Genomic DNA, 142939 nt, shown 5'->3' on the forward strand with positions numbered 1-142939 from the left:
ATCCAACAGGACTCAAACAACACTATAATAACTAAAGTCTTTGTGGAGAAACTCAGTTTTACACATCAAAACAGTCGATTAAACCAACTAATCGATTAGTTAGAACTTATCAGATGATAATAATTCATGCAAAGTTAAAACACCTTTAAACTGACCCTGTATATACACACATATATATATATACACATTTATAAAGACATTTCATTGCACACATAATTGCATATTTAGTGATTGTCATTATATGCAGATTGACATTCAACCACTAAACACCAGCAGTTCCTATTCAGTTTGAATAGCTGCTGTAGTCAGAGAAGTGAGTGATTTCCTCTTTAGTTAGTTACCATGTAAAACAGTTAGTTATTCTAACTATATAATGTTAATTCCTGCATTTTAATTAGCTGGAAATTTGCAGTTTAGGTCATTAGATCTCCATGCTGAGCACTCAGCTGTTGTATAATCACGTTTTAAAGACATTCTGGAGGAACTGAAACATGATATGTTTGTCTCAGTAACACAACCTGTTAGCTATAAAGCTACACAACTCTTACCTGAGCAGCTTTTTACCTTTTTACACACATAACGGTCTGCTGATGTTCACCTGACACCGAATGATGCGTTGTCAATTGTCAATAAATGGTGTTTTTCCCTCTTTGTATCGCTACACATCGTGATAAAAACACCCACTAGCTGCTAGAAAGACATAATAAAGACTTTTAACAGATTCTATGAAGCTAAGTGAGCCGGCTGGCCCCATATAAAGACACTTCTGGAGACTTTTGATAGCGGAGGGAACTTTAACTTTTTGTTGGATGCTAAGTTAGCCGCTAACAAAAACAGCACGCAAAGATAAACAAACATCTCACAGGAACAGAAACAGAAACTCGACTGTAATGTAGCAGGATAAATAGAACTTACAGGAGTGCTCCGTAGTTTTAGGACTCTGATTTATTAATTTAAAGTGTCCAGGCAGCTGCTGTGTCCTGCCAACTGCAAACACAACAAGGAAGAGATGCAGCTCCAGTGTTTGTGGAGACGGACGGACTTTACCGGACTTTACCGAGTTCAGCCGAGTTCAGCCGACTACCGGATCAAACTTCACCCCGCAGACATTCACAGGAATAAGGTTCGTTTCTCACCTTTTAGCGGTTCGCTGTTTGGAGCCATTTTTCCTGCAGCTGCATTTTTTCCATCTACTTGCACCGAAGAGACGTCAGTTCCTGTTGAGGTGGTTGGAGGCTGGTTGGAGGTTTGGTTGGACACAGTTGGAGAGTTTCTGCTGCAGCAGGTTGGATGGAGGAACAGCGCCACCGTGAGGAGCAAAAGGCTCAGTGGCAGAGGAGAAACGTGGAGAACTGAAGAATTGAATTCTACGGAATTTAATCCTTTTTTTGAGATGTTATCTTGTTATTTCGAGATCATATCTCGTTATTTCAAGATAATATATCATTATTTCGAGATAATACACATAGCCTATGTAAAAAAAAAAAAAAAAAGAATTTTTAAAAAAAAATCTTCCAAAAGTTTTTTTTCTTCAGATATTATCTCATTATTTCGAGATAATATCTCGTAATTACGAGATAATATCTTTTTTTTTTTACATAGGTGTGTTATCTCGAAATAATGAGATAATATCTGAATAAAAAAAACTTTTGGAAGATTTTTTTTTTTTTTATTCTTATTTTTTTTTTTTACATATGTGTATTATCTCGAAATAATGAGATAATATCTCGTAATTACGAGATAATATCTCGTTATTTCGAGATAATAGCTCGTTATTGCGAGATAACACACCTATGTAAAAAAAAATTATTTTTTTTAACACACCTATGTAAAAAAAATTTTTTTTTTTTTTTTTTTAAATTATTTTTTTTAACATAGGTGTGTTATCTCGAAATAACGAGATATTATCTCGTAATTACGAGATATTATCTCGAAATAATGAGATAATATCTGAAGAAAAAAAAAATTTTGGAAGATTTTTTTTTTTTAATTCTTTTTTTTTTTACATATGTGTATTATCTCGAAATAATGAGATAATATCTCGTAATTACGAGATAATATCTCGTTATTTCAAGATAATATCTCATTATTTCGAGATAATACACATATGTAAAAAAAAAAAATAAGAATTAAACAAAAAAATCTTCCAAAAGTTTTTTTTCTTCAGATATTATCTCATTATTTCGAGATAACACAACTATGTTAAAAAAAAAAATATTAAAAAAAAATTATTTTTTTTTACATAGGTGTGTTATCTCGAAATAACGAGATATTATCTCGAAATAATGAGATAATATCTGAAGAAAAAAAACATTTTGGAAGATTTTTTTTTTTTTAATTCTTTTTTTTTTTTTACATATGTGTATTATCTCGAAATAATGATATATTATCTTGAAATAACGAGATATGATCTCGTTATCTCAAGATAATATATCATTATTTCGAGATAATACACATATGTAAAAAAAAAAAATAAGATTTTTTTTTAAAAAAATCTTCCAAAAGTTTTTTTTCTTCAGATATTATCTCATTATTTCGAGATAACACACCTATGTTAAAAAAAAATTATTTAAAAAAAAAAAAAAAATGTTTTTTTTACATAGGTGTGTTATCTCGAAATAACGAGATATTATTTTCGAAATAATGAGATAATATCTGAAGAAAAAAAACATTTTGGAAGATTTTTTTTTTTTTTAATTCTTTTTTTTTTTTACATATGTGTATTATCTCGAAATAATGATATATCATCTTGAAATAACGAGATATGATCTCGAAATGACAAGATAACATCTCAAAAAAAATTTCTTCACTTGCGGTTCAGGGCTTCCGTATAATCCTGCAGGGATGTGCAACAAGAGTTCAGCACCAGTTCAGCATGTTTTATGCAGCGTTGCAACATTACAGCAGCACCAGTGATGGAAGAAGTGCTGAGATGAATTGTTCTTAACCCTTTATCGGACGAAGAACCGTATTTGGCAACTTCAGCGGATATCCAAAATAAAAAATAAAAATATTGAAAAATATTGAAAAAAAAGCTTTTTTTCTCGCAGATTCACCACTTTAAATCTCACAAATCTGCGCATTTTTTTCTCGTAGATTTGCCACTTTAATCTCGTAGTGGCTAATCTACAAGAAAAAAAAGCCGCAGATTTAAAAGATTTAAAGTGGCAAATCTGCGTGAAAAAAGTCACAGATTTACGAGGGAAAAAAAGCTTTTTTTCTCGCAGATTCACCACTTTAAATCTCATAAATCGGCGCATTTTTTTCTCGTAGATTTGCCACTTTAATCTCGTAAATGTATTTCTCAAAATATTATCCCCCTCCCCAGGGTCCGTAAGTTTTTTTTGTTTGTTTGGTATTTTTTTTACACATTCTGGCTGTATTATATGTAATATCCTTCAATATTTTCTAGGGTTGAAATTTGGAATTTGCAAGTATTTCAATGAGTGTCCTATTAAGGGTTAAATAAAACTTAAGAACACGCTACTGGACCAGTTCTAGGTTCTGAAGGAGTGGAGAAACAACAAAAAAGTAGGCCAAAGACCATGTACTTTAAATGCAAAAACTTACTGATAACAGACACAAAAACACAACAAAGGCAATACGCACTAATAATAATTTTTCAATAACCTGCAGGTAAAATACAAACAGAAAATAAAGGCAAGTTTACACTCTCTTTCCCTTGTTTAGGCAACACTTTGTTTCAGAATACCACCTTATTCAAGCAGTTTGTTTGGTGAGATTGCCTATTTTAGACCGGTCTATGAGTAGTTATCTTTTTTAGGTGTTCTTTTTTAAGTGTTTTACCTACTTTGTATTCAGTTATTCTTTGAGTGAACTCCTTTTCCTTCCTTATACAAGTAAAGAAATACATTCATAAATTAAAGTGAAATGTAACACAATTAAAAGTCATTCATAACAGTGGGAATTATGAACAGTATAAATATAAATATAATAGTATAAAGCTACCCTAGAGGGCACTGTTTTCTCCATTTAATGCCATCCACTCATGCATCTGTTTGTTTTGTTTTTTCTCACTGAAAGGCTACACTAGAGGACATTGCATCATGTTTTCTTTACTGCAAGAGCATTTTATCTTGTTTTCTCTACTGGGAAAGCGCCCTAAAGGACACTCATGTATTTAAAGATCATATTAATCAGAAGCAAAAGTATGAGAAGTGTTGTTTCTTAAAACTCTTTTAAAAAGAAGGAATTTTATTAATTTGTTTTTAGCCTGCATGACTGTGAGTCATCTGCCTTCACAAACTCTCTATTTGTATAATAATACCTATTCTGAACTTCTTCAATATTGCCTGACAAATACCCCTTTATTTAAAAAACCCCCCTGAAAAAATAGGCTCATGCTTAAATAATAATAATAATAAGAAGAAGAAGAAGAAGAAGAAGAAGAAGAACAACAACAACAACAATAATAATAATAATAATTATTATTATTATTAATGTTATTATCATTGTTATTATTATCATACTAAGAAGAAGAAAAAAAAAATACATAACAAATAAACAACAATAAATATAAAAACTATAATAGACCTGGTGCAATAATATAATAAAGTCTGTGTAACCTAGTGTAAATATGTAAAAATGTTTCTTACATCAGACACTAACTCCGCCCTCGCCGCCAGTGAAAGAATCCAATTTTGCCTGACAAATACCCCTTTATTTTTTAAAAAACTGAAATAATAGGCTCATGCTTAAATGATAATAATAATAATAAGAAGAAGAAGAAGAAGAAGAAGAAGAAGAACAACAACAACAACAACAACAACAACAATAATAATAATAATAATAATGACTATTATTATTATTATTATTATTACTATTATTTTTTTCTTCTTTGTATAATGATAATTATAATAGTAATTGTTATTAATAATAAAAAATATATTATTATTAATAAAAATTAATAATGATACGAAGAAGAAGAAGAAAAAATAATAAATAACAACAATAAAAAATATAAATAATAATAATAATAAGAAGAAGAAGAAGAACAACAACAACAACAATAATAATAATAATAATAATAATAATAATGATTATTATTATTATTATTATAAGAATAAGAAATAATTAAATAAAAAACAATGAAAAAATACCGATAATAGGCCTGATGCAACAGTATAATGAAGTGTGTGTAACCGAGTGTTAATATCATAGACTGTATATAAATAATGTGTAGAAACGTTTCTTACGTCAGACTCTAACTCCGCCCTCGCCGCCTGTGAACGCCACGTACAGTTTGGCTCAACGCACCTTAAGCCACGGGCTGCCAGTCTGATACACTTTGACTGACAGGCCGAGCGACCAATCAGCTCTCAACGCGACTGTTTTACAAAGAAAGTGGAGTTTCTCTGGCCAATCAGCGGCGCCGCGGGGCGGGGCGTCACCATGGTGACCACACTCTTTTTCTCCTTCTCCTTTATAGAGGAGTGTAGGTTGTGGCCGGCAGGTTGTATCGGTGGATGACAGCTGTAAACAAGTGCAGCTCCGCCAGTTTGAGCACATCTGAACGGCTAAAACGAGACAAAGACTGGAAAAGAGGAGCTCAAAGTAAGTGTCAGTTCACAGTTAATGTTATTCTACATGATATGTGTCTTTTACTGCCACTGTTGAGGCTTGTTATGTCGCTGTGACATAATGAATTAACCAGCTGACATCTCCACCAAACAACCTGTTTTATAATGAAACCGTTAGCTGACAGAGTTTATCGTGAAATGTTAGTTTCAGGCTCACAATAGTCTTTTTTTTTAATTCTAAGTCTGTGGTTTTAAAGTAAGCTCGCTGTGTGTTTATCCACTAAACACGTGCTTAGTCTTTGCTCGGTGCTTTTTTGAGACTAACTCGCATAATCTGATCCCACAATGTCTGCAGGTAAAGTTGTGGTTTGTAAAGCTTTTGCAATGCTTTTTTTGAGGGTGTTGTCCTGTATAAGGATAAAGCACCTGTCAACACTGTCTAATACTATTGATTGCACAATTAAAAAGCTGTATAAGGCATCTACCATCAGTGTTGAAATAGTAGTTTAACAACATTTTGCAGCAGCTTGCTAGTAGTTTAACTGTATTTATATTTGTGAAGTTATTCAAGTAGTTAAATTACTTTTTTGTTGCCATTTTTTGTGTCGTTCAACAACTGAAACAACAAACTATAAATTGGGCCATTCTGAACTTGTTAAATCTTGCCCCTGACACACACCCCTTATTATAATAATTAAAAAAAAAGATGAAATAATAAGGATTATGCTACTAATAAAAAAAGAAACAAACACACAAAATAATAATAATAATCAGTCTGATACTGTTATATAATAAAGTATGTTTAATCCAGTTTTAAAATCAGAATAACCCTTCTTAGATCAGACACTGAGGCTTGTTTGGTCGCTTTTGTATTTTAGTTTTACTACATTTTGCAGCAGCTCGCTGCTAGTTTAACTGCATTTATATTTGTGTAGTGATTCAAGTAGTTCAATTACTTTTTCTTTTGCTATTTTTTTTTGCACTATTGAAACTACAAACTATACATTGTGCCATAAAAGTAAAGGAATGTTATTTATGTATTATTATTATTATTTTATCATTGGTTTTCTACAGTAATTGACCCCCCTTTTCTTTCATCCTGACTGTTGTGAAGTCAGACAGCTACTACCACACTTCACTTTAACTTTGTGTCACATTTTTTTGTTTTTCGTCCTTGTGCCCATTATTTAGTTTTCAAACCAGTGCTGAAAGAAGGTCAGACTGGTTATATATATATATATATATATATATATATCTGTGTGTGTGTGTGTGTGTGTGTGTGTGTGTGTTTGTGTGTGTGTGTGTATACTTTTAATTGTGGGCAGATAATGCAAAAGCCAGATTTGTTTATAAAAATGCTCTCAGATTAAACCTTTTTATTTTTAAAAAGTGTGTTTGTGAATGAAGGAAAACTTCTTTATTTTTATATCTGAAAATCTTGGAGTGTGATGTAATTGATCGGTTGCAAAACTCTTCTTTCAAAGTAGCTTCTCAACACTGTCCACCATGTTCATGTAACAAACAAAATAATGATTTACCTACTCAACTCCTGTTTTTCCTCTTTACCAGATGGTGAGGGGTAAATCTGTGGTCCGCTGTGGGCTGGTCCTGCTCAGTTTGTGGCTGTGCAGCCAGTCAGTGCCTATCAGTGTGGACAAGGCCAAAGAAAAGCCCCCAGAGGAGGAGCTGGGACCGCCAGAGAGTGCTGTGAGTCATATATATATATACAGCAATACCACATTTGTCTGGGTCTTACAGTTAAATCACTAAATAGCTCCCAGCCACCTAAAGGAGGGATCATTTGGGCTTTACGGTGTCTCAGACAGGGCTGTTTCTCATGGTCAGTACTCTGGGTAAAAGGTTGGCAGGAACATTCAGTGTTTCAGAGTATTTGCTCAAAACAAACAAGAACAGTATCAGGTAACGACACCAGAGACGGGGGTGTTACGATGTATATACAGCCCCGATTCTAAAGGAAAAACAATCCTTTATGCATTGAACTCAGAATTCAGAGTGTATATCTACTAGGGCTGCACGATTACGGCCAAAATGATAATCATGATTATTTTGATCAATATTGTAATCACGATTATTAACCATGATTATTCATCATGTTAGGGAAAACATCTGTATTTTTATTGAACTACTTTTAAACAAACAATAGGAACAGTTTTTAGTCTCTGGTGCTTGTTGTAAACAAACAGAGATCTCTAAGTGAACACCTCCTGCAGCAACAGCACATACACACTGTACTGCTACAGAGCTAACTGTTAGCCTGTTAGCACATACACACTGTACTGCTACAGAGCTAACTGTTGGCCTGTTAGCACATACACACTGTACTGCTACAGAGCTAACTGTTAGCCTGTTAGCAATTTGCAGACTGGACACTAAGGGGTTAGCTGTTAGCATGTTAGCACATACACACTGTACTGCTACAGAGCTAACTGTTAGCCTGTTAGCACATACACACTGTACTGCTACAGAGCTAACTGTTAGCCTGTTAGCACATGCACACTGTACTGCTACAGAGCTAACTGTTAGCATGTTAGCACATACACACTGTACTGCTACAGAGCTAACTGTTAGCCTGTTAGCACATACACACTGTACTGCTACAGAGCTAACTGTTAGCCTGTTAGCAATTTGCAGACTGGACACTAAGGGGTTAACATCCCCTCCGGCTCTACAGCTGGGAGAGACTGCTGCAGGAGGACTGTGCTGCTTCGACTCGTTCTTACTCTTCTTAACGCATGCATTAGGTTTTTATCTACGTGGTTCCCAAGCGATGTGAAACTGGTGTTGTATTTCTATATAGATTGTGTCACATTGTTCAAACAGTAATCCTTTCACATGGAGTAAAAGTGGAGAAAACCACTATACAGATATGTAGTATGGAGGAGTATACAAAAACAGACTTTACCATGTGGTGACTTTATATTTATTGCATTACCAGCAGACATGCTATGTATGAGATGAGATATATGAGATTTATATTGTTATCATGATATGAAATTACCTATATTCTGATTAAAATGTTGTCCATATCGTTAGGCCTGTCACCATAATTATTATATCTTTCAATGTATATACAAAAGGACGTGATAGTTTTTTTTTCTGGACTCAATATATTGTCGTTAACATGCGTGACTTTTTGTGCTTTTTTGTATTTAAAGTAAAGCTGCAAATGTTTGACAGGCAGCCATTCCAGCTGTTTATATGATATTTCAATAATAAAATAATATAATACATAATGATTATCTCAATGCATTTTTTTTGTTAACAGCCTGAACGTCTATTTCATTTGTTTTTAGTTGTAGTTTATTTATTTATGTTTTATTTATATAGGATATTTTAATATTTCTTTTCCACATTTCAATTCCAATGTTAAATATTCTCTAGATTTAAAAAATGAATTGCTGTGGAAAAGGATAAATTTATTATGTTCTAATATCGTAAATGGGTGATTCTCATGAAGCCAGTCTAAGTTCTGTCTGTGAAGATTATAAGGACATATTTGATTAAACTAAATATATTTCACTTTTATATGAATGAACAATATAGCCATAATGAGGCACAATTCATTGTTTTGTGTTAAAATAATATTTTCTATATTTTTATACATATATTTGATTTACAAACTCATTACCGTAATGTGTCTAGATAAAAATGTCATGGTTTCCCCCACACTTATATACAATAAATATTTAATAAACTTTATAAAAAATAAATATACATTTGTTTAAAAATGTATAATTTAACAGAATATAATCAAAAAGATGATAAAAAATGGTTAAATGTTACGGTAATTATAGAATAGTTTGCATTAAAAATGTGTATATTTTAATAAAATAGATGTTGGTGATACCTGCTACGCTTGAGCATATTTAAGTGCTTTCCAAAGAAAAAAAAAGAAAAAAACCTTTTGTTGTTTTTTTAATTTAAAAATGTGTTACGGTAATGAATTTTGCTCACAGTGTCTCTAAAAATGTCAGAAAATACCTTAAAAATTTCAAATAGATTATAAATTCATATTAAACAATGACTTTGTATTGTATATGTTATAAAGGGTCAAAGAAAATATGTATTCAATGCTCTTGGATTCTTGCTATGAGCTGCACCATGTTGATGAGAATCACCCTGCTGTGACAGGCCTAGATATCGTCCACAATAGTTTTCTCTGATGTCCTGATGTGGAGTTAGATATTAATAAGGTAAATCTCTACGATCAAACACTAACGTCTGCTGTGTTCGTGCTCCAGGAGACCGGGCTGCACTACGACCGCTACCTGAGAGAAGTCATCGAGTACCTGGAGAAGGACCCCCACTTCAGAGAGAAGCTGAAAAACGCCAACATGGAAGACATCAAGGTTTGTTTTCTGCACGCTCACTAAACATGCCATTGTTTCACAAGCTCTTTACTTGGCATGAACACTCTGTATTGAGCTGGGAATTTTCCTTCTTGCAGCTAGGCAAACTTTCCAAAGAACTGGACTTTGTTCACCACAACTTTCGGACCAAGCTGGACGAGCTGAAGAGGGAGGAGATGAACCGGCTGAGGATGCTCATCAAAGTCAAACAGGACGTCCAGGGGGGGAGTGGTGAGTGTATATAGTATTTTTTTATTTTTCTTTATTATGACTGTAAGTATTGCTGCCAGAATACCCTTTTTATTTTTTTATTTTTTACATTAAGTTTAAAATTTTACTGTTTGCTTTTTTTGCTTTACACAATTATCAAAAGGTGCTTATTGTTCAATGGAAACAGGGTGAAAAAAGTGCATTTTCTGCCAAAGATATTAAACATTTTATATATATGTGTGTATATATATATATATATATATATATATATATATATATATATATATATATATATGTATATGTGTGTATATATTTTTGTGTATATATGTATGTGTATATATATATCTATGTATATATGTATATGTATATGTGTATATATATATATGTGTGTATATATGTATATGTATATGTGTATATATATATATGTGTGTATATATGTATGTGTGTGTATATATATGTATATATGTATATATATATATATATATATATGTATGTATATATGTATATATACATATTTTTTTCCCCATATATATAAAATTAAAATTGATAAATAAATATATAAATAATAGATATGTATATATATTAAACAAATAAAAATTCTGTTCAAATTTTCATAAACATTATCTCTAAACATGTCAATAATCGTAATTAAATTGGGTAAGCTATGAATCGATGGTATAAAATGTGTAATATCTTCAGCAGAAGATGCACTTTAACACCCTGTTTTCGTGGAATTAAATGATTAAAGAATTACTGAATTAAGTATAAAGTTCCTTTAATCTGTATCCTTTAACTGTGTGTGTGTGTGTGTGTGTGTGTGGAAGTTGCACAAGAAGTTTTGTAATACACGTCAACGGTCTGATGGTCAGATATGTGTTGTGGCTCTTAGACAGGAACAGGAACGTGATGAAATAGAGTTTATTCTGCCAGTAGCTGCTGTGTGAAAGGTTTTATAAAACTAGTGTAAGCAACAACAGTTAGAGAGCAGAAATACAGGCTGAAGACCGGACAGATGTGTTAAAACAATCAATTTTCCATCATTCGTAGAAACACGTTTACTCTTATTTACTCTTACTTAACTCTTACTTAACTCTTTCCCAGAGTAAATTTGAACAGGAACGTAGGTAAACAGAGCTGCTGGTTGCCTGGCGGTGTGTTTGTTTATTACTGAAGAACTACTGGAGCACAAAATGTCTTTGAGAAGCTCCGAGTAACCAGTGAGTCACTGAAGGACAGAGCTGTGGATGCTTCTAAAATAAGTCAAAGATCTGACAGCTCATTTTTTTTTTTTTTTTTATACACTTTTTTATTGGTTTTTCATTTTTATAAGCAAAAAACGTTAGGAAAAACAAAAACAAACCAGACAACAAAGCACAAAACAAAACAAAAGAAGTCCCACCCCAAGCTAACAGAATCCGTGTATATTTTCAATTGGCATTCAAAAATCAAATAATGAAAAATTGACAGCTTATTTTGTTATTTGTTTTTTATGATAACACAAAAAATGGAAGAAAAAAAAATGCTTGTTTTTTCATATTTCAATATTAGGCTCAGATAAAAAATATGAAATGGAAAAACGGGCACCAAGACTGAATTTGATTTGAATATTTAATTGGTCGGGTTTACGTGACCCGGAAGTCTGTAATGTAATATTTTACTGTACGGTCTATATCTAAAAAAAAATCTACAGTGAACAGTTCTGTGTATATCATGCAATTAATCTTATTTCCATATTTATCTGGTATTTGGGCCTGGTTGTGTAACACTTTAGTCTGAAACCTGAAAAACGCACGTCGACACAACAAATACATTTTCGGTGTGTAGGGGAGCTGGGTACCCTAACACATGCCCTGTGGTCATGCCCAAAGATTCAGACATTTTGGAAAAGGGTTCATGAGATTATCACAGAGGTCATAAGAGTGGATTTTGAGTTATGCCCCAGTCTTTACATATTAGGTAACCCTAAACCCATGGCCCATATTGTAAAACTCTTAGCCAGCTGGATTCAGACAAGTATAATGATTGGTAAACAGATGATAATGAAGAAGTGGAAAGATGCAGAGGGCCCGGTGTTTCAAGACTGGCTTACAGAGTTAGGCAAAGTAGCTGCTTTTGAAAGGATGTCCTATAGTATAACAAATGATATTGAGAAATATAATGAGAAATGGGGAATGTTTTTAAGACTATATTCTTTACAGGGTAGCTAAAATGTATCTGCATACACTGATCATTATGGGCTGTTCTTGGGGGACTGGCATGGAAATGAAGGTGGAGGCAGACTGGGTTCATTACAGGGAAATGTTTACTGGAAGACTATTTGTAGACAGTGAATTAACATATTGAGCATGGATTAATTGTACCTGTCTTGGACTTCTTATGTACTTCTTTTTATTTTATTGTTTTATTTATATTTTTTTATTTATGTTTTATTATCATAAGATTGTGTATCTTAATCTTGCCCCTTTTTTCCTTTTTTTTCCTTCCTTTTCTTAATTGGTTGTTAGTGTGGTCTTGTAAAACATTTGTAAAAACTCAATAAAAGTTGAATCATAAAAAAAAACAAATACATTTTCGGAACTTGTCCGATTTGTGATTAACGTCGTGAGTCGACTTCTCGAGAGGAATAAGAGCAGAAATCTGTGATATTATCCACATGTCGACTTTTTGTCTCTGTGCCCGAGAAGTTGTCTGGAGCATGATTAAGTAGATGGAAAGAAGGAGTCAACAAGAACTGTTTACCAGAGACCTCCTGGATTACAGAGTGACCCCCTTCCAGAAAGTCTGGATGCGGTCACATGACTAAAACAAGTGGATAAATGTACCTTTGTGTATATTACATTTATAACAAAGGTTGGAGGTGTTAGGGAACATTCTCTGGAGGCCAACTGGGAAAATTCTGCTGCATATCTTATCCCAGTCTACAGGATTATATGTTACCTGTAGATCGCGCTCCCACAACAGCTTCAGAGAGTCACAGCCTGAAGAATCAGAGTAAAGTAGTAAAGAAAAGATCTTTGAAATCAGTCCTTTGGGAGATTTGGCCAGAACTCTAGTGTTTTCCAGCTCCGACAGTCTCATGTGGATCATGCTCGACCTCAAGAGAGACCCTATTGGCTCATATTTTAAGTCCTACTAGAGATTAAAACACTTAATCCAGCTGCTTTATAGTTAAATAAAACGTGTTATTCTTGTGTTTCCTGCAGGCCGGACGGTGGACCACCAGGCGCTGCTCAAACAGTTTGAGCACCTCAACCACATGAACCCCAACACCTTCGAGGTGGACGACCTGGACCGCCTCATCCAATCGGTACATGCAGACATAAAACAAACCAAAAACCTAAATACTGTTCACTGAAGAGATATTTTTACTTTCATAGCTTTTATTATTTTATTAAGAACTCTTTGTTGTGGCTTCTCATTTATATAAAAGTGGCATTTTTGACTAAATTCATCAGTTGAGTTTGTCTCAAACTTCATTAAAGGGATAGTTTGGATATTTATTTTTATAGTTTGGATGTTTTGGAGTAAATGTCGGTCAACACCAGTCCAGTTTGGAGAAACAGGCCGGAGGACTGACCAGCAGGCTGAACAGTGTCCTGCTGTGGACGGGGAAGCATATAATCATGTTTTAGCCACTTAAAGAAATCAATATCAGTAGAAGTGTTTGCTATATTTGCTACTCAGACATCTGTTTTTGACTTCAAAACCATCAGATTGCTTTGTAAAAAACACTAATTTTACCTTGCAGAAGAGGGAAACTGCAGGTTGATGCCTTGATTGTTTAGTTTGTTTTGGTTATTGTGTGATTTGGTGTTAAAAAGGTTAATAATATTATTAATAATAAGAATAATACATTGAATTTATAAGCACCTTTCTAACACTCAAGGACACTGTACAATAGTTTAAACGAGACAAAACAGGGAATGAAAACAAGAGACAAGAAATAAAACAAAACAAAGAGAGCGGTGTGGTTTCAGAAAAGAATAATAATAAGTTTAGATTCTCCAAAGTCAGAACATAACACAGTCAAACTAACTGATCTTGGCAGCTAGAACAGCAAATCCAGTTCTGTACAGTAAAATGACTGTTTGTCAAAGGAGTCTGGAGGCTTTGAGGAGATCATAGATAACCGCTTCAGTTCCCTGTGGGAAGGACCTGTCTGACGGCAAGGTGAAGCTGGGAAAATATTCTATATGTAGCGTACATTTAAACTGATAACAGGGCTGTTTCCACTACCGCCCAATACCCGGAAAGAGGCGGGTCTCACTCGCCGAAATGCCCCTAATTTGAATACGAGTTGTCCGGAGCGGACTTTTGTCTGGACTTTTTGCGTCCCTGTAGAAGAGCAGGGTCTTTTTTCTCCCCTGAAAAAATCCTGGTTGCTGATTGGATAGAACGCTAAGCAGGTTGTGATGAGTACTCGACGCCACAACAACACGCAACATTTGTAAAAGCCAGCGAAGCAGTGTTGCCAACTTAGCGACTTTGTTGCTATATTTAGCGGCTTTTGAGACCGCCTTGGTGACTATTTTACAAGAAAGTGACTGGAGACGAATCCAGCGACTTTTTCTGGTGTTATTGCTGCAGAGCCGGAGGGGATGTAAACCCCTTAGCATCCAGTCTACAAATTGCTAGATATGGAAAATATTTCATATTTTGTGTTTTTATCATTTAAAACGGGGGTTACATTCCTAAAAGGGCATTAAAGTGTTAAAATGATTTAAGACATGTCCATTGTATAGTTATGATCAGGACTGAAGTTGGTCAAAAGATTCAATGCATTGAAAAATAAAAAAATAAAAAATAAAAAATGTGTGTGTGTATATATATATATACACACACAATAATATTTTTATAGCACTTTTTAGGAGGTGAACATTTTTTGCACCAAGGGTAATACATTAACATTTTCTGAAGGGGTGCACAAAGAGTTAAACTGATATAGATTTTATTCAGATAGCTAAAACACATTCAGCTGCTGCCCGTCCACAGTAAGACATCACTTAGCTTCTCTGTTGCTACTCTTGTCTGTTTCTCCAGACCGACTACACTAACCACAGATAATTACCTCATACGACCTCGATTAAAAAAAATCCAAACTCTCCTATTTTGGGCATTTTTTGAGCAAATATCAAACACAACCAAAATAAGGAAATGACTCATTTCAGAGGAATAATAGAGCACACTGACTGCTGTAATAGCACAAATATCTCAAAATTGTAGCACGTCCTCCCACATGTACATATGGGACACACACACACACACACACACACACACACACACACACACACACACACACACACACACACACACACACAGCACAAGAAGAGACACTTTAAACATGTTTTAATAAAGTACTGATTAGATTAGGAACTTTATACTTAATTCAGTAATTTTTTATTAATTTAATTCCAAGAAAAAAGGGTGTTAAAGTACATTTTCTCTTCCAAAGATAGATATTACCCATTTTATATTATTTACTTATTGTTTATCCAATTTAATTACAGTTCTTGACATTTAGATATAATGTTTAAACAAAATTTCTAACTGAAATGAATAAATAAAATATATGAATATTTCCTTGAGCAATATTCAACATTCGATAATTATGTAAAGCAAAAAAGCTAACACACACTCAGGTTATCTTGGCTACAGGTTTCTATACTCTATTGGAGTTTGTGAGTTGTCTTATTTTTTGGTGTTGGATGGATGAGACTCTATCAGCTGACACTGACCATGTTCCTCCACACTGTTTGGTTTTGCTGCTGCTAATATCTGCATCCCAGTCGTACCTGTAATCACAGTAAAGATCACCTTCCCTTATAATATGAGGGATGAGCATGTGTGAATTACAGGAGTCAGACAGTACATGTCAGCTCTATTCTGCCCTACAAATCCTAACTGCAGTAACTACGCAAAGGGTTAAACTGAGAAAAACTGCTTTAACCTCCTGAGAGCCAAGCTTTTGTTTGGTATGTATTGTTAGTTTCTCCTAGATATTTTGGAGGACCTGATAAATACAAAAACTAAGCATTGTCTTTGAACAGGAATTAGTTTTTAAAAAAAAAATAATGGGTTCATTTTACTGTATAACGCAATTAATTCACCAGTGAATAAAACTTTTTATTTCCTTACATTTACACCCTCTCATTTGAAGAATGATAGTAAAAGTCTATTACTTCTTCTATTTCTCTTTTATTTTTTGTAATTTTATGTCTTTTTTTTTAGAAACTTTGTGTCTTTTTTGGTACTTTTGTGTCTTTTTTATATAATTTTGTGTCTTTTTTGGTAATTCTGTGTTTTTTTGGTCATTTTGTTTCTTTTTTTAGTAATTTTGTGTCTTTTTTGGTAATTATGTGTATTTTTTCAGTCATTTTGTGCCTTTTTTTGTAATTTTGTGTCTTTTTATTTATGTTTTCATTATTTTTGCCCTGTCTGAATTAATAATAAATAAAACTAATTTCACCAAAATTAAATAAATTGAGACATGAAATGTTTCATTGTGTGTGTGTAATGGATCTATATCATGTGTTATTTCCAATACTTCCTGATTAGCAGAGTCGGAACTTGTTGCTAATGCTAAAAATAGTCAAACTTGCACAGAATATCAAACTACAAACCATATTAAGCACAAATACACAAGTTTTAGCCATAAAATCTGATCAGCTTTGGTACCTGGTCCACTTTTGTCTGGGTAAAAGCTGTTCATTGACTTTACCAAGATGCTGCCATCTGATTTCTACACTGATTAATGTATTGTTCTTATTCTAGAGTGCATAGTTATAGTTAAGCAGAATTAAATATAAGGTCCAGAAAACCTAAAATGAAATGTCCACATATGAGGACGCAGGAGGTTAAAGTTCTTTAAAGTTTTTTAACTGGCCAGCCAAATGGGTTTTAGGAAGGTAAGTGATATGACACTTATCTCTACATGTATTGATGATGTAATTTTTATGCTCAAAAATCATGACGGTAGTTACTGCACTCTGGTTTTGCTGTAAAAGGTTCTAATAGTAATGATAAAGTGTATTTAAGTGTTTAACAACTCTATTCAAAGATTTGTGTATTTTAGACTTAATATTATAAATTAATGTTATATTTTAGTATTTTACTTTTTTTTACTTAATCACTATCTGGATAATAATTTCCCTATCAAAATTGGAGTTGGATTTTATGGTTACTGCAGTTTTTATATAATTATTTCTCTGAATTAAAGCAAAATTATTTATTTTTTTTGTAGGCGACCAAAGACCTGGAGAACTTTGACAAGGACCAGCACGACGAGTTCAAGAAGTATGAGATGATGAAGGAGCACGAGAGGAGGGAGCGTCTGAAGGGCCTGAACGAGGAGGAGCGGCAGAAGGAGGAGCAGCACTACGAGGAGATGAAGAAGAAACACGCAGAGCATCCAAAAGTTAACCACCCGGTCAGACTCCTGCTATTACCAAGTTCATTCATGTAAATTACAGCTCATTACCTGAAGGAGGAGGGAGAAGAATCCTCACTGAGATGTAAAAAAGTGACATTTCCATGTGTTTGTTTATTCTAAAGCTGGTCTAAGGTGCTAAATCAGAAAGAAACTGCCTTTAAATGAGCCATTAGGACTTCTGTAAGGTTGTGATGTTACAATTACACTTTATACAGGAAAAAAGTGCCTTTAAATCATTCCCCTGCTGCAATGATGGCACAGATGGAAATGGTTTGAATTTTAGTGACTGCTCTCATTATTTGAGGAACATTTTAGAATTTACTCAGTAGAAAGAAGAACAGGAGTCAGGTGACTAGGTTTTATTTAAGTGATGCTCTTGGGATGATTGATAAAAACCCTGTTAGGTGATGTACTTGAAGATGACACCAACTCTGATTTGTGTGTGTGTGCTGGTTTGTGTGCAGGGCAGTGAGGACCAGCTGAAGGAGGTGTGGCAGGAGTCGGACGGCATGGACCCAGAAAACTTTGATCCCAAGACCTTCTTCAAGATGCACGGTAACCAGAGACCAGAATGAGTCTGAACACAATGACTCCTTTGAAACTGTTTTCCTTTAATCTGTATTAAGACGTCATGATCTGTATCTGGATCTGACCAGAAGTCGTAGTGGTTTACACCCAAAGTCACGTTAGACTGGACAAATATTGTCTTTCCTAAATTTATATTCATTGGCAATGCAATTTGTCCGTCTTCAGTGCATCATCATTTATTTAATATTGGCAAATAATGTATTTTAAAGTATATTTCCACATCCTCAAACTGACACGTCGATTACTTTTTCCTCCAAAACTTCAAATAGAAAAAACATCTGTTACTGTCACGTTACGAGTTGTTTCCTGGATAATTTATTCAGATTTTTGTACATTCCTAATATGGATTATTTAAACCGAAATCTAACAAATTTAGTTTTGTATGCAGCCTTGGAGAGTTTTTTTTTTTTTTTTTAAAGGTACAGTCCTCCATCTCTTCTCTCTGCAGTTGCAGCTCTACAGGCTTTCTTCACCAATAATTTCTGATATGTTTGAATAACTTTGTGGCATTTATTTACCACCATGTTGGAGAGTCAGAGTTGCATTAGCCAGTCGCACATTATCCGGTCGCACATTAGCTGGTTGCATTAGCCAGTCGCACATTAGACGGTCGCATTAGCCAGTCGCACATTAGCCGGTCGCATTAGCCGGTCAAATTAGCCAGTCGCACATTAGCCGGTCGCATTAGCCGGTCACATTAGCCAGTCGCACATTAGCCAGTCGCACATTAGCCGGTCGCATTAGCCGGTCACATTAGCCAGTCGCACATTAGCCAGTCGCACATTAGCTGGTCGCATTAGCCGGTCAAATTAGCCAGTCGCACATTAGCCGGTCGCATTAGCTGGTGACATCAGCCAGTCGCACATTAGCCGGTCACATTAGCCACTCGCACATTAGCCGGTCGCACGTTAGCCAGTCGCACGTTAGCCGGTCGCATTAGCCGGTTACATTAGCTGATCGCACATTAGCCGGTCTCATTAGCTGATCGCACATTAGCCGGTCTCATTAGCTGGTCGCACATTAGTCAGTCGCATCAGCCGGTCTCCGGTCAGTAGCGACGGCACAAAGGGTCAAACTGAGGTCAACAGATAGGCGCCATATTAACCTGCTGAAACAATGCATATCTCCACCCAGTGTTGAGGAGGAGGACACGTTCCCGTCAGTTATTAGATTTTCTCAGTTGCATGTAAACTGGAACAAGGACAGAAGTTCTATTAGACGCCAAAATCGATTTTTAAGCAAAGCTCGATTACACTGTGCATGTAAACGCACTGAGAGACTGCAATCTGTCTTTCATGATAAAAGGATCTTTGTGGCTGATTGTGCTCCGTACTGTTGACGTAATTTGTTCATTCCCGTCTGTTCTGTGTTGCAGACAGTAATGGAGACGGCTTCTTCGATGAGAGCGAGCTTGAAGCTCTCTTCACTAAAGAGGTATTTATAAAGTTCATCTATTAACAGCCCTGGTTCTGCAGGTTTTATAATAGTGAGATATATAAGTGAAGAAGCCTTCAGGTAAATGTGTATCTGTTTGTCTCTTAGCTGGAAAAAGTTTACAACCCTGAAAATGAAGAAGACGACATGGTGGAGATGGAGGAGGAGAGACTGAGAATGAGGGAGCACGTTATGAACGAGGTGAGCCACCACAGTAATACATGGAGCTTCTCTCAGGATCTCTATTGATACAGTATTGATCAGACCGGATCAGGTAAACAAAGATGATACAGGCTGCTTTAGAATGCACTCTCATTTTTTGGGGTTGATGTAACACAGATATGGTGCAAACCTCAACCAACTTCTGACACAGGGTGATAAAAATGGCCAAGAGATTTCTGCAAAAATGTCATTTTTGACTAATGCAGCTCCATGTGTTGACGTTCAGGTGGACACCAACAAAGACAGACTGGTGTCTCTGACTGAGTTCATCGCTGCTACGAAGAAGGAGGATTTCTCAGAGAAAGACGGCTGGGAGGTAGGAGACACCTTTCATAGAGAGTCAGAGATGTGAAGATTATCTGGACTGAATTGACTTTAAACCGTGTTGAACTTTCTGTCTTGTTGGTGCATGTTATCAATATTTAATTAAACTCACCATCAGCTGGAGAGCTGCTCTGTCTCATAAAACTACAGTCTTCCAGTTAAATGATACAATAAAAGTTGAACAAATGCAAGATAGTTAACAGTTCTTTTGCCTGATTTAAGACAAATCCACCATGAGTATTGTTGTAGTCAAGACCACCTAAAGCGAGACCAACTCAATACCAAGACTTTGAGGGGTCGATAACGAGACAAGACCAAGACTTTAAGGGATCGAGAATGAGAGAAGACCACGACTTTAAGGGGTCGAGAACACGACAAGACCAAGACTTTAAGGGGTCGAGAACGAGACAAGACCAAGACTTTATGGGGTCAAGAACGAGACAAGACCAAGACTTAAAGGGGTCGAGAACGAGACAAGACCCAGACTTTAAGGGGTCAAGAACGAGACAAGACCAAGACTTTGAGGGGTCGAGAACAAGACAAGACCAAGACCATTCCCAACCGTCTCCGTTAGCGTTGCTTTGCAGAATTTACAAGTTGCTGTTTTTTTTCTTCTTCTTCTTTTGTAGTTGTGCACAAAAAATCTTTGTGGTTCAGGTAACCAAATTTTATTACAGATGAGTCGGCTGATGTCCTCTCACGGCCTCTTCTCCTGTCACTCACATGACCTTTATATGAGTCATGTTATTGGTTGAACTCGAAGCAATACGATTTACACAAAATCACAGTAATGATATTAACAAGTAAATCCAAATATGCACAGTTGTGGTCTTGACCGGTCTTAAAATAAAATCCAGAGACCGAGACCTTCAAAAAGTGGTCTCAAGACCAAGACTGGTCTCTAGATCAAGGCCGATCTCAAGTACTACAACACTGACCATGAGACTTTAACGTTTATCATCACAAATTCGTCCTATTATTAACTATTATTATTAACTATAACCCCCTGCCCTCCCCAGACTCTGGACCAGAACCCTCTGTACACTGATGAGGAGCTGAGACAGTTTGAACAACATCTGCTCAACGAGGAGAACGACATCAACAAAAAGTCTGTAGAGCTGCAGAAACAGAGAGAGGAGCTGGAGAAGAAACAGGAAGAACTGAATAATCAGAAGATGGGACTACAACAGGTAAACATAAAATATATATACATATATATATAAACAGGGACGATGAATGTCAGAAACTTAGTTTATAGATGTAGTGCTAATCTATCTAAAAAGGTCCTATTTATATACATAAAATACAGTGAAAGGGTCAAAATTATGAGACCAAACCAAACTAAACGTCCTTTTTTATATCTATATAACGTTATATATAACTTTATTGACTCGTTGCCGTGGATACGCATTGTTCTGCTTCTCTCCTGATGACGGCTCGCCTTGTTAGTGACCTGTCAATCAAAGGTAGCCCCGCCCCAAATCATATGATTCTTTATCTATTTTCTTCTAAATGGGGCCATTATTTACACTATTAACATCAGATTGTCTTGAAGAAGATTGTTTACTAGTGATTGAGACCATAGTGTTGTCCTGAAAAACATCTCAGAGGTAATAAATCAAGTGAGAAGTTTTCTCATTTTGCATTGAAATGAATGGACATAAATGCTTCTGCAGCCGTCGTCAGCGCCCCCTGCTGGAATTTTTAGCAGAATGCAGCTTTAGGCACTTCCTGGTTTGCCTCCCTGCTCAGACCAGGAGGTTGCCGCCTGGTTGAGACACCCAAACCTCCAGCAGCTCCACTGACTGCTGCTGAGACGTGGTGGGCAGCAAACACGACTCAGCTGTTTTTATCATGACTCAGGGGAAATAGAGGCGCGACAAACTGTAACTCAATATGCAGTTATTAATGTTGTGTTCTTACAGTATACAACACAGAGAAAGACTTCTTGGTGCTCTGACACTTTATTCTTTTCTCTCTCAGGCTGTAGAAGAAATGGAACGGATAAAAGCTGAGGCCAAACGTAAGTGTCACCTTACAGAGATTATTATCACACACACACACACACACAAAGCCAGAGAGACATTTCTCATACATTTGGATCAAAAACATATTGCTTTATGTTGCTGTTTTCTGTTTGTTTCTTTTGGTTTCTTTGGTTGAAATTATTGTTGTTTTTTTATAAAATAAACAAGTGGCGTTATGTAAACCAACTGCAATTTAAAGTGTTAAAACTCTGAAAATGAATTAATATTTAGTAGTTATGTTAAGGACTAGGGTTGCAAAATTCAAAAAGCAAAGCAAAAAGTTGGAATTTATGGGAATTAAGTTGTTTTGTTGTTAAATGAAAAGGAATATTTCCTAACTTCACAAGGAAATTTCTGGAAATTTACCAGGTATTTTCCACCCAATTGCAACCCTAATCAGGACTTATTTTTGGAAGAAATTTGAGAAGAAATCTAAGAACTTTGTTTTCTAGAATCTCATTTGTTCTCAAGTTCTATCTTAGAAAAAAACTAAAGAAAACATAAGAATTTCTTCATGAATACCAAATCTTCTTAAATTTTTGTCTTAAGAGCAAAGTTAAGAAAAAAGTGGCTCTTAAGAAGCTTTTTCTTCTTAAGAACACTTTTGTGAATTGGGCCCCTGAACCCTGACGGCTCTTTGGATCTCCAGGAGCAGTTTGGGAAACACAACAACCAAATTAAAGACTCAAACGCTCGGATGCAATCTGCATGAAATGCAAACATACAGGGGAAATTGATCCTCATGTAAAGTGTGTCATCATTAGCTGTACACGTAATACATGTTCATGTAAACTCTCTGTTGCAGAGCCTGCAGGTGAACCGGCCCCGGTCGTCCCCGGCAACAGCCAGCCGCTGGCCCCCGGACACCAGCAGCAGGACGTCCCCGTGCCCCGACACTCCTAGCAGGACAACACTGTGTGTGTGTGGACGCCAGGGAGCCTGTGTGTGTGTGGGTGTGTGTTCTTGTACTTCCTACATAGTGGGGACCAGAACATGTTTTTTAACCAACAGTGAGTCCTCACCAAGGTTATTATAGTTAACGAAAACTAACGAAATAACGAAAACTAGAATTGAAAACTCATTTTAGTTAACTGAAATAAAAATGAAAAACAAGAGTTTTTTTAAAAACGATAACTGACTGAAACTGTATTTTGTGGTTACAAAACTAACTAAAAATATAGTGAAAATGTCCTTCGTTTTCATCTTTGTCAACTTTTTTCATATATAATCCAGAGTTTCTATTGGAACATGCAACACATGGTGAATATGTTGACTGAGACTGAGATGTCTACACTCCAACCAAAATTCAAAACACTTGGAACTGTAAGAGTTAATAACCTTATTGGGGCTGAGATGATAAACCAAAGGAAATAAAGGCAAAATTTATTATGACCACTTTGAATCTGGCACCCAAAATATAGCCCATTACAAAAAACTAAAACTAACACTAAAACAAAACTAAATTAGCATTTTCAAAAACTAAAAAACTAAAACTAGCAAAATCATTCTAAAAACTCATTAAAACAAACTGAATTTGAAAACAAAAATTCACAACAAAATTAAAACTAAAACTAATGAAAAATCCAAAACTATTATAACCTTGGTCCTCACTTCTTTAAAGTTTTTTTTGAGATTTCAGACTTTGTTTTAAGGGTTAAAGGTTACATGATAATGATAACTAACTGAAACTGTATTGTGTGGTTACAAAACTCACTAAAATTATAGTGAAAATGTCCTTCGTTTTCGTCTTTGTCAACTTTTTTCATACATAATGAAGATGGATAATAAAACGAAATAAAGGCAAAATTTACTGTGACCTTTTTTAATTTCCCACCCAACAAATACCCCATTACAAAAAACTAAAACTAATAAAACTAAATTAAAACATTTAAAATAAATAAATACTAAACTAAAACTAGCAAACTCACTCTAAAAACTCATTAAAACTGGATTTGAAAACAAAAAATCACAACAAAACTAAAACTAATGAAAAATCCAAAACTATTATAACCTTCACTGTTCCAATGAGGGTCCTCACAAAGATAGAAGTACAAGAATGTGTGTGTGTGTTTGCCTTGTAACAATCCCAATTTCCTCTTTTTTGTTTATTTCCAAAAGAAGCCTAAATATGAAGAGCACACAAGAAAATCTGATTTGAGGCTTCAGGTTTGTTTTCCTCATCAGAGACGTGGAGTCGCTCCAGTTCACTTCAACAAACAAAACACTCTTTTGTGTTTTGGTCATTTTGATGTTTCACCACAGCGAGGACTTTGTTCTGCAGCGGAGGGGGAGGGGCCTGAGAAGTGAAGGTTTTGTTTAGTACACTGGAGTTCATGGTGACTGATATCTCTGAAGGTTATTTATTTATTCCGTTAAACACGAGACGATTATTCCATTTAAATGAATGTCAGAAACTTAGTTTATAGATGTGGTGCTGCTGGCTGAAGAATAAAAAAGGTCCTATTTACATTTTTCATGTAATTATGAATAAATTATAATATATTCTGCACATTTACTTACCACCTGATTCCAAAAAAAGTTGTAAAAACAGAATGTGGGTGATTCTCATGAACATTTTACAGCTAATAGCTAAAATCTAAGAGCATTAAATACATATTTTCTTTGACCCTTTATAACATATACAATCTAAAGTCACTGTTTAATATGAATTTATATTCTATTTTAAGATTTTTAAGGTATTTTCTGACATTTTTCGAGACACTATGAGCAAAATTCATTACCATAACACATTTTTAAATTAAAAAACAAGGCAACACTTAAATGTGCTCAAAGGTAGCTGGTATCACCAAATGTATTTTATTAAAATATACACATTTTAATTCAAACGATTCTATCATTACCGTAACATTTAACCATTTTTTCTCATCAATTTTCATCCAGATTTTGTTCTTTATACATTGTTAAAAACCATTATGTTTGATTATATTCTGTTAAATTATACATTTTTCAACAAATGTATATTTATTTTTATAAAGTTTATTAAATATTTATTGTATATAAGTGTGGGGGAAACCATGACATTATTATCTGGACACATTACGGTAATGAATTTGTGAATCAAAAATATGTTTAAAAATATAGAAAATTTTATTTTAACACAAAACAATGAATTGTGACTCATTATGGCTATAGTGTTCATTAATATAAAAGTGAAATATATTTAGTTTAATAAAGTATGTCCTTATAATCTTCAGACATAATTTGGACTGGCTTCATGAAAATCACCCATCATGCATCAAAATCAGAATCCAGAGTGTTTATTTACAGAAAACAACAGTGAATCAGCGTGAACATTAAATATAATTTAATATTTTTTTTAATATTTTTTCTTTGAACAGTTTTCAACTGAATATATGTTTAAAAAAAGGATTTGAAATTATTGCATTCTGTTTTATTTTTGGAATCAGGGTTGTTTGTGGTAGAGAAAATGTAATTTCAATATTTGACCATGTGTTTGTTTATTTAAAATGAATGCCATCAATCAATATTTCAAAATCAACTGTTAATACCTCAAACATAATTTTATTTTATCAGAACTTTTGCCATGAAACGTTTCTTCTGAACTATTTTTTTTTTTTTACAAAAGTTATAGTTACATAAATGAATGTCCTTTGTAGCGGGTGATTGAAGAAAAATATTTAGTTTACAGATAAAGTTACATTTATGTTTAGATGTTTTAATTTAATTGTGCAGGTGTGGATTTTAGAGTGTGTGTGTGTGTGTGTGTGTGTGTGCGTGTGTGTGTACAGTACAATTTGTGTCATTTTGTTTCATGATAGAATCATTTTTAATGTATTTATTCTCTGGAAACAAACCGCTGCAGGTTGAGTTTGAGGAGATGAACTTTAGTTAAAGAGGTCAGAATAGACAGATTGGTGTTATGTTCCCTTTTTTATTTTATTTTAATAAAAAACAAACTGTTAAATCTGCCAACATCCTGTGAGAGAGTCATGAAACTGTTGTAAAAGGTTTGAATGTGGACATTAAAATGAATGAGCTTGCAGCTTTGAGTCTCTTCTTTAACCCTCGAGGGCCCTTAGGGACCAAACATGTACATTCAGCTAGTTTTATGGTTTTGATTCTCAATATATCGGTCAGTTTAAAGGCTAATTGTATGAAACCTGGCCAGTGTTTAACCCTCTGGAGTCCATGAAAGCTCCGGAGCTCGACTTCTTCATGACGTCACAACATAAAAACGTTCAGCAGCATGTTTCCTGCTGTCAGCTGAACTCTAAAGTTTTGGCTTTTACACAAGTTTACATGTCTAATCTAATGCATCAAAGGTAAAAAAAAAAAAAAACTCGACCAAGTGGAGTAACATGATGCAATCTTTTGTTTACTTTTTTTGTAATTTCTTAGTGTGTTTTTGTGTTTTTTTTGTGTGTGTTTTCATGTGTTTGTTTTTTTTGTAATTGTGTTTTCATGTTTGTGTTTTTAGTGTTTTTGTGTTGTTTTTTTGAAATTTGTTTTTGTGTTTTTTGTAATTTTTTTGTGTGTTTTTGCAGTTTTTTATGTGTTATGTTTGTGTTTTTGTAATTTTTTGTGTTTTTTTTTTTTGTGTGCTTTTGGTGTGTTTTTTTAAATTTGTGTTTTTAATGTGTTTGTGTTTTTTGTTTCTTATGTGTTATTTTTGTGTTTTTTTGTGTGTTCAAAATGTTGATCCAGTAAGTAAAATGAAAAAAATAATAGAAGGTGAAGTTGTGCTGAAAACAATGATACCAACAAGTGATGGTTAAGATGTTTAAATGGTTTATATACAGGCAGAATGAAAAGGAGTCAAAAACCAACAAAACAGCCCCAAACTCCAAAGGGTGAAGGCCTGTTTTGGTCCCATTGACTCCCATTATAAACACATAATTTCGATACACTGTAATCCTGACATAATATAATGCTTTTCACATGAATACCTAATAAATCTATGTGGTGAAAGTGAAAAACATTTTTTATATTTATTTATTTATTTATTTATTTAGGGACCGTTTCGGGACCTTAAGGTGTAAAGTGAAAGGTAATTTTAAAGAGGCCTTGAGGGTTAAATCACACAATCATCATAATGTGAAAGCAGCGTGAGACCTAAATGATCATTTTGACAGAAGTAAAAGCTGATAAAAAGCGTCCTGGTGTGTATTATTAAGATGGAGGCTCAGCTCTGTCCGTAGGACTGGTTGAATCGCTCGTTGAGGTACCCTCCTCCCGTCACTGGAGGGTATTTGTTGGATCCGTCGCAGCAGCTGATCACAGCTTCGTCGTCCGGCTGAACGAAGAACGCCAGAGACTGTCGGGTGCTGCTGTCGCCAGCAGGGGGCACCAAAACCCTGTGGAGCTGACGGCACACATACAAATATATAAAATTATTATTATTCTCCTTTAATCCATCCTACTGCACCTTCTGACTGGCTATACTAATAGGGTATATGGTTCTATGTTTTAATAATTATAAATGTATTCTTTTTTTGTGTTCAATGTTAAATTTGTGTTGTAATTTCATAATACCGTGGTTAAGATAATTATTTAACATGATTACTCATTAACTTCATAAACACCTGCAATGCATTTATTAAACTTTTTTCTTTTAAAATGTCATTTTAACAATGTTTTTTCTTGAACTTGAAAACTGAAATTTTGATTAATCTTATTAATATGAATAATATACAAAACAAAATTAAATTAATATATAATTAAAAGAAAAAAGAAAAGAAAAATAATTTGTATTGTATATTCACATTTATATCAATAAAATTAAATAAGAACAAAAAAAATAGATCAACTCTGCCCTAAGTGCACTCCGACAACCTGGTGAAATCTACTAAAAATAAATATTCAATTTATATATATAAAAAATAGACCAAAATATATTAAATGAAATATTTAGCAGTGCACTGAAACAACCTGCAGAAACTAAATTTAACCAATTATAGTCAGCACTGTAACTTCACAGCCAAAACGTGGAAAGTGTCCGGCTGTAAAATAAAAGATCAGCTGATATAAATCTATAAAATAAAAGTTTCTTTACTGACCACGGAGACGAAGCGGTCGCTGGTCCAGCGCTGCATCAGGTCGGCCACGTTGATGAGGACGGCGCCGGGGACGACGGGCGCCGACACGAACTCACCGGAACGCCGCCGAACCTGGAAGAGTCGGAGCGATTAAACACCAACAGAAACATTATTCTGTCTGATAAACCTCGTCTCTAATGCTACAGACACATCAGAAGGTTTGGAAAAGACTCATGGAAAACTATCAGCTCACATCTAAAGACGAGTGTTAAGAGTTTTTAGTCTCTCTTCTTTTAGCATTTTCTTCCTACCATGCTATTTTTCCCATCATGCTTTAGGGCTGTTTCCACTACCGAGCAGCTCTGTAGCAGTACAGTGTGTATGTGCTAACAGGCTAACAGTTAGCTCTGTAGCAGTACAGTGTGTATGTGCTAACAGGCTAACAGTTAGCTCTGTAGCTGTACAGTGTGTATGTGCTAACAGGCTAACAGTTAGCTCTGTAGCAGTACAGTGTGTATGTGCTAACAGGCTAACAGTTAGCTCTGTAGCAGTACAGTGTGTATGTGCTAACAGGCTAACAGTTAGCTCTGTAGCAGTACAGTGTGTATGTGCTAACAGGCTAACAGTTAGCTCTGTAGCAGTACAGTGTGTATGTGCTAACAGGCTAACAGTTAGCTCTGTAGCAGTACAGTGTGTATGTGCTAACAGGCTAACAGTTAGCTCTGTAGCAGTACAGTGTGTATGTGCTAACAGGCTAACAGTTAGCTCTGTAGCAGTACAGTGTGTATGTGCTAACAGGCTAACAGTTACCTCTGTAGCAGTACAGTGTGTATGTGCTAACAGGCTAACAGTTAGCTCTGTAGCAGTACAGTGTGTATGTTCTAACAGGCTAACAGTTAGCTCTGTAGCAGTACAGTGTGTATGTGCTAACAGGCTAACAGTTACCTCTGTAGCAGTACAGTGTGTATGTGCTGCTGCTGCAGGAGGTGTTCACTTAGCGATCTCTGTTTGTTTACAACAAGCACCAGACACTCTGTGCACAGTTAGTGATGCTGGTTAATTCACGATTACCATGTTTATGATCAGCGGAGACGCTGTGCATAATTAGCCATGCTGGTTTATTTATGATCAGCTGCTGACTTTGTGCACAGTTAGAAGTAAGAGTAACAGTGCGTTCAGACCGGACGCGTAGCGAATATTCGCGTCGCGTTACTCGCGCGAATTGATACGCGAGGGAATTGAATTTTATTCGCGTCACTCGCGCGAGTAACGCGACGCGAATTTTCGCCCAAGAGACTACTTAGCGCCAAATAATTGCCTCCATTTCATTCTGTCATCAACCATGGCTGACATTACAAGCATAGCGTCCCTGTACCTGCTCTGCCGTCGTGTCTGGGTGAGTGACATCATCCGGAGGTGCACTCAGCACGGAGAGAGGACCGCAGAGTACTTCCACCTTTTTCCTGTCCCTCCTGCCGACCCACTCCTCCTTCCTGCCTCTTTTCTCCTCTCTCTCATGTATGTATCTCGGACACTGTCGTCCAGAATCTCAACGCTGATAGGCTGTCCCGACACAGCGTCACGCGAATATTTCGCCAAAGTTGAATTTATTGAACTCACGCGAATTCGCGTTGTTTCATTCGCGCCGCGAAATTCGCGTCAATCGCGGCATTCGTGTCGCGCGAAACCCGCGATTCGCGCCGCCGGCAAAAATTCGCGTCTATTCGCGTGTTTGCATTGACTTTGTATGTAATCTTGTCGCGCGAAATATTCGCTACGCGTCCGGTCTGAACGCACCGTCAGAGGACCTGTAGGTGAACTGATAACCCTGGACTCTAAGAGGACCTGTTGACTCTAAGAGGACCTGTTGGACTCTAAGAGGACCTGTAGGACTCTAAGAGGACCTGTTGGACTCTAAGAGGACCTGTTGACTCTAAGAGGACCTGTAGTTACCTGCAGACCTTCTGAGAAGCTGAAGAGCAGCGTGATGCTGCCGTAGTCTGAATGTTCTCCACATCTCAGCTGACCGTCCTTCACCGAGTCGTGGTTCACTGCTGGGTAGTAGAGAGTCCTCAGAGTGGTCCCGTTCTGGTCCGCTGAGGAGACACCAGACCTGATGTTAGATTCACTGGTTCACACTGGGCCACAGACTCAGCACTGTACTGAGAGTTATGGTTTCCTGTGGTAGAAGAACAAGAAGAGACCTACAGGCTGTCGGAGGGTTATTCTAACACGGAAATAATCACACCACAGAACCTCTTTCAATATAAAGAGGTTCTGTGGTGTCCTCTTTGCATTTAACATGCTTTTCCGCTTTAAAATATATATATATTTTTTAATTAGATCTGATTATTTCCGTGTTAGAATAATCTGTCATTCTGTCTCTGTTGTCACTATCCATGCGTGCGTAATTCACTAACTGTGCATGTACCCCGTCTGTGCATTTATAGATTAATCATGCAAGCTGCTTTGCTACATTGCTCATGTGCTAATATTGTTGTTAAACTATGATTAAACTAAATACAGTTACTCCATCTGCATAAGATTCTATTATCACAAAATGATATTTTTATGTGGATATTGTTTGTTGCAAAACCTGTGTCTCCAGTAATATATATAATATCAGGTCATATCAAGGCAGGAGTTTGTGATTTGAAAGTTTGTTGCAGGTCAGGTCACAGACATGATGTGCTGAGCAGAAAGACACATGACTTCTCTGCTTGGTGACTTGACGTGCCCATGTGTTGGATAAACTGACAAATCAGCAGATCGAAAGGAGGCGACTTCTGGAGGAGATCTACCTACATTCTTAGAAAACTTGTGTCAGGTTATAAAAAAGGGTTCAGGGAAAATAGACTTGGTCCAGCCTTCATGATCTGAACTCCTATGTGTTATCAGGGAGGCAGAGAAATAGGTGAGGATTTTGTGTTGGAGTCAGATCATTTAATTTTAAAGGTTTCCTCAATATATTTCCCAACATCCAACTGCTCAGCAGAATATAATGTAGTGAATGTGTGAGAATAAAGTGAATAAAGAGCTTCAGCAGACAGACAAAGGCTCCGTGTTGACACACATCAGCTGATTCTGACTCAGCGTAAACGTTACGGCGAGTTCACCTACTCCCGATGAGGCGGTGGGCCCCCAGGAACACCTCGGGGTCCAGACCCAGGCTGAGGGCCATCACCCGGAGCACCCGCAGACTCAGCTCCTGGCAGTGCTGGAAGAACCCCGTCTGGGTCTGCTGGAAGTCTTTGAGGGGCCCTGAGGGCCATTTCTGCAGCAGCAGGAGGGGAAAAGTCAGAGTCTGACACAAACATCAGCTGAACAACATGAGCAGGACCAAGGTTATAAGAGTTTTAGATTTTCATTAGTTTTAGTTTTCATTTCGTTGTGATTTTTTGTTTTCAAATTCAGTTCGTTTTCATGAGTTTTTAGAGTGAGTTTGCTAGTTTTAATACGTTTTTATTTTTTGGAAAATGCTTAGTTTTAGTTTAGTTTTTATTAGTGTTAGTTGTTTTGTAATGGGGTATTTGTTGGGTGCCACATTAAAAAACGTCACAATAAATGTTTCCTTTATTTCCTTTGTCTGATCCATCTCAGCCCCAATAAGTTTATTAAGTCATAAAACCAGATAGATGAAATAGATTTCATATCAACCAAAAAGGTTTACGTATGAAAAAAGTTGACAAAGAAGAAAACGAAGGACATTTTCACTATAATTTTAGTTAGTTTTAGTTAGTTTTGTAACCACAAAATACAGTTTCAGTTAGTTATGGTTATATATAAAAACTCTTGTTTTTTATTTTTATTTCAGTTAACGGAAATGTTTTTTCAATTCTAGTTTACGTTATTTCGTTAGTTTTCGTTAACTATAATAATCTTGGACCAGATTTGACTCTGAAACTGTTCCTAAATATGTCAAAGTGTTTCTGAATCAGCCTGTAAATAAACCAGCGGTGGTGTAAGTTGTACTTTGAGCTCCAGCCGGCTGCAGAATAAAGTCTGTTAAAGAGCTCAAAGTCTGTTAAAGTGTGATAGTGAGTCTTACGATGTCGGGATGAAACGAGGAGACATTGAACGCCTCCTTCAGGTCTCCTGGTCGACGAGGGTTCAACCTGAAACACGGACCAGTGACATGAGTCGCTGTGTGAAGAAGATCAGAAGTGTGTGTGTGTGTGTGTGTGTGTGTGTGTGTGTGTGTGTGTGTGTGTGTGTGTGTTTTCTGCTCTCTACCTCTCCGTCTCCATGGAAACCCAGCCGTGGTTCGCATTGACAGAGAAACTTTTCCTGCTGAACGGTCGTTTCTCTTCTTCAGGCTGCAGGAAGAAAAGTTTGGAGAGCTCCAGAACACGGTCCACCTGTACACACACACACACACACACACACACACACACACACATTTTAATGAAGTACAGATAGATTAGAGCAACTTAATTCAGTCATTTTTTATTCATTTAATTCCAAGAAAATAGGCTGTTAAAGTACATTTTCTGCCAAAGATAGATATTACCCATTTTATATTATTTATTCATTGAAACTGAAATAAATAAATAAAATATATTAATATTCCCTTGAGCAATATTCACCATTTGATAATTATGTAAAGAAAAAAAGGCGCGTTTATTAAAATTTTGAACTGAATTAAAAAAAAATATATATACATATTTACTATTTTTAATTATTAATATATATATAATTTATATATAAATAATATATATGTATATATATTTAAAACATTATATATTATTTATATATATTTTATTTTTTTCAGTTCATAAACTATCTCTAAACATGTCAACTGTAATTAAATTGTAAATTAAACTATGAATAAATAGTATAAAATGTGTAATATGTTTGGCAGAAAATGCACTTTAACACCATATTTCCATTGAACAATAAGCACCATTTGATAATTGTGTAAAGCAAAAAAAAGCAAATAGTAAAACGTTAAACTTAATGTAAAAAAATAAAAAAATAAAAAAGGGTATTCTGGCAGCAATACTTACAGTCATAATAAAGTATACATATATAAAGCTTTTATTTATTAAAATACATATATTAACTGTAAATTATCTGTATTTTTAAATAAATTATCTGGAAAATAATTTACCGCTGTTTACTGTTATTTGATGGTAAGTTTTTGGCAACTTTTGCTGCCAGACTTTATTTTTTACAGTGTATATTATAATAAAGCAATATACAACATAAACAGAATGCAGCAGTAATATTAACCCAAAAAACTTGACATATAACACTAAAAAACTGACTTTTATCCCACTTTTCTGACTTGAAATCTGACTGAAAACACTTTTCCTGCAGTAATGTTTATAATGCATGACTTTAACCTGCAGCACTACTATTAATATTGCTACTTTAGAGAAATAAAAGTGGTCTGAAAACTTTTTCCAGCATGCAACAAAGTGAACAAACCCACCTCCTCCTGCCTGATCCCAGTGTTCTTCAGGAAAACGAAGCCAACTTCTGTAAAAGCTGTTTTCAGTTCTCTGCTCAGCTTCTGCAGCTGCTCGTCTGAAACATTTTGCTCACTGAGGCTGAAGGCGCTGAAGTCCACCACCGGGATGCTCATTTTAAAAAAGATCTGTCTAAAAAAGAGCCTCAGGGTTTAATAACACTCTGTGCAGCAACTCAGGAGCAACTTTTAGACCAACTTTGTTGCATCGGCTGCCTGCTCGCTCTGCTGTCATGTGACATTCTGCAGCCAATGAGCAGAGACTTCCCTAATTGCAGTAAATTACGCAACAGTTGGTTATCTTGTCACCTTTGGATGCTGTGGGCAGGTGATGTGGAGTTTGCCAACATTGATCCACACACTTTTAATTTCAACAACTTCACAAGTTCAGTTCCTGAGGTTGATTTGACAGTTTCATGAAGTCCTGCTGCTGCAGCTGAGGAGATGTTGGACCTGCAGACTGAGTGGAGCATCTCCTTTGCAGGATGTGGTTTTATGGGGATCTACTATGTGGGAGCCTGCAGCTGCATCCTGGAGAAGTTCCCTCGCTTCATCCAGGACGCCTCCTCGATCTGCGGCTCCTCTGCAGGAGCTCTGATGGCTGCTGTCCTCACTGTGGGGATCCCTCTGGGTGAGCTCCGCGCCAAACTCCATTCAAAAATCCGTCATTTTAACGATATGACGCTAATTAGAAAACGTGCTGGTTTAATTAAAGACATTTCAAGATGCTATTAAATCACTGTCATTTATCATGTAATTCGGCATAAATATAATGCATCAAAGTGTTTTTATTCTCTGATGAATTCACAACTTTCACTTCATGTCACTCTCAGCACCATTTATGTATATTTACAAAGGCTACATTCTTTTCTTTTTACACTGTTTTTATTGACTTTTTACTCATATACACCACCATAACAACTCAGCACCTTTTCATAAATATAAAAAAAGTATTCCAGCAGTGCAACAGTTCAACCCAAAGGCAGCAGAGGTTACAGGAGCATCTGCTAGATGCATAAATTAACACAATGTCAGATTGAATAGAACTGTACCAAATAATAAGGAACATTTGTTTGGACAAATATAATGACAACAACAAAAAAAGCTGATAAGAGTTTAATTTAAGAGCTGATATCTAGACATTTAACATGGTTTTATTGATATGATTTTGGTTATGTTTCCATGACTGTAGATGTAAAAATGATCAATAAAGACACAAAACAACCAAAAATACAGTCATGGAAAATATGATTCGACCACCCTTGTTTTCTCCTTGCTTTCTTGCATTTTAATGTCTGGTACAACTAAAGGTACATTTGTTTGGACAAATATAATGACAACAACAAAAATAGCTGATAAGAGTTTAATTTAAGAGCTGATATCTAGACATTTAACAGGGTTTTATTGATCATGATTTTGGTTATTATTCAGAAGAAAAAAAGGAAAATGTCTAGATATCAGCTCTTAAATTAAACTATTTTCAGCTATTTTTGTTGTTATCATTATATTTGCCCAAACAAATGTACCTTTAGTTGTACCAGACATTAAAATGCATTGAAGAAAACAACAATTAATTGACCAAAAAAATAAACAAAATGACCAAAAAAGATGTATAATGACCATTAAAAAGACACAATTGATAATGATTTTGGTTATTATCAATAAAACCATGTTAAATGTCTAGATATCAGCTCTTAAATTAAACTCTTATCAGCTATATTTGTTGTTTTCATTATATTTGTCCAAACAAATGTACCTTTAGTTGTACCAGGCATTAAAATGAACAAGAAATTGAAGAAAACTCCATTTTCTCCATTATCTCTGACTGAGTTTCGCTGAGCTTCTAAACATGCAGAAGCTCCTGCAGCTTCCACTTCATGTATGTTGATGTGCATGTTTCCACCACTCATGCATCATATTAACTGTGTTGCTCTGTGCAGAGAAATGCTGCGCCGATTTGATGTTCATGGCCAAAGAGGCCCGGAAGCACAAACTGGGGCCCCTGCACCCGACTTACAACCTGATCCAGATCGTGCAGGACTCCCTGCAGGCCTGTCTCCCTGAGGACGCTCACCTCCGAGCCTCGGGGAAGCTCTGCGTGTCTCTGACCAGAGTTCCTGACGGGAAGAACGTTCTGGTGTCAGAGTTCAACAGCAGAGACGAGCTCATCGAGGTAGAGTTTATTTTATCTTACTGTATTTTGTCGTTCTAGTGTCTACACTGCAAAAAAGTGTCTTAAAACCAGATAAAAACAGTAAATCTGAGGGAAATGATCTCTGAGAAAAACAGGAAAAAAATACTCTGAAAAACAGAAAAAAATTGTCAGAAAAACAGAAAAAAAATGTCCTTAAAATAAGAATTAACTCTTAAAACCAGATAAATTAAAGCTGCCAGCAGTGATGAACTGGCCCGAGCAGAGTGACCTGATGATTATTTGTTTCTTACCAAGATAAAAAAACTAAAAACTTTAGATTTAGAAGTGTTAGATAATTTATCTTGTTTTAAGAGTTATTTCTTATTTTAAGTGTTCAACATGCTTATTTCTAGATTTAATAAAAAGAGAAAAAAATAGTCAGAAAAAAAGAAAAAGTCAGAAAAACAGGGGAAAAAATGAGTCAGAAAAACAGGAAAAAATTGTCAGAAAAACAGAAAAAATTTACAGAAAAACAGGAAAAAATTACTACGAAAAACAGAAAAATACTCTGAAAAACAAAAAAAAAAAGGTCAGAAAAACAGAAAAAAAATACTACGAAAAACAGAAAAAATACTCTGAAAAACTGAAAAAAATTGTCAGAAAAACTGTAAAAAATGTTCCTTAAAATAAGAAATTAACTCTTAAAACCAGATAAATTAAAGCTGCCAGCAGTGATGAACTGGCCCGAGCAGAGTGACCTGATGATTATTTGTTTCTTACTAAGATAAAAAAAAAACATTTAGAATTATAAGTGTTACATATTTTATCTTGTTTTTAGAGTTAGTTTCTTATTTTAAGCGTTCAACATGCTGATTTCTAGATTTAATAATCTTAATTTAAGAAATCTTGTCAAGGTAAATTATCTGTCCATGCAGCAAGATCATTTCCCTCAGATTTACTGTTTTATCTGGTTTTTAGACACACCTTTTTTACAGAGTACATATCTTTTTTATTGTGCTTTATTGTGTTATCTATTTATTGTGTTATCTATTTATTGTGTTTATCTTTTGTGCAGCACTAAACGCTAAAATCCTGCTATAAAAAAGTGGATTGGATTGGAGTTTATAACCCCACATACTGTCTTCATAGTCAACATCAATGGTGAAAATAATTAGATATGATGACATGTTAGATTGTGAAAATGCTGACTGGACAGATGTGATCATAAGTTAAAGGAGTGTTGGAGGAATGTTTGAGGCTCTTTGACAGAACTGGAGGAGGATTTTCTGCAGAACTAACTGATTCATTTTGTGTTTTTCAGGAGAACTGATTTTCTTCAGAAGTGTTTTAGCTGCACATGGACTTTGTGTTTCTATAATTGTCCATTATGCATACAAAGACACATGCACAGACTGCAAAAAATGTCTGTCTAAAAATGAGATAAAAACAGTAAATCTGAGGGAAATGATCTTGCTGCATGGACAGATAATTTACCTTGACAAGATTTATTAAAAATTAAGATTGTTAAATCTAGAAATAAACATGTTGAACGCTTAAAATAAGAAATTAACTCTTAAAACAAGATAAATTATCTAACACTTCTAAATCTAAGTTGTTGTTTTTTTTTATCTTGGTAAGAAACTAATAATTTGCAGTGCATGCTCACAAACACACGCACACGCACACACACACACACACACACACACACACACTCACAAGCACACAAGCACACACACACACACACACACACACACACACACACACACACATCCATGCACACATAGTCAAACTTGAAAACGAGGCCTAATTTTGTATATTTGACTAAAATTGACCAATAATAATGAAAAAAAAATATGAAAATTAAATATCAATGTGTTGGTCATGAGTTCCTTTAAAATGTGAAAATAAAAAGTTGTTAATGTTTTTTTTCTACATGTCCTAAAACCAGTCTGATGTCATGGGTGTGATTCTTTTTTTTTATTTTTGCTGACATCCAAAAATGAACAATGTTTTCAAAACGAGTTTCACTAAAAGTTGACATTACTTACTTTGTGCATTCCCATCAAGAAATTATTATTTCACTATAAGAGAGTAGATTAATCAAGTTTATGTACATATAAAACATCTTTAATTTAATTTAATTTAAGCATACTTCTACACATTGTGATTGAGTGTCCAGAAAAAGTATTTTTTAAACTTTTATATATATATTTTATTTCAATTTTAAATGTAATTTTTAAGTATTTTTTTTGTATTTTTATTTTTACAATTTTACATTTTTCAAAAATGTATACATAAAATACATTCTGCAATATACATTAAATGAGAGAGTAGATTAATCAAGTTTGTTTATGTGTATATAAAACATATTTAATTTAATCTAATCAGTCTTTAACATACAATAATTGTAATTGAGTGTCCAGAAAAAGTATTTTTATATTGTTTTATTGCGATTTTAAATGTAATTTTCAGTATTTTTCCCCCTTATTTTCTGTAATTATTATAAAAATGTATAAAACAGGGGGGGGACATATGCTGAAAATTTCAAGCAATTCTATGGAAGTGAACCTTTATTAATGGTATGATGAAGATGATTTTGGGTCAAATAGGAGCCCAGGAGGGTTAGAGGAGGAATGTTTGAGGCTCTTTGACAGAACTGGAGGAGGATTTTCTCCAGAAGTGACTGATTCATTCTGTGTTTTTCAGCAGAACTCCTTTTCTTCAGAAGTGTCTTGGCTACACGTGTAGTTTCTGTTTCTATAAATAATGTGCAGTAATCTCTTCAGGCTCTGGTGTGCAGCTGCTTCGTCCCGTTCTACTGCGGCGTGATTCCTCCGACGTACCGCGGCGTGGTGAGTCAGTGTCACAACAATTCATACATGAAATACGTTTATGTATATATAAAACATATTTAATTTAATCTAATCAGTCTTTAACATACAATAATTGTAATTGTCAGTATTTTTCCCCCTTATTTTTTGTAATTGTTAGTATTTTTTCCTAAATTTATAACATTGTTATTAAACTTGCAAACCTGATCTTGTTGTATTGCTTATAATCTTTTTCTTGTATAATATGAAATATAAATCCCTGCAAGAAAAAATATTTTACAGAAAAAAATAACAAACTACAGCCTTTCTAGAGTTGACACAGACACAAAGTGTTATATAGTTTTATTTATTTGATTTAACTGCATTCTAATATACAGGGGTTGTATTTATAATTTTTATATAATGAAAACTGTGTATAATATGTGGTAGAGTGTTGATTGTGGTGGTTGTTGCTGGTCTCCCTCAGCATTATGTGGACGGAGCGGCCAGCGACAACCTCCCTCAGAGCCAGCAGAGGAACACCACCACGGTGTCGGCGTACGCCGGGGAGAGCGACCTTTGCCCCCGCGGCAGCGTGCTCAACTTCCACCAGGTCCGCTTCAACAACGTCAGCATCCAGGTGAACTCTGAGAACATGTACCGGGTCACCAGCACCTTCTTCCCCCCGCCGCCACAGGTGAGACACAAACACCTGACGCACTTCTTCCTAATGGAACATTTCTCACTTTTTGTCACTGATATCTAGACATTTTGTTCCTTTTTTGGTAATTTAGTTTCTTTTTTTTGGTAATTTGGTTTCTTTTTTGGTGATTTTGTTCCCTTTTTTGGTAATTTAGTTTCTTTTTTGGTGATTTTGTTCCCTTTTTTGGGAATTTAGTTTCTTTTTTGGTGATTTTGTTCCCTTTTTTGGTAATTTAGTTTCTTTTTTGGTGATTTTGTTCCCTTTTTTGGTAATTTAGTTTCTTTTTTGGTGATTTTGTTTTTTTGGTCATTTAGTTTCTTTATTGGTCCTTTTGTTTCTTTTTTTGGTGATTTTGATTCTTTTTTTTGGTCATTGTGATTCTTTTTTTTTGGTGATTTTGTTTCTTTTTTTGGTCATTTTGTTTCTTTTTTGGTCGTTTTGTTTTTCTTTTTTTGGTAATCTAGACATTTTCCATGGTTTTCTTAATGCTTTTGGTTATTATCAAGAAAATCATGGAAAATGTCTGTTTTTATATTGGTCTAATAAGTTTTTCCATGACTGTTTATTAATATAGGTCATATACAGTGCATGTATTCTGAAAAATGGATAACATGCATACATTTAATTAAACTTTATTAGCTTTACTTGTATTATTTGTTACATTTACAACTACAAAGATCTGTGCAGATCCAGTGAGCCTTCCTGCATGAGCACCTTGCACCAGGTGCTGCAGCAGTGAATCCTGAGTTGGTGGAATATGTTAATATGTTAATAATATCCATTGTTTTGTTCTCCTGGCAGAACAACTCAGCTCCTTTTCTTGCTCTTACTTGCACAACTCCTTTAAACAAGGAAGTCTGTGTCATGCAACTATTTTGTGTATGTGGGAGCATTTCTTTAGCATTAAAAGGTCACAAATGTTCAGCAGATGATGCAGAAAAAGAGTGGAGGTCACTGTCAGATATTGCAGATAGTTCTCATGAAGATCTGTCATGCAATAACTAAATCAACAGGTTACTCCTGAGGAAGTTTGAATAAAATACAACCCTCTGTTTATCTGATTGCAAACTAAATAAAACTATATGACACTTTGTAAAGATTGGAACTCCTCGCAGGAGGAGCAGAATTTAATGTTTTTAACAGGATCTAGTTATTCCAAACGCTTTATTTTTTGTTGAATTTTTAAATGTCACATGTAGAATAAAGTGATTTTGAAAGAAAGATACACATTTTAAGCTTTGTTTTAGTAACTTTTTCTTACTGAGACTTGCATAACCTATGATCCGTTAAAATTCCATCAATAATGTCTGTTTTTACAGTTTCTTTTTACGATATACAGCATTTTTCTGGTGATCTTTCAAAGAAAACAAACTTGTAAACCAGCTGATGGGATGGGGGTTTCAGAGGCTTAATCCAGAATAACACAATAATGTTTATTAGTTAATTGTATTTTGCAATTATAATCTATGCATCCTGCCATTTAAACAACAAACTGGTGAAATAAATGGTATTAAAACAGATTAACCAACCACATAACACTATGTAAAGGAGTTAAAATTGACAAAAATAAAACGCTGCTTACTTAAATGCATCATCGCCTTGTTTGTTTGTTTGTTTGATTCTTGTCTGAGACCCTGCAGTGACTGTTGAGAACTTTCTGCTGCCTCTGCTGGTCTGAAATTAAAGTAAAGTAAGTAAAGTATTAAAGTGAAGTTCTGGCAACCAAAGCTGCCGGTATTTTACCATAAATTAAAAAAACAGATTATTTTTTACAGTGTATGGTGATTTAATAGCAGTTTTAGTGTGTGTGGCCACAAAAGTTCACAAGAGGGTAGTACATTTAAGTAGGGCATAAAGGGTTAAACTCTTATTTATTTTGACACAAACGGACCATTAACATCTGCTATATCATTTATAGATTTAGCAGATTTAGCTTTTATTTAGCTTAAGTTTTTTTTTTTGCAGGCGATGGCTGAAATCTGTAATAACGGCTACATGGATGCTCTCCGCTTCCTCCAAGAGAACAGTAAGGACTTCATTACTGTTCACTATTCATGTAACAGAAGGTGGGAAGAGACGTTCTTATTCTAGCAGCAGTTATTCAGTGCTTTTTATTGCTGGAAATGTTTCATTTCTAACATCCGTCACAGATCTGATCAGCACAGAGTGTCCCATGAGGAGTCTGGAGCCAGTCAGAGCTGCTTGTTGTGATGTGGAGGTGAATCAGCAGGACGAAGCTGAGGGGGGCGGAGTGAAACCACCTGAGGAGGATCACTGCTGGCTGGATCACCAGCTCATAGAGAACCTCCCAGTTCACATCAAACAGGGTGAGAACAAAGGTCAACTTCAATGCAAATCTCACAATAATTAGGGCCTCGGGGCAATCGCACCGAGCACTGGTCCCATACAGCAAAGCCCCGAGCACTACGGTTATACTCTGGATTTCTTCTTCTTCCTCTTCCGGACGCAATTCTGTCCCGCTACTAGTCCTACAACTTGAAGAGTTGCAGGACAAATTATATATCAAAACGTGCGGTTTGATCGGGATCGGTGTGCTATTACTTTTCTCTACAGAATACGAATTTTTTGCAACGTAAGTCGCGAAAAACTGCCCAAAATTTTGCATTGAAGTGAATGGGTCGGCCAACAAAAAATGAGCGAAAAAGAACAATAATTGGAGATCTTTAAACGTCTACTTCTCCCACATAATTTCACCTAGAGACTCCATTTAAACTTTAAACAGTAGACACAAGTCTTGTGTATGGGTGTATTAATCCACGTTTCGATAGGTCATATAGTTTTTTATCAATCCCTGTTCAATGACAATGATCATTTTTGGAGAAATTCTGAGATTATAATGGGTGTGTATTGCACGGAATGTTCGTGTCACAGTGTGTGATGTCATCGCCAGAGTGTAGAGGGAGAGAAGAGACTGTCAAAAAATAAATCTGAAAACTGCGCTCCAGGTCGCAAATTCCACTCTACAGAAATAATTTATACATAGAAACGTAGGAAAATTTGTCTTCTCACTCACAATCCTCTGGTAAAGCTGTCAGAGTTATAGTTTGGGCGTAGGACGCACAGATGATCCACCAACACCACCAACAGCCTCATTGGCTCCCATATTAAAAATGCAGGAAGATTTCGGAAAAAGGGAGATGTAACAGCTTTTTTTAGATCACTCTAACAAAGCTATTTTTTCCATTTTTCTTAAAAAAAACATATGTAGCTGTTCAGGAAGAACTCAGGGCGCTCAAAGTGAAGTCAGATCAATGATAGGTATTATGGTTTTGCCAAAAATGCTTTCTGTTCGAGGCCAGAAATTCCAGTCTGTCCACCTCTGCTGTCACTGAGCCGGAACAGGTGCCAGTAGCCCCTGTGGCCCTTTCAGAATTTCCCCAGAGGAAATTTTCTAGTTAATAAATAATATACAGTCTGCAATATACATAAAAATTAGAGAGTAGATAGATCAAGTTTGTTTATGTATATATAAAACATATTTAATTGAATTTGATTTGATTTAAGCAGGCTTTAACACATTGTGATTGAGTGTCCAGAAAGAGTTTATATATATATGTATGTATATATATATATATATATGTGTGTGTGTATATATGTATATATATATATATATATGTGTGTGTGTGTATATATGTATATATATATATATATATAAATATATATATATGTATATACATGTGTATACATATATATATATAAATATTACATTTTTAATTTTTTTTTATTTTCTGTATTTATTTATATTTTTTTCCCTGATTTATAATTATGAAAGTTGCAAACCTGATCTTCTTGTACGACAATAACGACATTTTAGAAATGTTTAATGTTATATACGTGAAAAAAAGAAACATTCATGCATTTTAATGTAATGCATACACAAAACCAGCAATAAATAAAATACTATTTTAGAGAAAGTAAAGCCAAACTACAGCCTCCAGGATTTCTAGAGTTGAATGAGCAGCTCTTTGACACAGTTTCAGCTCCGAACAGAGTGAGAACAGGACACGAACCCTCTGAACCCCCCTGAACCCTCTGAACCCCCTGAACCCCCTGAAACTTATGTTTTCTTTGAAAGATCGCCAGTTTAATGTAGATAGAAACTGTAAAAACAGGCATTATCAATGGAATTTGAACCTTCCAACGGTCCTTGAACAGATCACAGGTTACAGACTTTTCTGTTATAAAAAGTGACCAAAGCTTGTTTTAAATGTTGATATTTGTGTCAGAATCTCTTTATTCTACATGTGTCATTTAAAATAAAGCAGATCCTGTTAAAAACATTAAATTCTCCTCAGAGACACTGAAGACATGATTGACTCTGCTAAGACCAACGGTCACGTGACAAATATTCACTGAGAATCTGTTTACACAGAGCAGAGAGGAGAGGACAGGAGAGGCTGGAAACAATACTCTTACTAAACTGTTTTTTGTTATGTATGTATATATATATATTATAATGCAGTGAAATGAAAGGCCACAGGGAGCAAAATGTAATAACTGCTTGTTGGGGTTGAAGAGCAGCTAAAATCATTGTGATCAGAAGGAAAAGCTGAAGTGTAATCACAGTAAAAATGTAATGCTTTAAAACTACACTGTCTGTCTGATGCTGTATTTGTGTATTTGTGTGTGTGTGTCAGCTCTGTGTGCAGCCTGCAGGGAGACTCAGTCTTCTGGAGGTCTTCTGTCCCACGTCTCCTCCTACCTGCAGCTGCCCCGAGCTCTGCCCGTCCAGTCGGCCTTCTCTCTCGCTCAGAGGTACACAGTCAGCTTTTATTTACCTCCGTTCAATCCCACATCTTAATCATTTCTAAATGCTTCCAAACACTTGTGACCTTTCCTCCCTGTGATCATCATCAAGGTGTATCTGTCTTCTTGATGCCAGAACCTGCAACAATAAAGCTGCAGATAAACACTTTGACCTTGATGAATTAATGGTTATAAAACCAAAGGTGATATTTAAATGATAGTAATCTTAAAGTTATATTGCAGCAATCTGCCACAACATCCAGGAAGCTTTCTCTCTCTCTCTCTCTCTCTCTCTCTCCTTTCTTTCTTTCACTCTCTTTTTACTTTAAGGCTTCAGTCTTTTTGTTATATTTCAGAGGGAATTATTACACTCTGCTACGTTTCTCTGAAATCTCTGGTTAGTTTGAATAAAGATTTTTCATTTAACATCAAATAAGTTGCCAATAATAATAATAGCTAGAAAATTTCCTCTGGGGAAATTCTGAAAGGGCCACGGAGGCTACTGTCGGTGTGTGTACACTATGATGAGATTCAAACAATTAATACTAGTAATGTTATGATACTATATAATATACAAGGAGCACACCAACAACAAGTCAAATCACATAAAGTTACCTGTGTGTGTGTGTGCATGGCACAGTGACAGCAGCCAGAGGTGGACAGACTGGAATTTCTGGCCTCGAACAGAAAGCATTTTTGGCAAAACCATAATACCTATCATTGATCCGACTTCACTTTGAGCGTCCTGAGTTCTTCCTGAACAGCTACATATGTTTTTTTGTGAAGAAAAATGAAAAAATAGCTTTGTAAGAGCGATCTGAAAAACTGTTAAATATGCTTTCCTACAGAAATCTTCCTGCGTTTTTAATATGGGAGTCAATGAGGCTGTTGGTGGTGTTGGTGGCGCATCTGTGCGTCCTACGCCCAAACTATAACTCTGACAGCTTTACCAGAGGATTGTTAGTGAGAAGACTAATTTTCCTACGTTTCTATGTATAAATTATTTCTGTAGAGTGGAATTTGCGGCCTGGAGCGCAGTTTTAAAATTTATTTTTTGACTTTTTTTCTCTCCCTCTACACTCTGGCGATGATGTCACACACTGTGAAACGAACATTCCGTGCAATACACACCCATTATAATCTCAGAATTTCTCCAAAAATGATCATGGTCATTGAACAGGGATTGATAAAAAACTATATGACCTATCGAAACCTGGATTAATACACCGATACACAAGACTTGTGTCTACTGTTTAAAGTTCAAATGGAGTCTCTAGGTGAAATTATGCCGGAGAAGTAGACGTTTACAAATCTCCAATTATTGTTCTTTTTCGCTCTTTTTTTTCCGTCCGTCCCATTCATTTCAATGCAAAATTTGGGGCAGTTTTTCATTTCATTTTCATTCATTTTTTTCAATTCATATTCCGCACATTTTGATATATAATTTGCGGGACGAAATTGAAAAGAAAGAAGAAAAAATCCACACTATAACAATAGTGCCCCGAGTACTGGCCCTGTGCTCGGTGGCCCTAATAATCCTCTCTCCTTTCTTTCACTCTTTCTTTCTGTTTTTAACTAATATGAATGTGTTACAATCCTTAAAATCAGAAGCTTTTTGTCTGTTTTTCATGATGACAACTTTCATTTTTGACTGTTATTCATTTGGAATATTTGAGCTTTCCTTCAAGTCAGATTTAATTCATCAATGTATTATTTTTCCCGACTTGTAGTGCTGATTTTATTCACTTTTTCATGTATTTTTTCTACTGCTGCCTTAACATATATATTTATATGTACTGTATATATATATGTATTAATATATATATTTATATGTCTCTTTTCCTCTCAGACTGGTGGACTGGATCCCAGACGTCCCGAGGAACATGAAGTGGCTGTACGGCTTGGCTGGAGGCCAGGACCAGGACCAGGACCAGGGGACGGGCCGTGACAGGTACACAGAGTAATAAAATAATTATTTCTCCTCTCCAGATGTTCAGAAGTGTGTCGTGCAAATTTTAGTAGCAAGTTTATTTATTCAGCACATTTCAGCAACTCAAATCGCTTCACACAATGCATGAAAAGCATCACGACAAATGGCAGGAAAACACATTCAAAGACTTTTAAAGGTAATTTAACAAAACCTTAAAATCAAAGAGAGAGAAAAAAATCAAATAAATGGAAATGGCTAAAACAGAAGCTAAAATATTGTAAAAGTTTTATGAAAATAAATAAATAAATAAAAATCTAATATATCGAAATAGGTTAAACAGAAGCTAAAATATTGTAAAAGTCTTATGAAAATAAATAAATAAATAAATAAATAAAAATCTAATATATGTACATAGCTAAAACAGAAACTAAAATATAGTAAAAGTTTTATAAAAATAAATAAATATATAAATAAATACAAATCAAATAAATGGAAAAAGGTTAAACAGAAGATAAAATATAGTAAAAAAATTCTATAAAAAAATCAAATACATGGAAATAGCTAAAACAGAAGATAAAATATAGTATTTTTTTATAAAAAAAATAAAAAATAAAAATCAAATAAATGGAAATAGCTAAAACAGAAGATAAAATATAGTATTTTTTTTAATTAAAAAATAAAAAATAAAAATCAAATAAATGGAAATAGCTAAAACAAAAGCTAAAATATAGTAAAAGTTTTATAAAAAAAAATAAAAAAATTTAAAAAATGGAAATAGCTAAAACAGATGCTAAAATATAGTAAAAGTTTATAGAAAAAAATAAGTAAAAATTACAGCAAGGATTATTTAGTTAAAAAATGTGTTATAAAATAAAAAAAATATTAAAATCTAATTTTTATAATTAAAATAAATGTATTAAAACATCACACTCGGCTGAACTTAAGGAGAAACTTTTAACCTGGACACTTCAGATACACAAATGTGTGTCAGTCACAGAAAAAGTTTGTTTTTCTGGATATTTCCCCCTGAAGATGAATCCTTGTGTCCTTGTTCTCCTCCAGCGAGTCCTCACTGTGCAGGAGTACGAGTCTCCCGTCAGACCTGAACCTGTTCAGCCTGAGAGACGCTCCGTCCTCCAGTCAGACCGCCCCCTGCAGCTCTCACGGCGAGCTGCACCACCTGCCACTGACTCCGCCCCCCACGCCCACCGCCAGCCCCGCCCCCTCCACAGAGTCTCCTCAGGGCTCTGGTCTGGGCCCGATGTGGAGTCTGGGACTGGGTCCAGGTCTGGGCCGGGCCGTGGGCTGGATCAGAAATGCCAAGAAAACGGAGGATTCTTCGTCCTTTTCTGCGTTGAAATAAATATTTTTAATATTGTAACAAAAGAGAAGAAAGCAAACGTGTAAAATAAATGAATGCAAAGAGTTCCTGAGCCTCCTGCTGTCACTGTCACACAAAATATTACTATCTATTAATGCAGCTTTAAATTTAAATGCAAATTAAATATATTAAGATGCAGCTTTTTTTTGTACTAAATAGAATTTGAGCATTTTGTCATTTTAAACAATTTCAGACAGAAAGCAAATCATAGTTAATCACAGAGGTTAAACCAGGTACATTTACATTACATTACATTTATTTATTTTATTTTTTAATTGTATGATATTTATCAATTTCTACTGATAAAACCAGTATTAAGTTCAGATCAGTATATATATACGTATATTCTTTCTGTTTTTTACATTTTTATCTTTCAGTCTTTTAATCTGTGTGCACTTTGTGCTTGAGCTTCAATTAATAAATAATATAATAATAAATTATATTTTGAAGTTATTCATATATTATAATAATTTTATATTTATTATAATAATTCAATATTGCTAAATTAGTATTAATTTTAGTAATTCTTCTTATATATCATTATCAATTTCTACTGATATACTCATTATGTTTTTATTTTTTATTTATTATTTCAGTCTATTAATCTGGATAACACTTTCTGCTTGAGCTAGAAAAAGTGTTGTATCAATACAATACAGTAAACTATTATAATGATATTGTATTATTATTTTCATGCTATTCTCAGTTGATCTGTTATTCCATAAAAAAATAAAATAAATAAAGGTTATTAAAAATAATAATCAATTGATTGACAAATGGCTGGAAACTTAAATACGTTTTCTTTATACATTTAATTGCTTCATATATATATTTACAGACCTGTGCTTCTGTTCCTGTCTGTGTGATGTGCACTAAAATAAGGAAACTGTTGAATTTAATGTTTCATGAAACAGTTCAGAAAGTGAATAAAACTCTCTCTCTCTCTCTCCTCTCTCTCTCTCTCTCTCTCTCTCTCTCTCTCTCCCTCTCTCTCTCTCTCCCCTCTCTCTCCTCTCTCTCCTTCTCTCTCCCCTCTCTCCCTCTCTCTCTCTCCCTCCCTCCCTCTCCTCTCTCCCTCTCTCTCTCTCTCTCTCTCTCTCTCTTCTCCCTCTCTCTCTCCACTCTCCTCTCTCTCTCCAGCTCTCTCTCTCTCTCTCGCTCGTTCATCTCCCTCTCTCTCTCTCTCCCCTCTCTCTCTCTCTCTCCTCTCCCCCTCTCTCTCCTCCCTCTCTCTCTCCTCTCTCTCTCCTCTCTCTCTCTCCTCTCTCCTCTCCCTCTCTCTCTCGCTCTCCTCTCTCTCTCTCCTCTCCTCCTCTCTCTCTCCTCCCTCTCTCGCTCTCCTCTCTCTCTCTCTCCCTCCCCCCCTCTCCTCTCGCTCTCCTCTCTCTCTCTCTCTCCCTCCCCCCTCTCCTCTCTCTCTCTCTCTCTCTCTCTCCCTCCCTCTCTCTCTCTCTCTCTCTCTCTCTCTCTCTCTCTCTCTCCCTCTCTCTCTCTCTCTCTCTCTCTCTCTCTATCCCTCCCGTTATGTAAACATAGTTTATGGAAACAGGATCACGTGTCTTCAGCTGGTCTTGTTTTCTATTTCTAAGCGTGTGAGGTCACAGTGAGTTGTGCAACATTGCCCAAGTTGCCCAGTGGGTAGGTAGGCAGTAGATAGTGGATAGTAGATCGTAGATAGTAGATAGTAGATAGTAGATAGCAGATCCCAGTAGTAGTGGAGATAACACCATGTTTACATCTCGGTGAATCCAGATGCACCAGCTGAACCCTGAAGCGGACTGGGAGTTCACAGGTGTGATGGGAGATGACAGCTCGGGGAAGATGTTTGACTGGGACCAGGACTGGAACATCTCGTTCGCGGGCTGCGGGTTCAGGAGTATCTACTACCTGGGAGCGGTGAGCTGTATCCTGGACCGGGTCCCGCAGCTACTGCACGGAGCCTCCAAGATCTGCGGAGCGTCTTCAGGCTGCCTGGTGGCTGCAGCGCTGACTGTCGGGATCCCGCTCGGTGAGTCCAGGGTCCGTCATCTGTACTGGGTCCGTCATACAGGGTCCGTCATCTGTACAGGGTCCGTCATACAGGGTCCGTCATCTGTACAGGGTCCGTCATACAGGGTCCGTCATCTGTACAGGGTTTATGAGCTGATCTGCTGGTTGATAGTTGCTGTTTGTCTCAGGATAACAACAACTATTTGTAAATCTGAAGTTTTGCTGTCCAGGAGCTGGAGTACCCTGACCCAGATACAAACTTTTTTTTTTAAAATGTAACATCAAATCTGAATAACTAGAGCTCTCAAGGAGCCAGTTGTTTTTTTTTTTTTTTAAAAAAAACAACTTTAATCTGGATCAGATTAATCCATATTTGTAAAACCAGAATCAACTAGTAGTGTTTCAATTTGGATTGGAGCCCCCTGATCAAGATGCAAACGTTTTAAATTTAAAATGAACACATTTGGATAACCAGAGCTTTAAATGCACTGTTATGAATTTACTGTGATTTTAACAGTAACTCATTGGCTACAATTAACAAGTAACTTACTGTAATTATTATTTACAATAGAACTACTGTATATTTACAGTACTGTTTTTATACTGTAAAATAAATAATAAAAGACTGATTTTAGTTTTATTTACAGTAATGGTTTGTTTACTGTAAGAATAAAAAAACAGTTAAACACTATTTTTTTAATGGTACTGTACATGGCAATATGGCACAGTAAACAATGCTGTTAATTTGATAATAATTTCATCTTTATTTTTTATAGAATTAACTAGTAATTGCAAGTAATTACTCTATACACTAAATATTAAAACATAACTGTTTTACAATCGATTTTCATACTGTGTTTTGTATGAAAAACTTTACTTGAAGTTAATTATTTAAACAGCATTTGTATAGGACTGATTCTGATCAAAATTATGATAAAAATGGAAAAATACAGTCTGCTTTACTATTCACCGTACTACACTATCTACTGTGTTTTTTCTACAGTAATGCTTTAACTACTGTGATTTAATTTATTGTAAATTATACAGCACTATTCTATGAAAAAATCAAACAAAGTGATGAACTGTGAATAATACAGTAAATAACTGTAGATTTCACAGCGATTATTTACAGTGTGGGCACTGACATTTTTCTATGATGCAATAATATCTGTATTATTATTATTATTATATTATTATTATGCACCATTCTCAGTGTCTGTATCTGTTCCAGCTGATTTAATCTATTTCTACTCTTTGTAACCATGCTGTCTTATACATATTTTTATTACATTTATTCTTTGTCATGTCTTTAGTCTGAACCTTGAGTCTGTAAAAAAAGCTTTGATTGACAGATTGAAAGAGCTCAAAGTGCTGTAGAATAAACAAACTGCAAGAGAATTAATAAATAAAATAAGGGACATAAAGAAAAGTGCAAATACTGATCAATAAAACCAAGCAATCAAATCAATTGCAAACAAAAGAGGCAACAAACATTAAGAACAGATCGGCTGAGAACTTAAGAATATGTGCAACATACCAATAAAACAAATGACGGTATAAGAACAATAAACATGTAAACGATAAGATAAAACAAACAAAGAATGACAGTTAGTTCAGGGAAATGCTGAATAAACGTTTTAAATACTTTTATAAAGGGTTATAAAAGGATAAAGAAATTATAATGTAGGTTGATCACACACCATTAAGAAAGTTTAAAAAAAACAAGTAAAAGGAACATAATATAATATGTTATAAAATAATACAAATAAAAGCTAAATCAAACAGAATAATCAGGTTGTGATTTTTCTTGTTTGTTTACTATCGTTTGTCTTCCGATCATTCAGGAGGTCAGTGATCTGTTATCTGTGATCCAGTTCATACTGCAGTAAACACTGTAGCAGGTTCACTGACACACACACACACACACACACACACACACACACACACACACACATGCACAGAGTTCATGCAGCACAACAGAGAGATCAAACTCCAGAGGTCAGATGAAGTCCAGAGCAGAGAGAACAGATGAGGAGAAAACACCTGTTACACACACACACACACACACACACACACACACACACACACACACACATACAGATAAGACTGGGGAAATTCAGTACAAATAAGTACACCCATAAAAGTCTAAAACAAAAGTATTTATAGAACTAGAAAATTCCTAAAGAGTGTGTTTGCCTCTTGACCGTGATTCTCACCCGTAAATTATTAGGTTACAATTTGAACTGTTTCCAAAATGGAGTCTTTTTTTATGTGCAACTGGCTTGGAAAGCACATTGAAGGTGCTAAATTAACTTTTATTCTGCCTCAAGGTGACATTTTTAGATGACAATTACCACAGGGCCACATATAGGAGCGTGCACTTAACCAGATATGATGAAACTGCAGCTTTAAATATGTTTACAGTGCAGTAACTTAACATATTTCATGCTGAAATGCATGTTTAACAGTATAAATAGGGATACAAAAGGTTTGAAGCAAATAAAAAATAACCTCTTACTGTGATTTCTTTTTTTAGTGCAAGAACAGCAGACCAACATTAATTACAAGAAGTAATTTTGTGCATTTTTACACAGCACTTTTAAGATTTCATGCTCAAATGCATGTAGTTGTACTGAGGGCCACTTCAAGTGAGGGTGCGGCCCGTATGCGGCCCCCGGGCCTCCAGTTGCCCATCCCTGATCTAGATTGATAAATAGCACAACAGGTAAGAGGAAAAATATGTATTTTTAATTGTCTTTAAATCCCTTCAAAGATTTCCTACATTACCCAGAATGCACTTTGCAGCCTGAAGAGGAGAAGCTCAGTGAGTCAGGGGTAAAAGTTTTGCTTCTTAAATGCATCGAAGAAATATATAAAAACAATATCAAATTTTAGTTTCATAAAAGGTTAAATGTGTTATTAATTCTGACTCTTTATATATATATATATATATAATATATATATATATATAAACGTGTGTGTGAAATGACAGTAGGTGGTTATTGTTGACGTTTTATTTTTTAAATGTATTATTACTATTTTTCTTTTTTTGTGTGTTGTTGTTTGTTTGTTCAATGTTGTCTTATTGTGACTACATGGGTGTATGTGTACTTATGTGTGTGTAAGTTAATATCAAGTTATGCATGTTAATAATGGTAATAATACGTTTACATACTACATTACTATGTGTTATACATACATACATTTTATTGTTGTTATATAACTGAAAATAGTAAATTAACATAGGGAAAAGGGGAGACGTTTTTATTTTGTGTTCAAATAAATTCTCAATCAATCAATCAATCAAAAAAAAAAACTCTTTCAAAATAAAAGCAGCTGTAATTAAACTCTTTCTCCAGAGATTAATCTCCCCTCCTGTTGCTCCTCAGACCAGGTCTGTGCTGATCTTCTGTCCGTGGCCCGAGCAGCCAGGAGCCACTCTCTGGGGGTCTTCCACCCGACCTTCAGCCTGCTGCAGACGGTGCAGGACTCGCTGCTGCAGAAGCTCCCGGCCGACGCCCACCTGAGGGCCTCGGGACGCCTCTGTGTGTCCCTCACCAGGATCTGTGACGGGGCCAACGTCCTGGTGGAGGAGTTCAGCAGCAGAGAGGAGCTCATACAGGTACACTCTACACCAGGGGCTCAAACTCACGGCCCGCGGGCCAATCCCGGCCCTCGTGACGATATTTTGTGGCCCCCACCTTGATATGAAAGTTCAATGTGAGTTTTATATGAATGGCACTTTACCGTGTTGTCTGTGGAAGGTCCCTTTAATTACTCTTTTTGGTAATTTTGTGTCTTTTTTTAATAATTTTGTGTCATTTTTTAATAATTTTGTTTCTCTTTGGTAATTCTGTGTCTTTTTTGGTAATTTTGTGTCTTTTTTGTCATTTTATGTATTTTTTAAGGAATTCAGGTTTTATTTGTCATTTTGTGTCTTTTTTGGTAATTTTGTGTCTTTTTTTATAATTTTGTGTCTTTTTTTAATAATTGTGTGTCTTTTTTGGTAATTTTGTGTCTTTTTTAGTAATTTTGTGTAATTTTTTGTAATTTTGTGTCTTTTTTAATAATTGTGTGTCTTTTTTAATAATTGTGTGTCTTTTTTAAATAATTTTGTGTCTTTTTTAGTAATTTTGTGTCTTTTTTGGTCATTTTGTGTCTTTTTTGGTCATTTTGTGTCGTTTTTAAGTAATTCAGGTTTTTTTTAGTAATTTTGTGTCTTTTTTTTTTGTAATTTTGTGTCTTTTTTTGGTCATTTTCATACTGCCTCTAGCGGCCCCCAGGTATTTGAGTTTGAGACCCCTGCTGTACACCTTTACTACTTGTTTTTAGTGAAATTTATGTATATCTGTCTTATTGTATCTATATTATTGGATTATTTTTTATTGATGCAGCGTTTTAATTTTGCAAAGACAGAGCTTATTTTAACTACTTAATATACTGTTATGAGGTTTAATTTAAAACAAAAATGTCTGATCACTTTAAATTAATCATGTTTTTATGTTAAATCTCGACCTGAAAAGTAACTAAAGCTGTCAGCTAAATGTAGTGGAGTATAAAGTGCAATATGTGCTTCAAAATGTAGTGAAGTAGAAGTATAAAGTTACATAAAATGGAAATACTCAAGTAAAAATTGTACTGAAGTACAGTACTTGAGTAAATGTACTTAGTTACTTTACAGTCCTGGATTTCTCAGGATCTGAGGGTCTGATTTTGAAGGTTTTTTCTCTCTTTCAGGTTCTGACCTGCAGCTGTTTTTTCCCTGTTTACTGCGGTTTCATCCCTCCTTCGTACCGCGGAGTGGTGAGTACATGAACTGGATGTTTCTGACATGAAGTTTGGACTTACACAGTCGAGTCAATTTATTACTCATACCAAGTCCTGTACAATATAACAGAGAAACACAGTGTTCACAACTTTAAGCTCCTGTTTAGCAGGCTTAAGAGTTCACCATAACTCCACAGAGGCTTTAAATATTATAAAATAAACATTAAATATCATCAACAATGTCACCATCACACAGGAGGACCCAAACAGAGCTGGTTTTTTGCACCCTGGCACCTTTTTTTACATTCAAAGTGCAAAAAAACAACAAAATAAATCCCAGTGTTTAACAATATACTTATAAATGTAAATTAATAAGTAAACAAAGTATAGACATGCTGTTTTGCTTTAGTAAAAGTAGCAGTAGAACATTGTAGAAAAAGTACATTTGACTTAAGTAAAAGTATTAGCATCAAATTATCTTAAAGTATTTCAAGTGAAAATACTCATAATGCTGCATATATAGATTATGAATATTGATGTAATCATGTGAAGAAGGTGTAAAAGTTGAGCTTATTTTAATCACTTTATACTGCTGGGTAGCTTATTCTATATAAATATATTATTATTTATTAGTATAAATAGTATAGTATAATAGTTTATTTTGCATCAATAATTAAAATCTGCAAAGTAGTTAGTTACTAAAGTTATCAGTCAACCTTGAAAAAAACCTAGATATAATTTTCTTTATAATAATTTAAAGGAAAGCAGCAAATCCTCACATTTTATCTGCTCATAATGAAATGTTTTTGCAATTTTTTTTGCAAAAATGACTGTGACTGCCAATCAACTAACTGACATGCAAAAATATTCATTTGTTAAGGAACTTGTAATTAAAGCTCTCAAATAATTGTAGTGAAGTAAAAATAACAAGATTTCTCACTTAAGTTTGTCACAAGCAATTTTAGCCGACATGATTCAGAAAAAAGAGCAGGGTTTTCCCGACCTTTTTGGATTATTTGCTTATTTATTTACTTTTGTGGAATACATGACTTTTTTATTTCCATTTACTGTAATTATTTCTAATTTTTTGTATTTTTTGTAATTATTTCTAATTATTTGCATTTTTTGCAATTATTTCTCTTATTTTAATTATTTCTCTTTTTTTGTAATTATTTCTCTTATTTTAATTATTTCTCTTTTTTGCAATTATTTCTAATTTTTTCATGTTTTGCATTTAAAAAAAAATTATTTATAATTTTTTGTATTTTTTGTAATTATTTAGATAGATAGATTAAAGTTTATTTCAGTCCAACACTACTACAGATGTCTCTTATAATAAAGACAGATGTGCTCCTCAGTGTGTGTGTCTGATGTCTGTGCAGCTCTACATGGACGGAGCTCTGAGCAACAACGTTCCTCTGTTCGAGCAGAGGAACACCATCACCGTGGCCCCGTTCTCCGGAGAGAGCGACATCTGCCCCAGCGAGGGAACCTTCAACGTTCTCGACGTGCACTACGGCAACATGAGCGTCCAGGTCAACACCGGCAACGTGCACCGCGTCTGCACCTCCTTCCTGCCGCCCAGCCTGGAGGTGGAGCAACTTCTCTTCTTCTCTTCTGGCACACTGAGAACATGCATGCATTCAGACCAGATGATGTGTGAGGAAACCTTCATGAGTTTATTCTGTTTGTTCCTGACAGAAGCTGGCTGAGATCTGCCACAATGGATACGTGGACGCTCTCCGTTTCCTCAGAGAGAGAGGTGAGCTCCTGTTTCACATCATGGAGTACCACTTAAAACATGCTGCACTGCAAAAAAAAACAGTGTCTAAAACCAGATAAAACAGTAAATCTGAGGGAAATGATCTTGCTGCATGGACAGATCATTTTGGACATGATGGACAAGATTTATTAAATTAAGATTATTAAATCTAGAAATAAGCATGTTGAACACATAAAATAAGAAATTAACTCTTAAAACATGATAGATTATAAATTAAATTATAACAATTATTTGTTTCCTACCAAGATTTTGTATCAGAAACAAATAATAGTCAGTGCACTCTTTTCGGGCCAGTTCATCGCTGCTGGCAGCTTTAATTTAGAGTTAATTTCTTATTTTAAGAACATTTTTTTTTCTGTTTTTCTGACAATTTTTTTTCCTGTTTTTCGTAGTAATTTTTCCTGTTTTTCAAAAAAAAAATCTGTTTTTCTGACTATTTTTTTCCCTGTTTTTCTGACTTTTTTTCTGTTTTTTATTAGATCTAGAAATAAGCATGTTGAACACTTAAAATAAGAAATTAACTCTTAAAACAAGATAAATTATGTAACACTACTAAATCTAAAGTTTTTTTTATCTTGGTAAGAACCAAATAATAATCAGGTCACTCTGCTCGGGCCAGTTCATCACTGCTGGCAGCTTTAATTTATCTGGTTTTAAGAGTTAATTTCTTATTTTAAGCGTTCAACATGCTTATTTCTAGATTTAATAATTTTAATTTAAGAAATCTTGTCAAGGTAAATTATCTGTCCATGCAGCAAGATCATTTCCCTCAGATTTACTGTTTTTATCTTGTTTTTAGACTAAACACCTTTTTTGCAGTGTAGTAATAAAGTGTCTCCTGTAGACCTGCTTGGAGCTCAGCGTCCTCCCTTCAGTTTAAAGGCTGAGACTGATGCTTGTTGTGAGCCGCTGGAAGAAATGACTGAAGCAGAAGAGTTGAAGAGGACAGTTGTGACCAGACTAACCTGTCATCAGGAAGATCAGTGGTGGCTCAGCCTGGAGGAGCTGCCAGCTGCCATCAACAGAGGTGAGGAGGAGGACAGGGAGGAGGTGTATGAGTGGAGGAAAGGGTTAATTAGGCTTCAGAAAAAGGTAAAATTTTGATCTTTCCTAAAAAAAGGGCTCAAACACTCAGAGGTAAGATACAAAAAATGGGGACTAGAAAAGAGAATAATGAGCTCTGAACCATCACGTACTCCTGTGAAACGTCTTAGTGAGGATCATCACTGGAGAATATGCATTTTAGGTGCTAAATTCAAATGAGAACAGTTTCTTCCCCTCAGCTGTCTCCCTCTTGAACACTACACAGAGGTGACCCACCTACTGTCCTGTATCTGCCCACATTAATGACTGTTTTTGACTATTTATGACTATTTATTACCATCCATTCATCTACCTGCACTGCTGCTTTACTGTACATATCTCTACTGTATATATTTCTATAACTGTATATATCCTATAGCATATTCAATTCATACCTGCACTATATTTATACTCTGTGTTCATATGTAAATACCTTGCACTTTACTACTCTGCACTTCTGGTTAGATGCTAAACTACATTTCGTTCTCCTAGTACTTGTACTCTGCTCAATGACAATAAAGTTGAATCTAATCTAATAAAATATACTAGGGCTGGGCAATATATAGACATAAAAATATATTGATATATTTTTAAATGGACTTGATTCACTGTTTTGATGAATTGCAACTCAAAATAAGTAACTTGAGACTTGACTTGGAAGTTACCCGCCGAATGAGAGCAGTGAAGTAGGGCAGTGGGTGGGACACACACACACACACACACACACACATACACACACACACACACACACACACACAGACTTACATGCACCAACATTTCACCTGTAGCCACACTGACTAACACGACAATTTGTTATTTATTGTCAACAAAAACCAGAGAAGCTGGGATTAAAACACACAGAGGGAGCGTGACGTCATTACATCATTACTCCACTTTATCTTTACAGTGTTAGAGTTCGTTTTTTTTCAGAGCAGATTACTACCTTAAACTACCTTAAACTACCTTAAACGATGGAGATGACGGGAGCACTGTGACTCCAGTAGATAGATTTACTAAAGACTATATATATATATATATATATATATGTGTGTGTGTGTGTGTGTGTGTGTTTCAGTGCTGTGTGAGGCGTGCCGGCAGCGTCCCAGCAGAGCCTCTCTCTGGTCTCAGGTCTCTGAGTTCCTCCCAGTCAAAGTGTTGATGTTCCTGCTGACTCTCGTCCTGCTGCCCGTCAGTCTGAGTCTCTCACTCATCACAAGGTAAAGACCACTCAGGATCCTGCAGACAGACGAGTTAATCACTTAAAGCAACGACAATTCATTATATTAACCCTGTGGAGTGTCCAAAAGCTCCAAATAATCCAGACTTGTTGCCTCCATCCAGACTAGAAAACAAAGCAGCGTGGAGCCCTACTGTAAATTTACCTCTAAAGTTCTGGCTGTAAACTCCATGAGGCCAGTTTCAGTTTGATGATGATATACCAAGTAAAACTGGAGACAAGCTCAAATAGATTTAGTAGAAAATGATAGAACTGGATGGAACCCTCTTATATGGTAGATTTGACACCTTTGTTCACATTTGCAACATTTAAAATTCTTTATTGAGCATGATAGTGTTTTGAAATTTAAAAAAAGATTCAAAATCACATTTTATGTTGGACTAAAGGACTAAAAAAGACACAAAATGACCAAAAAAAGACACAAAATGACTAAAAAAAGACACAATAAGACACAAAATGACCAAAAAAGGACACAAAATGACTAAAACGACACAAAATGATTAAAAAGACACAAAATGAGTAAAAAGACAAAAAAATGACCAAAAAAATGACACAAAAAGACATGAAAAGGATTCAAAAATGGACAAAATCGCCCAATAAGACTCCACAGAGTTAATCAATTAGTAGCATCACGTTGATTATTTACATTTGTATTCTAAATGTGTCTTTTATTTCTGCAGTGTGATATTATCGGTGCTGATGTCGGCTGCAGATCTCTGCAGGAAGACACGCAGCAGCAGAGACCAGGAGCCCAGCAGGTGGGTGCATTTGAAAATATAACTTTATTTAAACATTTACTTTATCAAATAGTTTTAATGTCAGTTATTGTTTCTGTAATTATTTAGAAATTCTTTACATGCACGTCTTTGCACAAAGAAACCTTTATATGAAGACACTCATTTCTATCTTTCTGCTCGAAAGAGCCCAACAGGTGTGTGCACTTGCAAATATAACTTTTTTTCATTTAAACCTTAAACCAAATAATATTAATCTCAGTTATTGGTTCGGTAATTATTAAGGAATTCCTCACATGCACGTCTTTGCCAAACTAACAAAAATTGCACAAATAAAACCTACAAAGACACTAATTTCTCTCTTTCTGCTCTCATCTTTTGGTATGATGTTGCAGCAGCAGCTCCTCTACCTCAGACCTCCAGTTTCAGACAGGAAGAGACAGAAACATTCAACCTTTGACCTCAACAATCACCACCAACCCCATCAAAGCTCCTCAGTGGGACAACAACGGGAACCTGGACGTGTTCTCCCTCTCATCTACCTCTACGGGTCCATCAGGCCTCCACACACTCGTTACTGCTGCACAGGGTAAGGCCTCTCTGAACCACCGGAGCAAACGGACACTAAACTATCCATAAACAGGCAGAAAATATTACTGTTTATAAATGGAATATAATATTTATCTCTTCCGTTAGATCGAGGTACTTATTAGTACTTCAGTGTAGAACAAATGTTTGTTTGGATTCGTTTGACTCGTATTTGTATCAACTTCACAACCTCAACCACCAGCTGACCTGGTGACCAAATATTCAACTTTTTTTTTTATCAATGATCATACTTTTAAAAAATAATTAACCCTGACTTTAACCCTCGAGGCCTCTTTAAAATTACCTTACACTTTACACCTTAAGGTCCCGAAATGGTCCCTCTCATTCATAAAAAAGTGATGCATAAATATATTTTTTTCACTTTCACCACATCAAACCTTTTAGCAGCTTCAGAGCTAACATAGATATAATTTTTTTTTCATTTTTTATGTTTTTAAAACCAGAGACTTCTGACGTTAGAGATCCTGTCCTCACGAAAACAACCACGATGTAAACAAGATTCAGCACGGTAAACATAAAAAAAACAACATAAAAATGTCTTATTCTCTTTGAGAAGCTTTTAAACAGAAAAAAGAAACATTTCAATGTTTAAATACCCAACATTCATTGTGAAAAAGGACAGTAAAGGTATGAAGAACTCTGTCGGGGTGAAAAGGCACAGATGTGTCTTGGATAGCACCGGGGCAACATGTTTTGTAAATTATGCAAGAGTTTTATGGCATTTTTTTTTTTAAGAAACTGAATAAATGTCAGTATTAGTCATATTAACAGTGATTTATGTTGTGTTTATACATGACAAATAAAGTCCAGCTGATTTAGATTTGTTTTGTCATAAGAAACCCTGATTTTTTCAAGGGCAAAAACACAAAATATGCAATTTTTTTTTTTTTTTTAAAGGTGCAAAGTGGAATATTTGGGGTGAGGTTATTACAGCCTTGACTAGGTCAATAATTGATAACTCCTTTATATCAATCCCAACACACCAAGAACATTTTTTATGGTGTTCAGTATTTCATTGCTATGCATTTTGCAAGCGAAGAGAACCATTGAACCTCTATGTGATTTATCTCTGCTGCCCCTGGTGGTTGGAGGGGGTCATCACACCTAAAACCTATTTTCCATGTATTTTGAAGGGAGATGCTTAGATTTATTAGGTATTTATGGGAAAAACATTTTATTATGTCAGGATAACAGTGTATCAAAATTATGTGTTTATAATGGGAGTCAATGGGACCAAAACGGGCCCTAAGGGTCAAAGTGTGAGTGTTATGTATATCTCCTATTCTATACACCTTGCAATAGACGAATTTGGGAATTAAAAAAATTATAATAAAAAACAAACCCTGGCCAAGTTTCATACAATTAGCCTTTAAACTGACCGATATATTGAGAATCAAAAACATAAAATTATCATTTTTATTATCATCATAAAATTGGCTGAATGTACACGTTTGGTCCCTAAGGAGCCTCGAGGGTTAATCAGAGATATCAGTATTTTAAACACAGTGCATAAAATCATTCCAAAGACTTAATTTGGTTTAAAAAATCTAAAGCAATGTTTGCATCAATTAATATCTGGTTTTCATCTGAACTGCATGAAAATAAATTCAGGGTTGTTTGTTGAATATAATATTTTGGCACCGCTGTGGTATTAAAGCTCAAGATTTTGTTGTTACATTTTTGTAGGATGATGCAAGTTAATCAGGATTTCATACAAACCTTTGTAAGGAATTCATTTTTATTCATATGAAGATTTTAATCTTTTTTACTTTATCTATCCCGTATGTCTCTCGCCAAATATTTCCAAGTTGTTTTATCTGTAAAACAGAAACAAGCACTTATATGTAAATGTTGCTGGAGAGTTTGAGACACTGAAATCTTCAACTGTTCTGCAGCTGATTTGATCTCTAAAGTCACTGAGGAGGATCAGAAGCAGAATATGAGCTTGAAGCCAGTTAAAGGTACTATGTGAAGCACTTTACATGCATTAATCACATTGTTTTGCCAATGTGTGGACAGATTACGATGCAACGTAAAAACTGACTGATTTCTATGTGAAAATTTGCAGGGAAACTTCTTAAGTATGTGACATTTCTGCATGCTCCAGAATGCCTCTCTACAGCCACACTTATGCATTTAAAAACAAAAATATATATCGTTTGTTACGGCAATTCTGAAACCCCAAAAAAGGAGTCTTGACCGCACTTTACACTGTAAAAAAACAACTTGTTTTTATGGTAAAAAAACGGCAGCTGTGGTTGCTAGAACTTTACCATAATAAATACAGTGCAATTTTTTAAAATATTACGGTAAAATTATATTAGCACTGTTGATTTCATGTTTAAGATTGCCATTTTTTATTCCATATTTTACCATAAAAAATAAAAAGTTTTTCCATCAAAAGAAACGCTGTTCTGCCATATAATTGACAAGAAAATACTTTATAAATGCTGCATAAATTAAAGATTTTACCATTAAATATTACAGCATATTTTTGTTAGAGATATGGTGTTTAGTACATTTAACAGTGAGAAAAAATATTTTTTACAAATAATAAATGCAAAAATGATGGCTTGTATATATATTACAGTATATTTTTTGCTACAAACACGGTGCCAGTGTATTTTACAGTGATGTTTTCTTAAAAAAACTGTAAAAAAATTTACTGTTTTGGCTGATGTATACATTTAGGGTGTTTCATTGTTAATGAAACTGAATTAACCCATTTATCATTTCACGTCTTTTTCTGTCATGGTTTAGCAGTTTTTCACCGTAAAATCTACAGACATTTTTTTTTTTACAGTGCACGGCCACCAGTGTCATTAATAACAAGGATATTCAATAATAAAAGTATTGCATATAGTACCTTTAAGTGTGTTTAAAATCACTCCAGCACCCTAAATCACACTGACTTCACCTGAGAGTCAGTCTTTTAAAATATACCATCAAAACAAGTCTAAAATGCATCTTTTTAAAGTAAATTCAGGTTTTTTGGATGAGGTAATGTAATTGTCCAACATGTTACCTCTGCTGAATCATCTTTAGGAGCTCAGAGATCAAAAGTTCAACTGTGAAATGTTTCAGAAAGCAGCAAACGCACAAAACCTTTGTTTCATGTCAGTCATTCTCCTTTATGTCTCCACTTTCTACTGTTTTCCTGACATTTCCTACAAAATAAAAGCTCAGCTATGACCACCCACCAGGCTGTTTGACCCTTTAATTGTCTGCGTGATCAGATAATGTGGCTTTTTTCAAAGCGCCGTAACAAAAAACGAGGTCACTAGAAACTTTTTCGTTTTTTGTTTGATGTTCTGAGGTCATGTTAAACCAAAGATATGATTGTTTTAATTTGATAGTACAAAAATATTTATTCAAGTGTAAAAGTAGGATGGGACGAGGCATTTTTGGCATTTTGTAAAAAGGGCTCTAATCATCTAACTGTTCCTATAAATAAACATGTTTTTATGGTAACTTTTTATGTATAGTTTTATTTTAGTTGAATTTTACCTTTTATATGTTCATATTTACAACCTGTGTTTACATTTTTCAGGTCCGAAACAGTTCATTGAGCATATTTGTGGTTTTTATTGTCATAGTCAAATTTTATTTCAGATTTCATGATTTTTGTGTAGTTTTGGGCTCAATATTTGAACCTTTTGGAGTTTGGGGCTATTTTGTCAGTTTTTGACTCTTTTTTTTTTTATTATTCTGTCTGTATAAACCACTTAAATGTTTACCATGACATGTTGGAATTGTTTTTTCAGCACAACCTCCTGTACCTATATGACCAGATTATTTTTTTCATTTTGACTTACTGTATCAACATTTTGAACACAAAAAACAAACACACAAAAATTTCAAAAAACCTGCATAAAATAACACAAAAACAAACATGTACAAAAAACACACATAAAATACAAAAAACACAGACAAAAGAACAAAAAAAATACACAAACACACACATAAAAAATACAAAAAACATGCATAAAAAACACAAAACACAGAAAAACACAAAAAACAAAAATTACAAAAAACACAAACAAACAAATAAGTACAAAAGACACACAAAAAATTACAACACACACACAAAAAAGCCAGAACTTTCTAAAGAAGCTGACAGCAGGGCTCGATGCAGCTGCTTCGTTTTAACGTTGTGACGTCATGAAGAAGTCGTGTTGTGGTCGACTCCAGAGGATTAATAAAGTTGATTAAAGTAATAAAGATAATAGTCAGATCATGTTGAAGTTGTGCTGAGAAAACACTAAACATGAGTACAGTAAATATGTGGTATATCAGACCTTGGAGGGTTAAATGACTGGAAGGTAATCCAATAATTAGAAAAAGCATCACCAAGACATTTTAATTGACGTTTCATAAAATTACTTGTGAATGACATTTTCATAAACATACAAAACAAAAACCTAAAATTACTAAAAGCAAAAAAAAAAAAGTGATTAAAGATGAAAGCATAAGCTGTAACGTTGTATTGAAGGCGTGCCAGGTTTCCCTGTGAGGAGTCAGTTCATAGCACCGAGGATGTAAAACATGAAGCCCGACCCTCAGTTCACAGAGAGGAAGCTGTCGAGCTCCAGAGAGTTTCTACTGAGGATCAGTAGACATGATGAGGACTTACTGCATCACAGTGCAGTACAGTACAGTACGAAGGCAAAACAAAAGGTTCATTATGTTCATCACTCTCCAGGACAGCCGGCATCATTGTCAAGTCCCTGATTTCACATATTTAAAAAGACCGCCGTGGAGAGGATCAGACATGAATAACAAGACCACAAACGATAAAAACTGCAGAAAGAACATTCTGCAAAATCTCTAAAAAAGTCCATCTATGTGTGTATATTCCACTGGGACACTAGTAAAAGATCTAAAAGGTGACGGCAGTCTCTATACGCTGCCGTCCTTCGGTCCTCCGCTGATGTCGGGGATCTGATCGGCGAAGGACTGAGTCATCCACTGTCCGTCGGGGAGCTGGCCCTCTGGGATCTGTGACGTGGTCGCCTCCTGAGCTCCTTCTGAACACACAAACACACAAACACACAAACACAACAGACTGAAGCCACCAGACGCTAACGAGGGAACATTTTATAATGTATGAAGCCAAACGAAGGACTGGACAGCACCAACGTTATAATAGCTTTGTATTTTTTTATTAGTTTTAGTTGCAATTTGGTTGTGAATTTTTGTTTTCAAATTCAGTTACCGGTAGTTTTAATTCGTTTTAGAGTGAGTTTGCTAGTTTTAATTAGTTTTTATTTTTGGGAAAATGCTTAGTTTTAGTTTAGTTTTTATTAGTTGTAGTTTTTTTGTAATGGGGTATTTGTTGGGTGCCAGATTCAATAAAGTCACAATAAATGTTTCCTTTATTTCCTTTGTCTGATCCATCTCAGCCCCAATAAGTTTATTAAGTCATAAAACCAGATAGATGAAATAGATTTCATATCAACCAAAAAGGTTAAGGTATGAAAAAGGTTGACAAAGACGAGAACGAAGGACACTTTCACTATAATTTTAGTTAGTTTTGGAACCACAAAATACAGTTTCAGTTAGTTATCGTTTTTAAAAAAAACCTCCTGTTTGTGTTTTTATTTCAGTTAACAAAAATGTTTTTTCAATTCTAGTTTTTGATATTTTGTTAGTTTTCTTTAACTATAATAACCTTGGTGTGTGTGTGTGTGTGTGTGTGTGTGTGTGTGTGTGTGTGTGTGTGTGTGTTACCTGTGTTTTCTGCAGTAGAGAATGTACAGTGTCCGTTGGTCTGGCTCTGCTCCGCTCCTCCTTCAGCTCCTCTCTCTGCGTACGCTCCTCCGTAGGCGTCTTCATAGCCCGGATCGTACGTCTCCTCCTTTATGGCCATCCTCTTAGCGTCCTCTGTTAAAATACACAACCACATTTATATATCCAACTAAATACCAGTACGAGGTGAAACTTCCATGGTTTCTTTCTTTCACACGTCTATCATGGCTCCAGTGTGTTCTTACCTTTAGCCAGTTTGAGGTCAAACGTGTACTGGATCTCCTCGATCTCTTTGCTCTTCTGGAGACCCTTCAGCTCGTCTCTCAGCTCCCTCAGCTTGATGTAGAAGTGGACTTTGTCCTGAGCGCGAGGGAACTGAGCGCAGCGAGCGCTGGAGGAAGGCATCAGATACAGAGCCTGGACGGGAAATATATATAAATATAATCAATATTTAAAAAGGTATCTACGGCAGAGAGAAACGGGCCGTGGTGCTGCTAAAAGTTAAACTGACTTCAACCCTGGAGATAAATCTCGACAATGAACGTTAATGCACTTTAAACTTCTAGACAACAGGTGTGTAGGAGAAAATATATGTTGGCAAGAGAAGAGAAAATTCCCTTACAATGTCCTTTTACTTTCAATAAACTTAAATGCATCAAAGAACTAATTGTACAAACTAAACCAAGAGGTGTCAGTAACATGGCTCCTGTTGGAACAACCAGCCTGTTGAAGTAGTGGAGCACTTTAAGTACCTGGGCATGATTTTAGATCAAACTAGGGCTGCAACTAACGATTATTTTCATTATCGATTAATCTGTCGATTATTTAAACGATTAATCGATTAGTTGTTTGATATTTTTCAACATTTTATTGACCAATCGGTGACGACGTCCTCAAATCTCTTGTTTTGTCCACAACCCAAAGAGATATTCAGTTTATTGTCATAAAGGAACAAAGAAACCAGAAATATTCACATTGAAGAAGCCGAAATCAGAGAATTTTGACTGAAAAAAACTGCTCAAACCAATTATTTGATTATCAAAATAGTTGACGATTAATTTAATAATTGATTGTTGTTCGATTAATCGATTCATTGTTGCAGCTCTCGATAAACTAAGTTTTCATGAAAATTCGGTGAATATTTTTAAGAGAGCGAACCAGTGACTGTTTTTAATCAGGAAGCTGAGAAGCTTTGGTGTAAGCCAACAAATCCTTGAGATAGCTTACGAGGGACTGGTTGAACGTGTTCTACAGTTTGATATAACTGCTTGGTTTGGTAATTTGAGTGTGAAGGACCAGAACAAGGCAGAAAGAGACCTTGATGACATCTTTAACACTGCCGTGCTTAGGAAGGCTAAACAGATATTTGTAGATTCTTCACATCCCCTGAACTCTGAGTTTGAGTTGCTCCCGTCTGGCCGTCGACTCAGGGCCCCGATGGAGCCGGTACACATATAAGAGGTCTTTTATTCCCCGTGACATACAGGCCCTGAACGCCACATAATGAAGACCTCCGTATTTAAAAGTGTTCACTTGCTGCTGTTTCCTGCCCATTTGCACAATTGTTTGTTGCTGTATGTTTTTACTGATGTATATTGTACTGCTATGCAGTGATGTGAGCATTGGTCCAAAGTTTTCTTTTGTGAATGTTGTATTTTTGTACATGTTCTGTACTATCAGCGCTCAATAAAAATAAATCCTATCTATCTATCTATCTATCTATCTATCTATCTATCTATCTATCTATCTATCTCTCTTTGATCCTGAGACCTTTTATCAGGTAAAACTGAGGTGTTGTATTTAAGAAGGTTTATTACTATTAAAAAGACAGTTTGCAGTATTCTCTCTTTAACCCTTAAGTGGAACAAATACTTCAGATAACCTTCAATTAACAGTTTTGAGAACGTGCCACATTTTATTTTTCTTTGCCGATACTGATTTCCATTGATATGAAACACTCTCTCAGGGCCAAGCATAAATGTTAAATTATTCCATTTCGAGAGGTAAATTTGTAAAAAAAAAAAAGATGCTAACTTTTCATCAACACTCACCACTTCACAGTCGGGGATCTTGTGCGGCTGCAAACCAAACTGAAGAGTCTTTGGTTTTTTACCAAATATCTCCCTGCAGAACATTTCATAGATGCCTGATGAGGGGAAAAAGGGAAAAAATATAACTTTAATTCACTTCAACATGTGATTTTATAACAACTGTTGCTCTGCAGTAGAAGCTGACTCACATTTTCCATTAAAAACGGCAATAAGAGGCTTGAACTTCTTCAGCTTCTCCACCAGAATGGCTCCTCCTTCACGCAGCTCTTTACTGAGGAGAGAAAACAAGACCAATAATTAACATACAGACATTAACTCAGAATGTCTGAGCATTACCACTGGTGTGTGTGTGTGTGTGTGTGTGTGTGTGCCTACGTTGAGAGGTCCTTGCTGCCGGGCGTGGCTCTGGCCACCATGTTGGTGAAGCCCATCTTGTACTTGCCGGGCAGCGAGGTGTCGTGCATGTGGTTCAGCTGCTCCTCAGTGAATCCAGACAGAAACAGGCACTTCCCTGAAACATACAAGTTAGTTATTCATCTCTCTGGATGACAGAAAGTTTAATCTTCATTTTACCCTTTGATGCACAACATGGCTCTAAAGTGAACCGACTATGTTTTTATATTCTATATCTTTGCAATAAATTAATTCCATCAGTCAGTATTGCAGGTTTTCCTCAAATAACTTGTTTTTGATCATCATACAACTTTTTGAATAAAACCCCTTTTTTTTTTATCACTACGCTTATAATGCACAGTCTTTTTTGACCCATGTTGAATCTACAGCTGAGAGAAATGGGGCGTGGTGCTGCTAAAAGTTAAACTGACTGATCTGTTGTAATAAAAATAAAGTTATTCAAACACACAGCCAGCATGAAATAACATGAATGGAAATGAATGTTTTTGGGCCCATGTTGTGCATCAAAGGGTTAAAATGAGGGAAGAGCAAGGCGGAAAACATCGATTCTCTCACTTCACAAATCTTAGGACCTCATTATCAACCAAACGTATAACGTAACGTGTGTATATACATATATATATTTTTGTCGTACGCTCGTTTGATAAATGAGGGCCTTAGTGTTTTTAACTCAAACTCGGTCAAAATGTCTTTAAAACCTCTATGATAACTTTATCCCATTTAAGGCGGGAATTATAATAATTATAATAATTATTCTACCATTAATGCCGGGAAAGCGGATACGTCGTTTTGTAGTATTTGCATTTTTTTCCACCTATTTTCGGTCTCTTGGCCAATGAAATGCATCAGAATACATGTGGGAATGTTGCAATGCAACATGGGACTTTTCCAGAACTGAAATCATGGCGGAAGACGACTATAGCGGAGGGAGCTCAGATATAACAGCTATAAGCTCTCAAATACTTTTTGAATTTCATTTCTATCTGCTACAGAGGCTGAAAAATCTATTATTTAGTAGGAAGAGTTGACACTTCTGTTGAATTTACAGAAAAACTTCAGGTTTTAGGGGCTTATTTTAAAATCGCACAGAGGTTTTACAGGCATTTTTTACAGGCATTTTAGGCCTAAATGGGTTAAAAAAAACAACCATTTTTCCTCTGAAAACTTACAGAAGTGATTCCCAGGACCTGGAAACCAGCGTCCAATGAAAGCTGCCATCAGTCCTGGATTGATCCCAATCTGGGAAAAGAAACGGTGCATAATGTTGAAGCTTAAATAACCAAAAGTTCCCTCCTGATGTCGTGTTGGTGGTGACTCTTACAATGACGTAGTCCAGGTTGTACTCCAGCAGGTCTGGCAGGGTTTTCTTCATCACCTCCTCCTCTGACATCCCTTTGAATCGATCCACTTTCCTCTTCACCTTCTTGAAGCTCTCGTCGATCTTCTCCTGCTTGCCGTCTCCCGGAGCCTCTGCAGCCTTCTTCTTGGGTTTGGGACCCGGTTTGGCTTTAGGGGCGTTCGGGTCCTTCGGGGGCTTCGGTGGTTTTGGTGCCTTGGGGACTTTTGGTGGTTTTGGTGGTTTGGGTTCCTTGGGTTGAGCTGCTCTGCCTCGCTTTTTGGCCGGAGCTACGAGAAGAGTTCAGAGGTTTAATATCAAGAGGAAAAATGTTGTGGAACAATTGAGACTCCATCTAAAACTTTCTGTACCTTCATATTACTACATTTAAAGCAGGGGTCTCAAACTCTAATTACCTGGGGGCCACTGGAGGCAGTATCAAAATGACCAAAAAACTAAATTACTAAAAAAGACACAAAATGACCAAAAAAAGACACAAAATGACCAAAAAATACACAAAATTACAAAAAAGGCTGAAAAAACACTAAATTACTTTAAAAAAAGACACAAAATTACCCCAAAAAGATACAAAATGACAGAAAAAACTAAATTACTTAAAAAAAAGACACAAAATGACCAATGAAAAGACACAAAACTACTAAAAAAAAAAGACACAAAATGACCAAAAAAAGACACAAAACTACTAAAAAAAGACACAAAATGACCAAAAAAAGACACAAAATTACAAAAAAGACAAAAAAGGCTGAAAAAACACTAAATTACCCAAAAAAGATACACAATGACAGAAAAAAATAAATTCCTTAAAAAATAAACAAAATGACCAAAAAAAGACTATTAAAGACTATATATTTTTTTTAAAAGACACAAAATTACCAAAAAAAGTAATTAAAGGGACCTTCCACACACAACACGTTAAAGTGCCATTCATATAAAACTCACATTAACTTTCATATCAAGGTGGGGGCCACAAAATATCGCGGGCCGCGAGTTTGAGTCCCATGATTTAAAGCAACACTTTGCCCTTAAAATTACCATTTTGTTTATCAATTACTCACTGAACACTACAATGTTCTCTTAGTAAATCACGGAGGCAGCTGTTGTATTTGATACTACTTAATTAATCATTATGAACATATTATTTAAGTAGGCCAAGTTACTGAAACCATGTCCTTAGAGTGATCTTAAGTTAAAAATCTAAGAACGTCCTAAGTGAGAAAAAACTAAATAGTTCCTAAGAGAAACGACAATTCTTAAGAAAAAAATGGTGAATATCATTTAAGAACATTCTTAGGAACATCCTATTTTTTTTTCTTAAGAATTGTCTTTAGTTTTATTTTAAGAACTCTTTAGTGACTGCGGCCCCTGGGCCCTGCTGATCAACACACAGTGAGGCTGTTGTATTTTAGAGGAAGCGGTCGTACGTTTCACCAGGTCGGCGGGCTCCTGCGGCTCCATGGGGGGCTCCGGGTACGCCATGTGAGCCATGGCTGCCTCTCCTGACGGCCCCTCCGGGTAGTGGGACGGCTGGTTGTGGTTGAAGCCTGAATATTGAGCCTGGAGAGCCTGAAACTGCTGAGCAGACTGAACCCTGAGAGGAATAAAAACAAAGGAAACTCCAGGGTTTAATTGGCAAATAAAAATACATTCTGTTCTCTTAGTTCTGTTTATTGTAGATTGTTTTGGTGCGAGTTGCTGTAAAGATTTCTGCCTTCTGGGCTTCAAGCACCACAAGAGAAATTAAATCTAGTCCCGGCCGATCGATCGGCACCGATTTCCTTAATTCAAACTTTACTTAAACGTCAAACTGATCTTATCTAGCGATCTTATCTACCTCCGCAAAGGTCTGAAAGTATTTATTTTAAGTTCAATAATTTATTAACTACCTCAGACATTGTGATTTCCTTTATTTGTTAAAGAAAAATACACTGCTGTGTTATTGTTTTCCAATAATAAGATTCAAACATTGAAGGTTCAGCTGTGAGTTATAAAAAAATCGGCAGGTCAGGCTTTTTAAAAATCGGTGCAGCCCTAAGAGAAGGCAGACAGCTCTACTGACTTTAAACACTCACACCAAAACAACTGAGACAGATAAACAGAACTACAGTAAAAAGAGGAAAAATATGTGTTTAAATCCATGGCGAACTGTTCCTTTAAGGCTGAGCTGACCCATGTTTTATTTTTTATTTAACCTTTATTTAACCAGGAAATCCCATTGAGATTCAGAATCTCTTTTTCAAGAGAGACCTTGCCAAAATAGCAGCAAATTAACTATTTTAAATTTTAAATTAACATTTACAATAAAACAAGTGCAATATAACACAATATTAAAACATAATGAGCCTTATTAAGAAAAACAAGCACGTCTCTATCACCACAGTCTTGATGGGAGCTTTAAATTAATTGATTGAGAGCTGCAAGAATTATTTGATTAATCGAACAATAATCGATTATTAAATTAATCGTCAACTATTTTGATAATCCAATAATTGGTTTGAGCAGTTTTTTTTTAAAGACAATAAGTCCAAATTCTCTGATTTCAGCTTCTTCAATGTGAATATTTCTGGTTTCTTTGTTCCTTTATGACAATAAACTGAATATCTCTTTGGTTTGTGGACAAAACAAGAGATTTGAGGACGTCATCTTGTGGTTTGGGAAACACTGATTGATATTTTTAACATTTTATTGACCAAACAACTAATCGATTAATCGTTTAAATAATCAACAGATTAATCGATAATGAAAATAATCGTTAGTTGCAGCCCTAAACTAACTGATGGCCCGCGTTTTATTTATTAATTCTTATACTGAGAAACTTCTGCACATCACCTGGACAATATTTTGCAAATTACTGCAAAAAATATTTCTAAAACTGTTCACTTCTTACATTTTTAAATCCATATATTGTGCATATTTTTTTACCAGTATTTTCTCATATTTTTCTTGATTTTTTTCCTACTCTAAATTCATGTTTCTGGGCTTTTCTGTTACTATGTTAGTTGTTATTCAGCAATACAACAAAGTAAATTATTTGTATGTAAAAAAGAAGAAGAAAGAACCTAGTTGGCAGTAAACTGGATTCTGATTCACTCCAACAAATGTTAAGAGTCAGTTAATCCTTGTGAAGAATATGTTCCTTTTTTTCCATCATATTCTAATAGATTGAGATGCACCTGTATATCACTATCCAAAGTTGCCTGCAACTTATTTTCCAACCACATATAAAAACCCAGAGTTAGTTAACAACCAACAATAGTTAGTGGATCAAACAAACATCATGTTAACTGAAAGGATTATTTCACCACCTTTGTTCTTCTTTAATTAAACCAAAGAAAAATGCCATTGAGCTGTCACAAAACAAAACATAGCACTGCATCTTCCACAGTGCACAACCCAAACGGCATGTTATGAAACAATGATAAAGCAAAGTGAAAAGGGGCGCACATGCTTTCATTTCATCTGATCTGTGCAGAAGATCCTGCAGGGCCACTGAGGAGGACTCACCACTGCTGGAGGTACTCCGGGGACACAACAGGGAATCCATTCAGCTTGTCTTCCATCTTTTGGGTGGTTTGACTTTATCAGATAAATCAATATGCAAATTGAGGACACATAGCTACACGGGGTTTATCATTTAAAGCAGTAGTTCTCAACCTTTTTGAGTCGCGACCCCCCAATTTAACATGCATGTAGTCCGCGACCCCCGCTCATTGAACAGAATCTCACACGCACAGTTCAGATCACCCAAAAAAGAACCAAAATGACCAAAAAAGACACAAATTGACCACAAAAGACACAAATTGACCACAAAATGATCAAAAAAAGACACAAAATGACCAAAAAGGAAACAAAATGACCAAAAAAGACACAAACTGACCACAAAATGATCAAAAAAAGAAACAAAATGACCAAAAAAAGGAAACAAAATGACCAAAAAAGACACAAATTGACCACAAAATGATGAAAATGACCAAAAGAGACACAAAATTACCAAAAAAAGACACAAAATTACCCAAAAAAGAAACAAAATTACCAAAAAGACACAAATTGACTAAAAAAAGACACAAAATGACCAAAAAAGACACAAATTGACAACAAAATGATCAAAAAAAGACACAAAATGACAAAAAAAAAAAGACAATAAATGACCAAAAAGACTAAAACACATGAACACTTTAACACAGTGGAGACAGAGCTGACTTCCAAAATGATTTGGCGACCCCCAGAAATCATCTCGCGACCCCAATTGGGGTCCCGACCCCAAGGTTGAGAACAGCTGATTTAAAGAGTCTGGCAGTGTATGAAAGTGAATGCATGTGGCAGGGCTTTGTGACAAGCAACAAAAGATCAACCACAACAGAAAAACACCAACAAAGGGATAAAATAGATGGCCTTCACACAATAAAACAATAAAACACTCCTATGCATGGCACATTTGATGAAAAGTATGAGCAAATATGCTAAATTCTGCGACAACACATCAACACCTGCACATTCTTCATGCTAACTAGCGTTAGCAGGCTAACCCGCAGGAAAACCCGTTTTAAAACAGTTTTAGATTATCCTGCTGGGGTTGAAAAGGCACGACTGTGTGGCTAATTTACCTCAGCCACATATGAGTTGTATTCTGGGTGAAATTATAAATATTATTGTTAAAATCGATTCACTAGCAGTGCCACAAGTACAGCTAATGTTAGCCAGCATTTAGCCGCTAAGCTAACTTAGCATGGATGAATGGTTCCGCGTCCACTTAGACTTCTCTCCCACAAACCGCACACAGTTCACCAGTATTTAAAATGTAAAGACGTACCTGTTGCTGGTAGGGTTGTAATTAGTTGATTATGTACATATATATAACTGTTATTGTCCCATCTATCCCGTTCTTCTATTCACAACATAAGAACAGAGGCAACAAAGACATGACAGCCTGCCGGTCAACTTTGACACCGGAAGATACCAAGTCAGAGAAGCAGGGGTGTAAAATTAAAACTAGATTTAATTATAAACGGGGGAAATTACTCTCATTGACCTGTTTTACACTATTAAATGTAAATCCAAGTTAACTTAGTAAACCTGCTTGAATAGTGTGTTTCTACTGTAAATAACACGATAACGACGAAACCAAACAAAGCGCGACACCCCTATTTTAGCATTGGTATGAGCTGCTCGACTTTTAAACTCTGAGGCGTGTTTCTATTGGCTGATAGTTTTTAATGTTTAAAGGGTCATGTTCTGTTTACATTTATGTTATTTACATATAGTCTATGATGTTTACAGCTATTAAAAGTATAAACACTATTCTGTCCTACAAAGCCTCACTGCAGTAACTACATTTTTGGTCGAAATTGAGTCTTACATTATCGGCTATTTTTGTTCTTGTTATATTTGTCAACACAAATGTACATTTAGTTGTACCAGGCATTAAAATGCAACAACAAAATGACCAAAAAATATGTACAATTACCAAAATAGACAAATTGACCAAAAAAGACACAAAATGACGAAAAAAAAAGATGTAAAATGACCAATTAAAAGACACAAAACGAACAATAAAGATGTTTGATAACCAATAAAAAGACACAAATTGACCAAAAAAGACACAAAATTACCAAAAAAGACGTAAAATGACCAATGAAAAGACTCAATTGATATTGATTTTGGTTATTATATAAAAAAAACATGTTAAATGTCTAGATATCAGCTCTAAAATTAATCTGTTATCAGTTATTTTTGTTGTTATCATAATATTTGTCCAAACAAATGTACCTTATGTTTTACCAGGCATTAAAATGCATTGAAGAAAACAACAACAAAATGACCAAAAAAGACGTAAAATGACCAAAATAGACGTAAAATGACCATAAAAGACAAATTGACCCAAAAAAAGACACAAAATGATGAAAAAAATATGTATAACAACCAATAAAAAGACACAAAATGAACAAAGAGACGTGTAATAACCAATAAAAAGACACAAATTGACAAAAAAAAACACAAAATGACAAAAAAAGATGTATAATGACCAATAAAAAGACACAAAATGACGAAAAAAAGACGTAAAATGACCAAAATAGACGTAAAATGACCATAAAAGACAAATTGACCAAAAAAAGACACAAAATGATGAAAAAAAATATGTATAACAACCAATAAAAAGACACAAAATGAACAAAGAGACGTGTAATAACCAATAAAAAGACACAAATTGACAAAAAAAAAGACACAAAATGACCAAAAAAGATGTATAATGACCAATAAAAAGACACAAAATGATGAAAAAAAGATGTAAAATGACCAATAAAAAGACACAAAACTAACAAAGAGATGTATAATGACCAAAAAAGACGAAATTATTATTTTGTTTTGTGTGCAGCCATAAAAATGGTGTCTTGGGTTTGAATATTTCACCCTGTGTATAAATAATAAATCTTCAGTGAGTCACTGCAGCCAGCAGACAACAAGATGCATGAAACTGTTGGAACATTTTGATTCTGAAAAGGAAAATCAACATTCTGATAGTTTTTAATGTTTAAAGGGTCATGTTATGTTTACCATAGATATATATGATGTTTACAGCTATTAAAACTATAAACACTAATTCTTATAATGCAAAATACAGCAGGTTAAGTTTAAGGTTAGTTTCAGTGTTTGCTTGTTTTTAACACAGGATTATTTACATGATAATTATGGCTTTGGTTTCAGACTTTAAACACTTTATTTCCCTATAATCCCTATAATAAACAGCATGCATGTCTTCTTTGGTAACTAAACCTGTGTTATAACCAGAGGTTGGTGCAAAATAAATAAGATAAGAAGATATGATACCATTGGTGTCTGTGTTTTAACCTTTTTTACAGCAGAAAATACTTAAACTTATCTTACAAAATTGCCCATTTTTCAACATTTGAATTATAGTAATGCATTTAAAGCCCAGTACAACATACATGTGTGCAATGCATAGTTACACATAAACTATAACAACATTTTTTTTAATGTAGCCTGGGTTAAAAAAAAATAGTTTGTTTTTTGGAAAAGTTCTCTAAAGTCAAATTAATTAACTCCCCAAAGCATTTTAAAGGTGGATTTTCAGCACCATAAAACTATGGCAAATAACTTATTTACATGAAATATACAATATACTGATTATTTCGCTTCATCACATTAAATTCAATGTAAAAGTGCTATTGATTATCTTTTGTGACATTTAAAGAACAAATTAAACAATTTAATGTTTCAAAATGTGTCACCCATTTTTACCTGTTAATATCCTGAATTATATCCTTAATTTTAAGCACTTTATTCAAAATCCATGTACTTGTTCCCAGTGCTCCTATAAGCCCTGGTTCCTTTAAAGCTGTATAACACAAAGCAGCAGTCCTGTAAATTCAGTAGCAAATTTGCAAAACAGAATTATTTTTAAAACCATTAAAACCACGTCATTGAGATTTTGTTGGTTTAAATGTTTTTGTTTTCCTGCAGTATATATTCCTAATTTAAACTGTGCATCAGTGTATTTAATACACAGCAGCTGAGAAGGAAAACAAATCAATAAGTGAGTGAATAATTAAAATCATAACCAAATCTTCCCATTTTGTCATAAAGCAAGAAAATCAAGTTTTTATATTCTTTATCTTTGCAATTAATTAATTTCATCATTCAGTATTCCAGGTTTTCCCCAATTAACTTGTTTTTGATCATCATACGTCCTAATTTTGTTTTAATTTCTTAATTTTTTGAATAAAAACCCTTTTTGTATCACTACGCTTCTAATGCATAAGGTCATTTTTGACCCATGTAAACGATGTAATAATACAAAAACTATTTTTCTTAAAGTATGAAAGGAAAAATGCATATAATAATCTGTTGTAAAAAAAAAAAAAAGATATTCAAACACACAGCCAGCATGAAATAACATGGGAAATTAATGCGGGTCATTTTTGACTCATGTTGTGCATCAAAGGGTTAAAAAGGCAGTAATCATGTTTTTTTTATGTTAGTTCTTATATTTCAACTCCACCTGAATGCCAAATAACAAGAAAACAACCATTCCAGCTTTAGAAGAGATTTAATAACTCTGTAATTACAGATTAGAAATTCCAGAGTGCAATTAACTATTTATACAGCTGATAAATCATAAAATGTCATTCTTTTAAAAATACAAAAATAAGTCACTGGACACATGTACCATACAAAATGCAATAAATAGTGATAAAAAATAACACCAAAAACATGCACAGTCTGTTTGGAGAGTTAGAAAATGTAACCATGGTGGCTCGTCCGGCCTTGTGCGTCACGTGGTGAGGCTTCCTTCTGCTTGTGGTGTCATCAGAGAGCTTCTCCTCCCATGATGCATCATGCTACTAGTACAGCTGATATCTGGTGTCTGTTGAGCAAAACCTCTCCAGCTGCAGTGGTTCCCGGTCATGTTGTGTGCTTTTTGGCCTACAGTGTCCGTTTCTGCAAGATACAACCAGACAAACCACAAATATGGATTGTGCTGCATGCAGAAGGCATTTATAAGTCATTTATCAACACGTTTAGCTTTTATTTTACTTATTGAAATGATATTTTTTAAGGACTGTGGCAATGTTTTCTGTCATTTACTGCAAATTAGAGTTCAGATACCAGTATCAGAAATTGCTCCGATACTGCCGAAAATGTTTGCATCGGAATTGGCGGAGTCATTTTGTGTCTTTTTTGATCATTTTTACATCTATTTTTTGTCATTTTGTGTCTTTTTTGATCATTTTTACATCTATTTTTGTAATTTTGTGCCTTTTTTGATCATTTTTACATCTTATTTTGTAATTTTGTGACTTTTGATCATTTTTACATCTATTTTTGTAATTTTGTGACTTTTTTGATCATTTTTACATCTATTTTTGTAATTTTGTGACTTTTTGATCATTTTTACATCTATTTTTGTGACTTTTTTGATCATTTTTACATCTATTTTTGTAATTTTGTGTCTTTTTGATCATTTTTACATCTATTTTTTGTAATTTTGTGACTATTTTGATCATTTTTACATCTATTTTTTGTAATTTTGTGACTTTTTTGATCATTTTTACATCTATTTTTGTAATTTTGTGACTTTTTTGATCATTTTTACATCTATTTTTGTAATTTTGTGACTTTTTTGATCATTTTTACATCTATTTTTGTAATTTTGTGACTTTTTTGATCATTTTTACATCTATTTTTGTAATTTTGTGACTTTTTTGATCATTTTTACATCTATTTTTGTAATTTTGTGTCTTTTCTGATCATTATTACATCTATTTTTGTCATTTTGTGACTTTTTTGATCATTTTTACATCTATTTCTGTAATTTTGTGTCTTTTTTGATCATTTTTACATCTAATTTTGTAATTTTGTGACTTTTTTGATCATTTTTACATCTAATTTTGTAATTTTGTGACTTTTTTGGTCATTTTTACATCTATTTTTTGTAATTTTGTGACTTTTTTGATCATTTTTACATCTATTTCTGTAATTTTGTGTCTTTTTTGATCATTTTTACATCTAATTTTGTCATTTTGTGACTTTTTTGATCATTTTTACATCTATTTTTGTAATTTTGTGTCTTTTTCGGTCATTTTTACATCTATTTTTTGTAATTTTGTGACTTTTTTGATCATTTTTACATCTATTTTTGTAATTTTGTGACTTTTTTGATCAGTTTTACATCTATTTTTGTAATTTTGTGACTTCTTTAGTAATTTTTACATCTACAGTCATGGAAACATTTTTGATAATAACCAAAATCATTATGAATAAAACCATGTTAAATGCCTAGATATCAGCTCTTAAATTAAACTCTCATCAGCTATTTTTGTTGTTATCATTATATTTGTCCAAACAAATGTACCTTTAGTTGTACCAGGCATTAAAATATATTGAAGGTACAACAAACTGACCAAAAAAGAAACAAAATGATAAAAAAAGATGTAAAATGACCAATAAAAACACACAAAATGAACAAAAAAACTCCATAATGACCAAAAAAGACACAAATTGACCAAAAAAAAGACATAAAATTACCAAAAAGACGTATAATGACCAATAAAAAGACACAATTGATAATGATTTTGGTTATTATCAAGAAAACCATGTTAAATGTCTAGATATCAGCTCTTAAATTAAACTCTTATCAGCTATTTTTGTTGTTATCATTATATTTGTCCAAACAAATGTACCTTTAGTTGTACCAGACATTAATATGAGCAAGAAACTGAAGAAAAAAAGTGGTCTCTTATAATTTTTTCCATGACTGTATGTCAACAAACTTAATCCTCTATATGTTAACTACCTGTGTGCTACAGCAGACAGGCCTGTTTTTTCCCTCCTCTCCTCCGTCTCTTCTAGTTGGAGTTGCTGCTTTGCATGGTGTCTCCGTGCAGCCCGCTGCAGCTCTCGTACTCCGGGTCCAGCTGCTCTTCTTTGATTGCCATCCTCTTCGCATCCTCTGCACAACAAATGCATCAACAACCAGTTATATGACATCATCTGAGAGGTAAATATGTCAGCAAACATCATTATAATGGTCTGTCTCGATAACAAAAGAGCCACAAAATAAGGGAATGTAGCTGCTGACCTTTGGCTAGCTGCAGGTCGAAGGAGTACTTGGTCTCCTCCACCTCCTGTCCGGGCGCCAGGCCCTTCATCTCGTCACGCAGCTCCTTCAGCTTGATGTAGAAGTGAACCTTGTCCTGAGCCCGGGGGAACTGGGCACAGCGGGGGCTGGAGGAGGGCATCAGGTAGCACACCTGGTGACACCAAACATGCTTTAAAGATCCTTCTTTGTTCTGGTGAGTTTACTTTAAGTTTAACCCATTTAAGGCGGGAAAGCATTACCGCATTTCTACCATTAAAGTCGGGAAATTGGATACGTCGTTTTGTAGTATTTGTAGTTTTTTCCACCTATTTTCGGTCTCTTGGCCAATGAAATGCATCAGAATACATGTGGGAGTGTTGCAATGCAACATGGGACTTTCCCAGAACTTTGAAATCATCACCAAAAAAGACACAAAATGACTAAAAAATTACCAAAAAAGGACACAAAATGACTAAAAAAAAGACACAAAATGACTTAAAAAAGACACAAAATGACCAAAAGACACAAAATGACTAAAAAATGACCAAAAAAGACACAAAATGACTAAAAAAAAAGACACAAAATGACTAAAAAAAGACACAAAATGACCAAAAGACACAAAATGACTAAAAAAAGACACAAAATGACCAAAAAAAGACACAAAATGACTAAAAAAAGACACAAAATGACCAAAAGACACAAAATGACTAAAAAAGACACAAAAAGACGCAAAATGACTAATAAAAGACACAAAATGACTAAAAAAAGACACAAAATGACCAAAAAAAGACACAAAATGACTAAAAAAAGACACAAAATGACCAAAAGACACAAAATGACTAAAAAAGACACAAAAAGACGCAAAATGACTAATAAAAGACACAAAATGACCAAAAAAAGACACAAAAAGACACAAAATGAGAATACATGTGGGAGTGTCGCAATGCATCATGGGACTTTCCCAGAACTGAAATCATGGTGGAAGACGACTATAGCGGAGGAAGCTCAGATATAACAGCTATAAGCTCTCAAATACTTTTTGAATTTCATTTCTATCTGCTACAGAGGCTGAAAATCTATTATTTAGTAGGAAGAGTTGACATTTCTGTTGAATTTACAGAAAAACTTCAGGTTTTAGGGGATTATTTTAAAAACACACAGAGGTTTTACAGGCCTCAATGTGTTAATAATGATCCAACGTACCGTTTCAGTGTCTGGGATCTTGTACGGCTGCAGACCGAAGTCCAGGTTCTTCGCCTTCACACCGAAAGTTTCTTTGCAGAAGATTTCATAAATACCTGACAAAAAATGGAAATACACTGTTAAACTAACCAAATGCAATGTTTTTATGAATAAGTGACCTAAACACTGAAAGTAAATGTTTCAAAGTGTTTCAGAATGTTACCTTTTCCATTAAAAGCAGCTATTAATGGTTTATATTTCTGCAGCTTGTCCAGTAACTGTCGGCCTCCTTCACGGATCTCCTTACTGGGACAAAAACAGGAAAATATCATCTATATTTGTCTTATAAACTGGATTACACTGATCTATTTTACCCTGAAGTTCATCACAGTTGATGATCTTAAATTACGTTCACACTAAATCAGGTAGTGCAGCAAAAACGCCAGTCATCCTACTAATCTAATCTAATCTAATCTAATCTAATGTATGCAGTGTATAAAGGCTGCATCAGTCAATGTGGAAAAACAGTGTAAAACCAGACTCCCAGTTGTGGCTGAAAACAACGAGAAAACAACAAGAAAGTTCACAAAACTAAACAGAAGCAGGTAACCCACTGAGTGTTTTTTCTGCAAAAAGCTCCAAAAAAAGTCGGTCATTTCCTCTTTTCTTGTCTCGCTACTGTGAAACTCTGCTGCCTTCACATGCAGTTTATGTCCAGATCATAAAAACATGAAATATAAAGTCTACCTGTGCTGCATTGGGCAGTTAAACTTCATACGATGAAGTACTAAAATCATCTATTTATGTGAAACTCCACACTGCATCGAATGATTTTGTCTGAATGCAGCCTCAGAATTCAGTCTCATTAATCAGGTGCATATCAATAAACTAGAATATGATGGAAAAGTCCATTTCCAGTAGTTTAAGTCAAACAGCCCCAAACAAGTATTGAGTTATATAGATGACATACTTTCAGAGGAAGTATATTTGGTATCTGACGAAATGACTTATGACGCAGCATAGCTTCTTTTAACAACGCCAACAATGAAACATCATGATTAGCTATACTGCATTATAGATGCATCTATATGAACCTGACTTTACTTAAAGCATACATTGATCATTTATGTATACTTATGGCATCCTATGAGTCCTTATAACAACTGATTGTTGAGGTGTGTGTATAGAGGGGTATGAGTAGTTGTAATGTATTATAAGCCTCATCAGTCAGCCTGTAGTTTATAACCAGTCAAGAGCACTCATAAGACACTTGGATTTATAAGTCATTATAAGCTATATTTATAACTGTTGATATAGTGCATCATGAAGCTTTATATGTGTTTATGAATGCAGTCATAATGCATTATGATTGATTATAATGAGCATTATAATTCACTATGAATGCGCTCATAATGTAGCCTGGCTAACACCAGACTATTCTCAAATGAGGTCTAGTCTGGCAACCAACAATGCTTTTCTCCGTAGAGGAGGTGTGGTTTATGATCCTCCAGAGCCGTTTATTGGACGCTTAGAATGTCTATCAAAGCGTCTGTAGGTAGCTCTTAGCCAATCAGATCAGTTATACCAGATGACGTAGTAGAGCTACAGAAATGGATGTTTGTTGTGTGTGTGTCTGTGAGAGAGTGTTGCTGCTGCTTTGCTTCTCCAGTTCTCGCTTTCTGCAAGATTATTTATTTTCACGCTTTATTCCCCCTCATGTCATTCAGCCTCACACATCCACTGATTTTATGGGCAATAAACAAGCTGCTGCGGGCCTCTCGGCGGCTCCGCTGTCCGCGGTAGCGGGGCTATTAGCCGTTAGTGGCTATTAGCTATTAGTGGCTATTAGCTATTAGCCGCTAACGGCGCTAATAGCCGCTAGCGACGCTAATAGCCCCGCTACCATAACGCCGGTGATCTCAGCGGAGCCGCCGAGAGACCTTTGACCTTTCAACTTTCGCTCTAAACTATTTAAAACACCATCTACAGCTAAAGAGAGTTTCGCGTCTGCAGCAGCCATGTTGGATCCGGAAAACTACAAGCTTCCAAGTGCCGAGTAGTACGCGTCATCGTCTTGCCGTCCCTCCCCGCTCTGTCATTGGATCCCTAAAACAGGGCTAGGAATCCTTCCTGGATTCCAGACCCTTTCACAGTTCGAAATTAAATTCGAGCGCGCAAGGCAGTCTGGGTATACCCAGGCTACTCATAATGCACTATAGATGTAGTCTTCATAGAAAGTGTTACCGAAGCATCTATAAAAAGCTCAATCTGTGCTGTGTGCTGACCTGGAGAGGTCCTTGCTGCCCGGCGTGGTCCTCTCCACCATGTTGGTGAAGCCGATGCTGTATTTCTCGGGCAGGCTGTGGTCGTGCATGTAGTTGAGCTGCTCGTCAGTGAGACCAGAGAGAAACAGACATTTCCCTGCAGAAAGAGAAGAGGTGAACGTTTAATGTGCCAAGTGACAATCCAGACACATTAAATCAGATTGTTAACAGTGACTGAAGCTGCACACGGAGCTGGACATGTGCACGTTTGTTTTCCAGCATCAACTAGTTAACTGGTGATGAAAGGAGCACAGTGATTCTGTAAAAATCAGTTCAACGTTGAGCCTCATTACCAGCTTATCAAATACTGACTCTTAGGGTTTGAACTAGGCCTGTCACAATAATTACTATATCAACTTATCTTCCAATATATATAAAATCGACATGATAGTTTTTTCTGGACTCAATATATTGTCGTTTACATGTGACTTTTTGTGCTTTTTGTGTTTAAAGTAAAGCTGAAAATGTTTGAGTGCTACCATTCCAGCTGTTTATGTTATTTTAATAATAAAATAAAATAATACATAATGATTATCTCAGTACAATGTTTTGTTAACAGAGCCTGAAAATCTATTTTATTTGTTTTGGTTGTAGTTTATTTATTTATGTTTTATTTATCTAGGATATTTGGTAACACTTTACATCAGGGAACACATATTCAACATGAATTAGTTGCTTATTAGCATGCAAATAAGTAAAGTCCGTACAAAGTAAAGCATATTCAGGTCATAACTCATATACAACAACTTCCTCACTTACTACTAATAATCAATAATTCTGAGGTTATTGAGGGAAAACTCTTAGTTAATGTCTGACTGGTTGTATAATAAGGTCATGCAGAATAAGGCATCAATAACTACTTAATAATGACTCATTAAGAGACAATATGTTACTTATTTTCATGCTTTTTTGTTCGTTTTGTGTCTTTTTATTGGTTATTATACGTCTTTTTGTTCGTTTTGGGTCTTTTTCTGGTCAATTTGTTTCTTTTTGGTCATTATAAATCTCATATACAACAACTTCCTTCCTTACTACTAATAATCAATAATTCTGAAGTTATTGAGGGAAAACTCTTAGTTAATGTCTGACTGGTTGTATAATAAGGCCATGCAGAATAAGGCATTAATAACTACTTAATAATGACTCATTAAGAGACAATATGTTACTAATTTGCATGCTAATAAGCAACTAATTAATGATGAATAACCCTAACCCTTCTTTTCCACATTTCAATTCCAATGTTTAATATTCTCCAGATTTAAAAAACACATTGCTGTGGAAAAGGATGAACTTATTATGCTCTAATATGGTTCTAAAACTAAAACAACATCGATACAACAATACTATCATTTATCCTGATAGTTTCTGGGAGAATATATCGTCCTTAAAATGTGTTATCATAGTTAGAAGTCAGTAAGATTTAATATTTGACAGGCTGAGAATGAGACTTATAATTTACTGTCTCTCTCCAGAATCACATCCTGCACCTTTAACATGACATGACAATATTTCATGGTAAAAGGTGCTGATACGGCACCTGCTGAGGATCCGTTGGAGTGAATGACAGCACCAGTTATATATCTATATATAGATACTACTATATATGGTGCACAAGACATAAACAACTTATATTACACATGCAGCAAAAGATCCTTTAGTGACTACTATACTTCAGAAACAATGTTGTTGGATGAATGTGCACTTGATTACAGCAACCTCTTATTTTGAAAACCTGTTGATGACATGTACAGTCATGGAAAAAATGTTTAGACCACCTTGTTTTCTTTAATTTCTTGTTCATTTTAATGTCTGGTACAACTAAAGGTACATTTGTTTGGACAAATATTATGATGACAACAAAAATATCTGACAAGAGTTTAACTTTCGAGCTGATATCTAGACATTTAACATGGTTTTATTGATAATAACCAAAATCATTATCAATTGAGTCTTTTTAATGGTCATTATACGTCTTTTTTGTTCGTTTTGCGTCTTTTTATTGGCCAATTTGTGTCTTTTTTGGTCATTATAGGTCTTTTTTGTTAGTTTTTTTGTCTTTTTATTGGTTATTATACGTCTTTTTTGTTCGTTTTGTGTCTTTTCATTGGTTATTATACGTCTTTTTTGTTTGTTTTGTGTCTTTTTATTGGTCATTATACATCTTTTTTGTTCGTTTTGTGTCTTTTCATTGGTTATTATACGTCTTTTTTGTTTGTTTTGTGTCTTTTTATTGGTCATTATACGTCTTTTTTTGTTCGTTTTGTGTCTTTTCATTGGTTATTATACGTCTTTTTTGTTTGTTTTGTGTCTTTTTATTGGTCATTATACGTCTTTTTTGTTCGTTTTGTGTCTTTTCATTGATTATACGTCTTTTTATTGGTTGTTATATGTCTTTTTTCATAATTTTGTGTCTTTTTTTTGGTCAATTTGTCTTTTATGGTCATTTTACATCTATTTTGGTAATTTTGTTGCCGTTTTCTTCAATGCATTTTAATGCCAGCTACAACTAAAGGTACATTTGCTTTGACAAACATAATAATAACAAAAATAGCCGATAATAGTTTAATTTAAGAGTTGATATCTAGACATTAAACATGGTTTTCTTGGTAAAAAAAATAAAATCATTATCAATAAAACCATGTTAAATGTCTAGATATCAGCTCTTAAATTAAACTCTTATCAGCTATTTTTGTTGTTATCATTATATTTGTCCAAACAAATGAACCTTTAGTTGTACCAGACATTAAAATGAACAAGAAATTAAAGAAAAAGGATGATCTAATAATTTTTCCATGACGTTATACAAATGGCCTGCACTCATTTATTCTCTACTTTTCCTTTCCAAAATCAAACTCTTCCAACAGTTTCATGCATCCTGTTGTCTGCTGGCTGCAGTGACTCACTGAAGATTTATTATTTATACACAGAGTGAAATATTCAAACCCAAGACACCATTTTTATGGCTGCACACAAAACAAAATAATAATTTTGTAAGATTTCTTTGAGGATCTCTTGTATCTGAATCATGAGTTTGCGCTGCATGAGGAGTGATGAGGGGCCCGCGCGGGCCCGGCCGGGCACACAGTGAAAGGATGGCGTGTATTCCCTGAATCAGTAATGAAATTGAGTTTCAACATACAGAAATGGTTTCCTGGGTTTGGGTAATGGTGTCCTTTGTAGGCTGACAATAGTCCTGGGTTAATTCCAATCTGAGGAGAAACGTGAAGGCGTTACCATCGACACACACCTGGAAATCACACTGAGACTGAAACCTTTCAACATAGACACTGAGTGACAATCCTGGTTTTAAATACCAATTCACAGTAACGCTTTATATTAGGGAACACATATTCAACATTAGTTAGTTGCTTATTAGCATGCAAATAAGTAACATATTGGCTCTTAATGAGTCATTATTCAGTAGTTATTAATGCCTTATTCTGCATGGTCTTATTATACAACCAGTAAGACATTAACTAAGAGTTTTCCCTCAATAACCTCAGAATCATTACTCTACAAAGTGGGTCACTTTGTGCCAGTGTTAGTCTACCAGTGATCCACTTTGTAGAGTAATGATTGACATCACAATCTACCAATCCTCATCCAATCATCCAAAAGGAGCCACCAGTCACGTTAAAGGTCTGGAGAAGGTGGCTATTTGCCGTTTCCATGGTTTCGTTCACCGCTATGTAGAGACTTATAAAGTCCATATTGTAAAGCATATTAAGATCAAAACTCAGGGGTCTCAAACTCAAATTACCTGGGGGGCGCTGGAGGCAGTATCAAAATGACCCAAAGAAAGACACAAAATGACCAAAAAAGACACAAAATGACTAAAAAAAGACACAAAATGACTGAAAAAACACTAAATCACTTAAAAAAGACACAAAATGACCCAAAAAAGACACAAAATGACTTAAAAAACACTAAATTACTTAAAAAAGACACAAAATGACCCAAAAAAGACACAAAATGACTAAAAAAAGACACAAAATTACCAACAAAAAAAAAAGACACTAAATTACCAAAAAAAGACCACAGACACTTTCTTTTTGTTAACGTCGTCATAGAAACAAGTGAAACGAAGCTCCAGCTGGAGCAATAAAGGGACCTTCCACACACAACACGGTAAAGAGACATTCATATAAAACTCACATTAAACTTTCATATCAAGGTGGGGGCCACAAAATATCGTCACGAGGGCCACAAGTTTGAGACCCCGGTCGTAACTCATATACATCAACTTCTTTACTTACTACTAATAATCAATAATTCTGAGGTTATTGAGGGAAAACTCTTAGTTAATGTCTTACTGGTTGTATAATAAGGCCATGCAGAATAAGGCATTAATAACTACTTAATAATGACTCATTAAGAGACAATATGTTACTTATTTTCATGCTAATAAGCAACTAATTAATGTTGAATATGTGTTCCCGGATATAAAGCGTTACCCTATTCACTACTTATTTGAAACAAGAAGATATATGAAGTCGTGATGACTCACGATGAGGATATCGAGGTTGTAGGTGATGACGTCTGGCAGCGTCTTGGCCATCACCTCGGCCACCGACATGCCGTTGAAGCGGTTCAGAGCCCTCTTCGCCTTTTTGGCGGCTTCGATCTCGCTCTCCTCCTCCGGCAGCTTCCCCTCCTCCGCCTGCTGCTTCGGAGGCCGGCCGCGCTTCTTCTTCACCGGAGTCACAACTAGGAGAGAGAGAGAGAGACAGAGAGAGAGGGAGAGAGGAGGAGAGGGTTGGAGATGTGACTTGGGCTGATTCTTGAAGCTGATATTTCCTTTTTCTCGCACCATTTACATGATAAAAATGACACAATGATAACAAATGTTACACAAGTCTCACTTCAAACAAAAAAAGAAACATTTTTAAACCCTGTGGAGTGTCCAAAAGCTCCAAATAATCCAGACTTGTTGCCTCCATCAGACTAGAAAACAAAGCAGCGTGGAGCCCTACTGTAAATTTACCTCTAAAGTTCTGGCTGTAAACTCCATGAGGCCAGTTTCAGTTTGATGATGATATACCAAGTAAAACTGGAGACAAGCTCAAATAGATTTAGTATAAAATGATAGAACTGGATGGAACCCTCTTATATGGTAGATTTGACACCTTTGTTCACATTTGCAACGTTTAATTTTTTTTTATTGAGCATGATAGTGTTTTGAAAATTAAAAAAAAAGATTCAAAATCACATTTTTACTGTTGGACTAAAGGACTAAAAAAGACAAAAAAAAAGACACAAAATGACAAAAAAAAGACAAAAAAACCCACAAAATGACTAAAAAAAGACACAATAAGACAAAAGGACACAAAATCACAAAAAAACCCCACAAAATGACTCAAGAAGGACACAAAAAGAAAGTAAAAAGTAAAAAACGCAAATATCGGCCCGATATATCGGCCGGACAATATTTTGGTCGACCTCTACTAACAACGAGATGTTTCAGGGCGTTTTTTTCCTCTTTTTACATTCTCCTCTCTGTGTCCTTGTATTTCACTGCAATACATTAATTATATATACAAACTATATAATCTATAAGTCCTGCAGCTCTGTTGAAGCAGCACAATCAGAACAACTCAAACAGTCTTAGTGCAGAATAACACAGTTAGAATGACAGAAATCACAATGTTTTTAAATTAAATATAATGGAATTTATATATAAAACACTTTTCCAAGAGCCCACAAAAGTCATGAATATTGGAGGTGATATACATATATATATATATATATATATATATACACACATATATATATATACATATATAAATATAATATACACATATATATATATATATATTATATTTATATATATATATATATGTGTGTATATATATATATAATATATAATATGGTTTGTGCAAACACTTTATTTTAAATGACACATGTAGAATAAAGAGATTCTGACACTAATATCAACATTTTAAGCTTCATTTTGGTCATTTTTTCCAACTGAAACATTCTTATCCAATGATCTGTTCAAGGACCGTCGGAAAGTTCAAACTCTGAAGTTAATGTCTGTTTTTACAGTCATGTATTTTTGGCGACTGCTTATAAAAAAACATGTTTCAATCTCATAATGCATATTTTCTGGTAGTCCAGAGGTTTAAACCCTTAATGTAATGACTCTGATGGATGGCGTGTTGCGTACCTTGCGGCGGGCCAGCGGGCTGCGGTTGGTGCTGGCCGCCGGCCTCCTGCTGCTGTATCGTGTGTTGGTGCTGCGGGTGGTGCAGGTACGCAGCAGGCTGCTGCTGCTGCTGCTGCTGCTGCTGCTCCGGGGCGCTGGACTGGTAGCTGAGCTCCTGGTAGTGGTTCTGGGCCGGGGCGCTGTAGTTCTGGTGGAAGGACTCGTGGTAAGCAGACGGCTCTCGGTGGACGGAGAGCTCCGTCATCACCGGCTCGTCTCTGGCTCCTTCTGAGTAGTGACCGTTGTTGTGGTATGGCAGCAGATACTGGGCCTCAGGGTGCTGCTGGCTGGACTGGTACCTGCAACACAGAGGGAGCAGGAGGAGGAGGAGGAGGAGGAAGGTTAAAGAGAAGAGGAAGAGGAGGACAACAGGAGCAGGACACAGCAGGAGGACAGGTTATGTCTGGTGGTCGATGGCGTGCACGGCGGGAAAGCTTTCAAAACACAAAACTTACAAACAAACAAGCAAACAAACATGCGCTGATAAACACCCAGTTTGTATTCTGTGTTTGTGTTCACCGCTATGTAGACTTATAAAGTCTACACAAAGTAAAGCATATTAAGACCGTAACTCAGGGGTCTCAAACTCAAATTACCTGGAGGCAGTATCAAAATGACCAAAAAAAGACACAAAATGACTGAAAAAACACGAAATTACTTAAAAAAGAAACAAAATGACCCAAAAAAAGTAAACACACACAAAGTAAAGCATATTAAGATTGTAACTCAGGGGTCTCAAACTCAAATTACTGGAGGCAGTATCAAAATGACCAAAATAAAGACACAAAATGACCAAAAAAATACTAAAAAATACTAAAAAAAGACACAAAATGACTGAAAAAACACGAAATGACTTAAAAAAGAAACAAAATGACCAAAAAAATACAATAAAAGACACAAAATGACTGAAAAAACACTAAATGACTTTAAAAAGAAACAAAATTACCAAAAAAAAGTAAACACACACAAAGTAAAGCATATTAAGATTGTAACTCAGGGGTCTCAAACTCAAATGACTGGAGGCAGTATCAAAATGACCAAAATAAAGACACAAAATGACCAAAAAAATACTAAAAAAAGACACAAAATGACCCCAAAAAACCCCGAAATGACTGAAAAAACACTAAATTACTTATAAAAGACACAAAATGACCCAAAAAAGACACAAAATTATTAGAAAAAGACACAAAATTACAAAAAAGAGCCACAAAATTACAATAAAAAGACATTAAATTACTAAAAAAAAAAAGACACAAAATTGTTTGTATTCTCTGCATTTCATTCAGTGTAGAGGACACGAGTGAAGCTCTGAGGGTGTCATTTATCACTTTATTGTGGCAGTTTGGTTGATTTTGGGTGATTTAAAACGGCGTATAAGCTAAAAAACTCTCTCAAAGCGCCACAAACAGGTTGAAACACCAAGTCTGCTGAGCATCAGGTAGATCTTTCACAGTAATTACAGTATCGACTTTTCAAGTTCAGTTATCAAGGTGATGTCCACATATCTTATGATATTACTTCCTGTATTTCCACATCAGATTGTCACCAACAATTTAGCCAACATGATACCAGAAAAACTGCAGCCTAAACCGAGTTATTAGAAAAAAACTATGCTGAGAAACGCTTCTCTGTTCTGTTCTTTATCTCTGTGTTTTCTCTCACACATGATAAAAGCTCATTGCTGTTTAACCGCTTTCACCTGCATTATTTTTCCATTATAAAATAATTACATCAGCGGCTTTAATTTGGCTTAAAATTGCAAATAATTTAATTTATCACATTTATTTCAGTGACAATAAATCGTCCAACAAAACATGTTTACTGTGACTCATAACGCTGATAGGACTCACAAAAAACACAACTGGGATTAACATAAAAGTCAACTACAGATCAAACATGTGAGGAGTTTATTTTGCATCCAGGTTGATTCTATAGCTGGTGAATAGGTTTCTATAAAGCCTGAAGCACGTTATGGTGGAGTAACTAAATAATGCATATTCTTGTTAATCTTTCAAACCAGTTACAGTTACAGTTACCTTTTGTCTGCTCTTTATGTTGGAGTTTCTCTCTCACACACGACAAGTTTCACAGCTTGCACGTTCAGTATTTTTGCCATTATAAAATAAATACACAAGTGGCTTTAATTTGGCTAAAAAGTATTTTTCTGGGACAAAATATGGTCCAAAAAAAATATGGTTCCAGTGGCCGGCCTACACTCAGGTGAGCAGAATAAAAGAAGATACACAAACAATTAAAAGGACTTGCAGAAACATCATGATGTGATTAATATGAAGTCGACTACAGTTTGTTTCCACAGGATGACTGGGAGCCTCTGCAGGTGTTTCTATGAATCCTGAAGCCCGTTATGGTGGAGTAACTAAATAATGCAGTACAGTTTAAGATATTGGATATTCTTGTTTATCTGTGAAACCAGTTAGTTAACTTTTGTCATTATTTTTCCATTATAAAACAAATACGTCAGTGGCTTTAATTTGGCTTAAAAACAGTGATATTGTTTATCGCAGTTATTTTTTTGGGACTAATAATGGTCCTGAAGCCCGTTATGGTGGAGTAACTAAATAATGCATATTCTTGTTAATCTGTCAAACCAGTTAAAGTTACCTTTTGGCTGCTATTTATGTCAGTTTTTCTCTCGCACACAATAGAAGTTCATCGCTGTTTGTCAGCTTGCACCTGCATTATTTTGCCATTATAAAATAAATACATCAGTGGTAGGGATGCACGATATTATCGGCACGTTATCGGTAGTGACGTTATCAGACATCGGCCAACACGCCAATATAATAAAGTGATAAAATAATAATTTGTTGCACCTGTCTGAGCCCACCTGTTTATTAATGTTCTCATTAGGGACTGAAGCTGCTTATATTTTTGTACTTTATGTGATTTTGTTTGCATGGTGCAGAGTGAGTCATCTCATATTAGGCTCCTGTTTTAAGTTAAATTTGAATTTAAGCAGCAGTCTGCAAGGTACATGTAGTTTTATTCAATGTGGGTTTAATTGCTGCACAGTTGCACTTTTCACATGTTCCCAGTGAACACAGGTTATGTTTACTTATTATGTCAATGGGGAAATTGGCCAAATTTACCCTGATTGTGGGTATTAGTTGTGCGGGAGAAAAATATCCGTATTGGTAATCGGCTAAATGAGTTGTAAAAAAAATCGGCATATTGGATATCGGCAAAAAATCCAATATCGTGCATCCCTAATCAGTGGCTTCAGATGACAATCATTTCAATTATCACAGTTATTTCTGGGACTAAATATGTCCAACGACGTGGCTGGCCTACACTCAGGGGACCAGAATGGAAAGAAGATATGCAAACAATTAAAAGGACTTGCAGAAACATCATGATGTGATTGATATGAAGTCGACTCCAGTTTGTTTCCACAGGATGACTGGGAGCCTCTGCAGGTGTTTCTATAAAGCCTGAAGCACGTTATGGTGGAGTAACTAAATAATGCATACTGTTGTTAAACTTTCAAACCAGTTACAGTTACCTTTTGTCTGCTCTTTATGTTGGAGTTTCTCTCTCACACACGACAAGTTTCACAGCTTGCACGTGCATTATTTTTGACATTATAAAAAATAAATACATCAGTGGCTTTAATTTGGCTGCAAATAACAATAATTTCAATTATTACAGTTATTTCTGGGACTAAATATGTCCAATAAACATGGTTCCAGTGGCCGGCCTACACTCAGGTGAGCAGAATGTAATGAAGATATACAAACAATTAAAAGGACTTGCAGAAACATCATGATGTGATTGATATGAAGTCGACTCCAGTTTGTTTCAGGGCCACAGGATGACTGGGAGCCTCTGCAGGTGTTTCTATAAAGCCTGTAGCAAGCTATGGTGCAATAACTGCTGAATAATTTAGATCAATTCCAACCAGTTACAGACAATGAAAATCCATCATCACACTGTTGTCAGCTGATTATATGCATTGTTAAATAGCTGAATTACACCTCAGGACATTCTGATTGAAGCTTTTATTCAGCTTCACATTAAAAATCACCATTTTATGACACGGTTATTAGCCTTAATAACCACTTGCTACAAGCCTAGACACAGATACAGCTGTATGCATGGTGCAGTGTGTAATAAATGCTGTTTTTTGCCATGCATTAAATGAATGAGGAGGATCAGGAGAACATTGATGAAGTTTAATGACCTGAAACCTCCAACACAAACTCACCACTGCTGGAAATAATCCGTGGGAACCGTCAGTGATGTATACTGGTTTTCTTCCATCTTAACTGTTGATTATTATAGTGAAATAACATTCATTGTGCTGTGAGAAGCTCAGTAATCAGCGGCTCTGAGATCTGAGAGCAGATTGGAGCAGATTTGGATCATTTCAGCACAAAGAAACCGACAAAGGAGCTAAAGCTGCTAGCAGCGAGCTAACAACATAACACAGCGCCGCGGCTGTTAAAACAACAGAAGAAGACACGTCTAGAGCAGCGGAGCACACAGGTGAGAGGTGACACTAACGTACCTGGCATACATTTTGGTTGTTTAGTGTTAAAATAAAGAGACGGAGGGCTGCGAGAGTCTGGGCATCACAAAGACCATTTAAACCAGCAACGCTTCCGCTCGAGCAGGTCGACGAGAGAAGACGCAGCGCCACCTGCCGGCGAGGAGGGGTACTGCAACAGTTAAAATATTATTATTATTATTATTATTATTATTATTATTATTATTATTATTATTATTATTATTATTATTAACAATAATAATAATACATTGTTATTATAATCATTATTATTATTATCATTATTATTATAACACAAAATATATATATATTTTTTTTTAGTACATGTAAGATAAATATAGTATATATTTAATATGGTTTTTTGTTGTTCTTTTTGTTTTAGGGTTTTTTATGATGTTCCCATTTTTATAATATATTGTGCGTTATTATTATTATTATTATTGTTATTATTAATAATAATACATTGTTATTATTATTATTATTATTATTATAACACACAAGAAATTTAATTTTGCTTAGTACATGTAAGATAAATATGGTATATATTTAATATGGTTTTTTGTTGTTCTTGTTGTTTTAGGGTTTTTTATGATGTTCCCATTTTCATAATATATTGTGCGTTATAATAATAATAATAATAATAATAATAATAATAATAATAATAATAAAATATATATATGTAGAATTTTGCAACGGTCAAAATGAAATGTTTCATTATTATTATTATTATCATTATTATTAAATTATTATTATAATAATGCACAATAAATTTAATTTTGCTTCATACATGTATAATTAAGATAAGTATAGTATAAATTGAATGTGTTTTTTGTTGTTGTTTTAGGATTTTTTATGTTGTTCCCATTTTCATAATATATTGTGCGTTATTATTATTAATATTAATAATAATAATAATAATAATAATAATGCACAATATATTTAAATTTGCTTAGTACATGTATAACTAAAACAACAACAAAAACTATATTAAATATATACTATACATATATTATATATATATTATATATTATATATATTTGACACAATTTAAAGAAAATGTGAGAATATGAATATGAGTTCATGCAAACTACCGCTAGATGGCGATCACTCCCGTTTATATGAAAACACCAACATGAATTTACTCTGTAGAAGAACGAGGCAGCCAAAGATTGTATATTTCATAAAGCGCATTACCCCACAGAAAAAACAGGACGAACTCAAAATACACACAAATGGTGAGAACTCAAACCATCTAGATTTTTTTGGTTATTATTTAGTCGTTTTTAATCTTCCACGATGCATCTGTTTTGCATTTGTACAACAGTGGAGCCCACAAATGTAGACACATGGTGGGACGGGGACTGAAACCTTCACGGTCTCCGTTTATCGAGGCGGAGTGAGTTCTCTTGTCTTTTTAACTGATCTTTGTGTTAGCTGAACAGCATGACCTGCTTGTGTCCCAATGACAGACTTCTGGTTTAAAATGGTAGAAAACAGCTTCACGTTGTGGTTTTTTATTTAAGTTACAGTGAAATAAACAAGGTAAGGTCACTATATGTCAGTCTGTGTCTATTGCTCTCTCACTATTTACTGTTTTTAAAAGTTTAACCCTGGTAGCTGTTACATCAGGCTAACAAACAGTAACAGCAGCTACTGTCAGCTGGTTATTAGCAGTTAAATACAGAACATGTTTGATATCTTTACAAGGATATTAATATATATATATATATATATATATATATATATATATGTTTTACTGAAATGATGAATTTTAAACCAGAGTAGTAACGCATGCCCACAGTAGTTTTCCAGGATTCCAGTGTGTTATTAATCATACTGTCTAATAATGATGCAAACTCAAACAATTCAAATAATTTTCCTGCTAAGTAAAAGTGCCAAAAATAATGCCTCATAATCGAGCTTATGCAAGGTTTTTTCTGTTAGCTTTATTAATTTTAATTACATATGTAGAAGTAATGCAGATAAATAAAGTCTGATCTTATCTTATCTTAAAAAAAGTAACATTAATATAATTAATTTAAACTGAAATTAATAGAGTATTAGAAACGTTTGTAACTATAGCCAATATAATATGTCATTATTGTTATTTTATTCTGTGTATTTAAAAAAAATTGTTCCAATTACAAATTTCTAGTCACATACATCAACAGAATGCATTAATAGTTATTACATTAATTACATAAACTTTATTAATGTAAAATATTTCAATTATATTGGCTACAGTTAGATACATTTCTTACAGTCTATTCGTGTCAGTTTTATTTGATTTAATTGCATGAATGGTACTTTTTTGGTTTATGTTGTTGACTCATTTAGATTTAAATTTTATATGTAATTGGAACAAGTAAAGCTGACAAAAACAGGCACAATATTTCAAATATGTATAATGTGTATAACCCTGATTATGAGGCATTAATTTACAATTTTAACAGACAATAGCACTTTTTACTGAGCAAGACAATGTTTCGACTTTTGACATCATATTTGACTTCTCATAAAAAGAAAAGTGGAGCATACAAAAAGATTAAATTTGAATCAATAGTTTAGATTTGTTTCCTATCTCTTGTATTTTTGTATTGTATTTATTTATTTGCACCATAGGAAAGGACAATGACAAAAAACAAATGAAACAAGAACAGTAAGTGCGGGAGATGTTAAAAAACCTTACATGGGCTTATAAAAATCACCTCCCCAAGAAATATACAAAAATTAAAAAAATAAATCAACAACAACAATGAGAGAAAGCAACAACAAATAACAACATCAGTGTGTCTTGTGTTGTGAGAATGGACCTGAGAGTTAACTGTAAAATATTAAATCTCTTCCTCTCTTGTTCCAGAGTGTGAAGATGCCGGCGGGTGTGTCGTGGCCCCGCTACCTGAGGATGTTGGGGGCCAGCATGCTGGCCATGTTTGCAGGAGCTCAAGTCGTCCACCAGTACTACCTGCCTGATCTGGTGAGGGACAAATTCACCTTTATTGATCACAATGTGCCAAGGTTATAATAGTTTTGGATTTTTCATTAGTTTTAGTTTTAATTTTGTTGTGATTTTTTGTTTTCAAATATAGTTAGTTTTAGTTAGTTTTCAGAGTGAGTTTGCTAGTTTTTATTTTTTGGAAAATGCTTAAATGTAAGTTTTATTTTTTTTGTAATGGGGTATTTGTTGGGTGCGAGATTCAATAAGGTCACAATAAATGTTCCCTTTATTTCCTTTGTCTGATCCATCTCAGCCCCAATAAGTTTATTAAGTCATAAAACCAGATAGATGAAATAGATTTCATATCAACCAAAAAGGTTTACGGATGAAAAAAGTTGACAAAGACGAAAACGAAGGACATTTTCATTATCATTTTAGTTTTGTAACCACAAAATACAGTTTCAGTTAGTTATCGTTTTTTAAAATACTCTAATTTTTATTTTTATTTCAGTAAATGAAAATGTTTTTTCAATTCTAGCTTTCGTTATTTTGTTAGTTTTCATTATCTATAATAACCATGCAATGTGCTGCCTTTTCCTGTATTTCCCATAATTTATTTGGCAGCCACAACACTGCAGGTGTCAAAGTGATGCTTCTAAAAGATTTGTTTAGGTCCATTTCCAGTAGTTCAAGTCAAACAGCCCCAACCAAGTATTGAGTCATATAGATGGACATATTTTTCAGAGGCCAACATTTACATATTAAACATCCTTTTTTAAAATTGATCTTTTGTAATATTCAAACTTTTTTGAGACACTGAATTTTAGGTCTTCATTAAATGTAAGCCATAATCATTATAATCAGAAGAAATTAAATAAATGAAGTAGGGCTGCAACTAACGATTATTTTCATTATCGATTAATCTGTCGATTATTTAAACGATTAATCGATTAGTTGTTTGGTCAATAAAATGTATAGAAATATCAATCAGTGTTTCCCAAACCACAAGATGACGTCCTCAAATCTCTTGTTTTGTCCACAAACCAAAGAGATATTCAGTTTATTGTCATAAAGGAACAAAGAAACCATAAATATTCATATTGAAGAAGCTGAAATCAGAGAATTTGGACTTATTGTCTTTCAAAAACGGCTCAAAACCTATTATTGGATTATTAAAGTAGTTGCTGATTAATTTAATAATTGATTATGTTTCGATTAATCAAATAATTGTTGCAGACATAAATAAACTTTTCTATCATATTCTAATTAATTGAGATGCACCTGTAGGTGGGAATGGTCCAGTCATTTTCTTTAAACCAATTTGTTTCCATTCATCCAGCGCTGTGTCACCATGACAACCAGAACTTTGTGTTTAAGAGCTCCTGCTGCTGCTTCATGTTTCAGAGTATACCAGAAGTCCCACCGAAGCCTGGAGAGCTGCAGACGGAGCTGCTGGGATACAAAGCCAGAGAACAAGCTGCTGCTGCCTTCCAGCAGCTGCAAGCAGAACAGAAGAACGACTGATCTAGATTTAAACATCCTCTGTTGATGGACGATCAATCAATCAAGCAGACTTTTCCCACTTTGTGAGGTCGCTCTGTCCCTGGGAATTCATTTCTGGGCTTTCTGCATATTTGTGTGTTTGATGGTTCTGGAGCGACTCTGTTGGTGTCCGGCTGCTTCAGGAGGACGATCTTCTCTGGAACAACATCATTTGTTTCATACAGCTATTGTTTTTTCATGTTTTCATGCTTTTTGAATGTGTTGTTATTTTCAGATCGAGTGATTAAATGTGTCAGAGAAAGCTTCATGTACACACAGTTACTGCTAAATGAATTAAATAATTCTATTCTATTTAAAATATTCTGTTTTGATTATTTCACCCCAGTAGATTAAAGGCTCAGAGAATCTTTACAGTCCACAGTTTAAGATTTATGTCATCACTTCAATATCTGACCAAAAAGCGGAGGAACCAAGAAGTAGAACAACTCAAACTGTCTTTGTGCAGAATAACACAGCTAGAATGACATCAATCATAAAAATAAACACTACTTGAATTTCTCTGATTAATTTAAAAAAAAAAGAAGGAAATTATATATAAATAATTTTACAAATGTCATGAACATTGTAAAGAAATTGGGTTTCCACGTACTATACATATTGATCTATTTGCATGTTTCCAGCCTCTCCTGTCCTCTTCTCTCTGCTCTGTGTAAACAGCTTCTCCTCTCCTGTCCTCTCCTCTCTGCTCTGTGTAAACAGCCTCTCCTCTCCTGTCCTCTCCTCTCTGCTCTGTGTAAACAGCCTCTCCTGTCCTCTCCTCTCTGCTCTGTGTAAACAGCCTCTCCTGTCCTCTCCTCTCTGCTCTGTGTAAACAGCCTCTCCTCTCCTCTCCTCTCTGCTCTGTGTAAACAGCCTCTCCTCTCCTGTCCTCTCCTCTCTGCTCTGTGTAAACAGCCTCTCCTGTCCTCTCCTCTCTGCTTTGTGTAAACAGCCTCTCCTCTCCTGTCCTCTCCTCTCTGCTCTGTGTAAACAGCCTCTCCTGTCCCTATATGTATTGTTTGGTCCCATAACTTTGACTCTTTCACTGTATTTTAACTTAATGACAGTTTATTTGAACGTTTTGTTCATTAAATGTCTTGTTCAGCGTTTGGTTGGACTAACAGACACTCCAAGGAGTCGCTGCTCATTTTTTCTTACCTTTTATTTTTGTTTTTTGTCAAAATGAACATCCTAGTGAATGCTAACATGAATTAGCAGCTACTTCTCTCAGTCAGGCTGCCGTTGAAACGGTTGAATCAAATGATCCGGATCACTAAAAAGAACCGGAACTCCCTTCAGTTGTTGTGTTGCGTCATCGAGTGACGTCACAAGTATAAAGCGGTATGGGTAACGGTACTCAGGCGGGCGCGCGCCGCCTCAACCGTTCGTTGTATCCATAGCAACGAGTGTAAACAAAGTGAGAGATGGAGACGCAGAGAGAGAAAGACGCTGCTGATTACCTCAGAAAACACCAGATCCTGGAGCTGATGGACAACCTGACCAGCATGCTCTTCTTCCACAGACCCGGTGAGACTTTATTTACCTCTCTGGTAGAAACAACAAACATTAACGGGTACACTAGTGAGTTTTCTGCTCAAGCTACCAAGCTAGTTTGCTATCCTAACTCATATTTAGTTAGCATACATGCTACAAGTGTTAGTGATTAACGTTAGCATCACATCTGTTATTCTGCTGATAGATTAAAAAAAGGAAATAGTGTTACTGTAATGAACATAAATTATATTCTGTAGGTTGTTGCCTATAATATCTAGTTAATTATCTAAAAAACTGTCTTTTACTGCCATATATATCTTATTATTTGAAGACTTAATTAATTACAAAAGTATTTTTTAAGAGCAAGCAATAATAACACACTGTAGTTCATAACAATGAATTTAACTTAATATTTACATACTTTTGCAATTTAGTTCACTTAAAACTTAATAAAACATAAACTTTAAAATGCACTTTTGTAATTTAACACACTTCTAATTAAGCAAACTTAAAGTACACTTTAAATACATTTTAATAAATAACTACCCATTAAGTATTCGAAATGTATTCTATATTTTCAAAGTACACTTATAATATATAATAATGTATAATATATATACATATAATTTACTGTATATTTCAAAAAACGCATGCTTTTATAAGTACACTGAAATAACGCCTTTAAAAACACATATGCAAATAAAAATCTAATAAAGGTTTATGTTTAATATACTTAAAATTGGGCACAAGAAGAAAAAGTATAGGTGTAGTAGCTTTGGTGTACTTGAAATGTATTTCTAATAAACTTAACATCAAACTTAAGTTGTTGTTGTTTTTTGTTTTTTTACCTGTGACAGCACAAATAACCTGCTGTTCTTCCCCTTGACCATGCCCCAGTGTTATAATGCATACAAGGTGTATTCAATAAAATGTCATCGTGCATTGTGAAATTGTGGCGAGTTATTGTTCAGTTTTATTATAAAACATAAAAATTTGGTTGCTGCAAACTTCACCCAAAGTGTTCAATAATTTGTTAAAGAAGCACCAATAATGCACCATAAAAAGTGATTTATTGTGATTTATTCCTTCATTCAGAGAATCCCAGAGAGTTTCTGGTGGAGCAGCTGGAGCAGCTGAAGCTTTCTCAGCAGAGCGGAGTGAGAGGACCCAACCTGTTCAACAACAGCAGCCTGGACGCCGTCTTTGGGATCCTGGACCCCGCGAAACAGAAATACATCACTTTTGCCCAATACAAGCATGGTGAGCTCAGGACACTGACACTGCATCGCTTTAATAGGATTATGTAGCAGCTTGTGGGCCTCTGGTGGTAGCGTCCTACTTAGCGGACTGGACTATGTGTGTTGGTCTTGGGGCAAGTGAATCCTCCACCGCTCCGCTCTTATATGGAGTCCCACAGGGTTCAATTTTAGGACCTTTGCTTTTCTTCCTTTACTTGCTTCCCCTAGGTCATGGGTCTCAAACTCGTGGCCCACGGGCCAATTGCGGCCCTCGTGACGATATTTTGAGGCCCCCACCTTGATATGAAAGTTTAATGTGAGTTTCATATGAATGGCACTTCACCGTGTTGTGTGTGGAAGGTCCCTTTAATTACCTTTTTTTGGTAATTTTGTGTCTTTTTTTAATAATTGTGTGTCTTTTTTTAATATTTTTTTTCTTTTTGGTAATTCTGTGTCTTTTCTTAATTATTTTGTGTCTCTTTTAGTAATTTTGTGTCCTTTTTTGGGTTATTTTGTGTCTTTTTGGGGTCCTTTTGTGTCTTTTTAAAAAAAATAATTTTGTGTCTTTTTTGGTCATCGTGTGTCTTTTTAGTTTTTTTTGCGCATTTTTAAAGTAATTTAGTGTTTTTCCAGTCATTTTGTGTCTTTTTTTGGTCCTTTTGTGTCTTTTTTTTAAAGTAATTTTGTGTCTTTTTTTTGGTCATTTTGTGTCTTTTTCTGGTCATTTTGTGTCTTTTTCTGGTCATTTTGATACTGCCTCCAGTGGCCCCCAGGTAATTTGAGTTTGAGACCCCTGCCCTAGGGTCTATCCTTAGAAAACATGGCGTCTCCTTCCATTGTTACACTGACGACAGCCAGATTTATGTCCCCCTGAGGAAAAGTGAGACGTTTTCTATCAAACCCCTGCTGGCCGGTCTTGACGATGTGGAAGCCTGGATGGCCCTTAACTTCCTCAATTCCAGCACGGAGAAAACAGAGGCTGTCACAAACCTGGGTTTTAAAATGGACAGTGATTTTAAACTGGACCGCCAAATTAGTGCAATAGTGAAATCTTGTTTCTTTAACTTCAGGCAGCTTTCAAAGGTGAAATTTTTTCTTGCACACAAGCACTTTGAGACAGTAATCCATGCTTTTATTACCTCTCGGCTGGATTACTGCAATGCACTTTATTTTGGAGCCTTTGCTCTGTTTTATTTGTTTTTATCTGTTCTCTGTTTTTATTGTTGGTCTGTCCTGCCATGTACAGCACTTTGTATCAGCTGTGGCTGTTTTAAAGGGCTCTATAAATAAAGTTGACTTGATTTGATTCAAACACATTATTGGTATTTATATTAGCAATGTTATTCTAAGGTCAACAATAATTTAATGCATTTATTTCATTTATTTGTCAGGTGTTCATTCAGTTTTTCTTACTTAGCATCAATAATTATACGTATATATAAGTAGCCTTTTCATTCATATTTCACCTATAGGGACATTTAACTGATCTAATTATTATACAGAAAAATGCTTAATAACACTGTGGACTTCTCCTCCACAGCTCTGACCACACTCGGTATAAAAGACATCAATGAATGTCCTGAAGGAGTTAATGAAGACAGAATATCTCATGCCACCTTCAAAGCAGAAGCGTAAGAGCAGCTTTTCATATTTAAACAGCTTGACAAAGACAATATTCACCAGCATTATTAAATTTACCGTATTATGAAAGTAATTTTTGTCTTATTTTGCTGTTTCAGGATTCAAGGACTGCAGAAATGCTCAGCAACATACGAACGACTGTGATCTTCTGTTTGATGTTTTCTTACGTTCAGATTAGATTTATTTATGATTTTAATAAGAATTTGAATGTTGTCATTGGGACTTATGTGGAGCTGTGTCTTGTAAAAAAACATTTTATAAAATTATTATTATTAGAGTGCAAACACTTCAGCCAACAGTTATCTATTGTTGTGGGATTTATTTCTTGTTGTGGACTTTGCTTTGCCTCCAGAAATAACATCAAGGTGGAATATGTGATGAGATTATTATTATAACAATAATAGCAACATATATATATATTAATAATATATTATTTTGATGGTTTTTTTTTTTTTTTACAAAAAACGTTATCATCATCATAATCATCAGTTGTATTTATTAATAATACATTCAATAATACCATATATTGTTTTATATATATATATATTTCAATCGCTATCAGAATTTAAAATGCAGAAGGTCTTATTTATATTTTTAGTTATTTATTTACAAAAACGTGTTATTACCATCATTTGCAAGAGTATATTGGTAATAAACTTTATAATAATAGGATATGATATTGTATAATTTAATTTTACAAAATAAATAAAACCATAATAATGTTAAAGTAGCAGAAATAATGGTAAAATAATTTTTTTCAGTTTGAATTTTAATTGAAAATGCAGAAGGTCTTAATTTATTTACATAAACAAGTTTTTATCATCATTATCAGGAGTATTTCTGGGAAATAAATGTTATAAATGTATACTATAAAACCAATAGTATTATTCGCATTAATATATATATATATATATATATATATATATATAAAAGAAAAATAAATAAATTATTATAATTATATTATATGATAATATTATTAATAATTATAATTAATATATATAATATATTATTAGTAATTTATATATATATCTATATTAATTACTAATAATATATTATATATATATATATATAAATATAAATTACTAATAATATATTATATATTATATTATTAGTAATTAATATAGATATATATAAATTACTAATAATGTATTATATATATATTAATCATAATTAATAATATTATCATATAATATAATTATAATAATTTATTTATTTCTCTTTTATTGATTAATTAATCATTTTGCAGCGCTGCTGTATTGAACGCGCCGCAGCAGGGGGCGTGGTCAGGAAGTGACGTCTGTCTCCTTATACGGAGCCTGGTCTTCTTTCTCCGGTTACTTGTAGGTTAAATTAGTTAGTTGCGCTTTTTCCACGTAGAGTTTCCACCAGATCCACCGGGACACCGACCTGCGGAGCTCGGCATGGGCACCGTCCACGCCCGGGTAAGAGACAGTCCGTCCGGCGGAGGTGTTAGCTGTTAGCCTGACCTCTCCGGTTCACTGGACGTTAGTTATCAGACAGAGAAAAGGCCCAAACACAAACACAGCATTCAACAAGCTCCAGCAGCAGCAGCCAGACTGGTGACAGGACACTGTTACTGCTCACTGGTAGTTAGTTTAACTGGTTATTAATGGTAAAGAGAGCTCTGCTGCTGTGTGTTCAGATCAGATCAGTGACTGTAGGTAATGCAACATGCTCGTGTCTGCTCCACTCTGCAGACAGCGTGTGCTCACTACTCAGTATTTGGTACTTTTTATGCAAATATTTACTCTTATTTCTTATCACTTTGACTTGTAAAGTGCAGGCAGAGGTGAAGGAAGTGTTCAAGGGCTTTATTTAAGGAAAAATTATAATATCGCACTGTAAAAATGAGGGGAGGGAGTTAAGAGAGCCCCACTACGATATTATAACGATACTGACGTCATCATACGATATTATAACGATACTGACGTCGTCATACGATATTATAACGATACTGACGTCATCACACGATATTATAACGATACTGGAGTACAATATTATGACGAAATTTAAGTCACAATATGATATTATAATGATACTGAAGTCACGATACGATATTATAATCATACTGATGTCATGGTACGATATTATGATAATACTTTAGACACGATACGATATTTTAAAGATACTTAAGTCAGGATACGATATGACAATGCTGATGTCATCATATGATATAACGATACTGAAGTCACGATACGATATGATGGAATTTAAGTCACGATACAATATTATAACGATACTGATGTCATCATACGATATTCTAACAATACTGAAGTCATGGTATGATATTATATCGATATTTAAGTCACTGTACGATGTTATGACGATACTTAAGTCACGATAAAATATTATAACGATACTTAAGTCACGATATGATGTTATGACTATACTTAGTTCACGATAAGATATTATGGTGTTGTTAAATATTCTGCAATATGCTGAGTGATATTATTTTTTTTCATCAGTGTGTTACGTCAGCAAATGAAAACTCTTTTTATCTCATCAGTTAAATGTTAATTTCATTTAAATCATCTTTATCGCAGCAAAATGGGATTGTCAAGCACACAAACAGACCAACACTCTTAAAAAAAGTAATCAATGTTATACGCAACTGATAAACTAATATGTTTGTAGATATTCCAAATTAACTAAATGCAATACAGTTTAATTCTAACAAAACATCTTGTACTTGTACTTTGGTAGATTTTTTTTCATATTCTACTTATTTATACTTCTTATATATTTTGTTTATTCTAGTCCCAAAAAGTTTAATTTTTATTTGCTATGTTACTCATTTATACCCAACATGTATAGTATGTGTTTAATTATAGAATTTAATCCCTTCTTTGTGTCACTATCATCATTAATTTGACTGGTTAAACTCCGTCTGAACTCTGATTGTGGTTATTTGTGTTGTGTTTTAGAGCCTGGACCCTCTGCCCATGCGAGGGCCAGAGCTCGGAGTTCAACCTGACGACATCGAGGCTCCGGACATCGAGCAGGAGCCCAAACAAGAGATCCTGGAGAACAAGGATGTAGGTTGATTTAGGCAATAATTACTGCAGACTCTCTCACTAGGACTCTCACACAGATGATAAACAGACATGATAAAAACATGATGCTTAATATGTGAGGCTCCAAAAATCCCACTACCCACCTAATTGAAATAAATAAAGACGTTCTGTAGCATATTTCATGAACAAAGCTGTTTTTTAGACCACTTTTTACACAAATTTGGACTATAAATCTTTATGAAGAAGCTAAAATTCACTGTGCAAAAGTTTGGATTCGTCATTTAAAATCAAGCTGGTTATATACTGCCAGGTGAAAAACATAAAAATTGATTCAATAAAAGCATGATAGTATAAGGTCATCATGGCTTTGTCAATGTCTTAAAAAATAATTTCTCAAGCAAAATAAATGCTGTCTTGTCATTTTTCAAACAGCATTAAACTGCTCTCACATTACCAGATATGTAGGCCAGAATAAGAATAAGAGTTTCCCTGCCTTATATTCACAACATAATTTATTATGAAAGAGCCTCTTCTGACAAAAAACATTTTATAGCTGAAAATGAAATTATAAAAACAAGTGAGTCTTACATGCAACCTGAAATGTGCAGCAATTAAAGGTCTTTAAGAACAATTTTATAGATTAATATATAATATTTTTTGTTTTTAGGTATATTTTTCATGTTCCTCATGCTGTATCTGTCTTTCGTGTTCCTCAGGTCGTAGTTCAGCGGGTCCACGTCGACGGGCTCGGGAGAACCAAGGAGGACCTGCTGACCTATGAGATCGCAGAGGTTTTCCGGGCCAAGAACTTGATAGATGTAAGTTTATTGGTTTATGAATGTTGATCCAGCTGTTCTGATTAATGTTCCTATCAGCATCTGTTCCTGGCATCAACACCTGGATCATGTTTGTTCTGCAGGTGATGAGAAAGTCTCATGAAGCTCGACAGAAGCTGCTGCGGCTCGGCATCTTCAGGAAGGTGGAAGTCGTTATCGACACGTCACGAGGTTCGTCTGTCAATCACTGCACCGTGTTATTGTTCCTACAAATTATAATGATTTATTTTCTGTGAAACCATGAAATAAAGTCATACATACGTCATCTGACATATTGTTTAAAATAAGCCTAAAATCCTTCTCTCCTCTCCAGGTGAGGACGCTCTTCCTAACGGTCTCGACGTGACGTTTGAAGTCACCGAGCTGAGACGGATGACGGGCAGCTACAACACCATGGTGGGAAACAACGAAGGGAGCATGGTGAGACACCTCAGTTCACTGTCTACTTTCTAAAAGACCACGTACACATCTGAATCATACAGTGCGCTTACATGCACAGTTTAATCGAGCTTTGCTTAAATATTCGATATTGGCATCTAACAGGACTTATGTCCCTGTCCCAGTTTAAATGCAACTGAGAAAATCTAATAACTTACAGGAACATGTCCTCCTCCTCAACACTGGGGGGCGATATGCCTCGTTTCAGCAGGTTAATATGGCGCCCTTTCTGTTGACCTCAGTTCAACACTTTGTGCCGTCGCTACTGACCGGCAACCGACTAATGTGACCGGCTAATGTGCGACTGGCTAATGTGCGACTGGCTAATGTGCGACCAGCTAATGCAACCGGCTAATGAGACCAGCTAATGTGACTGGCTAATGTGACCAGCTAATGTGACTGGCTAATGTGCGACCGGCTAATGCGACCGGCTAATGAAACCGGCTAATTTGCGACCGGCTAATTTGCGACCGGCTAATGTGCGACCGGCTAATGTGACCGGCTAATGTGCGACCGGCTAATGTGCGACCGGCTAATGTGACAGACTAATGTGCGACCGGCAAATGTGACAGACTAATGTGCGACTGGCTAATGTGACCGGCTAATGTGCGACCAGCTAATGCGACCGGCTAATGTGCGACCGTCTAATGTGCGACCGGCTAATGTGCGACCGTCTTATGTGTGACCGGCTAATGTGACCGGCTAATGTGACAGGCTAATGTGCGACCGTCTAATGTGCGACTGGCTAATGTGCGACTGGCTAATGTGCGACCGGCTAATGCGACCGGCTAATGTGCGACCGGCTAATGTGCGACCGTCTAATGTGCGACCGGCTAATGTGACCGGCTAATGTGCGATCGGCTAATGCGACTGGCTTTCTTGTGTTTTTGTTCCGGGGTCATACGGTCATATGGGAGCATGCGCACATGCGTTGTCTTGTCATGCATGCCGGCAAAAATCCTATTCCAATCACATTATATTAGGGTGTCCTAATCAGAGTTGGAGAACTCCGACATCAGTCGGACTAACATGTTTACATGCACTTCAGTTGTCCAGTTATAGTCAGATTAAGGCAATAATTATTTTTTTTCAAGTGTCATGTAAACGTACTGATAGTTTCATACTGCTCTGGCTTCAGTACACCGGTTAACCAGTTTGTTTCTGTAAAGATAATATTCAATGTTAAATTCTACTTTAATTTGTAGCCCTGGGAGAGATATTTCATTGTGACAAAGTTACTTTACCTTTTGCAAAATCTACAGAATCTAAATTGTTGCGTCTTTTACAACTGTCATTCTAAAAAAGTTGTGATGCTGTGAACAACGTGATGCATTGAATTTGGAATTTAGAGTTTCTATTTACATAAAGTTTGAAGATAACATTTTCTGTCTTTGTACAGTTTTCAGATTAATATTTGTCACAAAGAATAAGCAAATTATCACATTCTGTTTATACATTTTAGACATCACAACTTTGGAATCAGGGGTGAACACCTGATGGTTTTAATTTGTTTGCTTCCAAAACACACACTGGGAGCCTTAATCTGACAGAAGCTGATCTAATCTGCAGGTGCTGGGTCTGAAGTTACCTAATCTACTGGGTCGAGCAGAGAAAATGACCTTCCAGTTCTCCTACGGCACCAAAGAGACGTCCTACGGCCTCTCCTTCTTCAAACCACAACCAGGGAACTTCGAACGCAAGTAAGATAAGAACCGCTGTATAAAATACACCAAATCAACTTGATATATTCTATGTATGTGTGTGTGTGTTTCTGCAGGAAGACGTGTTCTTCTATAAGTTCTGCAGTTCAGTATAACAGTATAACATGGGCAGATGTTGGACTTTTATGCAGATTAAGGGACTTTTCTTGCACTTGTTCTTTACATTAAGTTAGACCTGTGAGGAGTTAAAGTCCTGATGAGTGGAGCAGGCTGTGTAAAGACATTCTAGGAGGATTTTGACGTTTCTTCTCATCTTTTCCCTTCCAGTATCTCCCTCAACTTGTACAAAGTGACGGGCCAGTTCCCCTGGAGCTCCCTGAGGGAGACGGACCGAGGCGTCTCCGGAGAAATCAGCGTAAATACTTTATTTATCTCCCTGTTTATTTCCTTTTATACAGTTGAAAAGTTTGATAGTAATTAGTTCTGCATGTGGATGAAGTCAGTTAACACATGCAGGTTGTGGTTTAACAAAATGAGCTGCAAAGATAATAGAGGCTTCGAAATGTTCTGTTCAGGACCACAAAGTCCAGAGTTTTAGTTCTTGGATACAAAAAGTTTGAACCGTTTAAGACTTATTATATTGCAGTCACATTCACTTAATAATAAATAAATCATAATCTTGATTCCTATGTTAAAAGTAGACAGCTCTTACATGAACAAAAAGTTGAAGCAATAACATTCACTTTTTATTCATCATGACTGATGATCTTGACTCCTATGTTAAAAGTAGACATTAGCTGTCATGGAACAAACACTATATGCTGTATTTCTGCTGTCTTACTACTATTATTATGATTTTTCCTCCCACAGTTCCCAGTGTGGAAGACGAGCCAGACCCTGAAGTGGGAGGGCGTGTGGAGGGAGCTGGGCTGTCTGGCTCGCACCGCCTCCTTCGCCGTCCGGGAGGAGAGCGGACACTCCCTCAAGTCCTCGCTCTCGGTACCTCCCTCTCACTTTACAGTCAACATTTTACTGTGGGCACCTTAAAAAAAGCTGTGGAGTTTTTTAGCTGTTGTTCAGAGCTAAAGTTAGAGGTTTCAAAACGTTTTGCACCATAAATTTCACTTTGTGAGGAATAGTGAAGTGCGGACATGAATTATGATGATTAGTTATTATTATCATTGTAGTAATAAACCTGTATTTATCAGTATTTTCTTTGTTTTTCAGCATTCAATGGTCATCGACACCAGGAACTCCTCCATCCTGCCCAGGAGAGGAGGCCTGCTGAAGATCCATCAGGTTTGTTGTTTAACACGAAGACAGAGATTTCTATAAATCCTAAAATAAAATAATATGAGGTTGACTTTTAGTGTTGTTTGTGTCTGTGTAGGAACTGGCTGGTTACACTGGAGGAGACGCCAGTTTCCTGAAGGAGGACTTTGAGATCCAGCTCAACAAAACTCTCTTCTGGGACTCAGTAAGCTTCTTCATTTAGCAAATCATCTCATGTGGAGGAACTTAATGCAGTTTAACTTTTAAAAGACACATAAAGCCTCGAGAGTGAGAGGGGGATAAGTCAGGGAAACACATGATTGGACAATCGGATGTGACTGTTGACAACAACATCATGAACTTCTGTCATTAGTTTGTTGTTTCTGTCAGTCTGAGCTGATCTTAGCCCTTTACCTTCCTCCTCCAGGTCCTGTCTGCCTCGTTGTGGGGCGGTCTGCTTCTTCCCATCGGAGACAAGCCGACAAGTATAGCAGACAGGTACACACACACACACACACAGCATCCTGATACACTTATCCACATGGAAAGGGTTTTTTTTTGCATGTTTCATTTGCATTTTGGCAAATTGGCACCAAGTAAAAGTCTGCTGAATTAGCTATTAGAAGTTCTTATTTGCAGTTTATCCATAGACATCAATGCAACGATCACTGGATTCATTTGATACTGAGGGAAACTTTAAAATGTGATGAGTCTCAGACAAGTTCTGCAGTTATAAGGAGTGTTTTTCTGTGATTTACACTGCCTATAAAAAGTATTCACCCCCCTTGATCATTGATTTTACCTTATATATTTTTAATTAATTGATACTATTTTGTAAAAAACTGTTTTCACTTTGATATTAAAGAGGGTTTTTTTGGCAAATTCTTTTAAAAAAGGAACTGTATTAGTACTGTATTAGTATAACACCTTTCATACAGGTTACTGCAGTTGTGTAGTGTAGACCATAAAAACCATAGAACAGGACAGGAAAAAAAACTGAATTACTTAATAAAGACACAAAATGACAAAAAAGAGACACAAAATTACTAAAAAAAAGACACAAGATGACTAAAAAAACACTAAATTACTTAAAAAAGACACAAAATTACATAAAAGACACAAAATTACAAAAAAAGACATAAAATTACTAAAAAAAGACACAAAAATTATTAGAAAAAGACACAAAATTACCAAAAAAGACACAAAAAGGAAAAACAACTGAATTACTTAATAAAGACACAAATTGACCAAAAAAAAGACACAAAATTACTAAAAAAAGACACAAGATGACTGAAAAAAACACTAAATTATTTAAAAAAGACACAAAATTACAAAAAAGACACAAAATTACTAAAAAAAAAGACACAAAAATTATTAGAAAAAGACACAAAATTACCAAAAAAAAAGACACAAAAATTATTAGAAAAAGACACAAAATTACCACAAAAAAGACACAAAATGACATTACAAAATATTTCCACTTCTTGCTACTTCTTGCTACTTCAACAACACGGCGGATAATAAACGCTCCGGTAGCAGCTGCCTTTCTTTTTGTTAACGTCGTCATAGCAACAAGTGAAACAAAGCTCCAGCTGGAGCAATAAAGGGACCTTCCACACACAACACGGTAAAGAGACATTCATATAAAACTCACATTAAACTTTCATATCAAGTTCAGTTCTTTATAGACATTGCAGATATTATATATGGATTTCACTCACAATAAAACTGTATTTGTAGAGCACGTTCCATACAGGTTACTGCAGTTCAAAGTGTAGACTATAAAAACCATAGAACAGGACAGGATTAAAAATTAAAGAAGCATAATAATAATAATAATAAAAATAAAAAAAAAGGTGCATAATTAGACCAATGCATGCACAATATCCAAATTGTTGTGTGATATAGTACGTTTTTTAGAATGAAATTAGACTTTTTTACGTGCATTGTGAACTGATTTTGCACAGTTATGACGATGCAAAGGTTCTCAGAAGGCTGCTTTCTCAAAAATTAACTATATTCGATCATATTTAACTTTTTTTAAAAACTTTATTGCCTTTATGCACATTAACAGGCAACAAAGGAAAACAAATCAAAACATCTTGAGATTGGGTCTCATCTGTCACACAAATAGCACTGTAAAGGGTATTACACATATTTTATCTGGTTCTGTATTCCCAAAAAAAAGGGATATTTTAGATAACAATAGTGTATATATTAGTTTTTTGTTAAAGAACAGTGTTCAAACAAATGTATGAAGTAACTTTCTATATTTGTAGGTTCCTTTCGTATATTTTCCCAATCTGTATTTTTTTGTGACATAATGTCTAATCTGTAGGTATCTGTATAAATATTTAACATTTTAAATATTACATATTGCCTGCTTTGTGTGTCTGTGCCTCTGTCAGGTTCTACCTGGGGGGCCCCACCAGTATCCGGGGCTTCAGTATGTACAGCATGGGCCCTCAGAGTGAAGGTGAGACTTGACCTCGGATGAGTTTCTTGGTTCAGACTGAAGTTCGATGGTTTATTGGAAGCTGTGTGTGTGATTACTGATGTGACAGGAGACTACCTGGGGGGAGAGGGCTACTGGGCCGGGGGCCTCCACCTCTACACCCCCTTGCCCTTCAGACCGGGCCGGGGGGGCTTCGGGGACCTCTTCAGGACACACTTCTTCCTCAACGCCGGAAACCTTTGTAACCTCAACTATGGTGAGTCTCTGAGAACAGAACAAGCTTTTCTCTAATGACTGTTAGAGGCTCATGTTCTCCAGTAGACAGGACGCTTTTTATTTTTGTGTCTTGCTCTTTATTCCTTGTGATGCTGCTCATCCAGTCTATTTAAACCAGGGGTCTCAAACTCGCGGCCCGCGGGCCAATTGTGGCCTTCATGACGATATTTTGTGGCCCCCGCCTTGATATGAAAGTTTAATGTGAGTTTTATATGAATGGCACTTTACCGTGTTGTGTGTGGAAGGTCCCTTTAATTACTTTTTTTGGTAATTTTATGTCTTTTTTTAAAATAATTTTGTCTTTTTTTTGAATATTTTATGTCTTTTTAAAAAATAATTTTGTGTCTTTTTTGGGTCATTTTGTGTCTTTTTTTTAATCATTTTGTGTCTTTAATTAATAATTAATTAGATTAATTATTAAAAAAAGATAAAAAAAAATAAAGTAAGATAAAATAAAATAAGATAAAAAAAATAAAGTTTGAAAAAATAAAAGTTTGTTTGAAGCAGATGTCAAACTGTTACTTCAGGATCTTTCCCTTGTTTTCAGGTGAGGGGCCAAAAGCCCATCTGAAGAAGCTGGCAGAATGTATCCGCTGGTCGTACGGACTGGGCATCGTGCTGCGTTTAGGGAACATCGCCAGACTGGAGCTGAATTACTGCATTCCCATGGGAGTCCAGAGTGGAGACAGGTTGGATAGTTTTAGACCAAATTATAGACAGATTATACTTATAAGACACATTTTGATAACTTCAGTGTCTCACCTGCAAACAGACGATAAATGATTAAGTTAGAAACCAAACAAACTGCCTTTAGGTGACTTCAGCTCATGCAGCGTTACTCTACATTACATACATAGATAGATAGATAATAAAGTACCTACCTACCAGTTTTTTACATTTGTGAAATGTACTTGAGGGCTTAACAAGCAAAATACAGTACATATCAAGGTTATTATAGTTAACGAAAACTAACGAAATAACGAAAACTGGAATTGAAAAAACATTTTCTTGCGTTAACAGAAATAAAAATAAAAACGAGTTTTTAAAAAAACGATAACTAACTGAAACTGTATTTTGTGGTTACAAAACTAACTAAAATTATAGTGAAAATGTCCTTTGTTTTCGTCCTCGAACTAAAATCCCTGAAACATAAATGAGATATTCTTGGTAGTAGCTGCCACAACTATTGTTTTGGGAAAATCTGCTTTTATGTAAATTTTCTAGACATATTCAACGTATTGAGGAACATCAGGTTGTAGCTCAGGTTGTCAACTTTACCAGCTCAAAAAGTTAAACTTATTCTCGTCATTTCAACTTCGATCTCTAAGTGCATAATGAAAAAATAATTTCTCCTCATTATTTTTGTCTCCTACCTATTATAACCTTGGTTTATACTGAGGAATATCAAGTATTTTGTGCATCACCATATAACCTCACATACACATGGTGTCATATTCTTGCTGGTCTTTGTCATTAATTCCCCCTGATGGTCTCGTTCTCTGCAGGATATGTGACGGCGTCCAGTTCGGAGCAGGGATCCGGTTCCTGTGAGAACACACGTCTGGCATCTGGAACGTTCTCATGTTTCAACATTCATTTTATGCAGGAAACATTTTATTTGGGACAGAAAATGCTTGTACAGAATTGTTGTTGCTACTTATTAGTTCAAAATAAAAGCGTTTGCACTGTTTTTCTGTTTTGATGTTTAATTTTTTTGTCATTTTTTCGTACACAGATTCAAGTCCGGTCACATTACTGTTATAATAAACAATATGTCATGTGTCAAGTGAACCAGGGATGGGCAACTTGAGGGGGCCACAATGTTTCATCAACACTACCACAGGGCCACATATAGGAGCGTGCACTTAACCAGATATGATGAAACTGCAATTTTAAATGTGTTTACAGTGCAGTAACTTAACATATTTCATGCTCAAATGCAAGTAATTTTGTGCATTTTTACACTGCACTTTTAAGATAAGAAAAAAATCACATTTTATGTTAGACTAAAGGACCAAAAAAGACACAAAATGACCAAAAAAAAGACACAAAATTACTAAAAAAAAGACACAAAATGACTAAAAAAAAGACACAAAATTACCAAAAAAGACACAAAATTACCAAAAAAGACTAAAAAAAGACACAAAATGACCCAAAAAAGAAACAAAAAGACTAAAAAAAGACACAAAATTACAAAAAAAGACACAAAATGACTAAAAAAAGACACAAAAACATTGTTCATGCTCAAATGCATGCATAACAGTATAAATAGGAATACAAAAGGTTTGAAGCAAATAAAAAAATAACCACTAACTGTGATTTTTTTTCAGTGCAAGAACAGCAGACCAATATTAATTGCAAGAAGTAATTTTGTGCATTTTTACGCTGCACTTTTAAGATTTCATGCTCAAATGCATGTAGTTGTACTGAGGGCCACTTCAAGTGAGGGTGAGGGCCGTATGAGGCCCCCGGGCCTCCAGTTGCCCATCCCTGAAGTGAACATAAAGAAAGTTATCTACATACTGAGTCCCATGAACCTGAGTCTGCCACCAGACGGACATATCAGTGTGACATTCAAACGTATCAGTTACACTGTTTCTTAATGCAAAACTCTAAAATTAGAACTTGGTCTCACTGACATTTGGAGACATTTTTGTTGATGGTCAAGTTTCAAAGATCTTAAATACAAAACCAAACGCTGAAAACTTTCCATCCAGGCTTTAATTAGAATCAAAAACATTTTATTTTGCCAAGTATGTGTTTACATTCAAGGAACGGGTCTTGTTGTTTTTTGGTGCATAATAAATATGATGCAAAAGCCAAGAGATTTTAATAGAAAATAGGAAGAAAACAACAGATATGTAACCATTTATCTGTTTTTAAAGTGGTAGAGTTAAATCATTTTGTGTATTTTTTTTGGTCATTTTGTGTCTTTTAGGGGTCATTTTGTGTCTTTTAAAAAAAATAATTTTGTGTCTTTTTTGGTCATTTTGTTTCGTCTTTAAGTAATTTAGTTTTTTTTTCCTGTCATTTTGTGTATTTTTTTTGGTCATTTTGTGTCTTCTTTTGTAATTTTCTGTATTTTTTGGTCATTTTGTGTCTTGTAATTTAGTGTCTTTTTAAACAATAATTTTGTGTCTTCTTTTGGTAATTTTATGTCTTTTTTAATAATTTTGTGTCTTTTTTGGTAATTCTGTGTCTTTTTGGGTAATTTTTTGTCTTTTTTAAGTAACTTAGTGGTTTTTTTTAGTAATTTTGTGTCTTTTTTTGGTCATTTTGATACTGCCTCCAGCTGCCCCCAGGTTTGAGACCCCTGATTTAAACTAATAGTCATGTTGTTATTTAAAGTATAATACCCAGTAGCCACCAGAGGGCAGTCTCTCTGCAGAAGAATATGGGCCAGTGGATGTTCAAGCTGGTCCCAGGTTTCAGTTAAAGTGTTGAAAAGTTTGGCTTTCTGTTAAAACCGAAAATATTTAGATTGTGCAAACCTAAGTTTTGATTTTCATTAAAAAAAAACATCATCAAAAGTTTATTTTACTTTCAACTGAACAGTTTTAAATTGCAGTGTTGCCAGTTTTGCTTTCATTAATTAATGCAAAGATAATAATGTAGAGCCAAAAGTTTTGTTTCTAAGTCATTACCCAGAAGTTTGGGATTAGGATGAATGCCCTCTTAATCACAAATTTATTTTACTTTAATTCAACATTTCTTCAATGGATTATTATTATTTTTTAATTGCAGTGTCAATTTTTTTGCTCTGGAATGTCTCGCTCTATCCTGTTTGATTAGAAAATAAAGACACATAACTAAGCCCACAACCCCAGATCTCTTCTGGCATACTTGAATGTTTAAATCCAGTGGTGGAAGAAGTATTCAGATCCTTTACTGCAGTAAAAGTACTAATACAACACTGTGAGATTACTCCACTAAAGTAAAAGTCATGCATTCAAAACTTACTGAAGTAAAAGAACAAAAGTATCAGCATCAAAATGTACTTAACGTATTAAAAGTAAAAGTACTTGTTATGCAGAATGAACCCACTCAGATTGTTTTATAAATTCTGAATATATTATTAGTGGAGTGAAAGCATAAAGTTACATAAAAATGGAAATACTCAAGTAAAGTAAAAGTACAAGTAGTACTCAAGTACAGTACTTGAGTAGTCAAGTCAAACTTTATTTATAGAACACATTTAAAAACAACCTCAGTTGACCAAAGTGCTGTACAGTTATTAAAATACAATAAAATCATACACAAATATTGTAATACATAAAAAGCAATGAAAACAATAAAATAATACTAAAACAATAAAGCAATAAAATAGTAATAAAAAAATCACTTTAAAAACAGAGTAAGAGTTAAAAGGAAATAAAATAGTAAAAAATAAAAAGCAAAGGATTCTTCCATATCTGGGACTGAATGTATTTAGTTACATTCCACCACTGTTTAAATGTTTTATTTTTTTCATGGTTTCTTATTATATTACACGCCACTGCTCCACTGCACCTTTGTCACATATGGAAACAATTATTAGACCCTTGTTTTATTCAATTTCTTGTTTATTTTGATGTCTGGTTCAACTAAAGGTACATTTGTTTGGACAAATATAATGATAACAACAACAATAGCTGATAAGAGTTTAATTTAAGAGCTGATATCTAGACATTTAACATGGTTTTATTGATAATGATTTTGGTTATTATCAAGAATGTTTCCATGACTGTAGATTTAAAAATGACTAAAAGAGACACAAATTGACCAAATTGGTCTAATGTTTTTTTTCCATGACTGTAGAAGGTTACTCTGAGCAGGGCTTTGATGATTATGACTATATAAGTCCTTGCTCAATTATGGATTATGAATTGTTTCAGCATATTTGTGATGAATTCATTTGTTCAACAGATTTCGTGCTTAATTTCACATGTTATTGTTAAAAAATCCAATTGTGTGACGTACAGCTGTTTAATAAAGAAAAAAAACAGCCGAAAAAAACAAAAAAGAAATTATTTTACTGCGCACCTGTTTGGCGCACAGTAGCGGTCACGTGTGTTGTGTGTCGCCTCGTTATTCGCTCAACCTGCGCATGCGCTCTTATGATCCTTCCCTAGCATCGTTAGCTGCTAACAGAGACAGCGGGAATAAACCAGACCGCGGTGGTTTCATTCACAGGCTGCTCGACGCTTCTTCTCCCCGGCCCCCTCTCCAGGAGAACACTCCCCCGGGTAGTACGGTGGTTCTTTGTGTTTCAGTCGGCCGACCGACCGAGCGAGCGGAGCAGCAGGGAGGGTTATCCGGTTCTCCGTGAGGTTTTCTCGGCGGTTATCTGAGCGGAGCGGCCGGAGGCTGATGGCGGTCACTATCGAGGATCTGTACCGGAGCTACGGGGTCCTGGCTGACGCGAAGGAGGACCTCAGCCCGGTAGATAAACCCGACTTATTTATCTCAAACCCTAATTTAACTACGAGCTCTGCTGCTGGGCCCGAACATCTTATTTTACACGCAGCGCGGGTAACTTTGTTGTGAACTACCAACGTTGTGTTTATGCTAAGCTAAGTGTGGCTAACGGTGACCGTGCTGACGACGTCACAGAGCGACCTGAAACCAGCCGGCAACCACATTTATATTTATTTATTAATATTACATACTCTTTAATTTAAATGAAGCAAACCGTGAGTTATGAGAACATATTTTAAGTCAAGCAGAAATCAGAGCGAGTTCATTTTTATTTATTTATTTATTTATTGTTTCAGTGGTGGAAAGTAAACTACCTGGCAACCACTCAAACTCATCATTTTATTTATATTCTCTACTTGTTTAAATTTACTGGAATTACTAATGATAACCCTGATTTACTATTATTTATTTATTATTTAATTACTTGTCATGATATATATATGTTGGAGCACTTGTCTGTGGGGTTTTTTTTTTTGTAATTTTGTGTCTTCTTTTGGTCATTTTGTGTCTTTTTTTTGTGGTCATTTTGACAAATTTAAAGTGATTAGACTTTAAAAAAAAAATCTTAAGATTATATTAGGTAATGAAATGAGCCCTGGGTTTATAAAATTTAAAACACTGCTTACATGAAGGCATCAATCCAAATAATGTAAAAATTTAATTTAATAATATTTAGAATATATAAAACAATCTAAGTGGCACCATTCTGCATAACAAGTAATTTACTTTTGATACGTTAAGTACATTTTGTATCAGTAAGTTTTGAATGCAGGACTTTTACTTGTAGTGGAGTAATTTCACAGTTCGGTATTAGTACTTTTGCTTAAGTAAAGGATCTGAATACTATTTCCACCACAGTTTGCACTTAAAAAACATACAATCATAAAGAAAGAACAGGACTTATAAGCGATCCTCCTTATTAAACCTATAAATAACTACGCTTTGCTTAATTTACATAGCTAGATTAAAATAAAAAAATACAAACAAAACAATGATACAAATGTGATTTATCTATCTACCTACAGTAGTTGCTCATTAAAGATTAAAGTGTGTTTCTGGGATTTCATAGGAACTTTTTCACAGTTTTCATAGTTTTGTTAGGTCGAAACCTGTTCGAGAAAAGCATTTACTTTCTCTGAGATCTAAGTTTCCATTTACAGCACATATCTGCGTTCATAGGTGAGTCAACGTGCAGGTGTGTTGCCAGTTCTGCAAGTCTGATTCCTGCACACCGGCTGCATTGTTTGTTCTGTAACAGACTGAAACCACCTAGTTTGCATGCATATAAGAAATGTAAATGCACCTCCTCCATCGTCTTTATGAATTATCTTTTTATTATTTTCTTTTATATATATTTATATATATATATATATATATATATATATATATATATATATACACATTGTATATAATTTTCCTTTTTATATTGTTAATTTGTATATTTCTACTTATTTGATTATTAACTACTAAATTAGTGCTCTGATTCCAGCCTATTAAATGTAAATATGTTGTGGTGTCCATATTCCTACATGACATGACGTGAATGTATTTGAGTTGTGGACAGAACAAGACATTTGAGGATGATGTTTTGAGCTTCGGGAAACACTCATCTGTTCTAATAAAATAAAAAAAATAAAGTATTCTTGGAGCCCTACTCTGAACCAAAGCCACAGACCTACATCACATCATTATATATTATGTATATCTTGTATTATGTATGTATTTATTGTTGTGCTCTCTTTTTTTCTGCAGCACAAAGATGCCTACCAAGTCATCTTGGACGGCGTGAAGGGCGGCCCGAAGGAGAAGCGGCTGGCGGCGCAGTTTATCCCCAAGTTCTTCAGCAGCTTCCCGGAGCTGGCTGACGCAGCCATCAACGCTCAGCTCGACCTGTGTGAAGACGAGGACGTGTCGGTGAGTTTTAAAGGACGCTACATGTGTATCTAGTGAACTTGGGGGTTTAATGTTTTCCTAAATTGATGTGGGGTTTCCTCCCTTGGCTGCATGGATTCACATCATCATCATCATCATCATCATCATCTCCTCTGTGTGAACTTGTCTTTGTCCAGATTCGACGACAGGCCATCAAGGAGCTCCCGCGGTTTGCAACCGGAGAGAACATCCTCAGAGTGGCAGATATCCTCACCCAGCTCCTTCAGACAGGTATGGCACACCTCAGGCAAAACACTTTAGTGTGGTGAATTGGTTTTATCATTTGGGGAGTTCAATCAAGTTTTTTTTCCACTATGGATCTCGGTCAGAGTTATTTAACCCATTGAGGCCTAAAACGCCTGTAAAAACTGCCTGTAAAACCTCTGGGCGATTTTAAAATAAGCTCCTAAAACCTGAAGTTTTTCTGGAAATTCAACAGAAGTGTCAACTCTTCCTACTAAATAATAGATTTTTCAGCCTCTGTAGCAGATAGAAATGAAATTCAAAAAGTATTTGAGAGCTAGGATTCAATGGGTTAATATTGAGTTTTTGACAATACAGAATCCCATTCTAATACCTCTACTTTCCTAGATAATAAAGCTGCACAGTGCATGTTTCAAGTATACAGGAACATCTCAATACATAAGTAATAATACATTTCCAGTAGTTCAAGTCAACCAAGTATTGAGTCATATAGATGACATACTGTTCAGAGGCCAACATTTCCATATTAAACATACTTTTTAAAATTGGTCTTTTGTAATATTCAATTTTTTTGAGACACTGAATTTTATGTCTTCATTAAATGTAAGCCATAATCATAATAATTAGAAGAAATAAAATAAATTAAGACATGAAATGTTTCATTCTGTGTGTAATGGATCTATATAATATGTAATTTCACCTTTTTGAATTGAATTACTCACATAAATAAACTTTTCTGTGATATCCTAATTTATTGAGATGCACCTGTATGTGAGTAAGGAGTGGCCCCGCTTTGCATGAACAAAAATGCAAAATAACAAACCCTGTCTTTGGCCTTTGAAGTTATCTCATCTGAGTTTCTCTGTCCTGTCCTCGATTCCCAGTGAATATCAGTTTAGCTGCTTCTCAGTCCAAACACTAGATTGTTGTTCTGATTTTGCTGAAACAAAATAGAAATCCCAGATTAGAATTCCTTCTGAACAATCTGTGTTTTTCTGTGCTTTCAGACGATACGGCAGAGTTCAACCAAGTGAACGGATCACTTATTTCTATCTTCAAGATAGATGCTAAGGGTAAGTGTTGCTTTACCCAAATGTTCATAGGAAATCTTGAAAGTTTGGAAAAGTTTAGTTTTAACCAATATGTTTGTAAGGTTAGGAATATGCTTGAAAAAGGCTTGATTGAATGATCTTGTGCTGTTTTCTGTGGTGCAGGTACTCTCGGAGGCCTCTTCTCTCAGATCCTGCAGGGAGAAGACATCGTGCGAGAAAGGGCCATCAAGTTTCTGTCCACCAAGCTGAAGACGCTGCCAGAGGACGTCATGACGAAGGAGGTGGAGGACTACGTGTTCGCAGAGACAAAGAAGGTTCGTATATAGTGCAGCATTGATTGGTGATCTTTAATAATAGATGAGTGATATTTTTCTGTGACTTTATCAAGGCAAGGCAAGTTTATTTGTATAGCACAATTCAACACAAGGTGATTCAAAGTGCGTTACATAAACATTAAAAACAGCAAGACACAATTGAAAACAGTAAAAACAGTCAATTAAAACAGGGAAATGGAAATAAAAATACAAATAAGATACAGCAGGATAAGAAAATAGATAAAATAATAAAAAGCACAAGTCAAACATTGTGTAGTTAAAAAGTAAGGGCAGTAGAGTAGAGCAGATAAGAGTACGCTGCAGTAAACAATAGTGTTTTTAGTCCTGATTTAAAGGAGCTGACCTCAGATCTACAGGTAGTTTGTTTCACAGGTGAGGAGCAGAAGAACTAAAAGCTGCCTCAACGCTTAGTTCTTGTTCTTGGGACACGCAACAAGCCAGTTCCAGATGACCTCAGGCAGGGGTGTCAAACTCAAATACACAATGGGCCAAAATTTAAAACTTAAATAAAATCGCGGGCCAACATTGAACAAACAAACCTTTTAATATCTACCAAACATGTTTTGCTTTAACATTAAATATGGAACCAGCAACTCTTATAAACATACAATATATAACTAAATAGTGCAGACATGCAAAATCAAATTTCAAATAAAAAACACATCAATGTCATTAATTTATTAAATAAAAATAAAATAAAAATCGTATGCCTCTTTTCTATTTGCATCCTTCTGATTTAAATATCAAAATAAACTTTTTCAACAGGTAGCTGGGAGACAGCTCAAGCTTGAGGTTGCTACGACGACTGTCACTAAGGAGCTAGTTTCTGGGTCCTGTCCTGATTGACGCGCCAAAACAACAGCAGGGCATTGTGCGATTTGTAGTATTAGCGGTAAATGCGCCGTATAATACCGGCGGGTCAGCTTTTATAGTACAATAATAAGATAATAATTTCGTATTGACTCGCGCGCCACAGATCAAGCATGTCATTTGGTCCGAGGTACTAAACCACATCAAGACCTCCTGGTACTAAACCACATCAGGACATCCAACTACATGGGATTTTTGTGTCCGTTAGCCTGTGTAAAACCAGACAGGAACACGTGTTGATGAAGGTTTTCTCTCCTCAGGTTCTGGAGGACGTGACGGGGGAGGAGTTTGTGCTGCTGATGCGTGTGGTGTCGGGGCTGCGGGTGCTGCAGACGGTGAACGGGCGGCAGCAGCTGGTGGAGCTGGTGGTGGAGCAGGCCTTCCTGGAGCAGGCCCTCAACCCGGCAGACCCAGACACCGTGGACCGCCTGCTGCAGTGCACGCGCCAGGCCCTGCCCCTCTTCTCTGTGAGTACAAACAAAACAACTTAAGTCAACCACGATCACTGATTAATACACAACATGGCAGCAGATCCTCATGTTTTAGAAGCTGGAGTCAGAATGTTTTGGTATATTAGTATGAAAAGGAGCTTAACCCATTTAAGGCGGGAAAGCTTTACCGCATTTCTACCATTAAAAGCGGGGGCGCTGCTGCGTTATTCTACCATTAAAGTCGGGAAAGAGGATACGTCTTTTTGTAGTATTGTTTTTTTCACCTATTTTCGGTCTCTTGGCCAATGAAATGCATCAGAATACATGTGGGAGTGTCGCAATGCAACATGGGACTTTTCCAGAACTTTGAAATCATCACCAAAAAAAGACACAAAATGACTTGAAAAATACACAAAATGACTTGAAAAATACACAAAATGACTTGAAAAATACACAAAATGACAAAAAAAAAAGACTCAAAATGACTTAAAAAAATACACAAAGACACAATATTACTAAAAAAATACACAAAATTACTAAAAAAAAGACACAAAATGACACAAAAAGACACAAAATGACCAAAATGAGAATACATTTGGGAGTGTCGCAATGCATCATGGGCTTTTTCCAGAACTGAAATCATGGTGAAGACGACTATAGCGGAGGGAGCTCAGATATAACAGCTATAAGCTCTCAAATACTTTTTGAATTTCATTTCTATCTGCTACAGAGGCTGAAAAATCTATTATTTAGTAGGAAGAGTTGACACTTCTGTTGAATTTCCAGAAAAACTTGAGGTTTTAGGGGCTTATTTTAAAATCACCCAGAGGTTTTCTAGGCGTTTTAGGCCTAAATGGGTTAATGATCAAAATAGCTGCGGTACCAATGGTCTATTTTTACATTATTTATCTCATAGGAATACATTCATGTGTAAAAGTGTGCATTAATTCTATTTTTCTCCTCTTTTTGCAGAAAAATGTCCATTCCACACGCTTCGTTACCTACTTCTGTGAACACGTCCTGCCCAACCTCAGCGCCCTGACGAGTCCTGTGGCTGAGCTGGACATCCAGCTGGAGGTCAGTTCTTCTTTTTTAATATTTATTGATCAAACACTGAACACATCGTGAGTCTGATCGGATCTTATCCACATTTTATTTTATATGATCTTATCACATTTTTAGGACAATATATATTTTTACAGAAATCAGGATAAAAGATGGTATCATTATATCTATGTTGTTTTAGTTTTATAACGTTATTAAAGCATAATAACTTAAAAAAAAAACTTTAAATCTTGAGAATATTAATAATTGGAATTGAAATGTGAAAAAGAAATATTAAAATGTCCTAGATAAATAAAACATAAATAAATAAACAACAACCAAGACAAATAAAATAGACTTTCAGGCTACGTTAACAAAACATTGCACTGAGATAATCATTATGTATTATATTATTTTATTATTAAAATAACATATAAACAGCTGGAATGGCTGCTTTGGAAATATAGTTATTTTTTTGGTAAATCACGCTCCCTGTCAAACATTTGCAGCTATAATCTAACACAAAAAAGCACAAAAAGTCAATATATTGTGTCCAGAAAAAAAATATCGTGTCCATTTTTATATATCAAACTATAACTCGATATAGTAATTATCGTGACAGGCCTATGAGGATATCACTCCACCCTTTCCTGGGAGGAAACAAACATCAGCAGCCGTTAATTCAACATAGATAATGAGTTCTAGGTGTGTCTGACCTGTCTATGCATGAAGCTGTTTTAATAATAATGCTGCTACTGGCTGCATGTACAAAAGGAAACTATTTGTAGCAGTTTGCAACAGTTGTGAGCAGACCTGATTTTGAGTTGTTGGCTCACGTGTGTTTGCATAGAGATTATTTCCAAAACAATGTAAAACGCCGGTTCAAACTGTTTTATTTTAAAACCTCACTTTAAAACGTTTTTCATGCAGATGTAGTCTTAATAAATGTACTTTTATATTCTGGTTTGACTGCGAATCGGATTCTCTGACTGGCTCTTCTCTATGCCAACAGCCGCTGAGGCTCATGGGTATTGTAGTTTTTGGAACTATCTACAGACAAAAGTTGAATTCTCTGAAACAGAAGCTGCGTTCCAAATCAAATACTTTTTCTGCAGAGATTTGTGGGTGAGAATAGCCAGAAAAACATGATTGCTTGCATAACGCCAAATGCGACCGGATGCTTTTTTTGTTTGTTCGTTTTTTGTGTTTTGTCGACTTATCGTTTGATATATAAAATGGACACGATAGTTTTTTTTTTTCCTTTTTATTCTTCATTATGCAGATGACGGGCTGTCATTCATATTGTCTCATGATTGATCAAAACAAATTAAATAAATGTTACAATAAATAAATTACTCAAATAAAAATTGAAATAAATAACTCAATTAAAAATAAATGATTTAGTTAATTGTCCAAATGTCCATGTTTTATATTATTTTTGGTATATTTATTTCTTAGATTTAAAAGTTCATCGCTGTGGAAAAGGATGAACTTATTATGCTCTAATATTGTTATAAAACGATACTATGGTTTATCCTGATAGTTTCTGGGAAAATATATCGTCCTAATAAATGTGTTATGGAGCAGCCTAGTAAGGCTAAATGAAGGATCTGGTTTAAACACACGCAGCTTTCAAAATAAGAGCACAGTGTGTTAACAGAATCCACCACAGAATTTACAAGAAGACTGTCAAAATAAGATGCCTTAAATAAAACATACAAGAACCTTTATTCTCCTTTACAAAATGTCATTAAAATATGCCCACGAAACCCCTAAATGGTTATTTTTATTATTTGCTCATACTCAAGAGTCGAGAGTAATTTTTTTTTGTATTTGGCAACTGTTGAGATTTGCACTTCAAACTACATGTTAGATTTTTAATAATTTATACAGACTAAAAAAAATAATTTTCTATATCTTTTTAAGTATTTCCTAATATTGTCAAGAATATCGTTATCGCAAAAATAGCCTGAAATATTGTGATATTCTTTCAGGGCCATATCGGCCAGCCCTACTCTAATGTCTGACATTTGGTGAGCGGCTGTAGTAGTAAACAAAGTCAGCGTGGCAGCCACCTGTCAGACGTGTCAGCCAACTGCATGTTGTTAATGGGTCATTAGTCTGCACCACGCAACACTGTTTCTCATTAGCAATGCACATTACACTGTGAGGGATCTGCTGAGCTCTGTGTGTGTGTGTGTGTGTGTGTGTGTGTGTGTGTAGGTGCTGAAGCTGCTGGCTGAGATGAGTCCGTTCTGTGGAGACATGGACAAGCTGGAGGCCAACCTCAACATGCTGTTTACCAAGCTGCTGGTGAGAACGGATCGTCCTCTTGCTGTTGGACCACTCAGAAATAAAAAATACACATTGGCACTTTCCCTTCTGATCTATTCTGAGATTCCTCTGCTGCTCTTTTTAGCATTTCCTTTGTAGCGGCACTCCGTTTGGTCTTCCTTCTTAACCGTGCCACTTCTAGAGTGGCATTATTTCATTACAACCATGGTTATTCTACCATTAAAGCCGGGAGAGCGGATACGTCGTTTTGTAGTATTTGTAGTTTTTTCCACCTATTTTTGGCCTCTTGGCCAATGAAATGCATCAGGATACATGTGGGAGTGTCGCAATGCAACATGGGAATTTTCCAGAACTTTGAAATCATCACAAAAAAAAGACACAAAATGACCAAAAAAAGACACAAAATTATTAAAAAAGACACAGAATTACCCCAAAAGACACAAAATTATTAAAAAAGACACAGAATTACCAAAAAAAAGACACAAAATAACCAAAAAAAGACACAAAATGACCAAAAAGACACAAAGTGACTAAAAAAGGACACAAAATGACAAAAAAAGACACAAAATGAGAATACATGTGGCAGTGTCGCAATGCATCATGGGACTTTTCCAGAACTGAAATCATGGTGGAAGACGACTATAGCGGAAGGAGCTCAGATATAACAGCTATAAGCTCTCAAATACTTTTTGAATTTCATTTCTATCTGCTCCAGAGGCTGAAAAATCTATTATTTAGTAGGAAGAGTTGACACTTCTGTTGGATTTACAGAAAAACTTCAGTCAGCAAAAACAGTCATTTTCCACGTGAGTGACGAGACATGACAACTTCTTTGTCTTAAAAAATTAAAAACTTAAACTAGAACTTGAACTATAACTTAAAATGTTTACTTAAAAACAACAAGTAAATTACAAGTCTGACACACAGGTCCAAAGACTGTGTTGCTTCCACCATGTTCTGACTCTAAAAAAAACTTAAGATACACAGTCGGTTACCATAGTTACCACTATATAGTGACATCACAATGTAAAATTTAAAGCATAGAAACATTTTTAACCCTTTAAACATTACTAATTGTATATTTTAAACTAATATACTCTAAGCATTGCATGAATTACAATGAAATTATCATCATTCATTTTTAAACTGTTTTTAACTTAAATTGTTATTGATGAACTGGCTCTTATTGGCCCTTACATCCTTCTTCACATTCTTCTTTCTGTTCGTCCCTCCGTCAGCTCTGTGCTGTAGTGGTGGAAAGAAACTTAGTACATTTACTCAAGTACTGTACTAAAATATGTTTTATCCAAAGAAATATTCTGATTCAGTTCATATGTGTTGGAGTTTAGCCTCTAAAAACGATAATTTTACTGCATCAATAAACTCTTTGTGTAAACCAGCAGCACAATAAATTACATTTAACATCTATTTATCTGTTTAACATTTAATCAGTCTTGTCCAGGACTCCGTGGAAGAAAGTATCTTGTTTCCAGTTGTGGAATGTAACTAAGTACATGTACTTAAGTACAATTTTGAGGAACTTGTACTTTACTTGAGTATTTCCATTTTATGTAACTTTATACTTCTACTCTACTACATTTAGCTGACAACTTTATTTACTTTTCAGGTCGAGATTTAACATAAAAAAACATGATAAATATAAAATGAATATACAATTTTATATAAATTAAACTAGTACTTTTGCTTTTGATACTTTGAGTACATTTTGATGCTTTTGTACTTTTACTTCAGTAAGTTTTGAATGCAGGACTTTTACTGTAGTGGAGTCATTTCACAGTGTGGTATTAGTACTTTTACTGCAGTAAGGGATCTGAATCTTCTACTTTTATGAGATACTTGTACTTCCATTTATGTAACTTTATACTTCTACTCTACTACATTTAGCTGACGGCTTTAGTTACTTTCCAGGTCGAGATTTAACATGAAAACATGATACATTTAAAGTCATTAGACATTTTTATTAAATTAAACCTCATAACGGTATATTAAGTAGTAAAAATGAGCTCAACATTGAGAAATAAAAATGCTGCTTACATAAATGCATCAATAATAATAATGTAATGATATGATTTAGAATATATAAAACAGTCTGAGTGGGTTCATTCTGCAGAACGAGTTCTTTTACTTTTGATACTCTAAGTACATTTGATGCTGATACTTTTGTACTTTTACTTCGAGCCAGTTCATCGCTGCTTGCGGCTTTAATTTATCTTGTTTTAAGAGTTAATTTCTTATTTTAAGCGTTCAACATGCTTATTTCTAGATTTAAGAAATCTTGTCAAGTGAAATTATCTGTCCATGCAACAAGATAATTTCCCTCAGATTTAGTGTTTTCATCTTGTTTTTAGACACCTTTTTGCAGTGTAGAGGCAGTTTTAATGCAGGTTCCACAATAAATGTAAATACTAGTAGAAGATGAAACCATCCCTTTGTTCCAGTAAACCCCTTTTTGGTCCAAACAGTTTGACAATAAAGTGAAACTAACACAAAGGTTCCTGTTTCTGTGTCTGTAGGAGTTCATGCCTCTGCCACCCGACGAGGCGGAGAACGGCGAGAACTCGGCGAGCGAGGAGCCCAAACTGCAGTTCAGCTACGTGGAGTGTCTCCTCTTCGGCTTCCACCAGCTGGGGAAGAAACTGCCAGACTTCCTCCTCGACAAAGTGGACGCCGAGCGCCTCAAAGACTTCAAGATCAGGTGAGACAAAGAGTCTCCCAGAGAGGGATTAGTCAAATAAAAGAGCATGTTGGGCGGGTTGAAGGTTCATAGTCAGGTGCAAATATGGTTTAACACTACAAAAAAATGTAACAAAAGGTTTCTCAGTGGTTTACAGTAGTATCAGATGTACTTAAAAACATACTAAAATTAAGTCAATCAAAGTATTAAGTTTTAACCTTTTAGAGTTCCTGCAAATTAACCTTAAATCACCTTAAAAAAACATTGAAAATGTAACTTGAAAGCTGTTCTTGAAGAGTTTGGAGTGAATCTGGTTCTGGTCCCATTTGAAAGGTAACACTCTGAGTTTATTCCCAAAGAGTCAGAATAACAGCACGTGCTGCTGTTATTGAGTGATGGAAGTTGAAACACACTTAAAATTTGTTTTTTATTGTCTGCCTGAATATTGTTGGTAAATACAGGGCTGCAGATTATTTAAATTGGGATTTATGGGCTGGAAAACACAATGGGGTCAAAGTATATAATTTTATCTACTCCCAGCTCAAATTTGATGAAGATATCTCAAATAGTGACTATTTTACACAGGTTCTTATACTTATCATAATAATAATAATGAGTATGTATTCATGGAGACTCCAATAGCATCCTTGGTAACCATGGTGACAGACCAAATGTAGTCGGGTGCAAATATGGTTTAACCCTAAAAAAATTCTAACAAAAGGTTTCTCAGTGGTTTACAGTAGTATCAGATGTACTTAAAACAGACTAAAAGTTTAGCGAAGAAATGCCCCATTTTCAAAACCTCCAGGTCTTTAAACCCATTCAGAAGGTCAATCTTGGTGTCAAAATTTTCTGGGTCAAGGATTAATTTAAATCTCTTAAGAATATCACTAGATGATTATTTGATCAAATAGATATGTTCATTTTGGCCATGTATTTACGTAATTTCCAACTCATTATTATAGGTCATATACGGTACATATATTCTGGAAAATGGATAACATGCATACATTTAATTTAACTTTATTAGCTTCACTCGTATTATTTATTTCATTTACAACCACAAAGGTCTGATCAGTTCCAGTGAGTCTTCCTGCATGAGCACCTTCACCACTAGTTTCCCTTCACTAATTATTATTATTATTATTATTATTATTATTATTATTATTATTATTATGTCTCCTTTCTCATATGGCTTTGCCTAGAGTTGGTGCTTCCTTTCTAGTGGCCAGATTTTGGTAAACTTGTACTGTGTTATTAAGGACATCTAATGCTACAAGAAACAGCTGAGAAACCTTTTGTTAGAATTTTTTAGGGTTAGGTGTTTTTTTTTTCATATATGCACCCACCTATCAGCTCTTGTTGGTCGTTTGAATCCCTTTACTGGTATTAAATGTGCTCTGTGGTTCACCAGGTTACAGTATTTTGCCAGAGGCCTGCAGGTTTACATCAGACAGCTGCGAGTCGCTCTGCAAGGAAAGACGGGAGACGCTCTGAAGACAGACGAGGTAACGGCGGCTGGTAACTCTGTTCGACTGATTCACTTCTCTGTAGAACCGCTGACTAACCTTTCCTCTCTGTGTAACCAGAATAAGATCAAAGTGGTGGCCCTGAAGATCACAAACAACATCAACGTCCTCATCAAGGTGAGTCTTTCTCAGCTTATACTCTGTGTTGTTACACTCAGCTACAATGTGTTAAAACAGGTTTTTTTCCACCTCATTCATGTATCCAGAGAAACAGAGACACGTCACCATAATAATGCAATTCACTGCAACAGCAAAACAGGAACAATAGCTCAGAATAAAAAATAAATATAAAGTAAACAACTTTTACAAGAGCTGTCTTTTAGAAGCGGTGTTGCACAGGATTGCATTACAATTGACAGTTCTGGTTTTCTATTTAAAGTGAAAATATCAACATTACCACCTCTATACTATGTATCGATGATGTCATTTTCATGCTCAAAAATCATGACAACTTATTTGACCTTTGACCCCAAAAATGTAGTTACTGCACTCTGGTTTTTGCTGTAAAAGGTTCTAATATTAATGCATAAACATAGTCCAGTAACTATAATGTTATTTTAACACTTCTATTCAAAGATTTGTGTATTTTATACTTGATATTATCAAGTAATGTTATATTTTAGTCTTAATTTTAATATTATCACACTTTTTTTTACTTAATCACTATCTAGATATTAATTTCCCTATCAAATAAACTTATAATTTCTATTTTTGTCTTCACTATTCAACACAATGAAGAAATACAAGACTACACTGTATCACAGTCAAAGTTTAGCTTTGGTTTTGATTTTGTCGTTACTGCAACTTTTACATTATTATTTCTCTGAACTAAAGCAAAATTGGAATCTAAAACTTTGTCACAAGATAAAACAGACATAAAGGACTTCATTTTTAGTTATAACTCAATTTTGACCAAAAATGTTTTTACTGCAGTTAGACTTTGTACTGCGGTATACTATTCCTAATTTGTATATTTCCTCTTGTTTAAATTAATACTTTATAATTTCTTATGGTTTGAATTGCTTGTTTACTATTTATTATTTATTGATGCTTCTTTCTGTTTTTGCTGCTGTAACACTGAAAATGTCCCTTTTTGTGGGACTAATAAAGGAATATCTTGTCTTTATTTTTGTTCCAGGATCTGTTCCACAACCCTCCATCCTTTAAGAGCACAGTGACTCTGTCCTGGAAGCCGGTCCAGAAGGCAGAGGCCGTAGCGTGAGTCTCATCACTCATTTCATGTAGAGATGTTCTGATACCATTTTTTCCCTCCCGATACCGATTCCGATACTTGTGCTGTGGGTATCGGCCGATACCGAGTACCGATCCGATACCAGTATGTTATAAAAAAAAACATCATCCTACACCTGCATGACTGTGATATGATTATCATTGTGGTAAGGCCTGGCTCAGGTTAAACCCTTTATAAAACATGAATAAATACAGCAGATTCAAGCCATTTATTTTTAAATAAAACAGTATACAAAACATTAGTGCAACAGCAACTTAAATAAATAAATCTGGGGGAACATTTTTGCCCTAAAAGCCTAAATTTGGTGCCTCTCACACATTCTAATGCCACTATTCCATCTGAATCATTGCATATTTTAGAGAATTATTGTAAAGGAGAACAAGGGTTCTTTTATGTTTTATTTAAGGCCTCTTATTTTGACAGTCTTCTTGTAAATTCTGTGGTGGACTCTGCTAACACATCCATGTGCTCTTATTTTGAAAGCTACATGTGTTTGCTTTTATTTTGAAGGCGGGTCTAACACGTTCTGACCGAAACGCCTTATGGCGTTTTATATTAACACTGAAAGTTGGAACTTGGAGCTCGGAACGTCGAAAATTCTGACATTCGTGAAGACCTTGAACGCACCATTAGCTGCCAGACTCTCTATGTGCTGCAATGTAAATAATCGAACTAACGGAACATTAAACCTCTCCTGTTTTAAGAGCTCATTTAATAAATTACGTGGTATCAGATTGGTGCCTGGACTCCAGTACTCGCCGATTCTGATGCCAACATTTTCAGCAGTATGGGAGCCATTTCCGATACTGGTATCGGAATCAGAACAACTCTAATTTAATGATCAGAAAACATACACACACATCAGTTTCATCTTCCTCTAGTGAATCATCTCCGTGCCTCTGTGTCTTTAGGGCCAAGCGTCCGTCGGGGGAGGAGATGGGCTCCGGCGGCAGCACAAAGAAGCAGGTTTCTCCTCAGCCCCGGAGGGACGCACGGCAAATCTACAATCCCCCCAGCGGCAAGTACAGTGCCACCATTGGCAATTTTACCTATGGTGAGGAGCACTCTGGCACTTCTTCTGTTCATTTATCTACACACTGATCACCTTTTGCTCATTTCTAGTCGTTAGTTCACTCATTGTTGTACGTTGTTGTATTATTCTGGGTTTTAAATTGTAAATTGTCTAGTGCACACACTAATGTTGGATCTGACCTGATATTAACTTTTAATATCACCCCACAATCAAAAATTGACTATTTATTCCTGCCTAAATCCTAATTTTAGTCAAATCTTTGTCCATAACCTTCATAGTCTAACCATAACATAGTCTTATCTGTCTAAAGCCAAATGTCCAGTGGTTGAATGTTAACTGTTACTGAAGTACAAATAGCAGAAGAAGAAGAAGAAAAAAACTTCCTGTCATTGATACCATCATAACCCGGCTCCTAGGCTATGACAAATACGGAACAGGACACAAAGGATGTCTAGAAATTAATGAATTTATTAAATTAACTTAAACAACTGAGGTAATAAGTACAAATATGAAGTGTGTAAGTCAGTAACATCAGTAATGTAAATGTGGATGTGTGAGCAATATGAAGTGGAAATGTTGTAAAGTGGAAACAAAGCAGAAACCAAACAAAGACAAAATGCTGCTGGCAGGATGCAGCGCAGAGAGAAAGAGCCGCGTTGACTCTGGGTTTTATCCTTTAAGGAGCGCCTGAACCAGGTGCTCCAAATCCACAATCTGCTGATGGTACCTTCAGGGACACATAGGAGAAACAACTGTCAACCACATCAGCACCTCAACACTAGACGGGGACCGTCGCAATACGAAGGTCCGAACTATAAAAAAAAAAAGTTGTTTTCACACTGCAAAAGGTTCGGACCTTGGTTGGTTTGGTCCGGACCCAGACCACCTCTTTTGGTCGGACCAAACTTTGGTCCGCGGCACCTTTCACACCTGGAATTTAGGTTCTGATCAAACTGAAAAGTCCTAAACGAGATAGGTGTGAAAGCGCCCTTAGTATTGATACTTTTTGAGTATCCATACTTTTGACAACCCGAGTGTACTGACCCATGTCTTTGTCTTTCTGGACTCCAGAGCAGCGCGGAGGCTTCAGGGGCGGCCGAGGACGAGGCTTCGGAGGCCGAGGCAACAGGAGCCGGGGCCGGATCTACTGAGACCCCACACACACACAAAAACACACACACACAAAAACACACACACACACACACACATACAGTACATACTGCTCATGAACTGCATCACATCAGGATCTTTTCCGCACCAAGACGGACTATTTGTCACCTTCTCCTCCTATTTTTTTTAAACCGGTCTCCACATCTTTTTCACTTTCCAACTGGCACATCCAGTGTTTGTTTGTGTTGTTGTTTTTTGGAGGTTTCTGAGACTTTTCAACATTTCTCCCCATCGATCCTCTGGGCCACGGCGACAATAGTTAACAGTTCATCTAAATGTTTTCCCCCCTCTTCATTTTTTAAATATTACTCTTACTGTGTATTTTTGTGGAACAAATGACTGCCAAGTTGTAACTGATAAATATTTTTGTCAGATTGTTGTAGGAAAAAGATAAAGATCCTCTTGTTTGGAACATGTTGATGAATGCATTTCTTTCTACCTTTTTTTATTTAATCGTGTTTTTTTTTTTTATTATTAGAGCTTGAGTTGAATTGGCTGACTATGCTACTTTGTATGAATCAATGATGTTTCATTGGATTTTTATCATAAACTTGTATGGAAGTATGAGCTTTTGTCCTTTTTGCTTGTTTTTGTGCAGATTTTTGGGGTCGTTGAGCTGCAAACAAGTTAAAGATGCAGCTGAACACGTTTCTGCTGCTTCAGAATAGTGAATCAATACTACAAATACTGTCGATAATCGATGCCGATTACTTTGACATCAGTCTTTTTTTTTTAAGTATTTATTTCATTTTTCATTTTTCAACATATAATACAAACACTTACAAACAGCCGAGACAGACACCAAAAACAGACAGAAAAAGAAAAACAACAAAAAAAACAACATTAGATCCCCGATATGTGCTGCCGATTTTTTTTTTGTTTTATTTTGGGCCGATTCTTGAAGCCGAAATTGCCTTTTCTCCCTCCATTTACATGATAAAAATGACACAATGATAACAAATGTAACACAAGTCTCAATTTAAACAAAAAAAACCATGTTTTTTAACTAAACATATTAACAGTTGGATATCAAACAATGTTTGTTGTTATCGGCCTCGAGGTGGTGGCGCCTCAGATGATCCACATTTTATGAGTGTGTTTATTAGTTTTTGTTTGCAAATTACAGCAGATCAAACAGCAAGACATATTTTACATGGAACAGAGCAAACTTTTTCTCCCTATTCGCCCTCCACCAAATAAGAAATGTGGATGTGTGAAATGTGGATTAATGTAAGAAAAAAAGTTGAAATTTTAATAATAAACAAGATAAAAATAAAGCAAAAATAATAAAAATAAATAAATAAATAAAATAAACAAGTAAATAAATAAAAATAAAAAGTATATATAACAATAAGAACCTGAATATGTATAAACAGTATGTCCTTAGGCCTTGGAGTCCACTTTTTTTATTTTTTATATTCTTTTTATTGCCAAGTTCACATTGGTTAGAATACATGTTTCTCACAAAGCAATCATAGTTTTATATGTTTTTTTGGTATACAAGAAAAAAAAAAGTTAAAACAAAACAAAAACAACAACCAACAAACCAACAAAAAACAAAACAAACAACACGGCAGCATCTTTAAACATAAATAGATTGGATATGACAAAATGGCGGATTACCACACAGCTTGGGTACAGTGGCCAAACAACAGCAACAAGAAAAAGAAAAGTGCCGACCTGACCTGGAGATTTATAGGACAACAGCAGCAGCTAAAACAAGAATGGAGCTTTGCGTTTGCTGTCAGATGAAATCCATAAATTATGGCAGAGGGAAGGATCTGCTTCCAGGGACCTGGTCTCACAGGAATCTGTGAAATAGCCACGGATTCGCTATTCCATGGATATTTTTTCCAAGTCACGTGACTTTCACGGTTTCGGCGGTCAGAACAAAAAACATGGCGGACAGTTGTCTCATTTTTAGTGAAAAAATCTATATTTTGACTTAAATTCTGCATAAAAATTGATTTTGATCACATTTCTAGCGAGAAATATATATTTTATTTTCTAAATATTCACTCAGTGAACGTACATAATCACTTTGTATGTTGGAATAGCCACGGGATATGACTGTCATTAACTTACATTGTAGCGAAATCCGTGTCAGTTTTACGGAAATTTGAGTGATTCTGTGGCTATTCCACGGATTTAGAGTTAAGCAAATCCGTGGTTATTTCACGGATTCCTGTGAGACCAGGTTGCTTCCAGTCAGTATGATCACTTAATTGAAATCATTCAAAATTTAACATGAACGTCTCTCAGGTCCTTCAGAAATTTTAATACAGGCTTCCATACCTTATCAAAAATTGCCCGCCTGCCTGTTTTTATATCTGAGTTTCTCCATACATAAGGTCTCACTGAGCTCCCTCATCCACATTTCAATTAAAGGAACATTATCTGACTTCCAGTGTCTAAGGATAAGTCTTGGAGTCCACATATTTGATGTGTTTTTCTTTTTTCCGGTACACTGTAAAAAAGCCAACTTGTATTTTTTGGCCTAAAACAGTGATTTAAGTTGGGAAAACTTGGAAATATAAATTATTGACATTTAGGGCAATAACGTAAGTTAGCACAACAAAGGAAGCCAGTTGTCTGCTCAAAAACAAGTTGGTGAGTTGTTGTTACTTATATCTTTAAGTTGGGGTTCACAACAAGGGACAATAGTTCTGATAACTCTTATTTCTTTGTTGTGAAATGCGGGAAAGTGGTGAAATTCATTAGCGAAAGCTAGCGGCTAACTGATGCTAGCGGCTAACTGATGCTAGCGGCGCTGCTTGTTACAGCTACAAGAGTAGCCATTAGCGTATCAATGCTAACTCAAAATTGTGGTCACAACATTAGCTGACATTTCATAGCGGCGTTACAATCGTGTCAATTCAGCACATTGCAGAAGTTAGCAGAAGTAAGGATTAAAAGTTATTACAATGTAAAATTATAAGTTAGTACAACTTACAGTTGATTTGACAAAAATCTGAATTCAGAGTTGAGCAAACTCAAAATCAAAACTTGAAATATTTAGTTTAATTGTCCAACTTAAAATTTTATCAAAGTTTGTAGCCTTGACATTTTGAGTTCACCCAACTTTTCTTTTTTTTGCAGTGTATCAGCAGCAGCTCACCAGAGAATGGAGATGTTGCAGTGAGTCTTGCCTGCTGTTGATCAGTGAAACGGGCTCATTGATCGGAGAATACACGTATCAGTCGATGCCGATACAAGTAAAAAATGCACATATCGGCCCGATATATCGGCCGGACGATGTTTTGGTCGACGTCTACTCAGATTTTGTTCAAAACTTAACTTGAATGTTAAAAACCTCCTCCAGACTTCTCCTTCTCCTCCCATTCACCCACTCATTCATCCCTTCCTCCCTCCCTCCGTCTCTCCTTCTCCCTCTTTTTCTATTTGTGCTCACCTATATCTGTACCACAGCAGAGAGAGGAGGGGGTAATTTTAGCCCACGATCTGCCGTCTACATTTAGAATACACACACACACACACACACACACACACACACACACACACACACACACACACACACACAAACAAACGTGACTTCTCGGCTGTCTACATGTCTGCATCAACACTCCCCCTCCCCTCACTAACTGTGTGTGTGTGTGTGTGTGTGTGTGTGTGTGTGTGTGTGTGTGTGTGTAGAGGTGCTGGGGGTGGGTGTGTCAGCTTTGAAGTAGAAACGAGTAGAATCGGGCTCTCAATAATTGAACGGGCTATAAATAGTTGCTGCCATGTTTAGAACACACACTTTATTTTACACACTCTTTGTGGCGGAGGCTCTGCACACAAACACATTAATACTGTTATACTTGTGAGGACCTTCTGCATTCATTATTGTGAAGTGTATTTTTGCAAAAAGCCCTGATCTGCACTAAACAAGTATATATAATTCTAATATGATGTAAGAACCTATTTTTAGGTTTTGCATTTAGTGAAATATTTGCTCTAATCTGCACTAAACTTAGAGCTTGTATGTAAATGTAAGTTTCCTCATTTAAAGTTTTATTTAAGGTAAATTTTAGACGTCTTACATTCATGTTTGGTTTGTTTTTGTACGGATTATTCTGGGTTTTAATTTGTAAATTGCCTGGTGCACACAGTAATTGGATGTGACTTGGTTTTAACTTTTAATATTACCTCAGAATTCAAATTTATCTTGTTTCTATTCTTGCCTAAATCCTAATTTTAGTCAAATCTTTGTCCATAAGCTTCAGTATTGGCTTAACATAGTCTTTATATATACATTATAATACTCAGTCTAAAGCCAAATGTCCAGTGGTTGAATGTTTATTGTCACTTAAATCCACATTTGAATTTGACTTAAGTATTTCCATTTTAAGCTACTTTATATTTCTACTCTACTACATTTAATAGGCAAACATAACACTTTATACTCATACATTTATCTATATTTATTGGCACAGTTGCTTTGCAAATGTAGATGATTTCCAAACATAATTTAAGTGATAGCTAAGAAGTTCAAATTAGCCCTAACTTAACCAGCTGCAACATAAATCTAATGCATGCTTTGAAATGGGCTTTTCTGCATAATAAGTACTCCTAGATTTGGGACTTTAAGTACATTTTGATTTTGATTTTTGCACTGTAGTATCATTACTTTATGTTGTTTCAGTCAATATTTGTGTAGAAACTGTCATTATGTAGTTTTCAACCAGCTCAGCTCTCATCTTGCATGGTGTTGATCTACATAAAGTTCTATTTTTTATATTTAACACATACAGAGTTCATGCAAAGTCGTGAAACATAATGCCTGATTTGAACCGTGATGTTTTCAAGGTTTGGAATAGGCTTAAACTGCAACATTTGTTTTGTTTTTATGCATATATTTAATGCAACTTAGTAAGAAGTTCAAACTGGCCACTGTATCAATTTAACCAGCTGCAACATACATGAATGCATGCTTTAAAAATAGGCAATTCTGCATAATAAGTAGCCCTAGTTTTCGGACATTAAGTACATTTTTATGCCAATCCTTTTGTACCTTTACTTAAGTAACATTTTAATGAGAACTTGTTCTTGTATCAGAGTATTTTTGCACTGTAGTATCATTACCTTTACTCCAGTAAAATATCTGACTGCTAGGTGCAAATCTTATTCTTAAACTGCACACAGAAATGCAAAACAAGGATTGCATGCATATCCACATGTCTCTAAATAGTCCAAAACTGGTTCTCATAAAGATAGAAGACACACACACTCACTGATACACACACACACGGAGCTCTCAGTGGGTGCTACAGGTCTGCATGTGAGGACACGTGTGTGCTGGTGTGTGTAGGTGGATGCTCCGGAGGAGGAGGGGCGCTCAGCCTCTCAATTTTCTGAATCGACTGTGGAAGCGTTCTGCAGAGAAGCAACTGTGGATAGTTTTAACTCGGAAAAACTAAAACATTTAAACCATTTATATATTAAAGTTGAATGTGCAATCGTGCAGAGATAGTCTTATTTGAATGCATCAGCTTCACATTGTTAAAAAAACGACTGAAAGAGATAATTTTCTGCATGCAACTAAGGATTTGCATGAAGATAAACTCGTATATTGTCATTTTTTTGCATGCAGGAGGAAGTCTACCATGCCTGGGCATTGTTAAAGAAGCTATTTGAATAGGGTAAACGTGTCTCAGTGTATAAAAATGAAGTATTTTCAAAGATAAAACTGATTAATTATATGCATTAATAAGAAGTGAAGCTGGCTGCTGCTGTTAAACTGTTAAACGATGCTTTTATTGCAGAAAATCTCCAAGAAACAGCTTGTCCATGCATAAATTGTCTGCTGTCTTTGCAGACTCTCCCCTCTAGAGGGCGAGCCAGACCAGGGTTTTCCTCGCAGAGCAACCAGATCTATTTTTATCCCCAACCCAACGAGTCACTTAAAGCTTTCATGATGTCTTTTTGTCTCTCTTTGTATTTCTGCTCGGGTTAAGGCGCATGGAGGAACACTGCGGTCCTGCCGAGCGATGCAGAGAATGAAGAAAAAAAATCACATTTCCTCCTTTTTCATGAGCCAGGAGGAGAATATTTAGTCATTAAGAGGCTGATGTATCTCACAGTTACTGTGCTGAAATGAAATAATGCTGCAACAGCTGGAAAGCATAAAAATACCATTGATTTTGGTGCAATGTTTCTCTGTTTACAGGTGTATTTGTGTGTCATAATGCACAAATTTCCTCATAATGCACCAAATTTTTACCTAATTTGATCTCTCATCCCCATTGAGTTGCAGGCTGGTGGTTTGTAATTTATTTATTTTTTGCAGAGATACTGTACATCTTTTGGCACAGGCATCATGGTGCGTTTAAGGTCTGAGGTGAACTTCTCGTTTCAGGACAGTAGGGGGCGCTATGCGACCAAGAAACAAGCCTCTCCTCATTGATCGTGACCAGGTATTTCCCAAACCAGCCCGCCAGCCAGCCATCCAGCCTGCAAAAAAAAAAAATAGAAGAAGCCTGGCACATGCGTTTGCACACACACACACACACACACACACACACACACACGGCGGAGCTGAAAATAATCAAGTGTTGGAGGAGGAGTGGGCGGCAGCAGCGGGAGAGGAAGCGAAGACGACCCTCAGAGAGAGAAAGAGAAGGAAGGAGCGACTGTACGAGTCCATGTGAGAGTAGAAGAAGGTAAATCAATAGTCCTGAAGCACTTGGTGGAACTCAATGGGTTTCCTCACTTTATTACCAACCTTTGGGAGAGAGAGAGGGTGCTGGTGGTGATGAAACCAGGCCTTCATACTGAACCAGCATGCAGCATGCAGGGCTGCAAGGTTCCTGCACAATAAAGCTCCTGCAGCTGGAGCTTCATGCTCTTATTTTGGTGATTTCAGTCCCAGAAGTGTTGTGAATGTTTCTTTGTTTAAGGCCACTCTGCTGTGTTTGTGGATTTTGCTTTCACACTGCAAAAAGGTGTGTCTAAAACCAGATAAAACAGTAAATCTGAGGGAAATGATCTTGCTGCATGGACAGATAACTTCACTTGACAAGATTTTATTAAATTAAGATTATAAAATCTAGAAATAAACATGTTGAACACTTAAAAAAAAGAAATGAACTCTTAAAACAAGATAAACACTTCTAAGTTTTTATCTTGGTAAGAACCAAATCATTTGCAGTGCACTTGTTAGGAATATCGAGTAGTTGTTGTGTGATGCGTTCAAGGCTTCTATATTTTGTTCGAAAAAACGCCCAGATATGATGGGTGAAAGTGAACGAACAAATCTTTTGAACGACTCTTTAAAGTGTCCTGTTTGTCAGCCAGGTCTCACTCCAACTCCTCAGATTCTGAAGCTTCATCAGGCCCTTTAGACTTCAACACTTAGACTCAGAAAGACTTTATTGTCAGTCAGTTATACAGTCATGGAAAAAAAATATTAGACCACCCTTGTTTTTATTGATAATAACCAAAATCATTATCAATTGTGTCTTTTTATTGGTCATTATACATCTTTTTTTGGTAATTTTACATCTTTTTGGTAGTTTTGTGCCTTTATTTGGTCAATTTGTGTCTTTTTATTGGTTATTATACGTCTTTTTTGGTAATTTTACGTCTTTTTGGTAATTTTGTGCCTTTATTTGGTCAATTTGTGTCTTTTTTGGTCCTTATACGTCTTTTTTGTTCATTTTGTGTCTTTTTTGGTAAATTTGTGTATTCTTTGGTCATTTTGTGTCTTTTTATCGGTCATTATACGTCTTTTTTTGGTCATTTCAAGTCTTTTTTGGTCATTTTACGTCTTTTTTGGTCAGTTTGTTAATGGCTTGTACAACTAAAGGTTCATTTTATTTGGACAAATATAACAACAAAAATAGCTCTTGAGAGTTTAATTTAAGAGCTGATATCTAGACATTTAACATGGTTTTATTGATAATAATTTAGATTATTATGGAGATACTCCTGTCTCTGTTCATTGTTTCAGCATTTTCTATGTTAGCCGTGGCCTGGTGCATTATGTTTTGGAGCATCAGTCCCATTCTTGTGATTATGGTTTGTCAGGAACGTCTCGAGGGAATTCCTTTAACTTGGTCTCAAACGTCCACTTGGACTAAAGGATGAACCGGTTAGAATTCAGAGTCACTGTGATGTCACATCGTCAGTTTTTGGTCATAATGCAAGAATTAATTTGCTTATTATGATGAAAATTTCACACAACTTCCCTGTGACATCTTACTGTTCTGCAAAAACACTTTTCTGAGCTTTACTCAGAAACAGAAGAGGAGATTATGACCATATTTCACATTTGGTCGAATATTGAATTGGTGAAAGGAGTCTTTGTTTTAGATTAGCAGCTTCTTTGCAGCAACATCCATATCTGAAGCTTTGTCTGCTGTCATGGTTACACATGAGTCTAAACAGACATGGATGTAAACTGCAACTTGGCAACTTGAGGCAGTAATTCTGCTTTTATTTATTTGTTGTTTTTTCAGATGGTGCACAACTTTTGCATCACTCACATAAAGTTTTGTCCAGTGAAAGTTGAGCTGCAGGTGTGTTTTACCAGCTCCTGGTGAAGTCTTTTCTTTACCTGATTCTGTTTTTCATCAATGTCTAAAAAGAGTTGTTAGGAGAGGAGACAACAGCTTACACTGTAAAAAATGTCTGTAGATTTTACAGTGAAAAATTCCTAAACATGACAGTAAAAGACTGTAAAATGATAAATGAGTTAATTCAGTTTCAGTAACAATGAAACACCGTAAATGCATCAGCCAAAACAGTATTTAAAAATAAAATAAAATACATTACTCCACTGTAAAATACACTAGCAATATACTGTAATATATATATACAAGCCATCACCAACACATAAAAATACTTTTTCTCACA

The 142939-nt window shown here is 35.3% G+C and overlaps 11 protein-coding genes across 16 annotated transcripts in view; 7 read left to right on the forward strand and 4 right to left on the reverse strand.

Moving 5' to 3' along the window:
- The window catches only part of pik3c2a (phosphatidylinositol-4-phosphate 3-kinase, catalytic subunit type 2 alpha), a 105626-nt gene extending 104410 nt beyond the window's left edge, over positions 1-1216 (reverse strand). The window contains exon 1 of one of the 2 annotated variants that reach the window (XM_059335330.1): positions 1137-1216. The gene's annotated coding sequence lies outside the window, so the exon portion shown is untranslated. Of the gene's footprint in view, positions 1-915 lie in introns of both variants that reach the window. The other variant, XM_059335329.1, reaches the window with a different exon arrangement.
- A 3947-nt stretch (positions 1217-5163) lies between these two features.
- On the forward strand, positions 5164-25250 carry LOC131973363 (nucleobindin-2-like). Its single transcript, XM_059335348.1, has 13 exons — positions 5164-5574; positions 7110-7247; positions 9803-9910; positions 10009-10141; positions 13324-13427; positions 17361-17546; positions 18014-18104; positions 19513-19571; positions 19680-19772; positions 20020-20109; positions 21137-21307; positions 22101-22140; positions 22950-25250. The coding sequence occupies exons 2-13, from the start codon at positions 7110-7112 to the stop codon at positions 23045-23047; spliced, it is 1311 nt and encodes a 436-aa protein (XP_059191331.1). The 5' UTR covers positions 5164-5574; the 3' UTR covers positions 23048-25250.
- Positions 25251-26899: 1649 nt separating this feature from the next.
- si:dkey-10o6.2 (uncharacterized protein LOC100124608 homolog) lies at positions 26900-33919 on the reverse strand. The gene is made up of 7 exons (XM_059335357.1): positions 33596-33919; positions 32395-32519; positions 32210-32276; positions 31282-31435; positions 30115-30257; positions 28183-28293; positions 26900-27488 (listed from the first exon to the last, which is right to left on the reverse strand). Exons 1-7 carry the CDS (start codon positions 33746-33748, stop codon positions 27309-27311), a joined length of 933 nt encoding a protein of 310 aa, XP_059191340.1. The 5' UTR covers positions 33749-33919; the 3' UTR covers positions 26900-27308.
- Positions 33920-33922: 3 nt separating this feature from the next.
- On the forward strand, positions 33923-47389 carry LOC131973359 (patatin-like phospholipase domain-containing protein 2). Its single transcript, XM_059335340.1, has 9 exons — positions 33923-34262; positions 35572-35804; positions 38552-38617; positions 39063-39272; positions 41244-41304; positions 41429-41605; positions 43937-44054; positions 45895-45996; positions 47038-47389. The coding sequence occupies exons 1-9, from the start codon at positions 34076-34078 to the stop codon at positions 47336-47338; spliced, it is 1455 nt and encodes a 484-aa protein (XP_059191323.1). The 5' UTR covers positions 33923-34075; the 3' UTR covers positions 47339-47389.
- A 1693-nt stretch (positions 47390-49082) lies between these two features.
- Positions 49083-60440, forward strand: LOC131973737 (patatin-like phospholipase domain-containing protein 2). Its single transcript, XM_059335797.1, has 9 exons — positions 49083-49364; positions 52735-52967; positions 54083-54148; positions 55495-55704; positions 55814-55874; positions 56740-56922; positions 58054-58195; positions 58896-58972; positions 59341-60440. Exons 1-9 carry the CDS (start codon positions 49109-49111, stop codon positions 59586-59588), a joined length of 1476 nt encoding a protein of 491 aa, XP_059191780.1. The 5' UTR covers positions 49083-49108; the 3' UTR covers positions 59589-60440.
- Positions 60441-64180: 3740 nt separating this feature from the next.
- tdg.1 (thymine DNA glycosylase, tandem duplicate 1) lies at positions 64181-74068 on the reverse strand. Of its 3 annotated transcripts, XM_059335343.1 has the most exons (11): positions 73936-74068; positions 72630-72701; positions 70550-70716; positions 69093-69397; positions 68941-69010; positions 67733-67868; positions 67546-67628; positions 67358-67452; positions 65552-65723; positions 65289-65441; positions 64181-64585 (listed from the first exon to the last, which is right to left on the reverse strand). In XM_059335343.1, the coding sequence occupies exons 2-11, from the start codon at positions 72683-72685 to the stop codon at positions 64458-64460; spliced, it is 1365 nt and encodes a 454-aa protein (XP_059191326.1). In that variant the 5' UTR covers positions 72686-72701; positions 73936-74068; the 3' UTR covers positions 64181-64457. The 3 variants fall into 3 exon arrangements, with proteins under 3 accessions (XP_059191326.1, XP_059191328.1, XP_059191327.1); XM_059335345.1 differs by lacking the exon at positions 72630-72701 and having other exon boundaries at positions 73936-74063; XM_059335344.1 differs by lacking the exon at positions 73936-74068 and having other exon boundaries at positions 72630-73193.
- Positions 74069-77171: 3103 nt separating this feature from the next.
- On the reverse strand, positions 77172-94072 carry tdg.2 (thymine DNA glycosylase, tandem duplicate 2). 2 transcript variants are annotated; one of them, XM_059335350.1, is made up of 10 exons: positions 93962-94072; positions 89395-89732; positions 87736-87935; positions 86368-86437; positions 83190-83325; positions 81128-81210; positions 80926-81020; positions 79723-79894; positions 79438-79593; positions 77172-77582 (listed from the first exon to the last, which is right to left on the reverse strand). In XM_059335350.1, exons 1-9 carry the CDS (start codon positions 93970-93972, stop codon positions 79490-79492), a joined length of 1209 nt encoding a protein of 402 aa, XP_059191333.1. In that variant the 5' UTR covers positions 93973-94072; the 3' UTR covers positions 77172-77582; positions 79438-79489. The 2 variants fall into 2 exon arrangements, with proteins under 2 accessions (XP_059191333.1, XP_059191332.1); XM_059335349.1 differs by having other exon boundaries at positions 93659-94048.
- Positions 94073-95369: 1297 nt separating this feature from the next.
- On the forward strand, positions 95370-98757 carry LOC131973376 (ubiquinol-cytochrome-c reductase complex assembly factor 6). The gene is made up of 3 exons (XM_059335360.1): positions 95370-95500; positions 96819-96935; positions 98301-98757. Exons 2-3 carry the CDS (start codon positions 96828-96830, stop codon positions 98418-98420), a joined length of 228 nt encoding a protein of 75 aa, XP_059191343.1. The 5' UTR covers positions 95370-95500; positions 96819-96827; the 3' UTR covers positions 98421-98757.
- A 1103-nt stretch (positions 98758-99860) lies between these two features.
- Positions 99861-103113, forward strand: si:dkey-42p14.3 (EF-hand calcium-binding domain-containing protein 10). Its single transcript, XM_059335358.1, has 4 exons — positions 99861-99965; positions 101028-101192; positions 102711-102801; positions 102910-103113. Exons 1-4 carry the CDS (start codon positions 99863-99865, stop codon positions 102953-102955), a joined length of 405 nt encoding a protein of 134 aa, XP_059191341.1. The 5' UTR covers positions 99861-99862; the 3' UTR covers positions 102956-103113.
- A 1000-nt stretch (positions 103114-104113) lies between these two features.
- samm50 (SAMM50 sorting and assembly machinery component) lies at positions 104114-114473 on the forward strand. 2 transcript variants are annotated; one of them, XM_059335341.1, is made up of 15 exons: positions 104114-104253; positions 105757-105867; positions 106563-106664; positions 106766-106853; positions 106996-107102; positions 108690-108820; positions 109109-109196; positions 109652-109780; positions 110009-110080; positions 110172-110258; positions 110481-110551; positions 112462-112528; positions 112608-112764; positions 113332-113473; positions 114290-114473. In XM_059335341.1, the coding sequence occupies exons 1-15, from the start codon at positions 104233-104235 to the stop codon at positions 114333-114335; spliced, it is 1419 nt and encodes a 472-aa protein (XP_059191324.1). In that variant the 5' UTR covers positions 104114-104232; the 3' UTR covers positions 114336-114473. The 2 variants fall into 2 exon arrangements, with proteins under 2 accessions (XP_059191324.1, XP_059191325.1); XM_059335342.1 differs by having other exon boundaries at positions 112462-112529; positions 112618-112764; positions 114290-114472.
- Positions 114474-117905: 3432 nt separating this feature from the next.
- Positions 117906-134650, forward strand: api5 (apoptosis inhibitor 5). Its single transcript, XM_059335334.1, has 14 exons — positions 117906-118205; positions 119994-120155; positions 120311-120404; positions 121385-121450; positions 121592-121743; positions 122895-123101; positions 124038-124142; positions 126333-126422; positions 128939-129120; positions 130514-130607; positions 130689-130745; positions 131767-131846; positions 132792-132934; positions 133985-134650. The coding sequence occupies exons 1-14, from the start codon at positions 118134-118136 to the stop codon at positions 134062-134064; spliced, it is 1584 nt and encodes a 527-aa protein (XP_059191317.1). The 5' UTR covers positions 117906-118133; the 3' UTR covers positions 134065-134650.
- The last annotated feature ends 8289 nt before the right edge of the window (positions 134651-142939 follow it).

The sequence above is a fragment of the Centropristis striata genome, chromosome 6 (assembly GCF_030273125.1).
Source record: "Centropristis striata isolate RG_2023a ecotype Rhode Island chromosome 6, C.striata_1.0, whole genome shotgun sequence".
In the NCBI taxonomy this organism is placed as follows: Eukaryota; Metazoa; Chordata; class Actinopteri; order Perciformes; family Serranidae; genus Centropristis; species Centropristis striata.

What these genes read in the sequence shown, in the direction of transcription:
- LOC131973363 (XM_059335348.1), top strand. Translation starts at nt 7,110, where the DNA reads ATGGTGAGGGGTAAATCTGTGGTCCGCTGTGGGCTGGTCCTGCTCAGT. An exon ending in CCAACATGGAAGACATCAAG is followed by an intron (nt 9,911 to 10,008) that starts GTTTGTTTTCTG and finishes TCCTTCTTGCAG; the next exon opens with CTAGGCAAACTTTCCAAAGA. An exon ending in AAGCTCTCTTCACTAAAGAG is followed by an intron (nt 19,572 to 19,679) that starts GTATTTATAAAG and finishes TTTGTCTCTTAG; the next exon opens with CTGGAAAAAGTTTACAACCC.
- si:dkey-10o6.2 (XM_059335357.1), bottom strand. Translation starts at nt 33,748, where the DNA reads ATGAGCATCCCGGTGGTGGACTTCAGCGCCTTCAGCCTCAGTGAGCAA. An exon ending in GTTTCCATGGAGACGGAGAG is followed by an intron (nt 32,277 to 32,394) that starts GTAGAGAGCAGA and finishes TCCGTGTTTCAG; the next exon opens with GTTGAACCCTCGTCGACCAG. An exon ending in GCTTCTCAGAAGGTCTGCAG is followed by an intron (nt 28,294 to 30,114) that starts GTAACTACAGGT and finishes CGACTCTTCCAG; the next exon opens with GTTCGGCGGCGTTCCGGTGA.
- LOC131973359 (XM_059335340.1), top strand. Translation starts at nt 34,076, where the DNA reads ATGTTGGACCTGCAGACTGAGTGGAGCATCTCCTTTGCAGGATGTGGT. An exon ending in GCAGAGACGAGCTCATCGAG is followed by an intron (nt 35,805 to 38,551) that starts GTAGAGTTTATT and finishes TAATCTCTTCAG; the next exon opens with GCTCTGGTGTGCAGCTGCTT. An exon ending in CTCCGACGTACCGCGGCGTG is followed by an intron (nt 38,618 to 39,062) that starts GTGAGTCAGTGT and finishes GGTCTCCCTCAG; the next exon opens with CATTATGTGGACGGAGCGGC.
- LOC131973737 (XM_059335797.1), top strand. Translation starts at nt 49,109, where the DNA reads ATGCACCAGCTGAACCCTGAAGCGGACTGGGAGTTCACAGGTGTGATG. An exon ending in TCCTGCCGCCCAGCCTGGAG is followed by an intron (nt 55,705 to 55,813) that starts GTGGAGCAACTT and finishes TGTTCCTGACAG; the next exon opens with AAGCTGGCTGAGATCTGCCA. An exon ending in CAGAGACCAGGAGCCCAGCA is followed by an intron (nt 58,973 to 59,340) that starts GGTGGGTGCATT and finishes TGGTATGATGTT; the next exon opens with GCAGCAGCAGCTCCTCTACC.
- tdg.1 (XM_059335343.1), bottom strand. Translation starts at nt 72,685, where the DNA reads ATGGAAGACAAGCTGAATGGATTCCCTGTTGTGTCCCCGGAGTACCTC. An exon ending in GCCCGCCGACCTGGTGAAAC is followed by an intron (nt 69,398 to 70,549) that starts GTACGACCGCTT and finishes CTCTTCTCGTAG; the next exon opens with CTCCGGCCAAAAAGCGAGGC. An exon ending in AGGTCCTGGGAATCACTTCT is followed by an intron (nt 67,869 to 68,940) that starts GTAAGTTTTCAG and finishes TGTATGTTTCAG; the next exon opens with GGAAGTGCCTGTTTCTGTCT.
- tdg.2 (XM_059335349.1), bottom strand. Translation starts at nt 93,714, where the DNA reads ATGGAAGAAAACCAGTATACATCACTGACGGTTCCCACGGATTATTTC. An exon ending in ACGGATTATTTCCAGCAGTG is followed by an intron (nt 89,733 to 93,658) that starts GTGAGTTTGTGT and finishes TCTGTGTTGCAG; the next exon opens with GTACCAGTCCAGCCAGCAGC. An exon ending in GGCAGCAAGGACCTCTCCAG is followed by an intron (nt 81,211 to 83,189) that starts GTCAGCACACAG and finishes TTTTTGTCCCAG; the next exon opens with TAAGGAGATCCGTGAAGGAG.
- LOC131973376 (XM_059335360.1), top strand. Translation starts at nt 96,828, where the DNA reads ATGCCGGCGGGTGTGTCGTGGCCCCGCTACCTGAGGATGTTGGGGGCC. An exon ending in AGTACTACCTGCCTGATCTG is followed by an intron (nt 96,936 to 98,300) that starts GTGAGGGACAAA and finishes TTCATGTTTCAG; the next exon opens with AGTATACCAGAAGTCCCACC.
- si:dkey-42p14.3 (XM_059335358.1), top strand. Translation starts at nt 99,863, where the DNA reads ATGGAGACGCAGAGAGAGAAAGACGCTGCTGATTACCTCAGAAAACAC. An exon ending in TTTTGCCCAATACAAGCATG is followed by an intron (nt 101,193 to 102,710) that starts GTGAGCTCAGGA and finishes TCTCCTCCACAG; the next exon opens with CTCTGACCACACTCGGTATA. An exon ending in GCCACCTTCAAAGCAGAAGC is followed by an intron (nt 102,802 to 102,909) that starts GTAAGAGCAGCT and finishes TTGCTGTTTCAG; the next exon opens with GATTCAAGGACTGCAGAAAT.
- samm50 (XM_059335341.1), top strand. Translation starts at nt 104,233, where the DNA reads ATGGGCACCGTCCACGCCCGG. An exon ending in CGTTATCGACACGTCACGAG is followed by an intron (nt 106,854 to 106,995) that starts GTTCGTCTGTCA and finishes TCTCCTCTCCAG; the next exon opens with GTGAGGACGCTCTTCCTAAC. An exon ending in CCCTCAAGTCCTCGCTCTCG is followed by an intron (nt 109,781 to 110,008) that starts GTACCTCCCTCT and finishes TTTGTTTTTCAG; the next exon opens with CATTCAATGGTCATCGACAC.
- api5 (XM_059335334.1), top strand. Translation starts at nt 118,134, where the DNA reads ATGGCGGTCACTATCGAGGATCTGTACCGGAGCTACGGGGTCCTGGCT. An exon ending in GTGAAGACGAGGACGTGTCG is followed by an intron (nt 120,156 to 120,310) that starts GTGAGTTTTAAA and finishes GTCTTTGTCCAG; the next exon opens with ATTCGACGACAGGCCATCAA. An exon ending in ACGCTCTGAAGACAGACGAG is followed by an intron (nt 130,608 to 130,688) that starts GTAACGGCGGCT and finishes CTGTGTAACCAG; the next exon opens with AATAAGATCAAAGTGGTGGC.